Source organism: Passer domesticus, chromosome 9 (genome assembly GCF_036417665.1).
Source record: "Passer domesticus isolate bPasDom1 chromosome 9, bPasDom1.hap1, whole genome shotgun sequence".
Classification (NCBI taxonomy): Eukaryota; Metazoa; Chordata; class Aves; order Passeriformes; family Passeridae; genus Passer; species Passer domesticus.
Window position 1 is genome coordinate 117,702 of NC_087482.1, and position 121,896 is coordinate 239,597.

Here is a 121,896-nt window from a genome sequence, read left to right on the forward strand (position 1 = left end):
ATGACGTTTTTTCCCCTTGGAAAATGGCCCCTGTTTGCGGACACTCGCCCCAGCCGACCCTGGCCACTCAAGCTAGAAATTTCCAAATTTTCTGGATTTCTCCAAAACTAAAGCTGCCAGCAATGAGGAGCCTGCACGACCTTAGAACCCCAAAAGCCACCTTTCATCTGATACCCAGACCCCAAGAAAAATACTTTTCTTTCCCATGGAAAATGTCCTCATTTGGCAATCACTCGCCCCAGACGGCCTTGGTCAGCCAACCTAGAAATTTGCAAACTTTCCTGCATATCTCCAAAACTAAAGCTGGCACCAACGATGAGCCTACAAGTACTTAGACCTCTGAATGCCACCTTTCATCTGATGCCCAAACCCTGGGCAAATTACTTCTATTTGCCCTGGAAAATGGCCTCTGTTTGCAGCCACTAGCCCTGGCTGAGCCTGGCCACCCAAGCTAGAAATTTGAACATTTTCCTGCATTTCTCCAAACCTAACTGGTCAGAAACTAGGCCCCTGCAAGTGCACAGACCATCAAATGCCAGCTTTCATCTGATGCCCAGATCCTGGGGAAATTACTTCGTTCTCCACTGGAAAAAGGCCTCTGTTTGCTACCAGTGGACGTGGCCAACTCTGGCCACCCAAGCTAGAAATTTGCAACTTTTGCTGCATTTCTCCAAAACTAAAGCTGCCAGGAACTAGGCCTCTGCTAGTCCTCCGAGCCCCAAATGCCACCTGTCATCTGATGCCCAGACCCTGGGCAAATTACTTCTTTTTTCCCCTGGAAAATGGCCTCTGTTGGCCGCCACTTCACCTGGCCAACCCTGGCCACCCAAGCTAGAAATTTCCAAATTTCCTGGATTTCTTCCAAACTAAAGCTGCCAGCAATGAGCAGCCTGCACGACCTTAGAACCGCAAACTCCACCTTTCATCTGATACCCAGACCCCAAGAAAATTACTTTTCTTTCCCATGGAAAATATCCTCCATTTGCGATCACTCACCCCAGACGGCCTTGGCCAGCCAACTTAGAAATTTGCAAACTTTCCTGCATATCTCCAAAACTAAAGCTGCCACCAACGAGGAGCCTGGAAGAACTTAGAGCTCTGAATGCCACCTTTCATCTGATGCCCAGACCTTGGGGAAATTACTTCTTTCTCCCCTGGAAAGTGGCCTCTGTTTGCAGCCACTTCACCCGGCCAACACTGGCCACCCAAGCTAGAATTTTGAAAATTTTGCTGGATTTTGCCAAACCTAAAGCTGCCAGGAGCTAGGCCCCTGCTAGTCCTCAGAGCCCCAAATGTCACCTGTCATCTGATGCCCAGACCTTGGGGAAATTATTTCTTTTTCTCTTGGAAAATGGCCTCTGTTTGCGACCCCTCACCCCAGCAGACCGATGCCTGCCAAACAAGCAATTTGCAAATTTTGCTGGATTTTTCCAAAACTAAAGCTGCCAGAAACTAGGCCTCTACTAGTCGTCCAGGCACCAAATGCCACCTTTCATCTGATGCCCAGACCTTGGAGAAATTACTTCTATTTCCTCTGGAAAATGGCCTCTGTTGGCTACCACTTCACCCGGCCAACCCTGGCCCCCGAGCTAGAAATTTTCAAATTTTGCTGCGTTTCTCCCAAACTAAAGCTGGCTTCTTCTTTCCTTGGAAAATGGCCTATGTTTGTGACTACTTGCTGACCAATGCCTGCCAAGCAAGAAATTTGCAAATTTTGCTGCATTTCTCCAAAACTAAAAGCTGCCAGAAACTAGGTCTCTGCTAGTCCTCAGAGCCCCAAATGCCACCTTTCATCTGATGCCCAGACCCTGGGGTGAAATAGAAATTTTAGAAGTTCACTTGAATGAAAAAAATGAGTTTGAAATTATACGTTGAATTTTAACCTTTTACTTAAGAAACCTCTGCCACAGAACAAAGGGCACAGGAAATGCAAATTTCTGAAGCTTCTTGCATAAAGAACAATACCAGAGGAGAGCAAGGGATACAAAGCACCCAGATAAAGGGGCTCCTCTGTCTCCAAGATAGTCAGGACTGACACACAGACTCAGATAAGCACCAAAAGACCTAAAGCGCACGCGCAAAGGAGAACAGTTCAAAAGTTCAGTCATGAGGAAGACCACAACCTTCAGTGTTGTTTAAGCTGCTCCTTGTGTCAGGACACGAGGCTTGACTCCATTTTCATCAGAAGGCTGATTTATTATGTTATATATTATATTAAAATACTACATTAAAACTATACTAAAAAGAACAGAGAGAAGAAGATCAGAAGGCTACAAAGACAAGAATCGAATTGGAATCAATAACAAAAAATCCTGTGACTGCTCACAGCCTTGGCACAGGTGGCTGTGATTGGTCACTGATTGAAAACAATCCACATGGACCAATGACAGATGCACCTGTGGCATTCCACAGCAGCAGATAGTTATTGTTTACATTTCTTTCCTGAGGCTCTCAGCCCCTCAGGACAGGAAAAATCCCAGCAGAGGCTTTTTCACTAAAATATCATGGCTACACTTCAGCCTCAGAGACCACCAAAAAGACCCCGTGCGACCACCACAGCGAACCACACATGCCCTGAAGGGTGTGGACCTATTTAGCATACGAGGTGAGGACAGGCGGGGCCAGGGGTTGAATATGCATAGAAAAGTTGTGCAAGGTATTGCATATGGAACACCTTTGTGAATAAAGATGTAGGTCAGACTGCAGCTTGGGGCACAAGTTTTCATGAGAGCTATCTTGCTTGTGCTGGGTGCTGACATGCATACCCACTTCATAACTACATCAAGTTGTGGAGTCTATTCTGCGTATCGCTTCAGGGGAAATTCCTTCTTTTTCCCTTGGAAAATGGCCTCCGTTTACAGCCACTCACTCTGGGCATCCGTGGCCTGCCAACCTGAAAATTTGCTAACTTTACTGTATTTCTCCAAAACTAAAGCTGCCAGCAATAAGGAGCCTGCACGACCTTAGAACCCCAAATGCCACCTTTCATCGGATGCCCAGACCCAGGGGAAATGACATCTTTTTCCCCTGGAAAATGGCCACCATGTGCAGTCACTTGCCCTGGCTGACCATGGCATGCCATGTTAGAAATTTGCAGACTTTCCTGGATATCTCTAAAACTAAAGCTGCCAGCAACAAGGAGCCTGCAAGTCTTTAGAGCTCCGAATCTCACCTCTGAGCTGATACCCAGACTCTTGGAAAATTCTTTTCACCAGCAGAATGGCCTTCTTTTGCAGTAACACCCACCAGCAGATATTGCGGTAATGAACCCAAAAATTTGCAAACTTTGCTGGATTTCTCCAAAACTAAAGCTGCTAGCAATGAGGAGCCTGCAATTCCTTAGAGCCCCAAAAGCCACCTTTCATCTGATCTCCAGAGTCTGGGGAAATGACTTCTTTTACCTATGAAAAATGGCTGCTGTTTGCCATTGGAATCATCCTGCACAATGTGAATTTCTAGAGGCAGCCATCCACTCCAGGCTACAGGCCCCTCAACACCAACACCTGCCCTTTTCCCTGACAAACAAAACTCACCAGCCCAGGTCTCTGATGTCAATTTGCAAAAGGCATTTGGCACTGTCAAAGCAGCCACAGTTGCCAGTGGTGGCAGCTTGGGTCTGGGAGGCATCCTGCACAGTGTGGAATTTCAGCCACTCAGGGCCACAGGCCCTTGAACACCGGAACCCTGCTGATGACAGCCCTTTGAAGGCTGTTCGTGAGTCACCAGGCGGTGTAAAATATAGTCTGAAGTTCCTCTCATTTTCCTCATGGCCATCCCAAGGACAGACAGCAGGACCGTGAGGACCCTGATCAGAATTCTGGCCTGATGGTGGTGGATGAATGCTAAAAGTCCTCACACCCCTGAGCAGAAGTCTGGCCTGCCGAGCAATTGTTCGCAGCTGTGTCTACAGTGACTGCTTCTAGCAGGGCCTGCCAAGGGGCAACACACCCTGTATGCTTGTACCTGCTTCACAACAGTTGCTCCGGAATTTTTATACCTCTTGGCCAGATGAACTTGCTGGGGTAACTTTGGTAGCCCCATCATGGAGAATCCTTCATCTCCTCCACTACCACTGTGATGGAGAGAGATTGAAGCCCCTCTCCCAAGGACTGAGACTGAGACCCCTGTAATTCTGATGCAGGCAGGGGTGCTGGCATGACTGGATCTGGATGCCTTCTGAGTGTTGCCTGCAGATGTGTTCACTGGACCTAGACTGGACTAAGCACCTGTGACAGGGTGTGTGTATATAGACTAGGGAGCAAGAGGCTGGAGAGAAGAACTGCAGAAAGGGACCCAGGATCCTGGCCAATGGCAAGCTGAATGTGAGTCAGCAGTGCCCTGGCAGCCAGGAGGGCCAAGCCTATCCTGGATGCATCAGGCACAGCATCGCCAGCTGGGCAAGGGAGGGGATTGTCCTGCTCTGCTCTGGGGCAGCCTCACCTTGAGAGCTGAGGGCAGTTTCAGGTGCCACAATGAAAAAAGACATTAAGGTATCAGAAAGTATTCAAATGAGGTCAACAAGGACAGGACTTGAGGAAGTGGCATGCAGCTGAGTCAGGGGAGATTTAGGTCAGGTAACAGAAAAAGTTTTTTAACCAGAGGATGGCTGGGCACTGGAAGAGTCTCTCCAGGAAGTGGTCACCTGTCTGAGTTAAAGAAGATTTTGGAATTGCTCTCAGGCATATGGTGTGATTCTTGAAAAAAAAAAAAGTCTTTTCCTTGAAACAACACTGTCTTATGCCCAGTATTCTTTCCAGATCTTAAGGAGAAAGAAGGCAAAATGAGTGGATGTATTAAAATGAAGCATTGTCAAATTTCCCGTTCTTTAGCAGTATATTTGTACTTCCACTATCTTTTTTATAAAATCATGGTTTTGTATAGCATGTAATTTTCTAGCAAGGCACATTTTTGCAACTGAGCCCATGAGTCTCTGTGAAAAGATATTGTAAAAAGCACAAAACATATGAATAGACAGTGCCAAGTTGCCAAGTGGGGGGGGGGGGGGGGGGGAAGCGTATGAGAAGCAGCTCCATGATACTAAAGTGAGACAGGTAGGAGGAGGTGCTGCAGTTGACAGAGCAGAGAATCCCCCACAGTCCCTGGAGGACAGCATAGTGAAGCAGCTTGTCTCCCAGAAGACTCTGGAGAACCATGGAGGAACACATACCTACACTGCAGCCTGTGGAGGGCTCCATGCCACAGCAAGTGAATGTGTCCTGAAGGAAGCTGCAGCTTGTGGAGGGAGGGCCAGAAAGCCATCCTTGACATCTTCTTTAGTGGAAGAGTATGTGTAAACGTCAAACAGCAGCTAACTTTAATCTAATCTCTCTCCAGTTCTTGTCATAAGTAAGTAAGAAGACAGTATAAGAATTAGAAGCCTAAATTCTTTCACTTAAGGCTCCCATTCTCTCTGCCACTCCTTTAAAATTTAGTTTGATATGAAATAAAATTCAAGATAAAGTTCTTAAGGCTTGATGTTCAGGCTTTTCAGAAAATAGGGAGTGCAATTAACTCTTGTCACTGTAATTTTTAAAAATAGAACTAAAAAAGTTAAATTACTGTTTTCTAACGACTTACAGAAATCAACTGGTAGAGACGGTGAGACTGAAGAGTATAATTAATCTGAAAAGAGAATATCATTTAGGTACCTCAGTTGTGTACAAGTTTTTTACCAGGAATTCTAGACTTTTAAACAGACTAAGGACACAACAGTTATCTCTGAGAATATTTTAGTATGTATGTTACATTCATCTTTAAATAGCTCTGTTTTATAGTTATGACTCACATTTCAAATTGTATTTGAAAAGAAATATTTGTGATTCAGATAATTTACAATTCTGAAGCATTCCAGTTGTTGACAGTTTTTGCTGTCTCCTGTCTTTGTACAATACTGAAACAAACTAGATGGAAAAAATATTTCCTCATTCTTTTCTGTCTATTCTAACAGGCACAACAGCACTGCTATGAGTCTGAGTTGCCCTACCACTCATGGATAGCAAAGTTGTAGTAGCTAGTACGTTATTTGCACACATTTCTGATGTTTGTTGTTAACTGTTGTGCAGAAAGATCTGTAAACTATTTTCATAGGAGGACACTCCTGAATTGCTTCACTTGTCTCTGAACCAGAGAACAAAGCTGGCACTCCATTTCTGAGATCTTGCTGTGCTAGCCTCCAGTCCCATTTCCTCTAAACCAAAGGACTTGATTACCTCATGATGTAATCTGTTGTTCTTAATGTTCAGGGGATTGTTTTAGAACAATAAGAACATATTCTAGTAAGCAGGTATAACATCTGTCTTAAGTAGTATACATCACTTGGCTTTGGTTCACACAAGGAATGTCATTTACAATCACTAGCTGGGCTGGGGTAATGCGCCACACATTTAGGAATCTCTCAAATTAATTTTGCTTTAAAATTTAGCTCTTATCATTTCAAGTGTGTCTTTATTAAAGCAATCAACTACTTATTTCTTGTACCACAATGAAGAACAATCAATAATAGCTGAGCATCCCACAACAATTCCAATAAGAATAAAAGTCTGAGCCCCCAGTATAGCACAGGGAGTCTGTCATCAAGCCAGAGTCCTCCAGGCATCTTCCCAGTCTGGAGAAGAGCAGACTCTGGGCAAATGTTACAGCACCTCTCAAGTATCTGAAGGCAGCCTACCAGAAAGAGGCAAAGGAGCTACATGGGAGGCAAATTGTTATAAATAAGAAGCTTGACTAGGCCAATACTCCAGCAGCAATCAATTAATTAATACGGTAAAGTATGAGCAATACAGCGCTGGGTACAGTGGGGGAAATTTTCCCTCCAACTGCACACCAATAGGTGGGGCTTACAGATATTTATAGGGGTTTTCATAAGCTTTTTCAGCAGTTTCTATTCCAAGTTTTTATGTCACAATTCTATACACTATTGTGATTTAGTTTTTCTCAGGATGTATCCCAGAAAGGAGTATCCCCAGATGGTGGGGTCCAGCTTCTGAAAGAAGAAAGAAGTCTCCCAGCTGGTGAGGTCCAGGGTCCAGATGCGGGTTCACCTTTTAATTGCAAGGACTATAAATCTCATACCAGTGATGTCCAGCTTCCCTTGGTCGAAACTATCAATCCTGGAGTTGATGTTCATCTTCCTTTCTCAAGCTTTTCCATATTTTGTTAAGGCATCGAGATAAGCATGTTTCCTTTTTATATATTCTAAAGCTATACTTTCAAAGATCCTTACTACAAGCAATATCCTAAAATTATACTTCAAAAGGTTATTATTGCAAAACTCTTTAGCTAGAAGCAGAAAGTTCCTGTCAAACAGCAACATCCTTAAAGCTTTAATTCAAATGCTTCTAAATCAACTTAAGACTTATAAAGGTTAACTGCAAACAAAGGATAGGTTCAAAGGCCTTCTTCCGTGCTTTACTTCCTCAGTTATTTATTAGAATTGTCTTTATAACTGTCCCATGGTCAGTTTCCACACATATCACAATCACAGATACACAGGTTGCCTGTATGTACCTGACATGAAACACAGCTTTGTATTTCACAAATGAGAACAGAGCAGAGGCTGGGCTGCTGCACATCACTACAATTCTTTGTCCTCATCTGACAGAAATCTATTAAGCTGGAAGCTCATTTGAACCTTAATGTAAGTAGTGACTAAGAGCACATGTATTTAAATCACCTTCTCCAGATCTTTCTATTTCCTTTTAGAATATGGAGAATTTATGCTACCGACTGCAGAGGCACTAAGTAGTGACTAAAAGAACTTGCCTGACGCCGCGCTGCGGCCGCGGTCGGAGCAGGGGCGCCGGTCCCCGGCGCGAACCAAACTCCTTTCGCTTTCCGCACGCCCACGTCGGGCGTTGGCCGCGGTCCGGCTCCGCCGTGGGCAAGCAGGAATCGCGGTTCAGCCACTGGCGCAGATCCTACCAAACGTGGATCTGGCGTCTAAGGACAGAAGTTAAGGGGGAAGAAAGGTTCTTTTGCGTGTTGTTTTCCGATTGCTTTTATTTCTCTCCCGCGCAATCCGCGGAGCCGCCGCGTAAGATCAGTTGTTGTTTCCTGCTGCGGGAGCAGCGCCGCGGCGAGATAGGTGACGCCATCTCGCAGGCAGCAGCAGCGCCCGCGGTGGCAGTCCCTCTCCTGCACAGGTGTCGATCGGGCAGCAGCAGCCCGCGTAGTTGGAGCGGCAGCGCGGAGCAGCGGCTCGGTGGCAGCGGGGCTTTCCCGTCGCCGGGACGACAGCTGTTGCCGCGCTGCGCAGGCTGTCTTTTCTCTCGCAGCACCGGCTCGTGTCGGAGCTGCTGGCTTTGGAGCTGGCGCCGGCCGGGATGCAAGAGGAGCGGGATGCAAGGGGAAACACTGACAAAAGAACCGGGAAGCTGGGAAAAGCAGCGGCTTTTAAGCCAAAGAGAGTGGGAAATCGTGCAACCTTCCAGACTCAGGGCATCAATCATTCCAACTGCCATGGCTAGACAACCCAAACCCTAGACTACACATCTTCAAACTGCTATCCCAACCTGACAGCCAAGAGACCAAACACACTGCAACAGGAGCTTCAAAACTCCTACCGACACCCACTGCCACACTTGCCTATCAATTCCTTAAAGGTAAGTGGTTTTCCCACTATCCTTCTTCTCTTCTCCTTTGGAAAATCTAAAATGTTTCCATCAGAAACAGTAAAGTAGTCTGTCACAATATCCAATACATCCTATGAATGATCTAGAATAAATATTGTTCTCCATAATGTCTTTATTTTACCCTTTTAAAACTTGACTTTCAGTGGGTAAATTTGGTTATTTAATTTTGGCTATCTAGACTCAGTGAAAATCCACTTTTCAAAAGAAAATTGTTAGGAATTGATTGTGATGATTTCTTCTTCAGCAATAGGTCTTAAAAGTTATTGCCAAAACATACCAGAGAAATTTGGAGCATAGGAAGTCTATTAAACCATTTAAAAGAAACTTACCAGAGAAATTTGGAGCATAGGAAGTCTATTAAACCATTTAAAAGAAACTTACCTGATTTGTACAATCATGTACAGACACACAGCTATATATGTACATCAATAAATAGGAGTATTTTATTCCTGTAACCAAACCATCTTGCACAATTTAAATTGCTGAAAACCATAGAAATAATTACAAGTAATAGTTTTAATTATAATACATAGAAGAAAGCGCTGCTACTTACTTAGAACAGAAAATCATATTAGAAACAATATTCAGGCCAAAATATTTTCAGAACAATATGGTTTCGAATAGACTTGAATACTTTCAACTCCATAAACTGCCAAGAGCTACCTTTATATTGTGTAAGATAAGTGAAAAAGTGGCAACGGAATAAACAGTTTCATTTTATAGTTTTTTGGTGAGTTTGAGTTTTTACATTTTGTTTTTTGGGGTTTTTTCCCCTTGGATTTATATTGCTTCTAACACAAGATATATTTAGTTCTTCTAATGTTCATTAACCCTATCAGGAGATATTCAGGTTCTGATTTGGGAAGTACATAAAATTTACAACAGTTTTTATAGAAGTCAATGCCTAGAATGCAAGACGAAACAACTCTTCAGATGTAACCAAGGAATTGTACACTTCTTTTCCTAGATACTTGGGACTAACTATTTACAGCAGAATTCTTTACATTGCTGTGTGAACGTGGCCAATTTTTTCTAAATATTTTGACTTTTATGACGAATCCTGGAAACCAAAATCTGTAACAACCATTATCAGACAAATTCATTCGTCAGGAAAAAGAACTAGATGGTAGACGAGGAGATGCTTTTTTTTTGTTTTTAAAGTCTAGATTCTAATAGTGGGGTAATTGCCCTTCAAGCAAGATTGCAGAAATAAAGATATGAGCATGTCGCTCTTAAGTCTGATGAGAAGCTCTGTTCGATAAATTATGAGTGTGTTCTGGGATTCTGGAAATAATATACAATTGTCTTTAATCAATGGTGGGAAAATAGTAGAGAAGTATAATAGGAATACTCTTCTACTTAGTAGGTTTGTCTTCTATAAACGATACCAGAAATGCTTTATAATATTAAATGACAAAGCAGCCAATTGAATCATTTCCAGAAATTTTTCCCAATATTCCAAGAAAAATAAGCAAATATTAGAAAAAAAAATATCCAAAAAGTATTAAATTCTAGATTGTAAAGGCAATTAAAATGCAAGAATTGCTGATGGGAAGCGAATAGGTGGCTAAACATATATTCACAGGGATTATGTCTCTAAAGAAATACTCTAACTAAAAGCCATTAATTCCTTCTATCATAATTTTAGCCTCTTTCATATTTTAATTCTGAATGAAAAACATCATTAAGCACTCCATATGTATCTCTCAGATTCATCTTACATATAAAGCAAATATTTTTTTACTGGTTTGCTTGAAGCTGTGCTCACTGCATTGTGCATTTATTTGCATGCTTTTTTGCTTCTTTCTGCTGCCAATCCTGGGTAATACATGCCACCTACAAAGAGTATGATTTCTCTCACCTAAGCAAGTGTATTTAATCTTTAGGATCCCCTTCTGTTAAATTGACAGAAAATGAATTGTTTTATTCCACCTAACATTGATTCTTTTGATAAAAGTCACCTTGAGAAAACTTTTTTCTGCTAGGATTCAACTCTAGGATTGGAATAATTGAGAAGACTGGTAGGCACTGACGCATGGAGTGACCACCTGCCTCCAGGTACATATCCTGGAGGCACAGAGTGGCCTCTGGATATATACCACAGAGTAAAATTATCAACTCTCTAAACTTTGACTGTACTGAGCAGAATTCTGACTAGAATCTCCTTCACACATAGATACCCCTTTTTAAGATACACAGTAAGATGAATTTCCTGTTCTCTGCAGGTATTTATATTTCTATTGACTATTTAGTATACCTAGATGAATTTCAGATGTCTAGAGTTACGTGAGACAAAGCCCACTCTCAAGGCCTAGAAACCTCTCCCTATAAGCTGCAAAACACACAATGCTGCAGTTCTGTCAAATTTGCCAAAGCAATGACTATAGCATCAACTGTGTGCAAAATATCTGCAGAGAGATAGTTTTCAAGATATTCACTAAATATTCTTTACAAAGAAAGATTTAAAGACACATCTTTTACCTCTTCAGTGAATAAAACTCCCAAAATATATTCATTTTTTGAATTTAGCACTCTTCTTGTTACAATTATTTAACTTTGGATGGCTTAATTAAAAAGCATCTGATTCAGAGAAAGATTGGTAAAGCCAGATAGGAAAGAAAATCAGAAATTGGTTACTCTGAGTGTGAGTAGGGAGACAGAGATTAAAAGAGTAAGGAAACTAAACAGAAGCAGTGACAATGAGAGACATCCTTCAAGTTTCCTGCGGGGATTATGTATTATTAAATCAATGACAAAATTAGAAGAGCCTGCACATTTGATGTCTCACCACAGGAACACAATAGCCATTGTGCATGCTCATAATTGCCAAAATAACAAGGCAAAGAGAAGGAAATATAGACAATAACAGAACTGAGTAAGAAGACTTTTTCAATCATTGAAATTCAGGTGATGAATTATTCAAATAACCATTTTTATACTGTAAAACAGCAGACATAGACAGTCTTGTAAACTACAGATATGTATCACTTGTAGTCAGAAAACGATTCTCAGAAAACTACAAGTTCTAGTTTTGATCAAAAGTTTCCAAATGTCACATAAGAAAGTATAAAAATGCAAATCAGAACACATCACCATCTTATTGCAAAGGTTTTGTACCTTCTTGGTGATTTCTCATGGGCAGCTCCTCACAGCACTGACTCCTTCTCAGTACAGCCAACAAACTCCATCTAACTTCTCGACCAGCCAACCTACTCTTTTACAATACCCATCCTAACTGGATCTAGCTGTGGCCTATTAAGGGCAGGCCTGTTCCTAATTCTTTATAATTAGCACAGCTGTAACTCCTTAGGGGTGACATTACCTTCATCACTATCTCTATTTTCCATTTGGGTGAAGTACCAGGATCCAGAGATCAAGAAATTTGTCAAGGTTGAAAAAGCACAGCTATTACTGAGGGCAACTCTGTGGAAAAACCTGCATTCATACTATTTGTCATGGTTCAACGCTGACACAATGCCAGTGCCCCCATGAAAATATACTTTCCCCAGTGGCTGCTGTGAGATGTGATCAGAAATAGAGCAAAGCAGGCTCCAACATAGGAATAAAGAAAAAAACTTTATTAACTACAATGTCTAAAAAGGAACAGACACAGAACTCAGAATGAAAACTTTCTAAATTAATTCCTCCTCCTCCCCCCATTTCCTCCACTGCATGAAATAAAACCTTAGATTTTCACCCAGTCACCATCTCTCAGATAATCAACTTTCAGTCCATCAGGGAGAGAGAAGTCCCCCCTTGCACCAGAGGCTTCCCCCGGAAACACAGTTGGAAACCTCTTGTGTTTCCATGTCACTCATGGCACTGCCCAGAGAACATTTGCCCTCGTGACCTCTTCCTTCCATATTCAGTGCTCTCACCACTGCGCATGGACCAGAACTGCTTTGCCCAGTTCCAAAAAAAGCAACAGTCTCTCAGCTTTGGGATACCAGTCCCCTCCAAGTTCATCCCCTGGGGTGACCAGAGTGCAGATGCATTGGCAATGACAGTCACCACCACAATTATCTCACCAACTTTACCTGACATTTTTAAACAAGCACAATTGAGCCACATGTTCTACCTCCAAAACCCACCAACCCTGGCACATCAGTTCAAATTGTCACAAGAACAAGCCCGTGCCATTGTAGCCACATGTCCAAATTGCCAATCCCATGCCCTTCCAACAGTAGCAACAGGTGTCAGTCCTAGGGGACTGAATGCACTTGACCTATGGCAGTCAGACATTACTCATTACCCACCTTTTGGGAAATTAAAATATATTCACGTATCTATAGATACATTTTCTGGTGCAATCTTTGCATCTCTGCATGCAGGAGAGAAAGCCAAAGATGTCACCAAGCACTTTTACATGGCCATTGCTACCCTGGAAGTTCCAAAAAAGATTAAGACAGATAATGGACCAAGTTACACCTCCAAAGCATTTCAAAATTTTCTCTCAGCTTGAGGAATTGCCCATCACACTGGCATTCCTCACAACCCTCAGGGACAATCAGTAATAGAACACACACACAAAGAAATTAAGAAACTACTAGATTTACAAAAAGATTCTGCCCTTTTAATGACACCTCAAGAGAGACTCTGCAAAGCACTATATGTGCTCAATTTTAACTGCCATGCAAAAGAGCAAAAGCCTCCAATCCTTTGGCATTTTCATAACAACACATTTGCCCACCTCAAAGAACGCCCACCTGTGCTCATCAGAGACCCTGAGTCCCACCAAATTAGAGGTCCTTTTCCACTAATAACCTGGGGCCGAGGGTACGCATCTGTTTCAACAGAAACAGGGTCGAAGTGGATTCCAGGCCACTTTGTCAAACCCTACCAGGATGCAGATCAGCCTGCTGACCCACCCAGGAAAAGCCAAGCTGCATCTGATCAGCCAGACACCGCAGCAGATGCAGTCGCTTGGAAGCATCGGAAGAAGAAGACCAGAATTCCCAACATTGTAGCACGAACTCTCATCACAAAAAAATATTTTCCACTGTCATACCTTGCTGCAGAACCCCTCCTTTCCTCCCCAACTATCCCTATCCCTTTTCCCACATACCTTTCCCCCAACCCATCCCACTAGTCCCCACACATCTCTTTCCTGTTTGTGTCCTACTATTATTAGAAAAGGGGGAGGGGGAGGAGAGTGACTGAAAAGAGTGTACAGAAATTTAATGTCATATGTTTCTCTTGCTATTTGCTACAGCAAAATCACCCTGGAAGGCCACCCTGGAAAGAATGAAATTCAGTCGAGTGCTTTTCACTGCAATCACCATTCTGCTCCATCCGTGGATAGCAGAAGGGTGCATGGTGCAACAACCGACAGAAGATGTATGGCTGACTCTGGCGAAAACTCTGAAACAAGATAAGATCTGCTTGTCAATGGGCAGCGTGGACAATCCTCTATCTACGTGCCTGGTGGGAATGCCTCTGTCGCAAAAAGATTATCCATATGCGGGGAAGAAACCAAATCCGGTTGACACCTGGGACACCTGGACAAAGATTTTACCACATGCCACACAAGAGCCTCAGGAGTTAGATCTCTTGGGCTCTGCTCCAGCTACATACTGTGTTAGGTTTTTCTATCTACAAAAGATACCCATTTGGCATGATTCTGCAGTCTCAGGGACAATAACTCAGAAAGATGTAACACCAAATAGCAGAAAATATAATTCAGCCACATGGTGCAGCTATACCTCTAGCACACCATCTGAGTCCAGTGATGTTCCCAGAGTGTCACCGAGAGGTGTGTTTCTTATCTGCAGCAACAGAGTGTGGGCAGGGATCCCATCAAAGATCAAAGGAGGTCCCTGCAGCCTCGGACAGCTGACTGTCCTCACCCCAAACACATCACAAATTATAAATTGGCAGAATCAAGAAGGATTGGCACTCAAAAAGAGATCTTACAGTCAATTCGACCCAAATTGCAATGACAAAATTTATGGATTGGAGCGAATCCAAAAGAGTCTCTGCATCCATTTTTCTACCTTGGTACGCAGCTGCAAAGGCTCTCGGTGAAATTTCCCACCTGGGGTGTTGGCTCAGCCGTCAGGCCAAAGCTGCCTCCGCAGCCCTGTCAGATCTGCTCACGGAAGAAGAAACCACCAGGCACGCCACCCTACAAAATAGAGCTGCCATTGATTTTCTCCTTCTGGCGCACGGTCACAGCTGTCAGGACTTTGCTGGTCTGTGCTGCTTTAATTTAACATCTAAAAGTACCTCCATACACGCCAGCATTCAGCAAATTCGAAACCAAGTGCAAGACCTCATGACGGAGACCAGAGACATCAATGTAGTACATAAAGCACTCACACAGTGGGGAATCCCTGGGTGGCTTGTACCAATTCTCAAAAATTTGGTGTGGATTTTAGTAGTCATTTTCATTATAATGGTTGCCCTGAGTTGTTTCAAAAGAGCAATGGAAAAGTCACTTGGAAAAATTTATTTAATAAACAAAGAAGAGGGAGATGTGAGGGTCAGGGATGAGAAAGCTATCTCAGGAATGCCCTGGGAAAGCACCGTTGTCTAAGTCAGGGAAAATTCATTCCTTACCCAAGGTTCAAATGCTGTACTCCCTTCCACATCCCACTGATTCTGTACCCTTTGTATCTTTCATTAGTTACTCCTGTGAAAAATTTTCCCCTCCCATCCCCCTCCATGTAGCTGTGCCCAAAATCTGTAACTTTCCCCAGAGATCTCGCACTCGCCCTGGTGTCCTCTGCTGGTTGTTACTGACCCTGCTGTCTCTCCGGTCCACCGCCTGTCCCTCAGCCTACCCTCCGTGTTTTCCTACCCCTTTGGACCCTGCAATAAATCAGTTGCAATGATTCAGGACTCGAGTGGCCCTCCTTCAATCTGGTGAAGAGAAACATCTAGCCAGGGTCAAGCAGGTGAAAATCCTGACCCCGGCACCGAGAGGCCTCATGAACAGAGATCTTCTTCTTCACTGAAGACAGAGGGCATCACCACACCCTCCTCAGCCATCTTGGTTCACGCCACTGCTTCACCACACTCTCTTGGCTCCAAGGCATTGTCTCCCCCTAAATGCAGTCTCTGTGTCAGAGGAAAAACACGGGTCTGTCCATGGCCATACAAGAAAAGAGTCCAGCCCAAGGCCACTCCATCATCTCCCCCACCTAGGATTCTTCTCAACTCTTCTGACATCTCTCACGTGCACCAACTTTCATCACACATGCCCATTTCCTCCTGTTTCACCTCTCTTTCTCCTCATTCAGATTCAGGAGGATCAGTATTTGTAAGGTTCCCATTATTCAAGAAAAGAGTTAAAATCTTCGCCTCTGTCTGCCTAGAATTCCCACGGAGGCCGGTTCTCGGTGCCGCATCCCCCACCTCTCCTTCTGGCCGGCCGTGCTGCCAGTCCATGATATCAAATTTCAAGGCAGCACAGGCACTGGCTCTCTCTGTCTCTGTCCTGGGGGGGACCGATGCCTCTCAATATTCTTCCACCTTTCCATCTTGCAAAGACTTCATCCCCCTCCTCTGCCCAAGGCTCCTGCGTACCTCACCCTGGTCACCTCACCTAGCTGGACAGGGGAGGTCTGACCTCCTTCACGGACTGAAACCAAGAGAGTTTCCCTGAGAGTTCTCTGCTCTATTAACACTGTGTTCTCAGAGGTGGTCCATACCTTCAGTGGCAAACCAGGTGCCAACATTCAAATCCAAGCACTGATTGATTTGACCACAACCTGCAACAAAAACTCACTTCCTTCTCAACCTAGGACACTATTAAACTATTAAACTCCATTATGCTGCAGGACATCATGAATACATCCACAGTGCCTTTTGGGTGTCATCCATAGTCAGTGTTAACTCCCCAACAGTCCTAAGAAATGCTTTAGGAGATTGTGATCAGCAGAAGCTTTTCAGGGAGAATTCCAGCAGACTAACACAATATGAAATAGTGTCCAGGAGTATTTCCAGGAGCTTTATTTAATAATATAGATGCAACCAAATACTTCACTCTTGATGTTGTTTACCATTTCATTTACTTTTCAGCTTTTTACTTGAAGCTTAGGCAGCTTGCACAATTGTGCAACTCAGAAGCCTTTCTAGCTGGTCGCTCCATGATTTCTCAGTCTGTAACCCTTGAATATTAAGTGTGTATATCTTGCTCTCATTAATAACTTTCCTTCTGGCATGCTGCTTCTCTGTACACTCAGGTATACTAATTAGAAACCACTTCCTATCTGTTACACCAGTTCATAATCCCAGGCTTACTTGTGAGGTGTGAAGACTAAAGTGGCTCAAGAAGGCTTCATTAGAAGTGCCTAGTAGTCCACTAGTTGATTTTCATCTGAAGTTGCTTAGCAACCTTCCTCTGGTATCAGTCCCTGTGCACAGATTGGGAAAAGGCTCTACAAAGGAAAAAGAGATAATCAAGGAACCGGAGAGATATCTGAAAGAAAAATCAGCACATAAAGGGATCCATTTATTAAACTTATTTTCGTGAATTTTTTCATGCCTTTTCATTTGTTCATTCATTGCTAATAGAAGAGCAAAGATGCCATTGAGGTCTAGGCATCTCTGCAGCTTAAGATGATGCCACTAATGATTAAAAAAAAAAAAAAGAGAGAAAGAAAAGGATTTGTCACATGACAGTTATGGACTGAAGGATCTAAATGCAAAACTCCATCCACTCTTCCCTCAAACTTCCTGGTGAGCTATGTAGTTATTACTTCATGCTTTTTAGAAAGGAAATTTTTAAGAGATAATAATGGGCTCATTTTTAATGCTGTCCAGCTTTTTTTTTTTCATTGGTACGAGTTCCATAAATGAAGAGCTGTAAGTTTTGGAAAATGGAATTGCTCTACAACACAGACTCAGGTATTTACCATAGGCTGGAAATCAAAGACACTTTTAACTTGTCTTCATTTGAATAATTCTATCAAAGGCTGAATTTGTGGAAAATCTTGTATAAATTTCCTTCAAGCATATATGTCTGGATAGAGATACTGTATTGTGCCATAGAATATTATCAAAATTATCTCTTTATGCTAATGTATACTTATATCTGGAGTTGAGCTACAGAACCAACAGAAGCAACTTCCCCAAGACAGTGTAAAATTAGCTGCTTCCAAACAAATATAAAATGTTGTACCTCTCTTTGACTGCCTTTTGATAAAGGCCATGTGTAGTTCCCCTATGCATTCAACTACAGTCTTAATGCTTTGAAGTACAGATTTTTACAGGCATGGGAATGGATCCTTGAATGAGCAGTTGTAAAGAATAGAAAGCTCCCATCCAACTTCAAACACTTCCCTCTCAGCTGGTGACTCCCACAGTTCTTAACTCAGATGTCCTTTCATTGTACTCACTAACAGTGTAAGGAAATTTAATTTGAAAACTTCTCCTTTTTTAAATTGTACGAGATTGAATTTGGCAACTGAAGGCAGTGATCAGAACAAGACACAATACTCTTCAACTGTCAGACTCCAAAAATTTAAACTAATGGTGTGGAAAGGATTGTGAGTAGGAGGATAAAAGTTATAGAAATATTAAATATCTCCTAAAACTTTTTTTTTTCTTGAATTCCTCAGATATTCCATGTTGGAGGGATATAGACTCAATATACTAATAGCTACTGAAAGAAAAAGCATAATTTGGGATTTATGTCAGTGACAGTTTGATTTCTTAGTCTTGTGTCTGAGCCTCAGACTTCTCTGCCTATTTAAATAAACCTGTAACTTGTGTTACTATATATTTTGACTGGTTTTGCTGCAAGAGAAAGTGAACTCATGTAAACTCAGGCTGGTAATGAAGGACTCATGGTGCTGAGCACCTGAAGCAAACATTTCCTGCTTAGGGTAGATGAATAAGTGCTAGCTTCTTGTGGCTTGTAGGCAGCCGTCCACAATGATGTGCCACTGGGACCTTGGTCCATATTACTGATTATCCATGGAACTTGAGCAGTTTACCTGGTCAGATGAATGCTGAAACCACTACAGGGAAGGTCAGGCATTGCTGTCAGGTCTGTGAAGGGATTGTGTCCTTGTAGAAATCTGTCAGTACTGAATTCTTCAAATATGTGCTGTCAGTGAAGGCATTTATGGTATTAAGTACTTCTGACTCCTGTCTTCTTATTCTGCATACATAGGAGGTGGCTGTGAAAAACTTACCTCAAGGATGCCATGGGAGGAGTCTCAGCAGTAATCTCCCATGAATCTTTGTGACAAGTATGGTAATATAAATTAGAATAGCAAATGTTGTGTCTGCCTCCATCTAGAACATTCTTAGTACCTCAAGTGTTCATTGGTCACTCACCTGAGGTCACTCACCTTTCACTGCATTGCTCTGTATTACCTCATCCCATCCCTTTCCCCATTGGACCATTTATATTGTAATCCCACCTACCCTAGCCCAAATATATACCCTGGACCCTTGCCCAAGTGGTGGGATTCTTTTCTCAGTGTCCTTCTGGTTGGATGTCTCCCTGTTAAGCTGATCCTTCTCCTGCAACCCTGACCTTTCCTACACCTTGGATCCACAGATCCACATTAAAAACCTTGTTGGAATTATCTAGGAGTGAGTCACCTCCTTTGACCCAGGTGAGCAAGAGCTATCCATCTGGGACTGGGCCGAAGGTGGGCTGAGAGATCACGTCAGTGGGTGAAAAGGGGACACTCTTCATTCCTCTGGCGTCTTGCCCCACAGTTCCTGGCGGGGTGGGAACAAGGTTGCTCCCCTCTGGAGTGGGACCCTGCATGTATACAATGTGATGTCGGTGAAGAAAGAGGAAACTGTGTCTGTATATCTTCCCAGGCCCACTCAGAACATCCTTGATCTGTTTTTCTTTGACAGTCCCATCTATCCCTAGCTAGCCCTTCTCATCCAGTCAGAGTCTTATATTACAGGTCTTCTTCCACCTTGCAGGGCAAAGTGTAGAATTCTGTACCATCCTACATGCTACTCAGTGACAGAGCAATTTTCAGCTGCCAACATCTGTAGACTGTTAGAGCAAGAAGTTAAGCATGTAAATCATCAGCCACACTGTACTACATATAACAACTGCAATATTTATTGGCTGAACATGTGATATCTGCATGATCTAGTTAATTTGTTTTGGCTGTGACAGAGGGTGACCATGGTGTCCAGGTGTGCTGGGTTTTGCAAACTTTCTGCTTCTGTAAGACTAGAAGCTGTGACTCCTCTCAGAATTGTCTTAGAGAAGCAACAACTTTTTGTCCCTGAAAACTGAATCTTCTACTTTCAAGGTAGTTAATCTGAGGTTAGGGGAAAGAAATCCTGCTATCAGAAAAGGAAAAATAAACCTCCATTGTTTGTGGTTTTTGAAAAGCAGGGTAATGATGGATTTGAAGAAGTAGCAAGACTGAGCAGAAATATGGAGGGAATGAGTAGGAGGAGAAGGTTCTAGTGTGATGCTCTGCAGTACTTTTCCTTCATGTTGTTGTATTGTCAACTTGATAAAGTTGAGTCACCTGAACCACTCCTGCTGAGGGCTGTCTATCCATAACATCTTCCATTGTGTAAATAGCAAAATAGGATGTCCACCTTTAGGCAACTGTATCGTGATTAAATGCAGTTTTGAAAATGCACTAGCTTAAACTGAGATCTTTATTTTTAGGCAAGTGGATGACATCCCAACAGAAACTAATGTGGAAATAGGAGTGGACATTGTGAGCCAAAGGATCACCTTGCAGTTTCTTTCAAATTTTCTACAATGAATATGAGAAGAGTACTTTACAGGATCACAAAAATATGGTTGATGTACTATGGAAGCTTCGAGGAAAAGAATCATGGGGAAAAAATAACAGGGTAAAGAATCACAAATGGCAGCTGAGAAGAACTACAAAATCTCTGAGTCCTACTTAGATACTGCATGTAAGAAATGTTCTAAGGTGGTGTCAATGCACTCTAGATGCTGTACAGCCATCACATCTTTTATGATCACATTTTCATTTACTGCATTTGTCTAGAGTCTGGAACACTGACATTTAAAACTAATATTTTGGGAGAAGTGCTTCGAAGTCTAAAATTAAAATTGTGCATATGTTTCAGGAGTTCAGTTGGGAAGCAAGATATTGTCTAGCATCTAAATATGTAATTAAGCAAAGGCTTCTTAATTATACTATGCTTATTAAGTCATACCCATAAATACCCACCTTTAAATATTTATAGGATTGAATTAATGTTGCTGAATAATATAATTTGAATTATTTCTGCTTAAAATAAAATCATTCCTATGCATATTTCCATTGTAAATCTGGAGAGGTGGTAATAATGGATTGAAGGGCTTACGGGTCTTTTTTAAAGATGGGCAACTACAAATTATACTAGTGTAATTTTATGTCAAGTTTTATGTTAAGGAGGAGGACTGAGAATGCCCTTCAACAGGGAACCAGGAGATTTATTGGAGGGGACTGTTCTCAATAGAATGTTACTTCAGTTTTTGATCAAAGCAAGCCTTGTCATTGCAGACCTGCAAGCCTCAAGGCACGTATGTGTTCCTCCTGTTTTGTTTTTCAGTATATCCAGTCTTGTTTTCAACTACAGTGAGGAGATATATTCAGTTATAGATATGATAGATTCAGATGACAGCAGTTAAGCTGTTATAATTTTGCTATTCTCATGTCCACAGCATCAGCAGAATAATTTGTTAGTTTCTTTCTTGTTTGTGAAAGGCATGAAACATAATTTGCAAGTTAGACTCAAATTTGTTCTTCAGCTATAATTGTTGTAGAACAGGATATGAGTTCTGAGCTTTTGTGCACACCCAATGCACTTAAGTCATTAATTCTTGGTGTGGTTCAGAAATTCCTGCTGAAGCTATCTACATAGTTGAGATAATGGACTGACTGGAGAGAAGTTTATTACTGAAATCTTAGTCATCTTCCCAAAAAACCATTGACTAATTTGCAGAGGACCTCTCCAGGTCAGAATTTCAAACTGTCCCTAAGATTTTCCCAGGTGAAATATGTCATGTGTACCAGTCTGTATGTGCAAAGTATTAACTAAGACCTTGGGTGAAAAACCTGACCTCTTCAGAAACTCCAGATGGTTCCTGTGCAGAAGTGACCATCCTCTGAGTAGATAAGACCCCTGTAAACAGTTACTATCGTATGGCGCAGATACAGAAATTATCACATGACAATCTCTTGTGCATACCAAGGATAAGCAGCAGATGTTTCATGTGTGATTAAAGGATTGGTTTGTACACATCCTGGTCATGTGGCCATGTACATCAGGGAGCAGCAAAGAGCAGGACTGCTCCCTGAGCTGAGCTGAGCTGGAGCCCTGGGTAACCCTGGCAGAGGCTGTGGGCAGTCATAGACAGAGCCAGTCCCATAGCACCTGATATAGGCAAGGAGAGCAGGGGTGGAGGCATTGCTGGAGAATGCAGGTGAGGCAGCTGGGGCAACTAATGCACAGTGACTGACCATCTTGTTTGAAATTCCCCATGTAGTGTTACTCAATGCAAGGATCTCGATACACAGCCTATTTTCTTTTTTTTCTTTTTCATTTTCTTCCTTTTCTTTTCTTTCTTTCTTCTTTCCCCCTTTTTTTCCCTGACTTTCCTCTTACTCCTTTTCTGTGCAATACTTAAGCCCTGCTGAAAAGTGGTCTCACTTTTTTTTCTCTGACACCAGTATTTTTTTCTATTTTTATTTGCTGATTACGTTTTATAGTGAACATTCAATTTTTTTCCTTATTTTTACCATTCTGTCTGAGAATGAGCAACTTATTCTTTTTAGCCTTCTATTTTATTTTTTTACTAGACAATTTTTCTCTCCCATATGATCTAAAACCGAAAAATTTTAATGTAATTTCTGTGAAGTATTAAGTATGCAAATAAAGCACCAATGTATGACACATGAGATAAAGTTATTTCAACTTTTGAAACATAAATTGTTGGTAATATAATTAATGATATCCATAAGTCATATTCTGAAACAACTATACTGAGATGAACTTGTTACATTCAATATTTTACAGTAAGACTTCAATAATATATAAATTATCCAAGGTTACTGGTGTGCTGTGTTACTAAGCCTGTTATAAAGTTGTGCAAATAAAATCCACATGGAATTAGAAAACTGAATAGTAATCATGTAGCACAATCAAATTTCCTCCCAAATTTTTCCAGCAGAGTTGCATGTATGTATCAAATACCAGAATGTGCATTGCCATCCTAGTCTGTCGATTTTTTTAAATCTCCTTGAATCTAGTCCATGGAGTGAGAATAGAATTGAACTTCTGAAATAATAGCTTCAACTAACACAAACTCTATGTTTGTTAGGATGTAACCCTATCCTTCATGACAAATTTCATATTTATATCTCTATGACTAGCAGACTTGTTTCACCATTCAGATAAAAAACAAGCAAAATACAAAGCTAAACTTAATTTTGTCTGGTATGAGTTGTTTTGCTTTGTTTTGGATAGATGTAGATTCCATTTTAATAATAATAAATAATAATAATAAATAATGTTGTTATCGGGTTTTTATGTATAATTACACTGTAAGACTGTAATGTGCAGGCTGGTACTTTGAGCTGGGAAGGAGCGTGCAGAGAGCACAGCAATCGGACAGCACTATGCAGGTTGTATAGGAAAGAGGGCTGCCCCTTGAATGTGGTGCAAATAAAAGACTCAGAGGCAAACTCTGGGCAAGTCTGTGGCATATTTTCTCCTTGCTAGACGTAGTCAAAAAGCCTTTTGGTAAGATTCAGATGACGAGAGACACAGAGTAAAGGGCTACGTAACACTGAGAAGGTAAGTGCCTGGCCTGAGCCTTTTTGGAAGAATCAGTGCACCTGATCTGCGCGAGAAGCAGACGCCAATTTGCCTCTGGGAGAACGAAAGCACCTCAGCTTGCAAGCAGTGAAGAATGAAGCCGCAAAGCACCGGACTTGTGTGCGCAGCGTTCAGACTGCTAGAGGAATGTGGCTGCCAGTCACCTGCTTGCTGAAATCACATTAGCAATCTTATGGAAGAACAACTTCAACAACATACTTGTGCTGCTACCTATTCCTTTTCCAGCCCTTTTGGAAACTCTTGCGCTTCCTTCACTTTGATATGCCAAGAACCCTATGATAGATGTAGCAGAGAAGTGTAGAAGAGAGTGCACCAGTGAGTTTGATGTGGATTACTTGAGGAACAGGGAAGGCACATCCCATGGATTAGTTTTTTCTTCTACAGCCTTTTTCTGTGGGAGCAGATGCTCTAAATTGCCAGGAGAGTCATGGGAGTGAAAAATGGGATGGCAGGTCTATCTGAGAAGGAGAGTGCCAAACAGCAAGATATTGTGTGCTCTTCCAAAGCTGTCTGGAGAAGGAACACCTTTGGTTTCGCAGAATCATGCCACAGTGAATGCTTAAGAAAGTGCTTATCTCCACATTTTGCCATGAGGTCCACGGCTACCCATTATATTCTCAAGAAGCAAGAGCATATCAAGGAGACTCTGTTTGTGAATGATATCTTGCTGGATTTTTGCAATTCCGTTCACTGTGCACAAAAGTCCAGTGCCATACTGCTTCATTCTTCACCTTCTGTGATCTGCCAGAATTGAAGCTCAGCAAAAGCATTCAGCTCTGTTGCTTTTCAGTGCCAGGGCAATGTGTATGCAGTGTGACGTCTCTTGGGACCTTTTGTACTTGCAAGGCTGTGATTTGCTGATACTTTGAGCTGGGAAGGAGGGGCAGAGAGCACCACAATCTGGCAGCAGTTTACAGGTTGTATAGGAAAGAGAACTGCTGCTTGAAGGGGTGCAAATACAAGTTTCTAGAAGTTCCAGGGGAAGGCTCCGCGCAAGTGTGTTGTTGTGACACATTTTCTCCGTGCAAGATGTAGGCATAATGCTTTCTATCCAGATTTAGACACCAAGCAGGGCAGAATGTGGAGATATGCAGTGCTGAGAACATTCGTGCAAGGTCTAGGTGTCTTCCGGCCGAAGCAGTGCGTCAGAGTGCTTCGCAGCCAACACAATGTTCTATGTGAGAAGTAGACGATGATTTGCCTCCGGAAGAATGAAAGTGCTACAGCTTCCAAGAGGCAAAGAACAAAGCCATAAAGCACTGGGCTTGTGTACACAGTGTTCAGATTGCTAGAGGAGCGTGCATGCCAAATTCACATTAGCATTATCTGCTTGCTTCAACACTGGTAGATACCAGTTTCTGCTTGTGCATGAAATCAATGCATCAATTTACTTCCTGACTCCCTAAGCTAATTTTGCTTTTTTTTAAAACCAAAAGACAGTGAAAATAAATTCAAAATTGTTCTGCAGCTGCTGAATTATTCTTTACATCATGTCTTTACCAGCTGCTTATAGGAACTGGACTTCACCTTGACTGGACGGTGAGGGATGCTGTAACAGTCCATGGATATTAACACTGTGGGGAAAAGAAAAATCTTTCAATTACAGTCTTTCTTAAAGAGATGCAGTATATAAAATGTTCCAGCTATATAAAAGGAGGACAACAGGAAGCAGCAGAAGTGGAGCAGGGACCCTGTGTGAGTCAGAAAGGGAAAAGAAAGAAGCTATGTAGTGGCTAAGGATCGATCCCTAGCCCCTCTCCCAGCAGGTTTAGTGCCCCCTGGAGCCTCCTGGTGCCACTGCCTCATCTGAGATGTCACCCCAGCAGTCCAGCCAACTCCAGCACGTCCCCACCAGCACGTCCGGCCCCACTACCCCTCAGAGGAAAGAGGCTGAAGCCCTGCGGACCCGCTCTCGGCCATGCCCCCCTCCCTACCTGCAGCTGCGCCCAACTGGGCCCGGCGGGATTGGGCTGGGCTCGGCTGCGCTCGGCTGGGCTGGACTTCGTTCGTCTCCATTCGGCTTTGTTGGGTTGCGCTCCGCTAGGTTCGGCTAGGCTCTCATTGGTTCGGCTCCGTTCGGCTCGGTTCGGTTGTGCTCGGCACCGCTCAGTCCGCAGCCTCGGCTCGGCCCCGCCGGAGGCGAGGGCTTGGTGGGCACAGTTGGACCGGTGGACGTGGAGCGGAGGGTGGCCGGTGGGCGCCGGAGCTGTCCGGAGGCCTTTCAGGCCCCCGACTCTGGAAAGGCGGCGGCATCTCGCGTTCTGGCAGGCCAGACTCTGCGCTGGCGTCCGCGGCGGGGCACGGCCTTGCCCCAGCGGGCCGGGGCTCTCCGCCCCACCCCGGGGGCAGCCGAGCACTGCTCGCCGCTGGTGGCTGCGGCGGCGGCCGGGGGCACCGGGGACGTGCGGTGAGAGTGCGGAACAACGAGTTCTTGCGGGCCGGACTCTCGGGGGTAGCTGGGATCCGCGGCAACCGGGGCTTACTTCGCATCCGGTGCGGGTCGCGGGCCCTACGCGGCTCTGCGGAGGAGTCCGGTAGGGGGGGAAGGAGGTTTGCCATCCGCGGGGCACGAGGCCCGTAAAGCTTCAGGGACCTCGCCTGAGACAGTTGCAGGGCAGCGCAGCTGAAGACGAGGTGGCCATCTGCTCCAGGTCTGTCCTCGGATCTTGCTCAAAAACAGGGCGCTGTTGAAACGAGACACTCAGATCAGCCGCTTGCTGACTGGTAGGAGTGTTCTCTCTGCAAATGTCCCCTGGAAGAAAAACTGCATCAAATCTTTTCATAGGACAGAAGGAGATGTGGTGAGGGGTTTTAGGAATTAACCTTTGACTTTCCTGCTTTCCTAGTCTGGCGTTCAGGGCGAGAGAGAGATGTCGTTGAAACCATTCACCTATCCATTGCCTGAAACAAGATTTCTACATGCTGGCAGGCATGTGTACAAATTTAAAATCCGGTATGGCAACTTCAGCAGGTATGTGTGTTAAAGCCAAGAAGTCAGCCTGCTGTTTGTTGGCTGCATGTGGCAGTGAGTTAATACAGGACCTTAGAACACAAAACACAAGTGGATAGAAAGTTCACCTGGAACAAACCTTGTGAATAAGGGATGTTTTTTAAGAGTAATAGATTAGGAATTAATCTACCTGCTGAGTATTTTTTCCTGTTCAGTGGGTATTATGTTTTGTTGCTGTTTAAACTCTTACTCGAAATGTAGCTTCATTGCGTCTTGACTGGGATGGTTCCAACTCTGTCTTTGTTTCACAGCTCTCCCAATTTCGGTCTCACTGAAAGCGCTGCCAAGGAGTCGGAGGTAGGAGCTGAGGCAGGTCCGTAGGACCTCAGATGGATGTTAGGCTGAGCAAACCATATGCTTGTTATGGGACTGAGAACATTTTGTCAAATGTAGCATTTCAAGTGTGAGTAATGGGGAACTTCCATGGAGAGTCTGAGTATAAAAAAAAAGACACAAATGAAAAGTGTTCCTCAACAGGCCACATTTAGCGTAGAAGAGTCATGCTTTTGTTTGAAATATTCCAAAGAAGCTACTGACTGTTAAAATTGGACAAATGGAAACTCCTGTTTGTTGAGCTAGTCACACTCAATTCCTGTTTGATTCCTCTTCAGAGTCATTCTAGCAGGAGCTCTTTCCCAGGATTTCAGTCTCAGCCTCAAAACTGACCACCACTTTCAAGTTGTCAGGCTTGACTTAGCTGTTAATCCCTCTTGGTTTTTCAGGAGCTGTGGCAGTACTGGTGAGCTGGCTTGATGGAGGCTAATCTAATGCTGAATTGCACATGCTTTCCTTGCAACTGTGGAACCAATGGGTGTTCTTTTAATGATGCCATTGCTTTGTGTCCAAGCACAAACTGGATGAGTTGTGTTGTTATCTTTTTCCAGAAGAAAGCCCCTGCCATGACTAAGAAATTGAAACAAATATACTGCCTGCTTAAAAATGCTCCTTCCTATTACATAATTTCTAAAAAAACTTCAAAGTACAGTAACAGCATTGAAAACCTTACTGAAGAAAATGTGCTGGTTTTAATTGATATGAAGAACTACAATTTTTTTTCACTTTTGCAAATGTTGAAAGGTATTACTAAAAAAAGTTTTGTGTTTGTAGAGGAGGAGTTTGTTGGGGCTTAACTGCAGTTGGCTTATAACTGATTTGGATCAATATTCAGAGAAAGAGAAGTAGGTAAATGCTGTGTGTGTTTTGCTGGAAAAATTAAATTACATGCCTTAAATTTAAAACTTCTGAATTAAAAGCACACCCCTATTTTCCATAGTAATTCTTCTATGTTAATTCAAGATTAAGGTACTCATTCACCTAAATTTCTATAAGTCTGTCAGTGCAGTGCACTCTAAAATGGCAGGAGGGAGTGGGGAGAAGGGGAGGAGGAATTGCAGAATATGTAGAACCTGGTCTTTCCATGATTTATGCAAACTGTAAAGTAATGTTAATTTTTCCCCATGTCTTGAAAGTGTACTTAACAGTGGAATTGTGACTATGTTTTTAATTTTTTTTCTTTGTTTATTTTTTGGCCTCTCCAGGAAGTGATTCGCGTAATCCTTGGAAATCTTGATGATTTACATCCATTTTCTACAGACCACTTCACTGTCTTTCCATGTATCCTTTCATTCCTACTCATAAAAGAAAAGATTCAATGACTTGTATCCTTTGGGCATAGCATAAGTCAACATTTATGTGTAGGAGTGTGCAGATCATTAGCTGGAGTAGAACTACTTCAATCTTTGCAGTTTGACATTGGCTGAAGGTATTGTGAGCACCTCAGGTGTTGCCTTCAGCAGAGAACTGATGTGATAAGAGTGTTTTGCAGTGTTTTCATCTAAGCAGCCCTGGGTTCCAGATTAGGTTTAGCCTGAGCAAACAAAGGTGTACATAAAGTGCCAGGAAGCCCACCTCATGCGCTCGGAAGCACAGCTGGTGCATTGTTCCCAAAGGTTCATGGAACATAAAACACTCCTTACAGGCCCAGCAATGCTGGCTTATGGGCAGGGAAACTCACAGTGCTGTTCTTGTTCGGTCCCTCAAGGTTAAACCACCAAGAGCCTTTGGTGATGGAGGGTGGGAGCAAGTGTGAGTCTGTACTCATGTCTCCACAGAGTTGGCTGAGAGAAGCAAAAAGTACTTCACAGAGTGAGCTTTACAAGAAGCAGTAGTTGAGCTAAGATAATTGGAAGTCAAGGCAGGCTTTTGAACACACAAAGCCTGCAGGATTGTCATCCAGTTATCCTGGTCCCCTCTTCAGTCCTTGAAGCCTAGAAACAATTGTGAAGCAAATGTCATTGGCGCCATAGTCACCTTAATGCACTCATGCTTCTCACTCCTCGGGGACCAGTCAGCAGATCTTTTCTGTCTTCCCTAAAGTTTGCAGAGGCGTTGAGCTGCTGTCAGTCTGGCCTGCTGTCCAAAGGCAGTGCTGTAAAAGCTGTGTGCAATTGCATAGCATAGTCATATAGAAGCACAAGTTTTGAGGAGTGTTGTTTCCTGGGATTTCACTTTTGATACAGAAGTGCTGAGGCATTTGAGATTGGATTATTCTAGCTAGCAACTGTACTACAGGCACCTCCTCTTTCTAGGTGTTTTATCATCAGGATGCATAAGTGGCCTTCCATTTTTTTTCTTCTGAGTTGTGCAACTGGAATGGCACAAGAATTTAGTCGTGTCTGCTACCTATTCTGCAGATTTTTAATTTAAAGCAACAATAACTTGATAAAAGAGATGGTAACTGTTAATATTTCTGTTGTAGTTGCTGTTGTGTATTAGGTTGAGAAGTTACTCTCCTGAGGCTTTTATTGAAAAGTAATTCAGTTAAATGTTAGCATTTTCTGGTCCTAAAGGTGTGTCAGTTTTTGGATCAGATCTGGCATCATTTCCTGTGATTCTGAGTGCGCAGGAGTAATTAATACCTCTGAGGTGTTCCCCTCCTGTCTTAGAAGACTGCATTATGCCTCCTAATAGCAGGGAGGAACGAGGCCGTCCTCTTTCTCTCTCTGAAGCAGGTACATACGACAGCAACTTACTCGTGTTGGAGTCAAGAAGATAAGGTAGCCAAGAGCATCATAATACAGGAGACACCCAATCCAACCAATATTATTAGTTTGCTCTTAAGCTCAACCAGTTCTGTCTGTATGTTGAAGAGTGTTTGGTTTACAAACTTGTATTTCTAGAACTTGTAAGTCCATCCACATGCTTAGCCAGCACTGGGCCTGGAAGAGAACTGTGAGCTCACAGGCCTGGCATGAGGAGTTGTCTTACAGTTGGTGTGTTGGGCTCCTCTCTGTAGAGTGACAGAGTGTCTTTATTAATCACCAGCGATGAGTCTCTCAAGCCAAAAATCAGGGAATTTCAGTCCTTAAAGGAACTGATCATATCAATGTTTCATCATTTTCTGTCCCTGAAATGTTAGTTTCTGCTAGCAAATGAGGACTAACGGTATTCATTTTACCTGTTTCTCTCTGAAATCAGAGGTGTGTGAGGAGACTTATGTCCAGCACCATTTGACCTTCCAAGTAGAAGCTCCTGGATGTCAGAACTGCACTCACATGAAGGAATGGCTGTAACCGTGGTGGTTGTGATGTTAATTATCTTTTTTCCTCCCATTTTTAACTGTAAAGTAAATTTAATGATGCTGCTTCTATGAATCCAAATACTTTTTAATTTTAAATAAAATTTTTAAATAATTCCTTTTTAATTAGGAAGACTTGTTGAAGGTTTTTTTTTATTTATAGGTTTGGAAGAGCCTGGCATGTTTTTTTGCAGGAGTACTGAAGGCAAGCACAGTTAAGGGAACAGAACATTATTAATAGGGGTGACTGATGGGACAGTGTGGATAAATAAACCTGGATAAGTGTTTCCTGTAGTGTGTAACTAGTGCAGTTTCACAAGTTCATAGTAACAGGTTGTTTTTGCTCCCTTGTGCTCATGTGCAGTGTGCTGTAACTTTTGAAGCTTTAGAAGATATTGTCAGGACTCGTGCTCCTTTGAAATGTTAGTGTTATGTTTTCAAGTCTTACCATTCTTCTCAGATTTGAGTAAATGGGAGCAAGTATCAAAGATGAAATTCAAACATGAGAATGTCCATCTTGTGCCTTATCCCTACATTTGTACGTTGTATCTAGAATTGATCTCATTTCAGCGAAACATATCTTGTGGTAAGTCACTGTGATTATTTTTATGTGTTTGGGTAATTTCTGTAAACATCTATGGTCTATGTCTTGCTTTTCTCTTTTCCTTTGCCTACTGTATCTGAATCAGAGAGAGCAAAACTGCATGTGGGACGCCTGTACTGTGAATTTGAAATAGTGCTTAACAGGGTGTTCCTTATTGTCTCATATTGCTTTTCTAAAATTTTCTAAAATTCCAACCACCAGTAACTCTGTAGCTGGTATTTTCATGAAGCTATGCCCAGTGGCTCCCAACCTTCATTTTTTAATGTCAGTCAGTGGGCTGGAGCCAGCACATCCATGAATATGGGACACATGTTTTTCTTCCTTGTGCATGACGACATTTGTTGACATAGAATGTCACACTCTTTGTTGCTATTTTCCTAAAGAAATAATGGATTTTTGTAAAAAAGACAGTAATCATGGTAGTAATGCCTTTTATGTAATTAGCAAACATTTTCACCTCAACAGTGTCTCATTTTCCAGGTTTTCTATGAATTCTCTGAACAACCTCAAACCACAGCTAAGGCCTCTGTGGGACTCTACATTTAAACTCCCCTGTTGAGAAAACTGCGTATTCATACTGTTTCCTGTTGTGACTATCAGACTCTGGAAAAACTTACTGTTTTTCTTTCATGACTGCCTAGCAGATCATGGGATCTTTTTAAGATGGCCAGCTAGTAATTTCTTAGTCTTGCCTATTTGCATTTCCTATCAAACATCCCATGTTTGTATGTAAAGACTTCTAACCATGGACAGTTCACTCACTTCCCTGCACACCTGCTACAGTATTTAATTGCCGTATCCAGATAGTTATACAGCAGCATTGGTATTCTGAAATTAGGAACAGTGTAAGGCACTGTTACTTTCAGACTTATGTCTCAAATTTCTCTTGGTGGGGATTTTTGTTCAGAGAAATATGTGTGAATCCCATACATCCTACAGCTGGACAGTATTCTCCAGAGGCTGTGTTCCAAATGTCCTTGCATCTTCCATCTGGTGCTCAAAGCACAGTGAGATGCTAACTGTTCTTCAGGCCCTTCTCTTCTGAAGATGCTTTGACTTCTTTAAGACAAGTAATTGTCCCATCCCATTGATATCTGGTGTTCATAGCCAGGAATTCTGGTTCAGAAAGAGCTATATTTGAACATTTTTTATTTCACTGTATCATATGCAGGTCCAGACTATTTCACAGTAGTTTATCTTGCTCCTGGAAGAGAAATTGCAGTGCAAAAATGTATTTTTCAATTGGTTAAAGAAAATTGAGTCTAAATACTCACCAAGTTTTATACCTCTGTTGCAGGTGAAGAAGTAAACAAGGGCAGTGATGAGCTTGTAAGCTGTGCATTTGGTTTTGTTCTGTTGTTTAATTTATGTTCTAAGTATTCTTGAGAAGCAGAATATATGCCTTTAGGCAATGCTAGAGTTCTCCTACCACTAGGAGTTAAGCAGTGTAAAGTGGCACTGAATTCTCACCTAGAACCATCCAAAGGGAGAGGCATTCTTCTGACAGTTCTGCTGGGCTTGGAAAGCAGTCCTATATCAGGACCTAAGAGCCTGCTGCCTTCAGTTTCATGGATTTTCTGCAAGCCTGACTGAGGGAGCTGTCCAGTGTTTTCATCAGTGGAGGTTGTGAGGTTTCATCTGTGAGGTTGATATTGCTGAGTACTTAAGTAGTTCCGTAGGTAGTGTGTCATAAACAGCAAAGTTATGCTTATTTGAGAAGTTTTTGTGTAATGAGAGCTCAGGATAGATTTATTTTCAATATAGGTAAGTGTCTGAAGTGAATTAATAAAGAATAATCCAAATTCCCCCAAGGAAGTGTCCAAATTCCACTAAGGAATTTTTTCTATCTCTGCAATCCTGCTATTTACATTCCTTGGCAATCCTCTGAAAATGGAGGAAATAGGATATCCTAGAAAGAAATACTTTGTTTAAAACTGTTCAGCATAATTCTCTGGCTGACCTCCCAGTGCTTGTTTTAGTCCTGACTCCTTTTTTTGTTTTCAGAGTGTAAGCAGGAACAATTTTTGCAAAATATGAATGTAACTAAGAATTTTGTTCTAAAATAGAAAAGTCAAAATCAATTGTTACCAATACCAAATTTGCAATGCTTTGAAGGTCAGGAGAAGAAACGAAATGTCAGAAAGTACTGCAATGAAAGAAGCAGTGAAGAGGAGAAGAGTGGAAGTCAGAGATGATACCTCATGCCCACAGTCATGTATGGACAGGTAAGTTGACTCCAAAAGAGTCTCCCAGGACACATATTAATATTTTTAATGTCTCTTGTACCTTCTTCATGCTTCATTTCTGTGCAATTCTTTACCCCCTTTTCCTTCTTCCTTTTCTTCCATGGCTAACAGAATCTAAGCATCATTGCTCATATTGGAAAAAAAGTGGTCCTGTACTTTCCAAGTTCCCATACTATTGACCAGAGCTCTGCCTGTTTACGTCCTCTGTGTTCACATCACCTTTTGAGTCTCAGTGAGGTGATAGCTCAGCGGCTAGAACAGTGCACTGGCTTGCACACCTGAGTCCAGGACAGCAAGGGAAGAACTGGAACCAGTTTTCCACCTGCCTCCCAGCCTGCTCCATTAAGCCAGCTGATAAATGCTGCTGTCTTGGCTTGAGGCTGATGACATGATGCCTTGGAACTTGCTCTTTTCCAAGTGCTTTAAAGTCTCATGAAATTGCACATGTTGTGTGTATACATGAGTATTCTCACACAACTTCACCATATGTTTCTTTGGTAGCTAAACTTCTCATGGTGATTCCCAAGTAGATCTCTATCTCTGAATTTTACACATGGTTGAGGTTGGACAGGTCCTTTGATATCATCAAGTTCAGACCCCTCCTGCTCAAGCAGGGTCACCCAAAGCAAGTTCCCTCAGGTCTTGAGTAGACTCTGAGGGTGGAACCACCACAACTGTGGAGAGCCACTTGCAGCCACTTGTATGACCACAGTTCTAGTAAAAAAGGGTTTTCTTGTATTCAAATTTAATTTTATGTTTTGCAGTCTGTGCCCTTTGCCTCTTGTCCTGCAGAAGACAAGAGGGTTGAGGAGAACCTGGCTCTCTGTTCTTCATTTCCTCCCATCAGGTGTATATTGGTAAGATCCCATCCAAGCTTTCTCCAGACTAAACAGCCTCATCTCTCAAAGCTTCTCCACTTGAAAAAAAATTTGCCAATCCCATCATCATGTTTGCATATGTCCCTTTGCTGTGAGCCTCAGTCAGGTACAGGGATTTCCGGTCCAGACTGGGGCTGAGGGGCCTCAGAAGCCTTGAGCAGAGGGGAGAGATCACTGCTTGGAGGGCAGTGGTTTGGCAGAGCTCTTCCTAATTCAGCTCAGGGTGAATCACTCAGCTCAGCTGAATCACCCTTCCACATGAGGGTATATGGCTAGCTCTTTGCTAACCTTGTCCTTAGTTCTTGACTACCTCTCAGATACCCAGTGTTACTTACAGGCTGGCAGGCTTCTTTCTTCTTAGAGTGTATTTTTTTAAAAGAAGAAAATATATACCTATGCTGAATCCTCACAAGTTTGTGGCAAACAGTCCTGTATCCATCAGTGATCAGAAGTGTTTATGCCTACCTTTCCCCTCCCATGTACAGACTATATCCAGTCATCTACCTTGGTGCCTTATATCCTGCCCAGTTCCCAAGTGTGCTTCATTCAGAGATATTAACAAAGTCTGAAGTCAGTTATTTTCCTGCTCATGCAAATATACTCCTTTAATCCCACCCCTATCCCCCTGGCCTGTTTCTACTCACAGTACAACTGTTGGATATGAGGGAGGAATGAGCCCAGGATTCAGAATGCTTTTTTATTTCTTTCAGGCAAAGACACAAGTTGTAGATTAATAAAATACAAGGTCAAAAAGGGCTATTTCATGTTCCAGTCTGGCAGTTCTCTCTAGGTCCTGAATCTTGCCACAGCAGTTATGATTAGAATAACCCGTAATTCTTAAGTGTATGCTTGAATTCCAAATCAAATTGGTGAGCACTAGCTTCAAGCCTTCTGTCATTTTTTTCCAGTTACACTGTTAGACTGAAGAGCTTATTCAGGCTGAGCATCTTCCCTGCCCCAGGACAGAGTGTGTCTGCTGTAATGAGACCAGCTCTTTGTCTTCTTTCTGGAAAAGCTCCTTTGCTCCCAAGTCTTGGGGGATTTGGGTTTTCTTGGGGTGCTACTGAGTGTTGAGAAATCACAATCACCAAGTGGCACTCCCAGTGATTCGGATCACCTCAAGTGAAGCCAAGATGGTTTTTCTGCACATGCATTCCTTCATACTTCCCCATATGGAGTTTCCTCTGGCATTTTAATGCTCCATGACCAAGTCTTGCAAGATCTTTCTGTGGTTCTTTGCTACCTGCCCTTGTAACCTTGTAGGATTCACAAGCTTTCTCAGCTATCTGCTCATCCCCCTTTTCATGTAACACTTTTTCTCTTTAACTGCTTGTTTGTCATTTTAGAAAAGCAGAATAAGTGCATATTTTCGTTTTTAAGGAAGACTTTGAAACATGAGTACAAATACAGATTAAGGAATATATATCTTGTTGAGTAGAGTCCTACTAAAGTCCTGGTTTCTGGTGAAGTAGTTGGAGTGGCTGATTCCTTTTTGTGACTTTTTGCAAACTCAGTTTTTACTTACTTTTCTTTAGAACTGGAGCTGACTGTGTTCACCACATAAATAAAGCAGAGCAAGGATTTGAAAAGGTAAGCTACAGAATATTCAGAAAGAGACAACAGCACCTATTTAGTCCTGGACCCTTACAGTGGCAAGCATAAAAATACCTGCAGGTAATTTGTCCCCTTTTCCCTGCATCACCCTCATAATTTTTGACATTTTTGACTCCTCACCAGACTTAGCAAAGGAATGAGTTATATTTTTTCGAGATGACACAAACTTTTCTGATTGTCAAGCTACAAGCTCGGGGGTAAGCTCAGCCTCTGAGAGGTGAGCCTGAGGGATGCCCTGCCTTTTCTCCAGGACTCCAGTACTCTGTCATCTCACATGCCCCTTTATAGAGAACTCCACAAAGGGCCAACAGTGAGTGCTGGCATCTTGTCGCTGGCTTTGTTGTGACCATGTGCAACTCCCCACCAGTGTCCCTCTCTCTGCTGATGGCTGTGCAGGCATCACCCTGTTTCTGAAACAGTGCCATGCCTTTTCTTACTATGTCAGTAGAAGGCAAATTCATTACAGGATTGTTCCAGAGGGATTGGCTGTTGCTCTCTGTTCTCCAAAGACCTTGTTAGGAGAAGAAGATTCTTTTTCTTCTAGCCCACAGGCTCCAAGCCTGCTCAGATAGAACTGCTCTTAGTGACACCCTAACACCCGTGTCCTCCTGGATGTCGCACATCCTTCCAAATGCACTTCATATATTTTCTAGATACCGCATTCTAAATTTAATTCAAATCCCTACCACACTATCACCTTCCTGGCTTTTTCCCTCTCTCTAACCTTTTGGAAGAGAGTTTTTTTTCAAGGAGGCAAACACATTTCTCTTGGGTTTGCTCACAAAGGAAGCCCAAAACATTCTTTCAGAACAGGGTTTTTCGACAAGTTTATTGGATTTGCAGGATAGGAAGAAGACTGCCTAGTAACTGCTTGGGAGCATTCAGTAAAGAATAACTTACCTAAAACAAGCAGGTTTATTTGTCTCTAAAATTTGTATCCATTTTTTTCCCCCTCTGCTCATCTTTGCAGTATAAGTGACAGGTCTCTACACATGCCCTCTGGCTTCTTTCCTCAGGTACTCCAAACACTGTTGGTGAGATAAGGATAATTTTCTGAAAGATGCTTTTTTATTCTCCACTTTGCTATAATCAATGTCTCCAGAATTCCTCTGTTGTTTGTACAGTTTTCAAGACATTAGAGTCCTTGAATGCTGAAGCTCTAGGTTAGCAGCTTGGACCCTGAGAAACAGTATGACAGGTGGAAGAGGTTACTCTTAAGTTCTTCTTGTGTTAACTAATGTGGGAGGGCATGTCTTGAGCACTTTTCAGGTAAACTGTAACTGTGATGCAAAAATAACTCAGCAAATACCAACTCAGGTGAGAAGAACCTTCTCTGGAACAGCTGCTTGTGACATCATGACTTGTCCTCAAAATTGCATTAGTTAAGGCACTGTTAAACTGAGAGGGTTGTCTAGACACAGACTGTTCTGTTGATGAACACCAGAACAGGTGTCACAAGTACTGTGTGAAATCATGGGCAGAAGTCCTCTTATTAATTCCTAACATGCATTTTTAGAGGATAAAAGCCAAATATTTCTGTGACATGCTTTCCATTTGGGTTTTGTTTGGTTTGGTTTTTTTTCTTTTAATTCAGGATGAGAAGAAAGATTAGGTTTAGGATAAAAATATGTCAGTAGATCCTGTATTTTATTGGAGTTTTTCTGGTTGTTCTTCCAAGGCTCTTTCTCAGTTTATCAACAGTGTATGGCTTTGGTTTCAAATCAACCTGGTATTTTATAATGCTTCTCAAAATGGGAAGGCTTTCGTTAAACAGGAAGGAAATCTGTCTACGTAGTACGTGTGGGATTGACTTAGGGATGTAGGATTCGGAATGAGGAGCAATAAGTGCCACAGGCACATGACTGTTCAATGGATTGCATTTTCAGCCGTCGTCCAAATGTCTCCCAGGCCTGTGATGGTGACATCTGGTCAGGATGAATGTGGTCAAACCTGCACGTCTTTCCACTTACACAGTGCACCAGTGAGAGTCAAAAGAAAGAAAGAGACTCAGCCTGTCGCTCCAAAGAATTTTCCTAACTTAGTTAATGCTCTCAGACTAAACTGCAAAGATCTCAGGCTATGAGAGTTTTGGAATTTTGTGTTAACCTGAGCTTAGATGTGGCGTTTGGGGATGGTTTAGTGATGGCGTTGGCAGTGCCCAGTTAGCAGCTGGACTCAATCTTACAGGGCTTTTCCAACCTAAATGGTTCTGAGATGAGTGCAAGGGAAATACCATTAGGACCTGTCATTGTTTTAGGGTTTACTCTCTTTTAGAAGCTTATCTGCTGATTTTGCTGTTTTTCTATATGTTATTTTGTTTTGTGTGGTACTTTGTGTTGTTGATCACCTTCCTAATGGGTATTCTTGGCCCACCTCTTGCTTCTGGAATTTTTCATTTTTGTCCCTTCCAAATTAAGTCTGTGTCCCAGGACTACGTCTTAGAAGGATGAATGTCCAGGGGCTGCACTGTCCAGTGACTGTCGTGTCCCAAAATTCTTCTGATCATGTTTTTTGAAATCTCTGTCTATTCCATAGCTACTATTAGTTCACTATCTGGTATGCTTCAATCTTTTAAACAAATTATAGCTTTATGTTATGTCCTGATGAAGGAGGTGTAAAAATACCTTGGTGAAGTCCTCATCATAACATAAAAAATCCCCAAATGAAACCACACAACAAAGAGCGTAGACCTTGCTTTTTGATACTTTTAGGAAGCAAGCTAACAAAAATCACTGTACAATAGAATTTAGCATTATGTAACAGTTCTTGGGTTCCTTCTCCTTTTAGAATTCCTCCAAAACAAATGAGCTTGAGTTCAGCCCAGCATCCCTTACTAAAGACTGTGACCAACTGAGTTTCTGTGAGTAAGAAATTCCTGGTTTCCACTGACTTTCATTCCCCTGGATACGCAGGGAGTGTGTAGAGGGCGAGGTTGTGGTTTTGTTCTTGCTGCTGTTTCTTACAGGGGGGCCTGTGGAATTTGGCCTTGAACAAAAAAGAGTAGCCAGTCAGGCCAAGGGTGCAGTGCAGCTGCTGCAGCAAATGGACCAAACAGGAAAAAAAGGAAACATGAAGTCAGAAGGAAGAGGCCTCTCACAGTTCTGGAGAAGGTACTAATCCTACACTGATGAGCAGAGGCAGTCCTGGCTCTGTCCAAGACTGTGTCAAAGGCTGATTCTGGCACTGCCAGGTTGTTCTCCATAATTTTGAAGGATAGAGACATCTTTTCTGTGGTTAAACCAAAGTCTCCCAAGGCAAAAAAAAAAAAGTATGTCATTTTATCTCATGCTAAGGGGCAGCGTTACCACTAAATGTTTCTCTTCTGAGCTGTGTTTGGGAAAAACTCCTGATGAGAGAGGGTCACTAAACCTCCATCACAGCCCTTATACAATTTGGCTTTTCTCAGCTGAGAAGTGCCAGTGTCTTCCTGGATGGATCTTCAGTCTCATGAAGCTGCATGTGACCTTTATTTGGCCATTGAGCAAATCTGGACTTAGACTCCCAAAGGCACCATTTTAAATGGAAATCAGTGTCACTGTTCAGACACCTGCTGGCTGGCCAAAGGAGTTCTCTCATGCTGCTGAGGCTGGATCCTGTGAGTGCCATCCATCACTGCACAGAACCAGGTGGATATTGGCAGCTGCTGGTTTTTGTTTTGTTTTGTTTTGTTTTGTTTTTTTAAATAATACTCCTTGTTAATTGTAATGTGTGCTGTTCCTTTAATGACTGAGACCAGACCATTACTGCACAAGTTATTCATTGTTTCCTCTATTTTTTCAGTTTCCCTCTGTTTTGTTGTTTTGTTTTGTTGTTTACTGGCATTGTGTCCTTCTGTTGGACAAAAATTAGCTTTTTTTTCCCCAATATTCAGAGAAGTATTTTAAGTCTAATGTGCTCTTCTTGTTGTTACTGTTTCCCCAGCATCATCTTTTCGCCACTACAACATCTTTTTGGTGGAAAAAACTGACCTGGAAGTACTAATTGTTGTGGAAAGGTAGATTTGTAGTATGACTGTTGGGTTGCAGTGTTTCTTCTGTAATTCAGCTTTTCACATTGCTTGTCTCAGCTATTAAATGCTTTAAATTAAATTCTACTTTGCTAATGTTTTCAAAGTAACATTCTGTTGGGTTAGAACAATATGGGGTTTTTCTTCACATCTTAGAGGTTTTGGAATAGAGCAAGAAACTTTAAGATTTTGATGCTTAAGTGTCATAAATTGTGAATTTCACATTATGTGGTATTCTAATAAAACAAGCATCAATTTGGAACTGTGTGTTGTTTTAATCAGACTTACCCATGCAGAAGATATTCTTTCCCTCAAAGAAGCAGCAGAGGTTTCTAGTATTATATGGACTTCAGTACTATGCTTCACAGCTTTACAAAGGTCAAAGTGAAACATTTTGCATTAGATACTGCAGCTACACTACAACTTGGATAATTATTTATGCATTCAATATGTAATAGGATGAGGTTGGAATTGAAGATTTCAGACATGCCAATGCCACACTCAGGCAGCTTTTTGTTTTCATGTATGCTTTTTAAATGATCTATCATTCTTGAACGACCCTCTGAGTAGGGCAGCTGGCTATAGGTGACTCTGCTTGGGCAATGGCTTGGGCCCAATGGCCTCCAGAGTTTTCTGCCACCCTTGGCCATAGTGTGAGATGAGGAAGTGTTTCCCAAGAGAGTTTCTTTTCCTTGTTAAAACATTTGTGTCTTGACCCATGAGTGTTTTCTCACATTTGCCTTTGTGACTCTCTCTCTTGTCCCCCTGAAGGAGTGGGAATGGGCAGCAGGATGGGGGGGTCACCTGCCAGCCAAGGCCACCCCCTCCCACCCCTGAAGAGACTGCAATCTGCAGAGAAGCCAGGTGGGAGCACTGGCAAGGGAAGAGCCCACACTGTACACAGACCCTGTACCCTGCACTTGGCTAATGGCATTGAGTGTGACTTGCAGCTGTAATGGGCAGGAGGAGAGAAGTCTGAGGGAAAGCTGAGCCTTTGAAAGGCAGGAAGGAAGACTGGCCCACTTCAAATAAGCATGTGTTCTGGGTAACCCAAGACGTTATTGTAGTCCATATCTATCTGTGCCCAAACTTGTTATTGTCTCTTTAAGAGCCAGTGCCATGGATGGAAGTTGACACACAAGGGACAGGGGTTGCTGGGGTTCCTTTTCAAAGTCAGGGGTCTCTCAGGCAGATCCCTCTTGCCTTGTTATCTTTGTTCAAAGCAGAATCTTTGGGGTTTTTGTGCCAGTTTTTCTTTTCCCCCCTCCCTTCTGTTCCCCTATTGCATCTTGGCCTGCCTCAAGGCAAATTCCAGAAGTGCCTGTCAGCAGCCCTTTCCCAGAAGGAAAAGAGTGGCCCTGCTCCAGTCTGAGTTGCCCAGAGCTTGCCAGCAGTGGCCAGCTGAGGCAAAGGCACCAAGTCACCCCAGCCCAGCTGCTTTGCCTTGCTGTTCTCTGCCGCAATGAAGGCAAAGTCTCTCCATGAGTTCTAGCTGTTCGCCGAGTATCACCTGCTTGAATGCACCTACCGCCTTTGCTGATGGAGAGATAAGTAGGGAGGAAGGCTGACTATTTTCCCTTTGTCTCCTTATTCATGGTTGCCTGTGGCAGATGCCATCTGAAAAGGGGGGAGTACCCCTCTGTTTTCGGTTTGTCTTTGTTTCTGTGGAGTTTGTGGGATTTAGCAATTTTGTATCTAGTGATTATTGCCACCAGTAAGGAGAAATTAAATATGAGTAGATAGATATAAGTGGATTGTGTCCACTGGACCTCATCTTGACCTACAGGGGGCTGCACATTATTTGAGTTTTGTCACATGCACCTGCACAGGACAGAGGGCTGCGAATGGCCTCTCAGCTGCTCAGCAAGAAGTGACCAGCAGTCATCTCACAGGAGACCATGGGGACAAGTGATCACCTCACAGGACTGCAGAGACAAAAGCCCCCTTGTCGCTTCCCTCCCTGGCTGCCCCATGGCTGCGCTTTGCCACCCTGACAGCCAAACAGTCTCCTCTGGGTGTAGGACTAGTGGGAGGGATGTGGATCTTGTGGTGGCATAGCTGGACATCCCCTGCATCATGCTGCTGGGGAAGTTGGTGTCATTTCTGGACCTACCAGGCCACCACAGCATCCCTACTTCTCTCTGGGACAGCTCCATGGAAGGGAAGGGGTTCGGTGTCCTTTTGTCCCCATATCTGACTCAGTGTCATGGGATGCTGGAGCTCATCCTGCAGCAGCCCCATATGGGCCTTCTCCATGTCCCTAGAGCTGGAGACACCAAAAATGGTGACATGGAGCAGTGACACTTGGTCCCAGTTGTGCTTGGAAGGGTGACATACCAACATGAATACCTCTGCTGTGTTTGGTTGTTATCAGGGCACCCCACCTCAGACTTCCCCTCGGCTGTGGTTTCAGCTCTGCCTTCACCTTCAACATGGGTACCCCTAGGAAAGGGGAAGAGAAACTGCAGGTGAGGGATGGAGCAGTGGATATGGGATTGTGGGGTGAGGCTGGCTCTGGTCACCACATTGTTCCTCCAGCACTGGACACTGCTGCCAGTTTGGACAGAGCAGGGGGATGGTTCCCACCATTTTTGTTTCTGTGCACAGGGGGCTCTTGAGGAGGGGGACCAGATTCCTCACCAAAGCTGATGGGAAGGAAAGGGGAGTTGCCAGGCTGCAGCCGATCCTCAGACCCTCCCTTGTCAGGCCGTTTAGGGCAGACTTCAGACTCCCCTACACTCTGGTATAGGGAAGCAGAGAGACAGCTCCCAGGCTCCATGGCATTGGATAGAGCTTTGTGGAAAGGGGGAAGACGCATATCTACTGCAACTCCCTGGAATGGGATTGATGGTGGGGTCCCATCCCACCTTGAAAATCCTCTCCAGCCAACTGCCACTGCTCTAGGAGTCTGATGACTGTTAGTGGGAAACAGTCCTTTCCAGGCCCTGCAGCCTATCTCTCCCCTTGGGGACCACCACACTATAGCTGCTCTAGCCCCTTCACTTCTTGCACCCCAAGAAGAGCTCCTGGAGAGCTGCTTCCTCAGCCATTCCTGACCCCACAGATGTGGTCCAGGCTGGAAGTGCTTATCACCTCAACTCTGGGAAGTCCCTTCCCCAGGATGAGACCAGCAGTGCTGAGGGGTCAAGGGATATTACCATCAACTTTTCTCCTTCACTCTCTTTTACCTCTCAGAGCTTTCCAAGGCCATGGCCCAGCTCTCCTCCAGGTTTGCCACAACACTGGTTTACATACCTGTGGCCCATCAGAGTGGCCTGGCTGTAGGATGGCGGGGAGGTGACAAAGAGGCATGGGACCAGTACACAGCCTTGGGACACAGAGAGCCCAGGCGTGAGGCCCTGTGGTTGGAATAGGGCTTGCCTGCCCTGTGGGAAAAACAGCTATGTTGTTGTGAACCCACTTGGCAGTGCAGAGCAGGTGACAATGTTCTATGCAGGGCTATGGAATGCAGGGAGCCCCCAACGCAGGGAATGATTGGCATCTGATTCCATTGATTCAGAATGCTGAAAAATTGCTTTATTAAAACTATATTATATTACATTGTACTATACTATATTAAAGAGATATTGAAAAGATACTAAAGAAAAAGCCTTGACTGTGTCCAGACAGTCAGGACACAGCTTCGAGTGATTAGTTAATTAATATAAACAACTATCACTAGAATCCAATTACCAAATCCCTTCAGGTAAACAATCTCCATAACACATTACACATGTACAAAAACAACAAGAGCAGAGAATAGAGATAAGAATTGTTTTCTCTTCTTCTCTCTGTGCTTTTCACTGCCTTCCCAGGAAAAATCCTTGAGAAAGCTTGTGTCTGCTGCTCTCTGTGAAGAGAGCTGAGGCAACACAGGGCCAGATATGCCAGACACAAGTAAGGGATATTCCTGTCAGGGCAGTGGATGTAGCACATGGCCAAGAAACATGCTGACCTGAAAGGGAGGTAGAACAGAGGACTCGGCTCACCCACATCACCACAATTGTCAAGGTGCTGCTGCAGCCATGAGGGACTGCTCCTGCATGCAGTGGAACAACCTTGCTCACAATCAAATTCCCCCAGCACTCACAGCCATACTCAGGATGTCCCAGCTCGCTCCAACTGGTAACCTCAGAGCCCTCCCCTAAACCTCAGTGCCAGCCCCATTGGCTGCCAGGGCCATTAGCACCAGCAGAGCTGCCCAGGCAGAGCCAGCCTGAGGAGACATCTGAGGCCACATCTCTCAACAGTTTATTCTTCCTGCTGCTGCACCAACTGCTGCACACTCTGGGCCTCACTGCTGGAACCATGCAGTCCCCTTGCTGCTGCCTTCTCTCCCTCCTCTTCTACCCCTTCCTCCTCTCTGGGACATGGGCAAACCTGGATGGTAAGTGGAACTCCTGGCTCATACACATCTACCTCCATGGGACTCCATAGGGGAGAGGCTTCCTGCTTCCCACACATCTTGGGCACTGCTTCCTTACTCCTCCTTGTCCCCTGGCTCCACACCTCCTCCCCAGCCGGGATGCAGCCACCCCAGGTAGGTGCAGGAAATGGGAACTGGGGCTGCAAACGCTATAAGGGGCTTATGGGGAACCCACGGATCCCTGCAACCTCAAGGACCCTTTCCTCAGCCCTCTTCTCCCAGTGCCATCTCCTCCCTGTCAACCCTTCTCTCATATAGGGACTTTCACTATCCGGCTGCTCCAGACCACCACCTTCCAAAACACCTCGTTTGTGGACATGGAGGGGCTGGGCCTGCTGGAAGACATCGAACTTGGTTCTCTTGATAAACACACATGGTCCATCCGCTTCTGCCAGCCCTGGGTGCGCCCAGCCCTGCCCCGTGCTGACTGGGACACCATTGAAAACTTGCTTAAGATCTATTTGCAGCAGTTCAACCATCTAATCAATGAAGGGGCCATGCAAAGGGACATCCCATGTGAGTACTCAGTCTTCACTGCATCCCCTTTCTTGAAAAGCAGCTGGGAAGTGGGGAAGGATCTGATAGTGCTGGTGCTGTATAGGAGACACTGACTATGCCTGCAGGAAGGCAATCCCAGCCCCTCACGTAACCTTTCTCTCCTCTTTGCCCTGCCAGACCCCTTTGTTGTTCAGTGCACAGCAGGCTGCATGCTGTACCCCAACAGAACCTCCCAGGCCTTTGGCTATGTGGGTTACAATGGTCAGGATTTCCTCAGTTTCGACACAAAGAATTTAACCTGGACCCTCTCCCAGGACACCAAGTTGTCACGGTATGTCCAGTCATTTCTCCAGAACTACACTGCCCTGAGTGAGCTGGTGGAAACTCTCTTCAATGATACTTGTGTCGATGACATGGAGGTGCTCCTGCACTATGGGAGGACAGCTCTGGAGAGACAAGGTGAGACCACCCTGACCCTGCAACAGCCACCCCAAAGGCCTCCACACTGGGCCCCAGACGTGCCCCACCAAGGCTTGCCCCACCCCTTTGCTCTCATTCCCCAGAGCTGCCTGTGGCCACGGTCTTCGCCCGCACCCCCAGCCTAGACCAGCTGCTGCTTGTTTGCCATGTCACTGGCTTCTATCCCCGTCCCATCAGCGTGGCCTGGCTGCGGGATGGCCAGGAGGTGCCTCCAGGCCCAGCGCTCAACACCAGCACCATCCTGCCCAACGCTGACCTTACGTACCAGCTCCGCAGCATCCTGGCTGTGGCCCCCCGTGATGGGCACAGCTATGTCTGCCGTGTGCGCCACCACAGCCTGGGCACCCGCAGCCTTCTCATCCCATGGGGTAGGTGCCACCCACAGGGGCTGAGATGGGGGTCCTGAACCACCCTGCCCCACCAGATGGAGCAAACCGCAGAAAGTTCATGGCAGCTTCTCCTTATGTTTCCCAGGGAGATCAGAAGTGGTGCTGATCACAGGGCTCGTGGCCGGGCTGCTTGCAGCCATGGCCGTAGCTACCATGGCGGTGCTTTGGGTGTGGAGACAAAGGTCAGTCCCTCTCTGCCACAGGGAGTGGCAGTGAGAGAGGAGGGAAAGAAATGCCATGGGGATTTCTGCACTGAGTAGCAAAGCTCTTGCTTGGGCCCTGGCAGATGCTTTCTGCACTCCTAGAAGGTCTCTGCCATGGAGCATCCAGCTATCCCCCTCTCATTTCAGAAAGCACCAGCAGATGGAGGAATCAGAGTCCAGGAACTCCATCCTGAGCAAAGACGCTTAGCTCAGAAGAGAGCAAACAGTCCCCATTCCCTCCCACTGCCTACACAGTAAAAAGAACTACCTTTTTCCGCTTCACCTAAGTTCTGGGCATTGCCAATTGCAAGACTAATTCGGTTCAGAGATACACAAGAGAAACCCGGTGAGAGAAATCTGAACTTTTGACTAACCTGAATTTTCTAAACAAACACAAGTGCACATCTATGACTTTCTCACTTGTTACACATGATCATCTCTTAGCTTATGGCACTGGCCAGTCCACCCACTAATGCTGTAGGGCACCTCAATATCCAGTGGCAAATTCTACTGATTCTGCTTCAGTAACACTTTTGTCAGAAGGTGGAAAGCTGTCCCCTTCTACTGTCACTTTCTGGGTTCTTTTCTTTTGTTTTGTTGTGTTTTGGTTTTTTTTTCTAAAAATTACCTTTATTAACCATATTCCAGAAATATTTGTGCTGAGACTGAACTGTGGTGATTCCACACAAACTAACAAAACCCAGCCAGAAATGGCTTTACAAAGTGCTGAGTAACACTGAAACTGGTGTAATGTGTGGGAGCTGCATATGTGTATGAAATGAAAATAAACCATTCATATTTTCACTAAGATAATGTGCCTTTCTTTAGCAGTTGAATGGGCTTGGAGAGGTTTTGATCAGCCATGTATGCAAGTTAAAACACCACTGAATTATTGGCACTAATTGCAGGAAGGACCAAGGCATGAGGGAAAAACAGTACATGTGTGCCTGTGAATATATGAACGTGTTCTCACATATTGCATGGAAATAAGCAACTGTGCACATGGGGGTAAAGTGACCCCAAGGTTCCCAATAAAGGAGAAAAAGAAGTCCATGTCCCATGAAAGATAGCAGAGGAAGACATAGACAAAGGAAGGCATGTAGTTCATGCTCCCAATCAACTTGAACATGTAGCTTCAAAAGGTTTGGTTTCACTGGACAACTTCCTGCAATTTCCCAGGATAAGTCTGGCAGCCATGGCAAGCCAGAAAACCTGGCTGCCTTATGGACATATCCTCCACAAATCCAATGGTGTTTGTTCTCCCCTGGCCAGAACCTGGAAACCTCAAAGCTGTGGTAAGGACTGCGCTTCCCTAGCAGCCAGCATCTACTGCTGCCATCACAAGGCTCAAGGACCTCACTGCAAGAGGAGTGACACCAAGCCTCTCAGAGCCCCTGCTGACTTGGGACAGGCAGATGAAACGCTTAGAGGGGCATGCCTTCCTGTGGCCTTGGCACCCACAGGGCAATTCCTCTCCCAAGCAGAGTGGAACATCCTGCAGCACTCATGGTACCAGGCAGACCTGGAGATCAGGTGCAGCCAGTGAGGAAACCTGTTGAGGAAAGCTGTTCATGTAAATGACCTCCCAAGAGACCCTACAGCACCACACCAATAAGCACCTGGTACCAGGGGGGTGTCTTCAAGTGTTTGCTTACATCTCCTAAGAGACCTTACAATAACACAGCCCACCCAGGCATTTTTAGAAGGTTCTTAAGGCATCTTATCACAGCTCAGTGCAGCAGTTGCTGCTGCTCACCCACCCATCCAGTATGGCACCCAGAGGCACTCTCCACTCCAACTCCCCCAGGCGCAGCTTGGGGGGTTACAGACTTCACCTCAGGGGGAGATTTCAAGGACCAATGTCACCTGTGGGGTCTTTGAGGACCAGTGGCCACATGAGAACTTCAAAGTCCAATAGTGCTCTAGGGCAGGGGATAAGTGAGGACCAGTAATCACTTCACAAGACTGTAAGGACCAATGTCACCTGAAGAAACTGTGGAGACCAGTAGTAACCTGGGGGTGACTCTGAGGACCACAGTCACTTGAGAGGACTCTGAGGACCAATGGTCTATGTGGACCAACAGCCCCCAGTCTCCTTGAGTCATTTTCAGACCAGAGAAGTCACAATTTGAAGGAGGAAGAAGCTGTGAGCAAAAAAGGAAGTGAAAAAAACTCCAAACATGAGAAGTACATTCAATAGAGAAGTGGAAGAGCTAAAGCAGAACTTTAAAGCAGATCCACCAAGACAGACATCTGGAGGAATTTCCGAGGGGGCTGAACACATTGTGACCACCCACACAAGCCAGGGGCCTGCTCCTGTCCTATGAGCAACTCAGACAACTCACAGGACAGAGGGCTGCAAAGGACAGAGGGCTGCGAATGGCCTCTCAGCTGCTCAGCAAGAAGTGACCAGCAGTCATCTCACAGGAGACCATGGGGACAAGTGATCACCTCACAGGACTGCAGAGACAAAAGCCCCCTTGTCGCTTCCCTCCCTGGCTGCCCCATGGCTGCGCTTTGCCACCCTGACAGCCAAACAGTCTCCTCTGGGTGTAGGACTAGTGGGAGGGATGTGGATCTTGTGGTGGCATAGCTGGACATCCGCTGCATCATGCTGCTGGGGAAGTTGGTGTCATTTCTGGACCTACCAGGCCACCACAGCATCCCTACTTCTCTCTGGGACAGCTCCATGGGAACAAAAGTATTCAGTGTTTGGACACTACAGAGGTGCAACCCTCAAACTTGCCCTTGCTTGTGGTTTTGGTTCTGCCTTTGCCCCCAGTGCAGGCACTACCCAAAAAAGGGGAAGAGAAACTACATGTTGAGGGGAGGAGCTGGGGAGGAGCAGTCAGCTGGGAACATTGTGGGGAGAGGTTTACTCTGGGCACCCCATGATCCCTCCAGCATTGGACACTGGTGCCAGTGGGACAGAGCACGGGGATGGCTCCCACCATTTCTGTTCCCTTGCACAGGGGGCTCTTGGGGAGGGGGACCGGATTCCTCATCAAAGCTGGTGGGAAGGAAAGGGGAGTTGCTAGGCCCATCCCCAGGTGTTTAGAGCAGAGTTAGGGCTCCCCAGCTATGTCCTACAGATTTCATCTATGTGGAACAACTTGTTGCCTCCTCCCTGGGAGCCCCATCTTCAGAATTAGGCAAGTGATGCAGGAGCAGCTTGAACTGGAGGTGACAGGAGCAGGAGGGGCTATCCCTTCTTCCTATGTAGGGGTTGAGAAGACAGCAACTGTCTTTCTCCAGTCAGGTCTGAAATCCAAATGCCATTGTCACCTGCATTGGTGCTGATGCATCCCACAAGAACAGGGATAGTACAATAGGTGGGGAGGGGGAGTCAGGAAAACCCAGCTTAGATGCTGGAATATCTATTTTCCTAGTTGTGTTTCCTGGGTCTCTTTCCCTGCCTTCTCCTTCTGGCTGGGCTTTTTCCAGCCCCAGCCTGTCAGGACACTTTGTGCTCAAGACCTCATTTCAGCTTTTGTCCCTCCCACACATCCCCAGCTTTCAGCTTGGGACTTCTGGGCCCCTCCCTTGACACACTGATTCTCCAATTGGTGGAGAGGCACCGCAGTGACTGCTGGGCTGGGTTGAAGCTTAGGTTCTCACAGGTTCTTCCTGCTCCCACAGTCACTGCTGCTGCTTCTTCAGCCTTGCCGCGTGCACCATGCAGCCTCCTCGCCTCCTCCTCTTCCTCTTCCTCGTAATCCTCCTCCCTGGGATGTGGGCAGACCCAGAGGGTAAGTGGGAGTCCTGGCTCACCTCAACTGCTCTTACCGCTCCCACCTGTCAGAGGACCCCACAAGTTCTGCTCAGGGGAGGCATGGCCAGGCCACTGTGCCATAGAGGGGGGTGGATGATTCCCAGCATCAGAGGGCCACCTCCCATCGTGCATCACCCAAACATGCTTTGTCCCTGCCCACCCTCTCTCTCTCTGCCTCCAGCTCAGGACTTCTGCCTCACCAGCTCCAACACAGGGCCTTGGGCACACAAACAGAAGAGACAACAGTGGTCCTCAGCCAGGCCTTGGGTGTTGAGTTACCCTGCAAGATGTCCTCCCCCTGCAGGGAGCCCATGGATGCCAGGCAGATCTCAGCTCCACATGGTGCTGAGGGCCTCTTCCAGCAGCCTCTCGTTCATTAGGGAGCTGCACCTGCCAGACGTTTTTTTGGGCACTGCTGTCACACAGAGAGTTTTACCACAACCCCATGAGACCTTATGCTTCCGGGCAGGGAGCATCAGACACAGAAAGTCAAGACTGATCTCTGGGCTGGGCTGGTGACCTGGCCCTATCAGGGAGCCCCAAACTTGGACAAAATGCCCTTTTCTATCAAGCATCCTCCATATCCTCTGTACTGTGTCCAGATCTTTGGCAGATACAAAGTCCTGGCACAGGTGTTTCTCCTGGGGGGAAACATCACCTCAAACGAGCAGCAAGGTGCCCCTTTATCTGCTCTGCACAGTCAGACAGCAGCTGTGGCCAGGAGGAAGGCATGGAAGGGAGGGAACAAAATGCCTAAAATCCTCTGCAGGAGACAACCACTTTGCTGAAAGTAAGATAGAGAAGGAAAAAGAGCAGTGAAGTCAGGGGAAGTTTGGACAGGAAAACAACCCTGAGCGGGATGAAGAGCACAGAATCATACAAGTGCAGAATGATTTGCAGTTTGAAAAGGACCTTTAAAGGCCATTTAGTCCAACCCCTCTGCCATCGACAGGGACACCTTCCCTGCTCAGAGTCTCAAACAACCTGGCCTTGAATGTTGCCAGGGATGGGACATCCACAATATGTCTGGGTAACATGTACAAGTGTCTCACTACCCCTCACTTAAAAAATTCTTTCTTATTATCTAGTCCGAATCCCCTGTTCCCCTCCCGCTCCAGCTTCATGTTTCCCCTTCAGCACCTCCATTCATCTCCTTCCTGCACCCTTTCCTGTCTCCATTCTCTCTCCTAGCAGAGCCACAGGTTATCCAGTACCTCCTGACTAGCCTCTTTGCCAACATCAGCTCTGCTGAGGTGTCATGTGTGGCACTCGTAGGGGACATAGCTATCTTAACACTGGATCCAGCCAACTGGAGCATCCACTTCTATTGGCCCTGGGTCAGCCAGGCTGCAGCTGAAGGCGACGGGGAAAAGATAATGTCCCAGTACAAAATTGTTCTGCGCAATATGATCCGATTTGTGCACGACACAGTTCAGCAGACAAAACAGCATTGTGAGTACAGAAACGAGCCCTGCCTGAGCCCTAGTCCTTCTCCCCAGGTTTTGGCTGTTGCCTCCTCCCCACCAGGATGGCATTTGTGGGGGCGGGGGGTGGGTCTCACAAGGTGCAACAGCTCCTGACACACTGCAGCTGCTGGGGAATATGATTAGCAGGAATGGGTAGGGCAGCAGACCAAAAATACCCCTAGGAGCTTCTGCCATCTGGCAAAAGGAACCCCTCTTTATATCAGGGTGCTGCCACCAAATTTACAGGAGCTGAAGGATTGACACAGCAAAGATCATGAAAGAAAAAATTGGGGGCAAATACTGTAGGGGACAGAATTCTTTTTAAGCAAGCACCCCACACTGGTATCCACTCCATTCTTCCAAGGGGCCTGAGGGCTTGCTGGGTGTCTGGGGTCTCCTGAAGCATGGCCTTACCCCCTTCTGCCCATTGCACCCTGCTTTCCACTGCATCCCTGTATGTGCTCTCAGACATATCCCACCTCATGCCACCCACGTTCCACACACCCATGGGACCTCTCCATTGGCTTTGCCGTTGACAGACCCATTGGTGGTTCAGATCCGTGCAGGCTGTGTGCTGTACCCCAATACAACGAGCCAGGGCTTCCTCAATATTGGCTGGGATGGCAGAGACCTCGTAGCTTTTGAGGTAGATAAACAGGGCTGGGAGGCCCGACAGCCATCCCAGGTGGCAGAGCTGGTCAGCAAGAGCCTCAACAGACAGAAGTCTCTCAGAATACTCCTGGAGTATCTTCTCTCTATCTGGGTATGCCAGAGCAACTTCCTCACCCTGAAGAAGTATGGGAAGGAAATTCTAGAGAGACAAGGTGAGACCACCCTGACCCTGCAACAGCCACCCCAAAGGCCTCCACACTGGGCCCCAGACGTGCCCCACCAAGGCTTGCCCCACCCCTTTGCTCTCATTCCCCAGAGCTGCCTGTGGCCACGGTCTTCGCCCGCACCCCCAGCCTAGACCAGCTGCTGCTTGTTTGCCATGTCACTGGCTTCTATCCCCGTCCCATCAGCGTGGCCTGGCTGCGGGATGGCCAGGAGGTGCCTCCAGGCCCAGCGCTCAACACCAGCACCATCCTGCCCAACGCTGACCTTACGTACCAGCTCCGCAGCATCCTGGCCGTGGCCCCCCGTGATGAGCACAGCTATGTCTGCCGTGTGCGCCACCACAGCCTGGGCACCCGCAGCCTTCTCATCCCATGGGGTAGGTGCCACCCATGGGGCATGGGGTGCAGGCTGCAGATACCAGCCATTGGCCCTGTGAGGAGCAGCTCCTGACTGGTGCTGCAACCCTCACACACTCTTCTCTCCCTCTCCCAGAAAACCGCAGCACAGCTCCAACCATCAGCATCACTGTTGCAGTGCTGCTTCTTGTGGCCACAGCCTTTGCTGGGGGATTTTGGTGGTGGAAGCGCAGGTGAGCCCTCCCTCTGTAACCTGCTGTAAGATTTATGGGAATATAGGTCAATCCAGGGGTTGCAGCAGGTCTGTAGGAGTGAACTCCCTGACTCAACTCACACATACCCTTTGCAGGAAAGGTAACGAGGCTACATGGGAGACCCAGGAATTCATCATTTGAGGTCTGGTTGCCCACACAGCAACAGCTGCTTGCTCTCCATTCTTAGTTCATGTCCCACCCCTGACCCATCAGCACCGACATGGTTTTGTTCTGGAAAACCACTGCATTAAACAGCTACAAAATTCCTCTGATACATATGGCTCCTGTGTCTCTCACCCTTCTTCCTCCTCAGTAGCTTTTCTCAGGAAACCCCTCAGTGCACTACAGATACTCCATATTGCAGCCAAAGACTCTTCCTTTTTCTGGATTCTGGTTGGTCTCCACCTGGCATGTCAGGAGAAGCCAGTCCTCTGACAGCCTCGCCCACATCTCTCCATGGCCAGTGTCTGTTCCTGACAGGACAGTTACAACCCAAGGCCAAACCACTGTGAGGCTGCTGAGTGAGATGTGGGATGGAGCAGACCACAAATCAGGGAGAGATGGAGAGATACAAGTTCTTTCACTGGGGAGAGAAGGGAAGGGAGGAATCAAGTAACACCCCTGACATCACTGACATATTTTGAGCTGCTCCATCTCCAGGGCTGATCTCACCCTCAGTCCAGAATGGTTTTACATCAGGATCTCCTCCACTTCTGACTCCTGCCCCCATGCTTGCCTCCTCTCTCTGTAAAATCTGGAAGGATGGGGGATTGTCACCCTTCCACTATGCCTGCCATGAAAAAGCCATGCTGAGGCTCTGGGAGACTGAGCAACACACACCACAGCAGGATGTGGAATAAGGATTGTCATCAGTTCATTTTGTATTGTCCATTGCTCCTTCCTCCTCATCCTGCTCCAGTGTGGAGTCCCACTCACAGGAGACCAACTTTCACAAATGTCTCCATCAAGGGTCCTTTCTATGGTGTCACTCCTTCAGGAACAGGCTGCTTCAGTGTGGATTCCCCTCAGGGTCACAAGTTCTGCCAGGAACCTGCTCCACCATAGTGTCTCCATAGGGTCACAGTCCCTCTCAGGCACACCTACCTTCTATGGCATTGCACTCCTCCAAATGCTGCAGGTGGATCTCTGCAGCTGTGGACCTTCATGGTGTTATAAATAAGAAGCTTGACTAGGCCAATACTCAAGCAGCAATCAATTTATTAATTAATACGGTAAACTATGAGCAATACAGCGCTGGTTACAGTGGGGGAAATTTTCCCTCCAACTGCACACCAATAGGTGGGGCTTACAGATATTTACAGGGGTTTTCATAAGCTTTTTCAGCAGTTTCTATTCCAAATTTTTACGTCACAATTCTATACACTATTGTGATTTAGTTTTTCTCAGGATGTATCCCAGAAAGGAGTATCCCCAGATGGTGGGGTCCAGCTTCCGAAAGAAGAAAGAAGTCTCCCAGCTGGTGAGGTCCAGGGTCCAGATGCGGGTTCACCTTTTAATTGCAAGGACTATAAATCTCATACCAGTGATGTCCAGCTTCCCTTGGTCGAAACTATCAATCCTGGAGTTGATGTTCATCTTCCTTTCTCAAGCTTTTCCATATTTTGTTAAGGCATCGAGATAAGCATGTTTCCTTTTTATATATTCTAAAGCTATAGTTTTAAAGATCCTTACTACAAGCAATATTTTAAAACTATACTTCAAAAGGTTATTATTGCAAAACTCATTTTAGCTAGAAGCAGAAAGTTCCTGTCAAACAGCAACATCCTTAAAGCTTTAATTCAAATGCTCCTAAATCAACTTAAGACTTATAAAGGTTAATTGCAAACAAAGGATAGGTTCAAAAGCCTTCTTCCGTGCTTTACTTCCTCAGTTATTTATTAGAATTGTCTTTATAACTGTCCCACGGTCAGTTTCCACACATATCACAATCACAGATACACAGGTTGCCTGTATGTACCTGACACGAAACACAGCTTTGTATTTCACAATGGGCTGCTGCAGGACAGCTGCTTCCCCAAGGTCTTCACCACAGGCTGCTTGGGCCCCATCTCTGCGCAGTTCCCTGGATCCAGCAGGGTCCCCGCCGGGTCCCTGCCGCACCGCGCCCGAGCGAGCTGCCAATGGTGACTCGGACTGCACCTGACGTCACCTGGTGCCCGGTAGATCCCCGGCGCCCCCCCCGCCCGCCTCACGCTGCCATTGGCTGTGCCACGGCCCGTTCGCCAATGCCGTGCGTGCTCCTCCTACGTCACCGGCCGGCGGTGCAGACCCGGACTCCCCGGCCCTGCCCTCGGCCCCGTCCAAACCCGGGCCTGCGCTTCCAAGCACTCGCTGTGGCTTCCCTCCGATTCCGCATGTCCCCGGACCCAGCCCTCAGTCACCCCCAGCACTGCAGAGCCGGGGACGAGCCCAAGGCGTTTCTCGCCTCAGCGCCAGATTTCAAGATAAAGGCAAAAAGCCAGGAAGATGTTTGCAGTTGTCAGGCCTGCTTAAAAACCCAAAGCCATGCTCCATCACCTGTCCTGGGGAGCCAAAGAGACACGACATGGTGAAATAATCCAACTATTTGGTCCAGAATTATTAGAGCACTGTGGGCCTCGTTGTCGTGACCTTCCTTCCTTCCTTCCTTCCTTCCTTCCTTCCTTCCTTCCTTCCTTCCTTCCTTCCTTCCTTCCTTCCTTCCTTCCTTCCTTCCTTCCTTCCTTCCTTCCTTCCTTCCTTCCTTCCTTCCTTCCTTCCTTCCTTCCTTCCTTCCTTCCTTCCTTCCTTCCTTCCTTCCTTCCTTCCTTCCTTCCTTCCTTCCTTCCTTCCTTCCTTCCTTCCTTCCTTCCTTCCTTCCTTCCTTCCTTCCTTCCTTCCTTCCTTCCTTCCTTCCTTCCTTCCTTCCTTCCTTCCTTCCTTCCTTCCTTTCATTTTCCTTTCTTTTCTTTCTTTTCTTTTCTTTCTTTTTTTCCACATACCTATGTGTATGAATATAAAGCATGTGTATAAAACTCCTGAAAATTTAAACTTCCAAATTTCACACCAAAGGAATAAAGTCTTCCTGTTTGTGTGGGTTTCCTGCAATTCCCACTTCTTTTGAGAAACATTTCTTGCTAGTGGGTATGCCAGGCAGAAATATGAGACACCAAGGTACTATCATCTTTGGGGACTGACACCATCAAAACTGCTTCTAATCAGCTCCAGGGTAAAGCCTTTACTGTAAAATTAATTGATGGACATTATAAACTGAAGAGATTAAAGTTTACCTGATCTGTGAACCTTTTATCCCTCATTCAAACATGGTCTCTGAATGCCTTCAAAACCTTCTCACCAGTACCAGTTTATTCACAGCTGGCTGCAAACCAGGGACAAACTTCTTAGGGGTCAGAAAGCACCTTTGAACAGATATTTAAACTCTGATCCAGCCATACCCTGCAGCCCTACTGATGACCTTGAGTAAGAATAAGGCCTATACACTAATAATCAAGATGTCTTAGGCCATTGGTTTCTCCCAGATGGTCACTAATCTCCAGAAAATGCTTTCCCGCCTAAGTTGTTAATGCCTAATTAACCCCACAATGGTGATATCTCTGCCATCGATACAAGTTTTCTATTCCCCCTTAAAGGCATTAAAGACTTTCCAATCAAGGCACACACTTTCCAAGAAGCACAGCAGCCTATTAGTTACACTCCAGTTACTGGGAAATAAGATCCATGTGAAGTATACATATGTCAGATGACACTTTGCACATCTGTAGAAAATGCTTTAGCCATTAAAAACCTCCTGATCCCAGGACTGCATATACATTCCAGATCCCTCTCTCAATGTCCCAGTGGAAGTTACAATGCAGACGACGACTGTCAGCTTTGGTAACCTTTCTTGGAATAAATGTTTTTTTCAGGACTTCCTTCAGCTCAACCAAACCAAGCAGCAAAAAGCGTTCATGACAAATTGGTTAACAAATTACCTTCTTTTCACTCTAGTGGACAACTCAAGTCTTACTTCCTGCATCTATGAAAACTTTAAAAATACCAAATCCCTCTGGTTATGGCACATAGCACAGGTTTCATAGCACTTTTTTCAGTCTTGTGGAGGGATGGGATATTTGGAGCCCCATTTTAGAGAGAAGGAGCTAAAGCAAATGGAGAGGGGCTAATCCTCCCTCATTTTGCATGCTCTGGTCAAATAACCTGATATGGTTTTTCAGAGCACATGGAAGGATGTATTTGATTGTGAGAAATGTGTATTTTATGATTGGCTTTTCGCAAGTATTAAAATGAATATTGTATGTGTTATGTTAGAAAGTTATGCTGGTATTCATTTTCTTAAGTAGTGAATTAAATATAGTTTTAGGTGATAACAAAATGTTAAAATAGAAACTATGCTATGTAAGATATTTGTTTAAGAAAGGACTTGCACGAGATAGAAGCCACAGGACACCTAAATCTTTCAGAGAAAGGGAATTTATTGCTCCCTTATCAGCAGAAAACTAACTTCTTCCCACCTTACTCAGACAGGAAGATGGCATGAGGATTAAGAGGAAGAAGTTGACAGTGACCAGACAGAATCCTGTTTGAATGGAATTTATGCATCATGTATGAGATGTATGAATATGCAACAGGAGATTGTTTTTAAGGGTTAATCCTCTGTTAACGGGGGTCCTTTTTCGGGCTTGTGTTGACCAGAAAAAGGTACCTGGACATCCGTATCTCTTTGTTTTTATTGTCTCATATTGTCCTAATCTCAATTGTTCAAATTTTATTACTCTAATTATATTACTATTTTTATAACCATTTTGTTACTATTAAACTTTTAAAATTTTAAAAACAAGTGATTGGCTTTTTTCACAGTGACCCCTCCACTACTCCCCATATGGAAGAGACACCACGTGCATCTCTGCCAGCAGGGTGTTAACCTTTTCACCTGATGCCAGTTTCTCCAGACCTGCTTGTTAAACTTTTCCGTCTTAGGCAATTTCTCCATCACATTCTTCAGCAATGCCTACCTTCTTACTGCTCTGCAAAAATGATTTACCACCTTCCCTTCCTTGCTTTCCACAGCAGTTCAGCACAGTGGAAAGTGTATTTGCATCCACAATTTATAACAGAAAAACCAAAATTATTCTTTCTAAGGTACTTCCTGTTTGGAGCAAACATATTTAGCTAAGGAGAGAGAGGCATCTCTCTGTCATTTGTTTCCTACAAATAATCTGAACTTAGTAAATTCTGGCCTGAACTTTGGAAACTCATCCATCCTTGGTTAATAACCCATCTCTTTATTGCCTTCTCTATTCTGTTATTTCTTTTCTTCTTGAAATCTCTCCAAGAGCTGCAGGGCTGATGCTTGTTGTTCACATGAGCTGCCTGCACCATGATCCCAGAACTGAGTGACTGGGAAAGGATGCAGGTCTTGGGATCTCCTCTGGTCAAGATGACCCCGAGATGTATTAAAAGTCTCTTTTCTCCAACCTAGCTGTCGAAGAAGGAGTCAGAAGTTTTGGCTCGTGTTCTCAAGGTTGTTTATTATTTCTTATCTAAAATATTTTCTGTCTGGCCTGCCCAGATCTGTTCAGCAGGTTAGTCCATGGCACACTGCACTGCCCTGAGGTGGTGCTATCTCTTTATACTAAAAACTACATGTACTTTATTTACAGTTATTTTCCAATACCTATCATCTATGTTAGACTGTGTAGTTCTACTCTAAATCAATCCAAATATGCTAACATCACCCAGAAGATGGAGGCTAGGAAGAAGAAGGGAGAAGGACAGGACAACGCCCAAATTCCTCCATCTTGTCCCCTAGACCCCCACAGTAAAATTCTTCAAAATTCCACCTTTCACCCTGTGACAACTACTGTTATGCTACTTAAACTTTTGTGAATTGTAATTCTTCATATGAAGTTGTTAATTTGCTCTATGAGTTGAGATCGAATTCCTAAGTGTCTTTGGCTTCCTGCCAGGGTCTCCGAGCCCCTGCCAGGATTTTGAGCCATCCAGGGCACCCAGACGGATGTCCTGGGTTCCTACATGCAGGAACTGTTTCAGTCATGCTGCAAAATTACTTGTTTCAGATTTTTTCTTCTGTAAACAAACTTCAAATTTTAATAAACATCTCAAAATTGGACAAGAGATAATTTCTCTCTAATAGTGACTAAATAGACACTCTTCTTATTTCTCCCTCCAGTATAGAAATTGGCGTAAACACGCTAAAAGTATCCAGCAAATTATTACAGCCAGCTTGACCCCTAATTGCTCTTGTGCTTTCCTGAAAGTAAAATAAGAAGCTCTTAAACTCTGTGTTCAAGGCCACAGCAACTTACCAGACAATCATCACACATACCAGAGAAAGAAGGGCCAGGAATCCCGGTGGATCCTATTAATCTTTTGCCCTTACTATTTACCTCAGTTTAGCCCTTTTTCTGGTGGTTTTGTTTTGTGTTGTTTTGTATTGTTTTGGGGGTTTTTTCTGTTCAGCCCATGTGTCTGAACCAGTAGCATGCTTATTTCACCTGGCAGCTAGAATCACTCAGCCCCATACACCACATCACCTTCCACCAGCTCAGACCCATGTCCATGGTTGATACAGCTCTCATGAATGTTTCTCTGACTAGCTTATTTTAGCTTCACTTTTGCTACCCATTCAAAACGGTCTGTACTGGGACTGCAGTTCTGTCGCTTTAAGACACAAAATAAAAAGACACGCACACTGGAATCTCTAAGGTAAAAAGAAGGGCAGTTTATTTTTTGACTCTAATATTTATAGATCTTTAAAAGTGATAGTGGATTGGAGGGTGACAGTGTTGCCTCTCCAACGACACTGGACAAACTAACAGTCCGTCAAGTTTCTCCTCCTCCAGAAAGGAATGTAAACATTTAATTATTCACATAAAGTGTGTGAGAAAGTTCATTACAACAATGTAAACATCAGAAGGCTTAGAAGAACTTAGAAGAACAGATTCCTGTGAATCTGTGCTTGTGGAAGTGGGTTGTGTCTGATATTTTCAAGGTATTTTTCCCCAGACCTAAAGGTAGCATCCTGTGGAATGGCAAAGAGATGGATGGAGAACAGCAGTTCTGCCATGGAAGCCTGGGAAAAAGGGCTTTTGCCACTGGACGTGACAGTTTGCCACCTGGAAGTTGCTTTCCTTTCTCATGCTTTTGGCAAGAGCAACGGCTGTCTGTGAAGGGAAGAGCAGCATTCAACTGGCAGTGAGCAAAACTGAAGGCAGGAGCAGCTCTAGCAACTGCAATTTTGAGGGCAACGCAGACGGACTTGAATATCAGAGTAAAGCTGAAATCTGAAGATATCTCTCTCTTTTTTCGTCTCTCATTTCTCCCTCTCCCACCAGCCAGAGCGATCTGAGCATTTGTGCTAATTCATCAGCTGATTCAGCTCTTTGCTTGGAAAATCCGTTGTAGGTGACAGAGGTCACCTTAAGTCAACCACCCTGGGATAATAGCCTGAGGATGGAGAGATCAGCTCCCTTTCGGTACTGGGATCTGGTTTCCTTTCATGCTACTTGTGTTTTGGCAGGGTGGATTTTTATTTGGGGGGGGGGGGGGGGTTGTGTTTTAAGGGTTTAAAAATTTATTTTTACCATCTGTGTACAATGACTTCAACCAAAGAGAAATACATACTGTACTGAACAACAGTATGTTGAATGTTAATCCTCATAGCTGTGATAAACAGGGAAAGAGCATTCAAGTCATTATACCAATCTTCATTAAGTATATTGGTGCTGACAGACTATTTCTCTGACATTTACTTGCTGTGTAAAAGAGAAGGAAAAACTTTTCTTCTCCTAAAACCCCCTTTGAGTATTTCCAGGGTGATCATGCAGTACCTTTTTTTCCCTCCAGAATAAGTTTTAACACTTTGAAAAATAATGTGGGTTTGTTTTTGTTTGGTTGATTTTTTTATCTGACATAGGCTACATATATTGAACAGTCTAGAGGATTTTAAGTTCATTTTCACCTAGGGTCATTACCATACCTTTACCAAACATCTAAGCAGTCCCAAAGTCTTATGCCTAAAGTTGGGTTTTTTCTGTAGAAAATAAGACGAGAAATTTGGAACAGCTTGCTAGGGTTTCTTACAGCTGTTTCAGGGCCAGCTTAAAGATTTATTGTTCTGGTGTTTGCTATAGTTAAGCTGTACACAAATGCAGTGGATAAAAAGGAGATTAAAATTATTATGTGCTGTACCCTAATTGTGGTACACTTGAACTTCTCCAAAGTAATGTATGAAAAGAAAGACATCTAGAAGGAGTTTCCTGTCTGCAGTGACCCCAATTTTAAGCACAGATTAGATTGGTTTACACATTCAGATACCTGAATGTTTTCCAGCATTGGATTATAATGCGTACCTGCTTTGGGATTTGGACTGAGGTTAAATAAAATTACCATTGCAGGGCTTTGCCTTTGCTATGACTTTTCCACTAGGGAAAAATTTTTCTGCAGGTTAATTTCCACAAGAAGAAATACTACCCAAATTTATTTTAGCATTCAAGATGGTTCTTGTATAATTCTACCACTTTGTTCTCAGTGGATAGCTTTAAAATCGCATCAGGAAAAAGAACAACAATCTCCAGCTGTTGTGTAAGTCTATATCACCAAAGTACACTTGGCCATGACATCTTGAATCAGTGGGGTGGCAGCTAAGCCTTTGCACTGATGGAGTCTAGGAACAGTGACCTGGGGAAATGGGCAATGGTCTCTGGCTGTGCTCAGGAGCAGGTGATGGGCACTAGCCAGGCTGTACTCCTCCACTCATTATACAAAGTTTTACTATCCTTGAAGGATGAAGGGAAACTTCACTTTGACAAGTGACTCCAGTTTTCTGAAAATGGGCAGGAATGCTTTCAAATTAGCTATTGCAGTATTTATAATTTCTGCCTTTGCATCTTGGGCAGTTTATAATAAAGTTTGAAACCCAGAAAAAAGCAATAGCTCTAGATATGATCTAGAAAACAAATTACACAGTGAAATCTCTTGTGCTATGATGAGTTGATCACCTCATCTCTATTAACCCCTCAAACTAGTCAGATCTCACAATTCACTTGTAATCCCAGAAATATTCAGGATGTGAACTGAAGCTGTGTCCTGAGAGCAAGTCATAACATGCAGGTTTCAGTTTAGGAGAGGGAGGAGCACTGAAGGGTAGCTAATGTGCTTGAGCCCAGAGCTGCAGAGAAAACCTGGAATGAAGGCTCTGAAAGTATGAGGTGAAAGAAAACAAGCCAGTATTTATAATTAAAAATATCTTAATGATGAATCAGTTGTGAATGGGTGGGACTAGAAATGCTACCTGCTTGGGCAGACAGAAGAAAAACATAAAAGGCCATGAAGAAATCCTAATACTGAAAAACAGAGTGTAGAGGAGAGGTAATGCTGTTATTTTCCTCACTTATCTCTATCAAAGAATCAGGAAGTTTAAACCTCTAAAAACATGCTGTGACAGTCGTGATGATACAGAAGCACACAAGAGTGAAAATGCCTTTTACTGAGAATTCTGAAAGTAACAAAGTAAAGGAATTTCACATGCACACTCTAGGCTAAGGACATTGATTTGCTACTTCTAAGGTCTGGGTGACTGAGTGTCACATCAGTACTGCCAGGACAAACGCATACCTGCACTCGATGCACAGGGAGCTCCAGGCAGTGTCAGGACCCTGAAGAAAAATTGACCAAGGCAGCTTCATGACTAACAGGCAGCATTCAGCCATGACACAGCTTATTAAAGGGGTAAGTGCGCAGGAAGAAGTTCAAAGTAGCTTGAAAAAACCCTGCAGCTGTGAGTAAATACATTGCTTTGTTTTTGAGACTTTGTGGAGTGCTCAAACACGTAATTGTTTTTATTATGCATGCTATTTGCTCACCAGTTCATTACCGATTGTTTTGACACTGGAAGAAAGTCCAAGCCACACTTGGTGTATGAAAGGATGATGAAGCTGTAGAGCTCCTGACCATGGGAGTGAAGCATCTCCCCAACCCACCTTTATGGGGCTGCTTAGGAATTGCACTGGTCTAACTAGTAGAGGTTTGTCTCTGTTCAGTCATCACTATGCTTTAGAAATTAGTTCCACCCATGGTGCCCCAATGAGTGTCCCAATCACTGTGCTTTTGCCACCAAACGTGCCCAATGGATGTCACCTGGGGCAAAGACTGATGCCATTTTCCTGACAAGCTGGCAAATCCTTTTCCGGCAGCAGCACAGTACAGCTGCCCAAGTGTCACTGTCTCATAGCTGGTCACAGCACTGGCTCTTGATGCAACCTGTCCCTCCTTTCATCAGCTAGCTCAGCCATAGGGGAACACCTTGTCCCGTGGCCGTGGTTATCCTCAGGATGACTCGCGGGACACAGTTTGGTCTCGGTCAGTGAGCAGAGAATGCCTTGCAGCAGGTATACCACCTCCAGATGCAGAACACCGGGATCAGAGAGATGCTGGAAGCTCTCGTGTGGGCCTGGCTGGTGTGGGCCTGGCTGGTGCCAGGTGACCCTCTGTTCTCTCCGTGCTGCTGTGGCACCGCCCGCCGCACCGGAACATCTCGCCCCCGACACACTGTGGTGCACGGGCCTCATCTTTCATACCCAGCCGATCCCGACGCTTTCTCAAACCCGCCACGAAAGCCCTCCTGAGCGTGGTCCGGGCCGCCAGGGCGTGTACACGGGCTGTGTGCAAGAGGTATGTGCCCATGGTCCCGGGGCCTGTGCCCGAATTTGTATCCAGGATCACGGCGGGGGGGGCTGGGGTGCGTTCGCTGTCCGGCCAGGCCGGCCCCGGGCACCGCCGGCCCTACGCCCTCGCCGACACGCTACCCCACTCCGCCCGGAAGAGGTCGCTCTCCTCCCCTCCGCCACCACCCTCTCTTGTCGCGGTGCTTGCCGGGAGTTGTAGTCTGGCGAGCCGCGCGGTGCGCGGCGCGACGAGCACTGAAGACTCCCGTTCCCAGCGTCCCGCGGGGCGCCGGCCCGGCCGTGCCTTTTGAATGATTTCACTGCGCTCGGCGCTTGCGGCGAGGGCAGCGGCGGCGGGCGGGATCCAGGGAGGATCCGCGGCGGGAGCGGAGCGCGCCTGGCCCGTCGATGGCGGCCCGAGCGGGCCCTGCCGTGGCCGCCTGCGAGCCGTGCCGTTGTTAGGAGTGGTAAACGGGCTGCGCGTTCACCCCTTCGCCCATCCGCCTCGGCGGCCGGCGGCCCCTCCGCCGACATGTCGCTGGCCATGGAGGAGGAGGAGTACGCCCGGCTGGTGATGGAGTCGGAGCCCGAGTGGCTGCGGAGCGAGATCAAGCGTCTCTTCCAGGAGCTGGGCGAGACCACCCGGGAGAAGATCCAGGCGGCGGAATACGGGCTGGCAGTGCTGGAGGAGAAGCAGCAGTTGAAGCAGCAGTATGAGGAGCTGGAGCTGGAGTACGAAACCATCCGCAACGAAATGGAGCAGCTGAAGGAGGTGAGGCGGGGGCGGCGGCAGGTGGGCGGCCTGGTCCCGAGCGCGGCCGTGGCGGATGGAAGGGCGAAGGCATCGCGGAGCGGTGGGAACGGGGCCGCTTTGGAGTCGGGGGCGGCAGGTTGAGGGGCCCAGGGCTGCTGTGGGGCGACCAGCTGGTTCTCAGGCTTCGGCCTGGCTCCGGCACGGCGGTTGCCCCTTCCCCAAAATGACAGCTCCGAGGCGCCTGGCTGCAGGCCGGCCCAGAAAAGGGAAGGAATGGGGAAAAAAAAAAAAAAAAAGCCTTTCTGCTCCAACCCCCGCTCCTGTGAAGGGGGTTAATGGGAGGGAAGCGGTTAGACGGTTTTCTTTCTCTTTCCGTCCCGTTCCGTTCCGCCTCGGGATCCGGTGGGTGGGCTGTAGGGCGAGAAGCCAGGTCGGGGTTGCCCCTCCCCGGGGTTGCGGCTGCCGCCACCGCGCCCCGGAGCGAAACTCGAGCAGGCGGCGGGGGGCGAGGGCCGGGGCCAAGGTGCGGTGGCGATGCTGTCATATACCTGCTTGTGAGTGGAAGGAGAAGTCTTAGGTTGGTGTTAATCACTTCCTCAATGGGGACCACCGCAAAAATAATACAGCAGACTTCAGTTCATATAGCTTTATTTTGGTGCTGGTCCTGCCGTTGGCTTTTTTTTTTTATTATTATTTTCTATTTTAAGGGAAAGTCCAGATCTAATCTGTACAGGAGAGTAAAGTCTGTCAGTATTAGGCAATTTGCACATTAAGTTTTTCTCATGCAAGATCTCCTCTAGGTGTAGAATGGGGAAAAAGTGCTGTCCGGGGAACAGTCAAAGAATGCATACCGGTGGTTTGCACTCCTTATGAGCTGATCCCATCAGCCCACTGTAGAGCATGGCCCATGGGACCTTGTCTGCGTATAGCTTTGTTTGGTTCAGTGATTTGGCATGCAGGCAAATCTTGTGCTGCTTTTCAGCTGATTTAGGCCTTGCCTTGATTGCGAAACATCTGATGCAGCCTAAGAGGTGAATATAGGTGGATTTGACCTGTACAAATTTTATCCAGTGGGGCTTAGCTTTAGTTTATTCAGTTGGAGATGGATTTTAAGTAAAATCAGAATACAGTATTTCAAAGGAAAAGTAAATCCTTGTAACGGACTGGTACATAATCAGCTGAATTGATGAATGCTCTCCCTTTCTGTTTATTATATATCTTCTGGTCTTGTAAATAAAGCTTTATTTTGCTTTTATTGCATTAAACAAGTATAAGCAAAGAGGTTAATTACTTTGAATTACATGGCTCTAAACTCTTAACTAAATATGCAAGCTGAATGGATATGCTGCTGTTCCTAAAGTCACTTGAGACCAGCGCAGTTACAGTAGCATGCAGGAGCAGAAACTTGGAAGTCAAGGGCAGAGGCAGTTGTAGAGTTGAGCTCAAGGGAGAGAAAAGTCAGTAAGCCCAGTTGGTAGGTGGAATGTGAGACATAGCGTGGAGGAGTTACAGGACTGGCCCAACCTCATTCAGCAAGGCAGTGCCTGACACACCAGTGGGAGCCAGGATGCCTCCATCGCAGGTAGTGCTTTAGTCACTGGGCTGTGCTATGTGTGTTCGGGCATTACATGTTTTGACTTGCTGATGGAAAAAAGCTTGATTATACTGTCTTTTCATTTGTTTAGGGCTCTAACAATTGAAAAGCTTGTAAAAGAGATTAAAAAGAAAAAAAATACAGAATCAGTAATGATTCACTCTTTTTTGCTTTTGACATTTTGAAGGATTTGCTTTGTGTGTTCATGTCATGCTCTAATTAAGCCAAAACCTGGGAAGCAGACAATTCTGGAACAGCTTGAGGACTCTGATAGCCTACTCAGGGAAAGAGCATTGCTCCTCTAGCTTTCTTGTGATGCTGTGCAGGAATCTGGTTTTCTGTAGATTTTGTAAACCTTTAGCAGATGTATGAAGCATTATGCTCAGAGAAGGAGTTTATTATCTTTGCTCTTTTATTATCTTAGTGTTTTTCCCACACTCAGCTAGAGGAGTGCTGCATACAAGACTTACTACATGTCATGGTCCAACCTAAAGGTATGCCACCTTGGGTTACTTAAGTTGTTCTGGGGAATGTGGGAGACTGATGTGAAACTAGATCAGTATTGCTTTCCATCTCTTCTTAACTGTCCTTCCTGCAGCCTATTAAAATACCGCCGTTTTAGTCTCTGTAGAGCTTACTTTGTTAATCTGTGTTGAGAGAGCTAAGTGTCACAAGGCCATGTTAGGCACATAGGTAAATGGGTTCAGAGTGTGGGAACTTTGTAATGCAGTTTGTTGAAAGTACAGGCTTTTCTGCTATAGTCATCAGATCTTTCTGGCCAGATTCTCCTCCCTACCACCCAGTCCCCAATGTGGCAGAAATTCAGAGCCTTAACTTCCACTATTGTATCCCTTTGGTCAGTGTGAATGGCATTGTCCGAGCAGTATCTTGTTTGGTAAAGGTGTCAGTGTACTCTCGGTATTTGCAATCCAAGTTGTCCTGGTGAAAATGGGGAGCTGCTCTGTCCTTGCACTGCTGAGCCTCCACACCAACCCCTTTTTAACTGTGGTCAGGTTTTCTCTAAGTTTGTTCTTTTACTTGTATGTGTGCTGACTTGAACTCATATATCATTTAAGATACTTTCTGCTGCATTTCTTCTGTCATTTTATTTGACAGAACAAAACTGAAATACAAACTGTCTTTCCAGGTAGACTTACTGTTATTTGCAGTACCGCCTTTGCTTTTGTAAAAGGGAATTAATTTCAAACTGTAGTAAAGATTATGATAAATGTTGTCCCTAGCTCAGAAAAATAAGATACTGGTTTGCTTGTAGTGAGATATTACATTGTGTTGTGAACATATAATTTTATTCATTTTTTACTCTCTCTAGGAGCTGAAGTAACTAAGTTTTTTCTGTAGGCTTTGTTTCAGATGGTAAGTCACCCTGCAAGCCTTTGTGATATTGCTAATTATATAAATGACAGGGCTGACTGCATGCCTAAGATGAGACATTTTTCTTACATGGATGATATGTATGGTCAAGCCTTTGTGCACTCCAGCTCACAAAGTGACTGTCTGAGGATTCAGTTATTGCTTTCCTGATGATTTGTGGGGGAATGTGGCATGGAAGGTTTGCTTCAAAAATAGGTTATCTGCTTTACTCAGTAATTCAGGGTTGCTTTGAGATGTCAGATTCATAACCAACTACTAGCTCAGTTATGAAACTGGCTGCTGTCCAAAGCTCCTTTCTGATTAAGAGGTTATGTTGTATTGGTGGTTGTAGAATTGTGTTTAAACCCTTGGAAAACATAGGTGTTATGATTAATTATTTCTGTAACAATGCAAAAATTCATAAGTGGACTATGTCTATCCTTAAAGTCTAAAAGCACATGTCAGTATGTCACAGTTAGTGTAACATAGATGGTTTGTAGTTTTTAAGTGGGGGAACAAGCTTACAAGAGTACTGGCAATGATCTCCACGGAGCTCTTAATTTCTTTGTATTGTAACAGTGGCCCTTGTTTCTGTTTTTTGCCTTTAAGAATCATGTATTGATTTTAATGCCATTTTATGACTTCTCTGTAGATGATTCCTGGGTAATCTTGCAAGCTGACTTTGAAAGAAACATTCAGATAGCACCTTGCTGCTTCATTTCCCATGAAGCCCAAGTGGGGCATATGATGCAGCTGAGATGATGTGTCCCAGGCTGTAATATTTGTGCTGTTTGAGTTTATATTGAGGTGGGGTGTAGAAGATCTGTGATAGCTGACAGAAGTTTTGCTTAATTGACTTACATATGTACTAGTTAATTTGGTACGTTATATTTCATCCAGGTTGGTTTAGCATTACATTATGTTAAATTTTATTAATGTAACATTTAACTGTGCTTCTTCAGAAGTGAAGGAGAAATCGTTCCCTTTCCTGTCTACCTCATGAAGTGCTGTGTACCTTGTAGACAGACGTTGTAAACTGCTTGCTGAAGTAGCAGTGGTTTTCCCCATTGGATTTATCAGGGCATTTTGCCAGTTTGTACTGCTGTGCTCATTTTGTGTGTAAGAACGTAAAGGCAAAGAGGGAAGAAACAGCTAGGCTAAAGGTACCTAACAAACCCATGACATACTGGGATTAGACCCTCTGTGCACATGAATCAATGCTGGATTGACCAAGTCTTTGTATTTAATCATGGTAAATAATGATGTTCAGTTTCAGTACCTCTAAGGCCTCAGGTACTCATCTGTGGCCTCTTCCTAATAAATATTCAGGTGATATATTGATTCCTGCTGAAAGGAAAGGATGTTAATGTTGTTTGAGATTACCTCTAACTTTGCAGCACTGTTAAAATCAAAGGGTTTAATGTATAAAATAAATGCTTATTTAAATAGCTTAGGTGAAATTTAATTCTGGTTATACAGATGTAAATCTGGAGTAGGTAACCTACAACTGCAAATTGAATTTAGGAAACTGATAGAAATTTTGCACATGCTAAGAGAAAATGATTATGCTTTCATGAATCTGTCTTGGGGACTTAATGGTGATTGTTACTTGGACTTCAACACCTGCCACGCTTGAAATGTTAGAACACAATTGCTGTCTCTACTCTCAAATCAGACTGAAAGCTGTGGGTGGGGTAAGCAAAATATTCCTGTGTAAATTAAACGTCTTCTATTTTGATAAATCATAGTTGCTTTATATGAAGAACAGAGGCAACCCTGATATTAATCTGATGTTTGCAGAGATATAGACACTTAATATCATGTTTTGGAAAAGTTACTTTTCTCACATACCCTTATTTAGGAAAAAACCAAAATGTGAAAAATTAAACATTCCTATTCTTCCTGGTGTACTAGAAATAGTAACCTGTAATATTTCATGTTGCTAAATTAATTTTCTTTGCTAATGTTCCTTGAACTGCCTTTCTTAAAAATAATAAATAATATTCTTGAAGTGATGATTTCAGATTATTTTATGAAATTGCTGGATGTTCTTCTTGGTCTTTTTCTGATAAAATTAACTATACCTTATGTATTAGAACAAATATAAGTATTTGGGTTAATAGTAAGGACCTTCAGGTGGAATTATTTTTAAAACCCCCATCTTTCTGCAGAAGTGGTTTTACCAAAACTCCTGTAGTCTCAGCTGAGAGATGGGTCTTGGAGAAAAGTCATGTTTTACTTTTGGTTTGTGGTGTTTGTCTGTGCCTTGGTGCAAAATGAGGTTGTTCCTGACCTCCAGCATGAGATAATTTGTTTCTAAGTTTCTTCATGAAGTTTAATCCAAGGTTTCAATGTTTGGCAGCTGTAGTGCAATTTCCTGCCTTTTTTTTTCCCTGGAAGTGTGGCAGCACTCAGTGTTTGCTGTCCTGTGGAGGGGATATAGTAAAACTACTCTGTGGAACTGAGCCAGATTTTCTTTTTTATTTTCCTTTCTTTTGGTTGTGGTCTTAAATTAGGTCAGTACCCCATTTTGGGTCACAGGCCTGTTGTACATGGCTGTGCAGGTACCACTTCACCTCTAGAGTATGTTAAAGCAGCAGCGAACAAGGAATGAGAAGAGCATTTTCAGCGAGTCTTTCTGCTGAGCTTGGCAGTGAAGCTGCTGCCTTAGCAGCACAGAGAGCAGCTGCGCAGTGAGCAGGGTCTGTCTTGCCTGGCTGCTGGGAATTAGCAGTCCTGGGGATGTTGCAGTGGCAACGTTGTTGTCAGGCTGGTGGCTTTGGTTGAGGTCTGTCCTCAGATGTAGTCTCTCTTGTAGCATTTCTTGTCTTTACACAAATAAATTGTTCATTAGAGCCTTGCATTTGGCACCCTTCAATGTGCAGTCCCAGATGAGCGGTACCTGGGAGCTGGGGCTTGAAGGTAGGATGGGAGGCTGCCTGGGTGTTCAGAGAACAGGGGCAGACCATCTTCACGTAAGAAACATTAGACCAAATGCTGCATGCTTGTGGCTTCTCTGCACAGGTGCTGCAGAAGATTCCTTCCAAGCAGTATTGCTGAGGACTGGAGTGAACTCAGAGGGCTTCACAGTGGGGGATATCCATGTGTTCCCATACCCCTGAAGCTGAAGTTTGTGCAGCCCCTGATGTGACAGAAGTCCTGCCTGGAAACTGAAAGTCTTAAACCTAGAGTCACTGGTGTTTTGTCACATGCTCCTTTCTGGTTTCCTCATTTCAAATCATGATTCATCCTTTCAAAATCTGTGGAAACATGCTTGCTAGTTTCAGGGGTATTAACACTCAATATATCCATTTTACTTAATACCCAAAATATCCCTTTGACCAGACTTTCTTCTAGTCCGCAAGAGAATTCTAATGATTTGGAAAATTGCCTGATTTTACTAGGAGGAGGCAGGAGGGTAGGAACAGCCATTCTCAAGTCTGTGCACTGCCCCCAGACTTAATAGATTCACCATTTCCTCTTTCACTCTATGGTATGTGAGCTTGTGACTAATCTGCAGCAGCTTCGGGCTGTAAGATGGCTTCCAGAGGGTGATGCATACTCCAGGCATTCATTTGCTTTCTTTCTCTGCTTTTGGCAGACTGCAGAGAATTGTTTGTTCAGATTTGGTAACCTAGCAACAGAGGAATATAGTGTGGGTTTGAAATATGGTCTAAAAAACCTCTGCAGAAGGGAATGACATAGATCAACTTTGCCATCCAAATGCGTGGAGGACCCTCTATTTCAGAGAAGAGCCGAAGTTATAGGTATAATAGCTGTAAACTGTGGCTTTTTTTTCTTAGTTTCCCCATTCTCCAGCTCATCTTCCTTCTTTCTACCTCCTACTTTCCTCCCCTTCCTCTCTTCACAGCTGTTTTCTGGCTGAAATATACACCAGGCAGTGAATGTCAGGCTCACGTCACTTTGGAGTGGGGACTTACCTGAGGAGTCTCTTCTAAAAGGTGTGGTCTGTCTTGCCCACAAACAGATGGGTTTGCCACTGGGACTCTGAGCAAGCTGGGATATGGGGCTAATTTGGAATGTTTGGCCCCAGCGTAGTTGAAGCTCAGTGTGGGAATGGATATGGATTCTCTGCAGTCCCATGTCCATGTTCAGAAAGCAGCTATGCCATACGAGGCCCTATACAGCTCTTGCTGAAAAAAGTGGTGTGTCTGGTGGGGTGCTCAGTTGTGTTAGATGGCCCAGACTCTGTTGCATGCTGCAGTCCATGGTAAATGATTTTTTTTTTTCACCCCTCAGTCGTTGCCAATGTGCAGTGTGGGGCTTGGCAAGCTCCGAGCATGGTGCAGAGTGCTGTACTGTAGGTAGTGAGACAGTATTTCGTAAGTTCATTAGGAAGTTCTTCTGCATGTTCAGTGTTAGTACTGTACAGAACTGGGCCTGTAGTTCAGCTCTGGCTCCAAGGCAGAGAAGTATACTGACCTAATACCATAACTTGGCATCCAACTTGCCCAACCGAACAAGATTCATTGCTTCCTGTGCACAGAGAATTTGCTGCATCTGATTTTCCAATGTTAGAATCCACTGTATTTTCTGATTATGAAGAATGATGTTTGTTCTGTTGTATGAATGGGTACTTCTAAACCTGAAGGGATTTTCTTGCATCTTGCTGCACAAGGCTCTGTGTGTTTTGAGGGAGAAATTTTGTTGTGATGCCCAGAGTGGCTGAGTAGCATGACATATCTGTACTCCACTCAGCCCTCTAGCTCTTGGAATCTGTGGGTGAAACTTCTCAACAATGTGATACTAGGAAGGAAATGAAATAATGCATTTTCAAGCAGTCAGTATATAATTATTTAGTGGTTTTCTACTATGTTATTTGGAGAGAGGATTTGGCCTCTGAAATAGAAATTGGCTATTGTTGGATTAGTGTTACTGTCCCCAACAGGTCACAAGTGGTAGCAAGCATGTCATGTAGCATGTGCTCTCAGCTTTGGTACATACTATCAAACGAAGAAAGGTCATCTTGCCAAAACATACTTACCTAATAAATGCAGGTCTCCAATTCAGCAGAAATTATCCAGCAGCAGTCCCATTTTGAATTTTTCTCTGGCTCAATTTAATACAGTAGTTTTATGAGACTTGTATCCATGTGAATAAAAGCTTCTGTCTAACTTGTATCTTGGTTCACTGTGGTCAACAGCTGTGCAAAGCAATTCCACTTGGTGCCCTTTTGGGGATTCTTTCAGAAAGTACATGGTTTTAACCAAGAAATAGCTAGCCAGCTCCACATGAAAGTTTATCCTTGGACAGATAAGTCTCTGTTAGTGGTGGAGAGCTGATGTTGGTCTTACACCAGATTTGCCTGTTAATGGCTTGATCTTCTCTTGCTCAAGGTGGTTTATTGGGGCAAGCATGCTAGGTGCTATGACGGTGAGCAGCAGAGATGGGATATTCCCTGGGAAGGTGCAGCATGTAGCTGACTTAGAAACTGATGAGAGATTGTATTTTTTGAGTGAGAATGAGATTCATGTTGCAGTGGTTGACATAGATGAAGAGGGTTCAGATCGTGCTGATGAGGAGCATCTGCTGGTAGGAAGGTTCATATGCATGCACTAGACACTTCTGGTTCTTGGTGCAGTTTACAGGGTTGAGTATAACATCTGCTTCCACTTGAAGCTCTGTCAGGTTGCCTTTCAGACACGTTTGACTTGGAGACAAAATGCAAAATAGAAGGCATTTTTGCAAGTTTCTTCTTTAGGGGTTATTGATACCTCCTTTTTTTTGCATGTATGTTTTATATTAATTGAGTCAAATTCAGGAAGCTACTTAAAGATGGGCTGAAGCCAAGATATCCAAATTATTGCCTGGGAAACAGGACTGCTTGCACTTAATGGCTAAATTAGAGCAGTGTTTGGGGAGTAGGATTGTTTTAAAACATTTCCTGCTCCCCACAGTGGATAGAACACAGTCTTGTTCTAAGATCATTCAGTAATCATAGAAATATTTTAAGACCAGATTTGAGTCACTTGGAACAAATCAAGCTGTGGAGTTGTTCAGCTCTAGCCTCCAGTATTAGATGTATTGCTACAGAGCAGTCCATAAAAATTAAAGACTGAGCCTTAGCAAATACATAAGTAACCACAAGCACAATGTGCCATATGTAACTGATTTTCTCTTCTTTGCCCATACGTTATGTGGCCTTCATCTTGGGAGTCACTGAAATCCAACTGGACAATGTCCTGAGCATGTTTTTAGTAGTGACCCTGCTTTAAGCAGGAAGATTTGGAGTATATAACCTTCAAGAGCTCCCTTCCAGTCTTCAGTATCTACAATTCTGTTACTTTGGTTTTTTACATATGTATGTTTTTTACATACTGTGCTTTAAAATATGCCCCATAGGTTAAATTCTGAAGTTTGAACTAATTGTTATGATTCACCCGCTCCTGCTTTATTTAGTCAGTGAATACACACTCAAGGATTGAGTGGCTGAATATACATTGTATCAAGTGGAGTGTGTGAGGTATAGAAGTTGTGTGTCTGGACTTCAGGGGGGCTGAAGGAATGCTGTCTACTGTGGCACTTGGAGTATTACCCCTTAGGAAAGGAATGCAGAGAACAGTTAGTTATCTGTCATTGTCAGGCGTTTCACAGGTATTATAGTTTTATTCCTGCATTTAGGTTTTTGCAGTGATCCTGCTAATCACTCTAATGTTTGGCAATTTTGAAGCCCTCCTCTTACCTCTGCATGTATTTTGCATCATTCAATTCTCTATACTTGTAAACTGCTGTAACTCCTGAAAACTGATGTAACTCCTTAAACAATGTGAATGAATTGTGGTTACCTTTAACTTCTGTGGGGTTCTGGGGTGGGAAAAATCCTGTATTTCATGATTAATTTTCACTCATGTGGGCAGTTTCACTTTTCTGTCCTTCACAGTTCACAGTGGAGGTAAGCATAGTAGTGAATTGGAGTGAAACCATAACTAGAACTCTTCATGGCTTGACTGAGGCTTAAGTACATCTCTTATGATCTCTTCTTTCTGAAATATGGGAGGGGTTTAGGAAGTAGAGAGGGCCTCTGAGGGCTGGGTTGTAAACTGTCAAGGCTGCTGGGATAGTGGACTTGACCCTTGTCTGTCCTGGAAGTTTGGAGAAAACTTTCCCATATTCTGTTTTCCAGGCTCTCATGGAAAGGAAGAGTGCAGCTTTCTTGGCAATGCTATGTTTCAGACAGCTTTTCCACCTAAGCACTTAATAATAAAGCAGCTTATTCTTATTTTCTCTATGTAGAAGGAGACAAGGCGAAATGCCTACTCATTTCAGTTGGGAAACATGTAGAAGCCAAACAATAAGAGTACAGTAAAGGAATTTTGTGGGACAGAGCAGCTCTTATATGCAGACACACACACACACATATATATATATTGGGAAAAATGCCAGTCACTTGTTTTTAAAATTTTTTAAAGTTTAATCATAACAATATAACAATAAAATCATAACATATAACAATAAAATGGTTATAACAGTAGTAATATAATTAGAGTAATAACATTTGAACAGTTGAGATTAGGACAATATGAGACAATAAAAACAAAGAGTTACGGATGCCCGGGTACCTTTTTCTGGGCAACACAAACCTGAAAAAGGACACCCGTTAACAAAGAAGAATTAACCCTTAAAAATGATAGCCTGTTGCATATTCATGTACTTTATACATGATGCATAAATTCCATTCAAATAAAGGATTCTGTTTGTTCATCATCAATGTCTCCTCTTAATCTTAACGGTGTCTTTTGACTGAACCAGGTGGGAAGAAGTTCGTTTCTCCTGATAAAAGAGCAATAGATCCACTTTCTCTAAAAGATTTAGGTGTCCTGCAACCGCCATCTGGTGGGAGCACCTCATTCCTTTCTAAAAAGAAAACATTTCACAAACATAGTTCCTATTTTAACTACAAAAGTTACCTTTTAATTATAAAACTACATTTACCATCCTGTTAAAATGTTAATACAGCATAACTTTCTAACATAACACATATAATATTCATTTTAATATTGTGAAAAGCCAATCATAAAATATGCATTTTTCACATATATATACATATGAAAAATAGCTGTTCCACTGGTTTGTAGCTGGTTGTTCTAATTAGCCTGTGTGGCCAAGTGCCCTAAAATATAAATGCCATATTTGGACTGAAACAAATAGACCCTTTTAATGTGACTCAAAGTCTGTTAACATTAAAATTGGTCTGATGTTCCCTTTTACCTCCCTATTGTTGGGGTTTTTGGGGAGATAGTAAGGCATAAATTCCTTTCATGCTCCTCAGTGTGAGGCACTACAGCTGGGGAGCATCTTGGAATCTGGCTCATCCAGGGAGGCTTTTGGGGCTGGTGAAGCCTCTGTGAGGCATCTGTGTGCTTTTAAGTTTCTTGGCTCTGGGAATTGTGAGAACTGGCCTCAAAGAGCATTTATCAGCCCTGTGATCTGCTGCTCTCAATGTAGCTGTGTATGCTCTTTTTCCCACAACAGACCTGAAAGAGCATTAAGGTGAACACTATATTTCTATGTGTGCTTTATGAGAAATGTATTTTCTTGTTTTATTATCATTGTTCTCTGTGGCAAGAGTCATCTCCATAGAAAGTGATTAATTTGATGAAAGTATTTTTCTTGCCCTGAGCTCCATTTCTTGCCTGGTACAATGCTGTGCTAGTCACATGTTACTGCACATAACATTAGGCTTTGTATGAAGAATGTGGCCTTAATCTTCAGTAGGCGCTGCTGAACAATGGAACAGAGCCTCCATGAGATGTGGAGTTCACGTGGATCCAAGTTTCCAAGTTTTATTGCATTGCCTCTTAGTTCAATGAGGATTTAAACCTAGATTTTACTTCTAAAGGATTCCAGAGCTATTGGAACAGCCTAGTACTTGGTGTCCGTGTATCCAGGGATGCTCTCCACGGCTTAGGTTGTTTAACTCTTGAATTGTTTAACTTCTCTTCTTGTGTTTTAAGAACTGTCTTAAGGCTGCCTTTGGAACTGGTGCTGCAGCAGAGTGTAGCTGTAGTGTTTTCCTATTGGATTACTGATCTAGTGTCTTGAAATTTCAGGTCTGTAGGTAATAGATATATGTGCGTTTCTCTTTGTTTTTGCAGTGTAGAAGACTGCAGTAATAATGGAAAAATTATGTTTGAGGAATTTGAATAACATCTGTGGGGATGGCTAGAGTTCCTCTTACTCAATTTCTTTCATTTTTTCTTTAACTTTGTGGCTTTTGTGTGGCTAAAACTAGTGTCTATAATGCAACAGATCATCTTGCTGAAATTCAAGCTCTAAATATGAAATTAACTCCTGGAGAGACAGAATTCTTTCTTGTATTCTTAAAAAGTAACACTAGTCTGCTTCAGTGTGTCATAGAGTACAAGATGCGACTCTCAGTTCTACGCTGGGATCAGAATTTTATTTTGGATTAATTGTGCTTTAGACATCAGTCCTGTATAGATGTATCCAGTGTTTCATTGGAGAATGAGCAGCAAGGATAGCAGTGACATGAATGCAAACAAGTGTAATAAAGTCCAAGGATAACTGATAATATACTCGAGTTTCTTCTAAGGTGTTCTTGAGTGCAATGCTGGGCTACTTGGTGTTGACTTTTCAAACCTTGAAAGTTTTTAGAAAGAATGCCCTGAGCAAATTACACAATTACTGGTCAGGTTTTCTTCCAGGGCAGGAGACAAACTTCAGCCGTAGGCTAAGAAACTGGAAGCAGTTAGGGCGCAAAGAGGATGAGGCTGCCCTTTCACATCTGAGGTGGACAAGCAGCTTACAGGCTCATGTCTCTTCTTCCTACTCCTACTTCATCCTGTGCTTGTTTTCCTGTTGAATTCCATTGCAGTCGCTGATCATCCTGCTGCTGTTAAACCTGTGCCACTGTCTTGACTGCCATCTCTTCTCTTTGCCCTTGGACACATGCTCTTTGGCGCTTCCTTACAAGATCTGCTTTCTCCCTTGACACTAGTACTTCTCATGGCTCCTCATCTAATCAGTCACAGTTTTCTTCTCCAGCTCCCAGCCTCCATGCTGCAGAGTTCTTTCTTCCCTCACTGGTTTCCAGTAAGCTGACATGGCTCAGCCAGCTGGGCAGTGGCTTCATCTTTCAGACTTGAGGCTGTCAGAAATGCCAGGCACTGCCTGGCATGGGTAAGAAGTGGAGAGGATGGGGTTTAAACCTTGGTTTAAGGCCTTGTCTGTGCATAGAAATTATTACTTTTCATTGAACTTTTAAAAATAAAGCTGGCCTGAGTTAAACTGCTGTAGGCTTTGGGATGTCCTATGCCAGCCTAAACTTGGATTAGTCCAGTGCAGATGTAAAACACACATTACTGCTGCAACAAAATCTGTTTGAACAAGAATTACATTTTCCTGGGTGCCAATCCAGAAGAGCATTTAGCTTTGCTCCAAATCAGAAGACATTTGTAACAGGCTCCTGAGTGGCAATGGCCTACTGGGAACCCTTGGCAGGGATCTGGCAACCTTCTACCCGAGGCATGTCATGTATTTGCTTTAGCAGAGTTCTTGGTGCCAGAAAATACAGCATGGCACCTCTCTTGCCCTGTCACTAAAGAATAGCAGAACTGACATCAGTGGGGATCTTCCTCTGCTGACTGGTCCAGACTGATATCAGAAGGCAGGAGGTGAACATATCCCCAGTACTGGATCTTTGCCCAAACCAGCTGGGTACTGCCGGGCAGAGCTCTGGGTGGTACTGGCAGCTGAGCCCTTCTGAAGGCTTTGGCTCCTCAGTGCACTGTGGCAGCCCAAAGTACCCTACCCCGTCTGAATGCCAATGATTCAGAGGTTTGTCTCTGCAGTTGTAATGCAGCTGTGTGGCCCCTGCATTCTGCCCCATCAGTCCAGTGGCCTTGAGCAGCTGGCTGGGGACAGCATGGGCTGGCTCTCTGCTGCTGGCCTGGGAACTGTCACTGGCTGCCTGGAAGCTTTGTAGGATAAAGGCTTTTCATTGCTGCCAGTGTCTGCCAACTCCTATTGCAATTAAAGGGTAATCTTTTCTAAATGGTGCTAAATTAAGGCTTAATCCCTCCCTCATGCCACCTAAGAGGATGAATCCCTGATTTTCTGAAAACAGCTTATTGTTTGGGCCACTGTCCAACCAACCTGTACAACAATGGTCCTGGATGGTTTGTGTGTGGAGAGGACTCATGCTTTTTGATCGGTCTTCCTGTAGATGCAACTCCAAAGTCCCCTATGAGGTGTTTGGAGTAGTTATTTACCACTTCCTTGTATTGTGCATACCATATGAAACTTGAGAGGTACCTGTTGCTGAAGTCCTTACCTTGGATGCTGTGGTGATGGGAGGTGACTTTGCCTGTGACTGTGTGTGCTGCGTCCATGCTGTTGGTTGTCCATTCATTAGCCACCGGCCATGTGCTGTGTATGTGTTGCCTGAAAGCAAACAATCCTGGCAGTATGGATTGGTTTGTTTTAATCAAGGCAGCTATGTGTATAAAACTGTAGTTTAAATTACTGTTGTTACATAAGGCTACTGCCACAACAAAAATCAATGAGGGGGGGTTAACTTTTCACTGCTCTTGGAATTGCTGATCTGGATTAAAAACCAACAAATTTCACCTTTGGGGGCAGGAGGACACTGCCTTTCAAGCCCTTGTTAAGACTAGGCTTTTATGCCTCTCCTTAGGGGAACTACTCTGTCTGTAGAGCAAGATGCAGTCAAAATGTTTATTTCCTCATAACTATGTGGATTTGTTTAAAGAAAATGCAGTCAAATAGGATGGAGGGAGGGAGCAGTAATGGGGACACAAGTTTGTGGGCAGCTCATCAGTGAAACATATCCAGAAGCTTGCTTTGATTCCATGTTTTTACACAAGTTTCTTGAGGGGAAAAAAGTAATTTGGAGATTTTCAGTGGGATTCTAGCAATAGGATATGAAATACACTATTACATAAAATCCTCTTAAAATCCTTATTATGTAAGACTTTTTTTTTTTTTCATCCTATTCGCTTATGTTTCTATATAGCAGTGTCTGTAGCATTACTACAAAGATCAGACCTGGTGTGGGCCTTCTTGATCTCTCTGTGGCCTAGGATAGATGGCTCCTGAATAGTCTGGTCCTCATCCAAGTGCAAGAGTGAGTGGTGCTGACAGAGGGGTTCACACATATCACCTCCTCAGGTGCATGGCCTTGGGCAAGTGAACCTTCATAGAGATGTTTAAATTATTAATAGAGGCAACAAAATCTGCATTACGTTCCTACTGAAGATGCGGTCAGAACTTAAGTCAAGATGGGTTTATTCGTTTTAAGATGCATTTTCAGTTAGCAACCACATGAAGGGTCTCTGGCTGGAGGACAGTGACAGACATGAATGAATCTGTAACAGACATTCCCCAAGAAAACCAAAACATAGGCAAAACAGAAGAGCTGGTTAAACAGCTGTTGTGGTGGCAAGTGGCCTTTGAATTAATGCTTGGAACAGTTAAAGAGTGATAATCCCTTACATGTCCAAAATCCTAAATGAGGTTTCCTGTATGCATTTTTTAAAAAAAGATGATAATAACGTTCATTTCTTCTCAGTGGATCTGGCAGTGAGAGCACTGCTCAGGAATGTAAACATTCCTCCTGCTTTGCTGCAGTGTCCTGCCCTGCTGAAACCAGGGGTGTGATGAAATTATGAGCACAAAATAAAATCAGATCCATTATTTGGAAGAAAAATGCTTCCAAATGCTTCTTTTATTTTTGATTGATACTTTATTGTCTCTTCATTAGTGCTACTTATAAAAAGAGAGTCTGAACTTAACCCTTACCTCTGTGTATACAGTTCTGTCTTGTTGCAATCTGGGGTCTGCTATTCGTGGGCAGGATTTTGTGTTTCTCGTGGTGGCTGTATTTATTTCCTACCACACAAACCACATAGTTCTGCACACCTTTACACAGGAGGTGTGAAATCATATGGGATGTGCATCAGTAGCACTTAATACCTGGGTTTGCAGTTGAAAGCGAATAACTGTGGAGATTCTTGTCTCCTGAGATGATGAAGAACATGTAATTATTTTTAAATTTGTCTGGAGGGGGGAGAAAATCATTCCCTTATGTGTACCTACAAACTCTCAATATTATCAGTTGGAAATTAATTCCTTAATGAAATACAAGATTTATTTATGGTTTGACTTAGCTATGCAAAGCTATTTTAAGAGCTCTGTGTTCTGCTTTCAATGCCTCTAAAATTCACAGGCTTGATTTACTGCCCTTTAATTCTGAATGTCCAAGGCCTTAGGCTAAAATAACAATGTAGATTATTCAAGTTTCTTGTCTTTGACAATTTCCTTTCTAATGGTTTTGGCAGTTTCTCACTAAGTGTGAATCCATCATGCTCTTCCAACTCTTCCTTGTTTTTCACTGGACTCTCTAAAGCACTGCTGTCATTTCAGGTTTCAGACCTTGGCCTTGAACTCCCAAGACAGAGCTTTTTCAAGACATCCTTTGGAACTTGTAATGATCCATATTTTTATTAATTTCTAAATGTAGCTAACTGCTCTTTGTTAATTAATGTGTAATTAATGTTTGCTGTGCAGTTTTCTGAAGAGTTTGGTAATTCCATCTTTTCTATGTTGAATCCTGTGAGATTTTATGCATCTTTTGACTTGAAGAATTTTTTTATGTTTTTCTTCTTTGACAAGATGCTATACAGGTCAGCCAATAATTTAAAAATCTACACAACTTCTCTTTACAGTCTTGTAATTACAAAAAAAGGACCACCCTTTGCCATATCCAATAATAACCAGGCTCTTGTTCTATTATTATTCAGTCATTTATTTTTACTAATTCTGCTCTCTTTTCAGTAGCCAGCAATTGTGTTTGATTAATTTGAAATCTGAGGACAGCTTTTTCTTGACCCTTTGCTGTTGCTTGCTTGCTGCTGCATTCCTGACAAGGACAGAGCATTGTGGGCTTTGTTTGGGTGTTTTCTGAAGTCCCATTTTGGTTTCTGGAGGGGATTTAAAATTTTTTTTATTTTTATTTTTAATTAAAATTTCTGTGAAAGTTTTCTGAAGTCGGGAAGAGACTGTGTTGACAAGCTATCTTTGGGTTTCTTAAATTGCATCCAATTTAGAGAATTCCCAATTTTATCTTGATTTTGAACATTGGGCCTTGATGAGGTAATGTCTCCCGTTGCAATTAGCAGCTCTATCTTGCAAGCAATGAGATTTATTTACTTCCCATGATACCATCCAGCCTTTGGAGACTGTGGGTTTTCTCATAAGGTAGAAAACAAAGCTAAACTTAATGAAAAATATTTGAATGTTTGGAGAGAAGAGGCACTTGCTTTGCAGCTGGTAGTGTCATGGTGATGTAGGACCTCTCAGATAGCCACAGAGCAGTGACACATCCCAGGATAACCTGCAGTCTCTTTAGGTGTGCTGGATGGTGCTAGAATGGGCTTGAACAAAGGGGCAGGATTCGTAACATTTTCAGCATGTGTGCCGATCTCTCTGTTGGGCTGTCTGTTTAAGCCGAAACTCCTGCTCTTGCCAGCAAGGAGTTCCCCTTATTGCTCTGTTTTGACAGGTGTTCTGCTCCAAAATGAGCGTGGCTGCTGTAATCCTGACAGGGCCCCGTGAAAATAGCTGCCAGTGTGCTTGTGCTCTCATGAGAGGCTTTCTCCCTTCCTGTGTGGTGCTGCTGGGACCCCTCCAGGGATGGGGCCCTAAGGGAAGCCCGTTTCCTGTTTGCCAGTGTTTAAGTCATGCACCAGGGCTTCACTTCCTCCTGTATTTTGTATCTCTCTTTCCTAATCCCCCCTTCACTTCAGAAAGTGTTTCGTGGAGTTGAGCAGATGGAAATGCACTTGTCCTCCCTTTTTTAAGCGATGGTAAAACCCTGTCCTTGAATTGTTTCTGACACTGACACCACTGTCAGACATCTGAGGGCACTGGGCAGTACCTCACCAGCCACAATCAAGTATCGATTGAGCTGTGTGCTCCAGATTAACTGGTGCACACCAGTGACTTGGCCATGTGGCTGTTGCAACTGGCAGTTGCTGTCTACAGGGTGTTTGTAGAAATTGCATTGTGAGAAGAAGGCTGGGTTTTGTCCCTCACCCTTCTTGCTTTTTAACCCAAACCTTAAAATAGAGGCTCAAATATGTCTAATTTTTTTTTTTAAGCAATACTCAACCATGATGGGCAATGGTAAGTGAACATGCTCTAGTTAATTGCGAAGCGTGGATGTAGGTTGCAAGCAGAGCATGTCAGAGGGATTGAGAGACTCCTCTGGAGTTTGTTGAAAATACTGCGCTAGTAGGACACAAAAGATTATGCAGTTATATTTGGGTTAAACTGGCTGGACCTTTGCTTAGGTTCTAGGGGAGAAATAAATTTGTTATTCAGGTGTAATGAGTTCTTAATGAAAGGGCAATTAGATAACAAGAAAATGTCTGCTTTTGCCATGCAGAACTAGCTACCAATGGTACATTGGATGAAATGCCATGTGCAGTTGTGCACGTGTATGTGTGCACACCTCTGTGTGAATGATTGAAGACAACTAAAACCAGAAAGCCTGACTAGTAGTTTTTGTTTTTATAAAGCTCTTTGCGTAAAAGTACACGAACAACAGCGCTTACATGAGCACAAGTAACTTTGACATATGCAGGAACTGATTCCATGCTTAGCATTAGTCTCCTTTAATAGTTTGGTGATTAAAAAATGGCTTAGGTATTTTTAAAAATTAGTCAGAGATTTTTAATTTCCCCCCCCCCAAAGTGTGTCATGCCCTGGTTCATTCTGGTAACAACTAGTAGGTATTTATATGTACTGGGCTATGTTTATGCAGCCATATTTCTAACTCCCTGTAGAGCAGGGTTTGTTCCTGGAAGCTTCTGTTATTGTCACACCAGGGGAAGCCACTATGCTGGTAAATAACCAGCAGTGTAATAAGCTGTACATTACATATGTTTTGCAGGATGCAACTTACTTCCTTGTGTTATTTCTAGAGTGGGTGTGCCTGCACAGCAGGCAAGCATTGTTCTTAGGAGGAGTCCTCTTGCAATGAGAGCTGTATGCTATTAGCTATTGTATTAAAAATAAAAAAAGGAAAACATTTTCTTGAATATCACTGGAGGATTTCATGCTTACTGTTATCCATACAGATAAAACGTCCTTGGTTGGGAAGCAAATCCAGTGAAGAAGATGGAAAGTGTTTTTTATCACCACTGTGTGTGTGTGTGTGCACTCCTTTGGTTACCAATAATTAAAGGGTGAGTGGAAGCTGTGTCTTCTCATCCTGAACCTCTTAATCTTGTTCTCAGTTAAAATAATTATCTTCTTGGTTTTTTAATTTGAAGTGCTGGGTTGGGGCAGAGGAGGTGAGAGAGAGGTTAAACTTAATGTCTTGGGACTGTCTGTTGAGCCAGGGAGCAGTTCTTTGGTGCCAACTTAAACTTTTCCTTGACCTTGTAGGAGCCTGCATTTCAATATAACTTGTGTAAGTGGATTGTGCTCATATGTAATAAGTAATCTTTCTTGTGTGGGAACAAGAATGTTATATCTTGTGCTTAATTTTTGTGTTCCTTTTATAGAAAAATAGTTCATACTCCTGCAGCAGCTTTTCTGAATTCTGTAGTTAATCATTGTGAGGCACACTCAGCAGGCTTTTACAGTCATAGATGTGTAGCCTGATTCTCCAAATTTCTACAACGTCACTTTGTTTCCTTACAGTGCATTACTTAACAGGTACCTAACAGGAACTGAGCTCTGCTGTAGGGTTGTGCTGCAGGGACACTCTGGAAGGTATAATCCTTCTCCAGCTTGCACCACAACGTTTTATGGAAGGCAGTCTGGAATTATTTTGCGTGTTAACTGGCCTTTCTCTAAAGAAAGTGTAAACCATAATTTTAACAAAATGAAAGCCAGATCAAGGACTGGACTCTTTCCTGGAGTGTGCACAAATCTTCACTGTTGCATGATGTTTTGGAAGATGCTTGATGTCAATATGGAGTGGGCTGACATGGTGGGAAGTGATGTAATGTTTTGAAAAACCTCAAAACTTCCCTGAAGGTACCAGATCTCCTTCAAGCTGTTGTTTGTGAATCTGCGCCTGCTGTGTAGTTAATGTTTGTGTTTGGCCCCTGGGGATATTTGTGTGTGGGAGAAAGAGCCTACTCCCAAACTCATGGAAATGTGAGAGCTTTTGCAATGGTGAGGAGCAGATGAGGAGCTGAGATCTGTGTGGCTGTACTGGTGCCCAAGCGGTGGCTGTCCACGGGCTGTGTGTGGGCTGGGCTGTGGATGAAGGAGGTAGTGGTGCTGGTCTGGAGATCCAAGGTTGCCAAGAGGAACTTGGTCACACCTGCTACTTGCAAGGCCACACACATTCCCAGTGCACATTCCTGACAGACTGCAGGCAAATTGTTGTGTTCAAGTAGAAAAAGAAAGGTTTTTCATGCAAGTCGTGTATGGGGCAGTTAAACTATTTCCATTTTGGTCTAATGTGAAGGACAGAATGCAGATACTGACTTTGTTAAGTATGAGTTGGTTTTAGTAAGTTTATGAGTTGTCTTTGGTAGGTATAACTCTTGTTAACTTTAAATACAGACACAAATATGTTTAGAGGACTGAGATTTCATTTGATTTTTTTCTTTCATGCTGTTGCGGGATCTTTTAGTGGAAATGCTGTGTTTTAACTCCATCCAGCCTGCAAGCCCCACACAGGATAAGTTAAGGTGGTACCAAAATTGGCCAAATGGAAACTTTCTAACACGGTTTTGAGCATTAGAAAGCAGGCGTGGTCACTTGGAGGATCCCTCCTCTCATTGAGTGCCCTGGTAGACAGAGATTTTATTGTGCACTCTGATTACATGTTCATTAACTGTGCCTGCTTACTTGATGCATATGTGATACTTTCTTTTACATAGTTGCCCCCCTTATTGGAAGTCCTTATGTGTTCTTTGAGGTCTTCTTTGGTGGTCTTCAATTTCTGGCGTCCTTTTAGGGGGCTGTTTCTCAACCCGCAGTTTTGAGGAACTGTAATATTGTTTTGCATGGCTTCTGTTTTGTCAGCCGTATCTATTTCTCCAAGGTACATTGTTCCTTTTATTCAATAAGAGTAAAAAAGTATTGTTCTATTCTACCATCCTTATTAGAAGTGAAGATGAGAAGGTAGGCAGTGATGTCAGCAGAGGTACTCTATGATGCATTTGCGCAGTTTCCAGTGATTTATTGATCAGGAGCTTACTGAACAGCAGTGGGTGTCATTTGATTAGTAACACTAGATGAAAGTTTTTTCTTCTATGAATTTTTACAATAAAGGCTGTGTGAGGCACCCTCCATTGCACCCGCTGAAGGTTCATAACATATCTTCTCAGGACTAATTATGGGCTTTAGTGAAATTATTCTTTGAGGTCAACTGTTAGAGACCTAGTGTAATACTTACAGATCACTGCATCTGGTTTTCGGTTTCTAAAAATTATTTCATTGTAGATAATATCTACATCAAGTTTCTCCACAATCATTTGTAATGCATGTCCTGACAGGTGCTTAGCTTGAGTGCCTGCAGAGGAGAGACAGTCTTAACAAGACACTACTGTACAGAGTCCATTTGCAGTCACTTCTTTCTTATGCAGGGGAAGATGACCCAGTGACCTGCCATGAACTGCCTGTACCAATCAGCCAATCGGCCAACGTTGTGAACTGGCCTGTACAAATAAATAATTCCATCAAATTTAGCAGAAGGGTTTAAAAATCAGCAATTGTTGGTCAAATTTCCTGCAGTGTGACTTCTGGGAAGAGTGAGTTTCAGCTATGTTTTGATACCACAGTGGGCAGGTAAGAGGACCCTTTGCACTTGTAAGTAGAAGTCTCTAGTCTGTTATAATGCACAGCAGAGAAATATGCCTCAGAGAAGGCATTTTATGTTCTTCCTTAATCCATCAGACCTAAAGTTATCCTGAAAGGAGTACTTTTTTTCTATTGATTTGTGTGTTATTCCACCTCACCTTTCTCCCCTCTCATACACCTTTTCTTTATTTATAAGAAACCAGAAATGAATGCTCACCAAAACTTCCATTCTTCTCTGGTTTAAACTCAGTAGAATGCAATTGGGTCCTTTTTAATTCTACTTCCCTGTTACAGTTATAGGATTTTTTCTTAAAAAAAAAAACAAAAAAAACCCCAAAAAAACCCCCCAAAACCAAAACCAAAACAAACAAAAAAACTCACACCAGAAAACCAGACATGGACTTGCTGGTGGGCTGTGCAGGGGGCTGCTGGTTGTGTGGCTTTCCTGGGAAGGTGACTAATTATGAAGGCAGCAGCAGGTTCTGAGGTGGCCGTGGAGACACTATCCTGCCCACTGTCTCCAGTTCTGGACACTGGGGATGAGGAAATGCTTCACACTGTCAGGAAATTTATTTTTGATGTCAGTAGTCACATGTGTTTTTAAGTGACAGAGACCACATTTTGGGAGGATATGTATTTAACTAATTTATAGCACAAGCTTTGAAACAAAAGTAGCATTCACATCTTCAAGAGCAGCGATGCCCACAGTCTTTCGTAGCAGTGATGAATGACAGTGGTGAATGAAATACCTTTGTGACTAATGTGCCGAGTTGCTGTCCGAGTTTTTCTCTACTCCCCCGGGCGGGGGAGGAGGCTGCACCGGCCGAGCTGTGGCACAGCAACTGACAGCCGGGGGGGCACTGCCCAGATGCGCCGGGGGCGTCCGGGCAGCGCCTCAGCAGGAGGCAGCAGTGATCAGCAGGAAGGCGAAGTAGAAAAGAGGGACCCGAATCAGGGCAAAGTCCAGAGTGCTTTAATGTCTCCAGGGAACGCCAGCCGAGTCGGGACCACGAGGTGGGGGTACAGCCGATTAGAAAGGGACGGAACACAGAACATTTCAACCAATGAGAGAGAACTTGGGAGGGAACAAACTCGTGACAAATATGCCGGCTCGCCAATAGGGAATGCGACAGGGAGGGACCCTTGTTCCCGATCCAATCACCCACCGAGGAGGGGAGAACTTTCTGGAAAGAGGAAAGGGAACAGTGGGTGATGGACCGGAACTCAGGGAGGGATTGACAGAGGGTAACCAGGGGAACAGGGGTGGAGACAAAAAACTGACACTCTCAAAAGGAGGGGTTACCGGGGGAACCCCAGGACCGAACCATTATAACTTCAGGGGGAAACAGAACAAACCAAATGAACCATGCACCACAACACTAATGTCGTTGGCTTTTAACTCCAAGCTTTCCAGGACCTCTACTTGAAAGTCAGAGTGGACAGTAATGACTCCTGGCAGGGCTGGCTTTGTTCCCTTACAAAGGGAACAAAGGGAGAGAGCATGTGTACCTTCATCACAGTTTAGCGCCTATTGCCGAAGGAGGGGAAGGATGAGTACTGATCTCTGTTAATCAGTAGAAAGCCTCCTGAAAAAAAGACTTGAATCTATCTTGAGTAGTGGTAGAGAGCAACTGAAGGAAAATGTCTTGTTTGATGTTTAGTCTCATGACTTTTATCCTTATTTTTATAAAAAGGACATCTTGATTAATGGCACCTTTTTTTACTGGAGGCTTGGGTTCTGTTTACTTTTTATGGGTAAACCATTCTTTCACTGCAAAAGTAGCTAATGATAGCCTTCTAAAAGAGGCAGTTTCTGCAAATCCTTCTTGATCTTCAGTACGAAACAAACAGAAACACTAGACTGCTCTCAAACCTGACCACAAAGGTGAATAGGCATCGCTGTGTGTGTTTGCTCTGGTGGTGGATGTACATGGTACTGCTCTTCTGGTGCATGCATGCACATGGACATCACTCTGCTTTTCAAACTTGATTGAGAAAGGCAAGGAACTTTTTTCAGCCAAGCTCTCCTTTATTGCCTTTCTCCTGTGTTTATGTCAGCTTTTCTTGTCAATGAGTTTGAAACTAATTCCTCTTCCTCCTGATGTGCTTCTTGGAGGAGCTTGTGCACATTCTGGTCTGCTTGTGGTGATGCAGCAGCTGTGTTAATGTGATTGTGATAGCAAGAAGGGCTGAAGCATCACTTAAACATCACTGTGTGAGTGAAGGAAAAGGTTAATGCCTCCTGCTGCTTCATCTGTTGAGGATTGTTGGCATCATATAGCAGTGTTTCATTGCAGAGAAAAGGCTAGTGTGGCACTTACTAAGGACTGCCCTTTCGGCTTGACATTTCAGCATCATGTGTGGCTAGATGTGCACCCTGGAAAATGGGAAGAAATGAAGTGCATAAGTGAAGGAGTCTTCACCAGAGAAGAAATGACCGTGGGGATCAGTGATGTCCAGAAGTTGATTTGTATTGTGGAGTTTGCACTCTTTTAAGATTTTTCTCCCTCTTTATTATTTTTTCATCCTGTGTAGAAGCAGTTGTCTCTCTCTGCCCCCTCCCTACTCCTTGAAATGCAGAAGACAAGTTCAGGTTTAGATGACAAATGAATTTTTAAGCAACTTATTTTATGAAACTCCTTCACTGAAATATTTGTGTTGTTTTCTGTTTGTTGGGTGTATTTCTGCATGGCACAGGAGCCTCCCTGTGATTTTGACTGAACATGAGTGGCATGTCACTCCCTCTGTTTGTTCATCTGTATCATCTCAGGGCTGGTGGGCTGTGATTTCCTTGTCAGTATGTCTGCTTTAAGCATCTATGAGACTCTCTTTTTGCCCTTTCCTCGTTGCTGTGGTTCAGTGTGTGTAAGAAGACAGGTACAGAGTGAAGGTAGTGCCCTAGAGACAGTGCAGGGCAGCCTCCAGAGCCTCTTAACAGTCCCTGTGCAGCACCTGGATTCTGATCAGCTCTTGACAGGCCTTTAGGAACATCAGCTTTTTGCGGAGGTTAGTAGAGGGTTTGAGATCATACTGGGTTTGTTCAGAAAAAGCCTGTTTCAGCATCTCTTTGGGAGGTTTTATTTGATAGTGGCATCCCAGTATTTTGTGTTACTCTTGTTTTTAGCATCTAGTTCAGGATCCCAGAAAATATGGAAGCATAACCAGCATACTTTGGATGACTTTTAGGCTAAGTAGAGGTCTGGAGTGTCAGATTATAGAGGCAAATAAGGCAGAAGTGTTCTGATTTTCCTGAAAGCCTTTTGAGCATGACTGAGACCAGTCTGTGCATCTCCCATAGCACAGCAGCTGTTCTGAGAGAAGCATTTGGAATTCTCTAAGAAGCATGTTTCAGAGATTCTTCACATTTCATGTGTTCCATGAACAGCTGCACCATGATAAAGAACTTTCAAAAGATCATGTTTAAAATTTTAACAATGTTTTTAAGAATTTGATATGTTAGCACTATGTTAAACTTCACAAAATTGGAAAAGCTTTCTTCTCAAAGCATGGAGTTTTATATGAAAGCATCCTTCAGTGTACTGGGTTTCATGCAAAAAACTTACCTGCATCTGTGTGATTGAGATCTTGTTCCTCCTGCAATATAAACAGATTAATTTGTGTTATCATCAAACCTAGAGGAAACATCACCTTTTTTAAGTCTGTCTTTTGGTAATCAGTACTTTAAACTCAGTCTAAATGTAGCTTGATCCGGGGCTTCGTATGAAGTGAACTGGGTTTGATCATTTTATATAACATTGCAGTTTTTGGATGAGTCTGCCTCATCCATTTGCCGTCCAGATTCTTTTTTCCATTCATAATTGTTGTGGAGAGCTTTGAATTCTTGAGATTTAAGACTTTATCATCTGAAATTTATAGTAATCTCCTTAATTTAGCAGTGATATTTTCTGGGCTATTTAAGACTATGATAGCATGTATTTTCTACATGCCTTAAGTCTGCTGATGTAAGTAATTCTGCAAACATGAAAGTTCATTTAATAGCATTTTCAGTACTAAATTTGGTAAACCTTCACTAGCAAGTTAGGGTAAATTTTCCATATGTATTAGGGATGTTAAAATTGGCCTTTGGGCAATGCTGTCTAATGTATTTGAAGAAAGAGAGGAGAAGGACCTCAAGACTGGCATGGCTGGTTGGGGATGGCAGCTTGACCAAAGGAAACCTGTCAGGGTTTCAGCTGATCTGCAGCAGGTTATGAGCAAGGACCAAAAATTAGCATCTGAATGATTTGGTGCACTTCACCACATAACTGCAAGTCCCCACTGGGATGTGTTTCATGTTTACCTGGTCCAGAGGTAAATGGCTATACAAAATTTGGAGTTGTGTATTACAGAATATGAGGTTGTGTGTTGGGGGTAAATGTTGGTTTCAGATGGTGTTAAACCCTAGGAGGGCTTTTGATGTATGTCCCATGCAGCTTTCTGAAGAGATAGTTGTGAGTAAATTGTACCTTTGTCCAGAAGAGTGCTTTCCAGTGCACTGACGAGCACAGCTGAGCAAATAGTAAGATGGCGTTTTGGTTCATGAACTCTTTGATTTTGCTTTTGCCCTGATCTTGGGAATCTGGAAGATAAGAATTTTGATAATCTCTTAACATTAATGTCTCATAACTCCTAGAGTTATGTGCTCAACAGTTGAGCACAACATGATGTTTTGCAGCCCTCACATCAGAAACTTTTATTTTGTGAAGAGATACTCCAAAATCTATCTTCCAGTATAACTGTGAACAGTTTTCTTCCCTAGTAAATGGAAGTAGAAGTTTTGGAAGAGGAGGAAGAGCAGGGTAACTTTGACTTCTGCTCCTGTGTTTTAGATAATGTTAAAGCAAAAGTAGATGGGCAGATGCTGGACTCCAGCGTGTATGGAAGTTTAGGAGTTTCATGCATAGCAGTAAAAAGTCAGTTTTCCTAGATTGATTTAAGACAGGTCTGGGCTGTAGCTATGGCAGGTAATTGCATTGCCCTCTAATTTTGCAGTTTTGTTAAAAGTTACATTTCCTGTTCTCCACAGGAATTATGAAAATGGCTTGTAACAGTGATGTATGATGTTGTTTCTAAGTACATACAAGGGAGATAACAAAGCTTGGTTGGAATGGAAGTGCTTTTCAAGTTGTCTTATAAATGCATGCAGCTTGTATTGTTCCAGGGTGTCTGTCCTGATGACCGTGACTCTGAAGGAGGTTTCTTGTGCTCTGTGAGTGTCAGAGGCTGTTTAGTCATAATTCTGTAGTCCAGGCAGCAATACTCAAGCTAACGGCAGGGTTTCTGCTGACACTTCACAAGCATACTGACACTTCACAAGCATACTGACACTTCACGAGCATGCTGACTGAGAGCAAATAACAGCCTTACTATGCAGAAATAACTGGAGCCCGCAGGGAACAGCAGCATCCTTTGGTAGGAGTGGCCATGAGCTTGTTTCTGCAGTTAGTGTGTGTGAGCAGTTCCCGTTTGGTTGGGTCAGTTGTGCCATTTGGGACAAGACTTTATAAAAGGCAGTTTTTGAAAAGGGAGTCTGACTGTTGTAGTGAATGGAAAAACTTCTTACACATAAAAGTAGTGATAACTTACTGAACTTCACATTACCATCACCAGAGACTAGGGAGTTGTGATTTATGTCTCAAAAAATAGTGTGTGATTGACAGCTGACAACAATATTAACACCACACCTTCAAATCTCTGAACAAAAATATGCATTCTTTATGGAAATGTGGGAAACTTGTAAACTGATGAAAAGCTGTCATGTAAGAGTAAGATTTTCTATATCGAATTTGTTGTTGTAGGATTTTACTGAGGCCAAAAAATGCATAAACTTCTGAAAAATAAGGAAGTATTTTACATGGGTAACTCAAAGTTAGTAGCTCTCCCAAATTTACATTAGGCATTCTCCATTGAGGCTTAAGGCAATCCCCAGCTTGAAGAGATTATGTGGTTTCTTGCACCTTTCTCTGAAGCATCTGGCATTAGCTTTGTAGAAGACAGGATATTGGATTTTTAAGAAAGTCTTACCCTTTATGGCAGTTTCTGTGCTTAAATACTGCCTGTTGGTTGTGACATGGGCAAAATCATGACATTTTTGTTCCAGATGTTGAAGAAACCCATAGCCTAGCATCTGCCTTGGAACTTTCATGAGCAAATTAGTCATTATTTGTTGCAGCCAGAATTGCTATTAGTAAAGTCCAGGGTAAGGAAGCAAAAAAGGGCCTTTGCATGGTATCCACAGATGTTTTATTCAGCCACCCAGTAAGATGTTCAGGTCCCAGGCATGCACACATGGGGGGGGTCCATGTTTCTCTCTCCTGAAGGACCCTGAGGGTGACTCTGGTCTCAGGGCAGTAAAAAGATAAGGGCCAGTCAGGGGATAGGGAGGACATGGCTCAGGGATGTAGGAACAAGGGAAGGAGCCAAGGGGGTCTTAACAGCTTTTTGAGGGAAGCTTCTTATGTCTCCCTAAACCAGAGAATGCCCCCCAGAGTCTCCACAATTATTCTTAAGAATCCCTCCCTTAGTGGCATTACTGAGCTCTTGATGGAATCATGCCTGGACTCTGAGGTCTGGTTGATCGGCTGTGGCTTTAAGTGTCCTGAACTTCCATTTACTGTTTTGGCATCCTACAGCTGAGCAAATGGTGGTACTTCACTGGGCAAAGAGATACCCATTGTCCATTTCTCTGTGCCAGTGATTTGTCATACATACTTGGTCTCTAAAGGTGGATCTGACTTTATTACAGGAAAAAAATAGTGTATTTGAGGAGCTAGTGTGCTTTTTGTTATCCCTTTAACATTTATGGAGAACTTGGGTATTAGGCTTTTAAGCTGCTTTGTTGAAATTAGTTGACAAGAACTTGCCAGATGGTGCTTTTTGTCTGAAATATGGCACTTTTTAGTGTCCCTTAGGTTATCTTGATTAATCTGGCTAGAATTTCTCCAATGGATATTTGTCTCCTACATCTCTGACTTGCTTATTTGAAATAAAATTTCGTCTGATGGGAGCAATAATATCTTTGTGCCTTTAATCATAGGCAGAGCTAGCATACTTGATCAGCTGTTTCAGCCCTGGTATAGTCAATAGTCTCTGTGCTATTAATGCGCCTGCTGCAATATATAAAAGTAATAAAACACTGAAATCTATGTCTCTTCAAAGCAGACTTTTTTTTCTTCTCTCACAGTATTTTTGTGAAGAGCTGACATCAATTGAAAATGCATGACTAGATAAAGAGTTTCCTGAGATGCTTCTCTGTCCTTTACTTGGCCTGATATTAACGTTGACTAGGAAACTCTGCCATGTTTTGGCATCCCAAAAAGATACTGTGGCACCTGAAAGCTCCAAATATGCCTTGGGTTAGATTGTGGTGCAAGAGTGTCCAACACTTAAAAGATCACATTTTTAATGTTGTGTAATATAGCCGGTCTGCCAGGCCCTGTGTTACAAATGTAACTGTTGGAAGCGGCCAGCTCTGCTCTCCAAGGCGTGCCAGTGACAGCTGCAGGCTGTTCCCTACTGCAGCAGCTGGGGTGTCTGTGTGGGCTGGGCGCACGTGTGGAGAACACTACCGCGGGGACCATCACCTGAAAGGGTTTCAAGCAAAATGAAGACCCGCAAAAGAAATGTGAAGAGGCAAAATAATGCCGATGTCAGGACTAGCCAGAGTCAGGCTGTGACAAGTGGGTTGGATTTCTGACCTGCCTCTGAGTACCTTTGCTGGCACACTGCTGGGGATTGATGTCTTGAGCTGGCTGGGGGATTGTTCCCTGACCTACTTCAGTCAGCGTGACCCCACTGGCTTAGCCTGGATCTGGAGCAGCCCTGCCAATGTCTCCAAGCCCAAGGGAGGGGGCTGTAATCTCCCAGCCAGAAGCAGCTGCTGAGAGCTCCCAGCCTGAGAAAGGGAACAGGCTGCTAATGCCAGATGTGTTCTCAGTGATTCTGGTTTTGCAGAAGTGAACCTAACCCCACTATAGAGAATATGCATGTGCAGCAGTGTCTGGTCATCTTGCAGTCATCTGGCTGAAAGCCAGTCATGTTTCAACAGCAGAGTCACTACATGGTTGTTCCCACCCACAAGGGTTTATATGAGGTTCTACCTAAGCATTCTGCATCACAAAACACTGTTCAGGTACTGTGGTTTACTTTGAAGAGTGCAGTGTTGGCCACTTATTAGGATTTGTAAATCTGACCCCAGAATTGGAGGATGTAGGAAAAGGTTACGTTCCAGAAATATATGAGGGTAAATGTTTTCAACTATTTAAAATTGAATTTACTTATGCAGAATTTTAGGTTTACTGATAAAAGATATCTTTTCTGACTGTCCTAGGCTTTTGGACAGGCCCATACAAACCACAAGAAAGTAGCAGCAGATGGAGAGAGCAGAGAAGAAACCTTGATTCAAGAATCAGCTACCAAAGAAGAATACTACATGAAGAAGGTTATGGAGTTGCAGACAGAATTGAAGCAGATAAGAAATGTCCTTGCCAACACACAGTCTGAAAATGAACGCCTTAATTCTGTTGCGCAAGAACTGAAGGAGGTGAGTGAAGATGCACAGGGTTCACTGCAGTTTGGATTTTTTACATTTTCTGGTGCTATGTAACCAAACAAAGGGAAGAGTCCTGAACCAAAAGGCGATTTGACACGTGGCTGCATGTTTGGCCATGCTGGTTGAAATAAATGGGCAGGAGATCTTTCTCCTTTTTAATGCCTTTATTAAGAAGAATCAGCTCAGGTGGGGAGAAATCGACGGGTTGCGCCCTCGCCGCCGCTGCTCCCAGGCGTGGCACGAAGGAGGAGGATGATGCAGTTTTGTCTGCTGGTCTGCAGACAGAACTGGGGACTCTGTCCTCACGGGAGAGTCGTTGAGTCCTTTGTTTGTTGGTTTAGAAACCCGGGGGGGTCTCTTTAATCAGTTTCTTTTCAGGTTAGGGTGAGAAATAAAAAGATTCAAGCAGGTACGGGACAATGCTCCCATCCTTAGACGTCACTTTAAGTCACTTGTTGGCTCGTGATTTTAGGGGTTTTTCTTATAAAAACTGTAAAACTGTAAAAACCCAGGTTGCACTGCATTTCTCATTTGCATGTTGTCTCTGGTGTCACTGCCCATCTCTTTACCCTGGAGGGTTTCCCTTGGTATCTCCTTGGCATACAGCTAGCATCAGGGAAACAATCAGTTAATCACCCGCCATTCACTGGTGATTAAGGGCTTTTCTTCTGCAGCGAAACTAAAGGAGTCTGACTCGGTCTGGCTTGTTTTTTTTAACTCTGAAACTTAAAAAAAATACAACTTTCTATTCATAACACTGGTCTTGTGGGTACTGCACATCAGTTCCAGAATAGCTGCCTTAAAAAGCAGAGGAACCTGTTTAGGCGAAGCACAGAGACCCTTGGATGTACTTTGCTGCTTCATTCCCAATGCAGATTTTCTGGCTGCAAAATATTTGTGGCATAATTTCACTTGTTAGCCCTTTTTCCTTCCTAATTTCTGAAGGTGTGGGATTATAACAAAACACTGAAATGCACAAAGACAGGGATAGTAAAGTTAATATAAGTCTTGTGTTTTCTCTCATGAAGTGGTGGCTTTTACATTCATGTAGATTGCTTAACATAATAGCTTTAACCTTTTATTGTTTTACTATTGAAACCACATATTTTTAAGGGGAATAATTGCCAAGAAGTTACTTAAAGAGTTTAATTTCTTACAAAATCTGTAGTTCAGCAGAAGTCTTCATGGTACTTGTGCAGAAATTATTGTTTTGAGAGCTCCAACCATTGCTTAAATTCAGTTTGGTAAAACTACAGAGACTGTAAGCCACAGATGGATGGATAAAACAGCCAGCAGTTACTACTCCTGAGCTTTCTTGCACCTTCCTTTGAAGCACTGGGGACTAGTCTTGTCTAGTCCTAAGCTAATCAGCTGGCCTCTCCTGCCAGGAGGGAAGAACTATCCAAGAGCCCACATCTGAATCTCAACTTATTCCATGTGACCTCAGCTGCAAATGTCTCACTGTCGCAGCATGCTCAGTGTTAGGCACGCTTGATGGGGGCAACACTGCTCTGGGACTCCGAGCCTCTCAAGCAGTTGCTGATGGGTCAACACAAAATGACGAGATGGGCCTTGCTTGATTATCCAAGGATCGTTTATTATGCCAAAAGGGCACAACTGAAAACATCCATAACTTGAATAGAGAGCAGGGGCAACGACCACGATACAGGCAGTGCAATGGGTTTTGAGGGGCAGGACCAGGGTGGAGTTCGGGACTAGGAACCAATAACGAAGTGGCAGGGTAAGAACATAAGGCAGGGATTACAGTGTTTAAACCAACAGGGAGTTGCAGGGGAGGGGAACAGTTTAACTAAACCAGCAGGACATCGAGGGATGCATAAATGACACCGAATTATCTGGAACAAGGGGTAGGAATGAAGGAGGACTGACAGCAGGGACTGAACCAATGCCGAGGTCGGGGCGGGGGAGGTATAAAACCACTTATGGAAGACAATAATATAACAAAAACACATACCTCAACGTCTCATGTAATTTCTTTAGGACATAGTAACAAATATGGGGATAATATTTGGTAATAAAATCAATGAGGAAATGTGGGTTACTTCTCCGGAGATGTGGGGATTCACTGGCACCTCTTGTTGTGGTATGACAGAGAAGATTTGTGGTACAAGCAGTCACAAGTGATCAAACATGCCAGTCAACTTCTCCTTTAACTCTGTGGAACAGAGTTCGAATCAAGCCTTCTTTTTAGACAGGGAAAGAGTTCTAGAAACACAGACACAACTCTTCTTCTGTATTTCCCAACCTTTAAGACTAGCTTAATAGAAAAACTGCCAACCCCAGAGGCAGTACAGTGTCTGTGAGGGATTCTGGTCCCTCTCAGAGTGTGCTGAGCAGCAGATTTCTGTTGTGCTGTACCAGTATCATTGCAACTGGAGGCAATTTTTCTTTCCAGATGCTGCCATTTCCAGTCACCTTTTAAGGACACATAAAAATGTGAATTCATATCAGCCCTCAGCTTTCCCTGTGGCCCTGGGTTTGTGCAAAGATAGAAATGCTTACTCAGGCATGGAATATGGGCTATAGCAACTTGTAATTTATATTGGTGTACTGTAGTGTCTGATTGGAGCAATTTTGATTTCTTGATGTGCTGTGAAGTTGTGCTCTCTTTGCGGCTAAAAACAAACAGACAATTTTCTATAGTCTAATCTTTACCTGATGTGTGAGGGAATTGTAATTTAAATTTATTAGTCTTAAGAGTTGCAGGTGATTCAGTGTTTGTATTCAAAACACGCCAGATTCAGTTGTTGGCACATCCTCCAGCTGCAAACGTTTCCCTTATCTCAGTGTGCTGTGTGTGCCTGTTGGTACCTGTGTGGTTACTCAGTGGACCCCTGCTGCACACTCTGAAGGGCTGAGACCATATTTAGTCATCACTGACATGCCTGTGTCTGGCCGGGAGTGGAGAGCTCAGAGGGAATCTGAGTTTGTGGGCCTGAGGCTGTAGATTGCTTGGCTGCAGGACAGGTGTGATCAGGCAGCAGGTCCCATACACCAGCTGAAGTGACAGGATGCCTCTGTCAGCAGCTAGCAGTGGTTTTGAATTGGAAGTGTGGAAAACCACTCCATCATATGGAGCTACAAAAATACTATTTTTCTAGGCATCTGTATTCCATGTTTGCCTATACCTGAAGCCAATTCTGTTAGTGTTTTAGAACATACTTTTTCACTTTGTATGAATTAAGTGTTTGAAGATAGGACTTGAAGGAAAATAATAGTGGAAAAAATAAAAGCTAAGTGCAGTGAGCCATTTCTATAGCTCTGTATGTTCCAGCTCAGTTTATTCAAGTGTCTGTGTATATTCATGAAAGATCCCAAGGTCATACTACACCAATATATTGGTTTTTACTTCTTATCTGTTTCAAAACAATGGTAACTTTTTCTTTGAAGTTTTTCATTAAGTCCTGCATAAGTCTTGGGCCTAAGGGAAGGGAGTATTTTATGTCAACTGGTTTCTATTTTTTCTCAACCTGAAAACTCAGTGAGTTTTAACTCAGTGTCATTCTCCAAAAGGAATAATTGTAGCATGTTTTCAACTTTTTGCTCTGATTATAAAGAAAATGTCTGTTGAAAAGCAGCAGCAAATGCATGTCGAGATAAGAACATCTGGAGTCATCTGAATCTGTCTTTCTCTTGTGAAAAGGCCCTTGTTAAAGTGGAAACAGATTTGGGTACTGACTTCTGGTCTGGAAAACTTTTGCTGGTTGCTACAGCAAGTGAAACAACACAGATGTAAATGCTGCTTTCCCTGCTTGTTTATTGACTTTTTTTGAGTCAGTGGTGAGAATTTTTAAGAAACACAAGAATACAAAATCTAATTATTTTGTAAATGACTTGGTTTTCTGTAATTTCAGAGCGTGAAGGGAAGATATATAATTTCAATATGTTTCAATATAGTTCAATTAATTAGTGCATATAAAAATATTTATAAAAGATATAAAATGTTGCAATTTAATTGTAGTTGATCCAGCTGCCACCATTTTTGTTTTGCTTTGTTTGCTTTTCCAGGTCAACCAAAATGTGGAGATCCAAAGGGCCCGCCTGCGAGATGATATTAAGGAATATAAATTCCGAGAAGCACGTTTGCTGCAAGACTATACTGAACTTGAAGAGGAAAACATCTGTCTCCAGAAACAAGTGTCTGTCCTGAAGCAAAGTCAGGCAAGTTTTCTAACCAGTGGGCATTGCTTTGGTAGCACCAGTTAATTCCTGTGTTACAATATTTTTCTGTCTCATTTGAATATCCAACTACTTATCGTCTATCTTTGTACTACTTTTGAGACTATAAGCTCTATATTTTAGCACCAAGATTTATCTTTTCTGACTCTATTTATACACAGTCATAATGCTTCATTGCTTCTACTTTGACTTCCAAGTCCTTCTATTGCCTTCTCTTTCTCTGATGAAAGAAAAGTCTCTATCACTCTGCTTTGTTACTTGTTTTAGTCCTTTTGCTACAGTAGTTTTTCAGTGTCTCTTCACAATGCCTGCCATCCATCCATCCATCCATCCATCCATCCATCCATCCTCCATCCTTCCCCTTCTACAGCATCTGGAAACAGGAGTGTTTCTGAACATGTTTCTGAAACATGTTTTAATTGCTACTTTATCCTTACCTTCTCTCTCCATTTCTGTGCTACTCTTCTAACTATTTTCAATAAACTTGGAATACTGTTATAGTTGCTCTACACTGTCACATCTTTGTGACTGCTTGTCTGAAAGGTCATGTTTAATTTTGCAGTTCCAGCTATTTCCAGAGTTTTAGAAAACTGCATTCTTGGAACTTCTTAAGAACTTCCCTGAGTTATCATTTGTGGAGCTAATTAAGATTAGATGTGGTCTTTGGCATGGTTCACTTATCTTTGTCTATCAGTGTGGGACTTGCTATTTGTATTCTTCAGGCAGCTGTCGGTCCCATTGCATAAATAAAGCTTAATTGGGAAAGGATATAGATGCTGCGAGGGCTGGAGCCCCTCTGCTCTGGAAACAGGTTGGGTGTGCTAGGGATGTTCCACCTGAAGAAGAGAAAGCTCCAGGGAGACCTTCTAGTGCCCAAAGGGCCTCCAAGAAAGCTGGAGAGAGACCTTGGACAAGGCTTCCCACTGCCAGAGGGCAGGGATAGATGGGATATTAAGCAGAAATTTTCGGCTGTGAGGCTGGTAAGGCCTTGGCACAGGTTATTGCAGCTGCCCCATCCCTAGAAATGTTCAAGGCCAGGTTGGGCAGGGCTTGGAGGAGCAACCTGGTCTAGATGAAGGTGTTCCTACCCATGGCAGGGGGAGGAATGAGATGAATTTTAAAGTCCCTCTCTGCCCAAACTATTCTCTGATTCTACAATTACATGAAAATATTCCTAAAATCAAAGTTCTTTAGAAAACTCAACACCACCTGTTGTGGTCAGCACATAGTAAAATCTCTGTAGAATTTGCTGCAGAACTCCTTCAGTGTAATGAATGAAACCTGCCCTGTCAGGCTAAATATGTGGGATATCAAATGTATTTTATTTATGTCCAAGTGAAACTCTGTGTCTCTGTTTATTACTTTGGGCCTCACTGCCCAAAAGAGGATTCCAGGTTGGACCTGTTCTCATCTGCATGTATTTGGTCTAATTATGCAGTTTTGGGCAGTCTGACATCCTGTAGTAGGGACAAAAAGGGCTGTTATGCTCTCGATGCAGGCTGGAAGAGAGAGGGAGCTGGTAAAATCAAACCTGTGTAGTTGGTTACTGGTTTTGGGTTTTACCTTTTTTTTCTCATTCATCATATCCAGAGCAGGAGGTGAAAGTTCCCAGCTCCATGTTCGCATTCTAGAATAACAATACTGGAGAATGCTGCCATTCTGGCCTGAGCTTAATTTAACCTCAGATTATGCTGTCTCAATATTTGCTAGTAGTTATTGACTGCTATATTTTCATTCTGGAAACTTTGAAAATAGACTACAATTTGAAGTACTTTATCTTAGTGGAAGTGCACTGAACCAAGAGCTTGTTCTTTCCATGGTAGTGGATTAATTTTCTACCTTGTTCTAATCTTACTTGATGAACTTTTAATTATTCTAGTTACTCATGCAACTAGAAGCAGCTGTCAAGTTTTCCCAGGCAACGCTGAATTAACATACCAGATTCCTGGTTTGTAACTTGGGTGTGGTTCCGCACTCCCCAGTTGCTCTGTGTTGACATCAAAATTTCATTTAGCAATTGGCAAAAAATAAATAATGTGACATGTTATATGGTATGAGTTCCTTTCCTTCAGGGCAAAGAAGAACATTCTTTGTTTGCTTCTTCCCTGCTACCCCCAAGCGATTAAAAATTTTACATGAATTGTTTGTGTACATAATTTCAGTGCAAGAGAATTTTTAAAAAGTGCAGTACTGGACGTGATAGATAGCATGCCATTAAACTCATCAATGTGGGTCTCGAGTGTAGAATCTGAATTGTAGCCCTTTCAAGATGTGCAGAAATGATGGTGAGAGAAATGCTAAAGCATTTTCATTTGAACGTATAAAAGCAGAGCTCGATCACAGTTTTAACCCAGTGGTGTATTCGAATGGCAGTGAAGCAGAGTGTCAAAGTGTACCTTTATCATGCCAGTTTTGGAAATGTGAAGCTTAACTTTGTGGGGAGGCTGACCAGGGAATTTTTTAATCAAACAAATGTTTGCATGCAGAGCTAGGAAAGATTGTGTTGGGATTCTTCTGTATCAGACACACTGTATCTCCCACCTGTCCTGATTGAGCTGGAATAGATGAGCTCATTTGACAGTTTGCTTAGTGAATTTATTCTGTAGTCTCTGTGAAGGTAAATTACATAACCCATGTTTACAGTCATAGTGCTAAAACTAGACTCCACAAATTTAAAATTATTCTATTTCTACAATATTTAAGTGAAATCAAACATTCAAAAGCAAAATTACTTGGTGCCTTGCAGGCAGACATTTTCATTAGAGGTTCCCCCCATTTGTATATCTCTAGGTGGAGTTTGAAGGCTTGAAACATGAAATCAAAAGGCTGGAAGAGGAAACAGAGTTTCTCAATAGCCAGCTGGAAGATGCCATCCGGCTGAAGGAGATCTCTGAGCGTCAACTTGAGGAGGCCTTGGAAACACTGAAGACAGAGCGGGAGCAGAAGAACAATCTTCGGAAGGAGCTGTCTCACTACATGAACATCAATGATTCCATGTACAACAGCCACTTAAACATCTCTTTGGATGGGCTGAAATTCAGCGACGAAGCCACAGAGCCCAATAATGATGAAGTCATGAATGGATTTGAACAAAACTGCCTCAGCAAACTCAGCAATGGCAAAAACAGTACTTCAACACCCAAGAAAAATGAAAGCTTCCCTCCAGCCCCAAGTCTGGTTTCAGATCTTCTGAGTGAATTAAACATTTCTGAAATCCAGAAACTGAAACAGCAGCTTGTGCAGGTAAATGGATTTCCTAAAGAGCTGTGCACTTCCAAATAGCTCCTAAAGTTCATTTGGGATGTAATTTCAGTCTTTTCAGTATCTCACATGGTACTGTTTATACTGTATTTTTAAAGGCTTCAATTGATTTAGAATCTGAGGATGTTAAGTGTTTGTCGGTGAAAAACCACTGCTTTTTTTCTTTTCCTTTCTTTTTTTTTAATGCAACGGAATTGGAAGTAATGTCCTTTTCTTGGTGAAAAGTTCTAATGCATCTCCTGTGCAATACTTGCTGTGTCTACTTCATTACATCACGACCAAGAACAATAGTGGTTTGTTTCAAAATTGAAAGTTACTCCAATCACCTTCATCAAAAGAATTTTCGTACTCATATTTTTTGTAATTAGTTCAAAGAGCATAAAGTCTTAATCAGCACCAAGCATTTCTGTGCTATATTTGTGCAATTAGGAGGCTAGAGAGAGCAAGATGCACATTTCTATTTCCTACTAATATTTTGTCAGGCGTGTTTTAAATTATCTTCCATAAGAAAAAGCCCTTATGCAAAAGGCTGTCAGAATTTTTTAAAATTATAAATTTATAAGAGGAGAAACTTGAAAAAGTTTTGGTATTTCTGAGTCTTTCATGGAGTTCCAAGCTTTCACCATAGAGTAACTCTGTGTTTTCTAGAACTTACTTGATAATTTAGAAGATAGCAATAAACTTTGGCTTCTTGTTAGCTGAACGGAAGTTTTCACAATGAGACCATCACCTAGGGAATAAATGTGTAAAAATGTGCATTTTGACAAGGAGATAAGAAAGAATTGGCAATGAACACTGTAACTTGAGATAATTTTAGAATACATTGTGGAACCTTTCCCATAATGTGCAAGTGATTGGATTTCTGTAACCATATGGACCATTGGCTAAGTTGCTGTCTATTAGAGTTAAAACCATTTAAGTGATACAATTCCCTTAACATAGATGTCTCTGTTCCTGCATTTCAGATGGAAAGAGAAAAGGTTAACTTGTTAACAACACTGCAGGAATCTCAGAAGCAGCTGGAAAATACACGTGGGGCCCTCTCAGAGCAGCATGAGAAAATTGGCAGGCTCACTGAAAATCTGAATGCCATGAAGAAGCTGCAGGCCAGTAAGGAGTGTCAGTCTGCCCTTGATAACGAAAAGGACCGAGATAGCCATGAAGATGGAGACTATTACGAAGTTGACATCAATGGGCCAGAGATCCTGGAATGCAAGTACAAAGTGGCTGTGGCAGAAATTACTGACCTGAAGGAAGAGCTCAAAAATTTGAAGGCAAAATACAAGGAATGTGAATCTAAGTACGAGGAAGAGAAGAGTAAATATGAGACTGAGAGCCAAGCTCTCACTGAAAAGATCACCTCACTGGAAAAGTCCAGTAGGCATGATAGAGAGCAGATGGCCAGGCTGGAGAAGGAGCTGAAGAAAGTCAGCGATGTCGCTGGAGAAACACAGGGCAGCCTCAGCGTGGCCCAAGATGAACTGGTCACCTTCAGTGAAGAGCTGGCCAATTTGTACCACCATGTCTGCATGTGCAACAATGAAACTCCAAACAGAGTGATGCTGGACTACTACAAGGAAGGTAAAGGTGGACGCAGTAGTCCAGAGGCCAAGGGAAGAAGGTCTCCCATTCTTCTTTCTAAAGGACTGTTAACTATTGAGCTGGGAAAGGCAGAGAATGGAAGTGGTGACAGCAGCCCATCCCCGGTATCATCTCTGCCATCCCCTGTATCAGATCCTCGGAAGGAACCGATGAACATTTACAACTTGATTGCTATAATTCGGGATCAGATCAAACACCTGCAGGCTGCTGTAGACAGAACGACCGAGCTGTCCAGGCAGTGCGTTGCTACTCAAGAGCTTGGGCCAGTGGTGGACAAAGACAAGGAAGCTCTTATGGAAGAAATCCTGAAATTGAAGTCCTTGCTGAGCACCAAGAGGGAACAGATAGCAACTCTGAGAACTGTGCTGAAAGCCAACAAACAGGTAACCAGGTCATAGAGGTTTGAAGGTTACAGTGTCAGGCAGCTAGGTCATAAGCACAAGAGAATTTTTCTTTGAGTTCATTCTGCCGTTCTGTGGGGCTTTCATTCCTGGTATTTGGCTAGTCTGAGGCTGAAGCTGGCTGTTCCATTAGAGGCACCCAGCTGTCCCACATAAAGATGAGCACTGGGGCTGTAACTGACTTCAGCTTCTCACTTACTCCTGAGACTTTATTAAGGTTAAGGTAGCTTCAATCTACTGTCTGTCTGAATTAGATTAGGTTATATTTAATGCAGGACACCTAAAATGAAAAGGTGGTCTTATTTCCTACTTGAAAGAATTCTAGTAGCTACCCTTAAAAGGGTTCTGAAATTTAAGTATTGTTCTCTCTCAAAATGCAAAATAAAAGAGAGCCTCCCAAGATGAGAATGTGATATAAGAATGTGGTCAAAATAGCCACAGGTGAAAGGTAAAAATAGTCTTTGGAGATTGGACGTTCAGCAACATTAGCAGTGCAATAGGTGAAAATAACTGCCGTGGAAGCACCACATGACATGCTTCATCTTCTTCTCTATGGTTAAATTTAAATTGTCTTAAAAAATAAGTCGTTTAGTCTACTAAACTACTAGTGGTGTTGTTTAAGAATGAAATAAACACATTAAGCTTCCTTTTGCATCTTTTAGCAAAGGTGTCCCAAATGTAAGATAGGTAAAATGCTATAAGACAGAACTGTGCTAGTGATTGACTAAAATGCATTTAAGTATTGAGATACTAAGTAGATTGTTCTGTTCCTTTGTGTTGCTAGTAGATAGGTTTCACTACATCTATATTCTGTAACTTCCTTAATGCTGCTCCATGGTTAATGGGAGTAAGAGACAGCTGTGTCTGTTCCCAGTGTTCAGAAATGAAATTTTATTTTATCTGTACAAGACAGGTTGACCACAAGTTTAACATTCCAGTAAAAAGTAAATGTTTCATTATGCGAATAGTGATTAAAAATCTTTTAGCCAACCATTTGATTAAGAGTTTCATTAAATGTTACGTTTCTGTTCTCCCTGGTAACCAACAGACTGCAGAAGTAGCCCTTGCCAACTTAAAAAGCAAGTATGAGAATGAGAAAGCGATGGTTACAGAGACCATGATGAAGCTGCGAAATGAGCTGAAGGCTTTGAAGGAAGATGCTGCCACCTTCTCTTCCCTGAGAGCTATGTTTGCTACAAGGTAATGAATATAATGAACTCCACAAAATTTAATTCCTTGGTTGTGTGGGGAAGAGTTGAACATCCTTCCCATCCACCATGCAGAGAGTGAAGCAGTAGGTGCTTTTTCCCAAGATCATTGCTTGCAATTGTGTGTGTGTCTGTGATCTGCTCCTATTGATGAGGAACATGCATGGACATGGTGTGCTGCTACAAAACATAAAGCTGTCGTGGCAGTATTTATTCAAGTTGGCTGGGAGATTACCTGTTATCCCTGGTTCTTGAAGCCATTAGCTCTGAGAAGGAGTGACATTTAACAATGCAAAATGAGCATTTATTGTACACTGAAGATGGGACTCTTCTTTCCCTTGATGATCTAGGAAAAGGTAAAGATGTTGCAAACGTCCTGGTGTTCTTAGGCTGTCCATCCTGCAGTTGGGATCTGTTGTTCATTGACCTGTATCAGCTGATTTGATTGCTTTGTCTTTGGAACTTACTTCTGCTTCTTAGTTGTGCTTTGTGGTGTGACACATAGAATCACTAAATCATCAAGTTTGGGAAAAATCTTTTAAGATCATCAAGTCCAACTGTCAACCCAGCACTGCCACTTAACCTCTAACCCCCATCACCCAGCACTGCGTCCAGATGCTTTTTGAACATCTCCAGGAGGATGACTCCACTTTCCTGGGTAGCCTCTTCCAATGCCTGGCCACCTGAACAGTGAAAACATTTTTTTAATACTACTCTGAATCTCCCCTGTCTCAGCTCAAGGCCATTTCCTGTGATCTTCTCACTGCAGGCATGGCAGAAGAAACTGGCCCCACCTCACTACCACCTTTCAGGCAGTTGTAGAGGGCTATGAGATTCCCCCTGAGCCTCCTCTTGACAAGACTAAATAAACCCAGCTCCCTCAGCTGTTCCTCATTAATATTCAGAAAAGCTAGACACTGAAGATGTGACTTTCAGGATTTCCAGATGGGAATAACACCATTTACCTCCTATTCCTGGTGCTAGATCTAGAGGTGATGAATGGCATCTAGAGACAAAAAATGGTCTGGGCTGCCAGCATCCCTGTGAAAGCAAGGAGATGTCCAGGCAGGACAAAGGCATTTCACTATCCAGTGGACATGCTGCAAAGCCCCATAAATGATGTTGTGCACATATTCACATTTACAGCACTGGGGTGCCTGCTCTGGACTTTATGTCTGAGAACTAAAACATAATGCTGCATATGTTGAGATTCAACCTTGGTGAAGGTGCCTCTTGTAGATAGGCCCTGGACCTGGGTTGTAATAGTCTTCTTCCAGGGATTTGTTGAAGTGTCTATGTCCACACCACCTTCCCATGTTCCTGGTGCTCTGCTTGAAAACTGCTGCTAAGGAGAGTGAACCACAGGATGCATTCCTGTAAAATAATAATGGTGCAGAGAGCTCCTCACAGTACACTGTGCCAGCTCTTGTTTGGCAGTTTGTGTGACCTTTTGGTTTTAATCAAAGTGGAAAGTGAGTTACTTTAAAATGCAGGAGATTACTGCAGCAGCAATTATTTGTCTCCATGGTTTAGATTGACATGTCCTGGTTATGGTCACAATTCATAGAAAGTGTCAGTGCTAGTATGTTGTAAAAAGCAAAGCACATGCATGGCTTGGGTGGCATGGGGTGGGGAGAGTTGAAGAGCTTGGAATTAGAGCCTGGGGTAAAGGAAAAGGTGGGGGAAACGTGTTAAAAATCTATCTTTAGTATTAATTTCTAATATAAAGATTGAGTTGGAAATAGCAGGTGGCTGATCTCTTACAGCTGAATGCAGTCAGTGCTCATTTTCATCTCATTTTAATTATGTCTCTGCTAATACATTTCCCAGTTTTTAATAAAACTGAGGAATTATGATTTTAATCCTGCATGTTTGAATTTCCTTAGTGGGTTGACAGTTTAATCTCTTAAAGTAGAAGTAGTTGATGCTTCTCTCCAGTGCCTCCTTCAGTCACTTTTGAGTCACCCGTCTTGTTTGCTTGGAAGTTCCCATGTGGTCCTCATTGATTGCTGGGAAGAGGGAAAAAATATGGGTATGCCCAGGTGCATTTGGTCACATCACTTTTTCTTTTTTTTTCTTCTTTTTTTTTTTTTTTTTTTTTCAGAACAGAGCATGATTCACTAATGAATTTACATATGAATGGTATTAAAACTATTACATGCTGACCCTTACATAAACTGGTCTGTAAGAACTAAGGCCAAACCAATGTTTGTGGGAAGCAGTGGTATGCAGCTTTGGAAAATGCCGAGTTAGGTTTTTCAATAGTTTGGCTTCAGAGGGTTTTAGAAGATTTACTTTTTATTTCCCATCATTATATTTAACACTCAGAATGTTTATTTTCTCAGTGTAGATATTTGTATACCTGGTGTTGTTTTTAAAAATCTAGTTGATGTTTCCTTAAGCTTCTTTATTTGTTGTTGTTGATTACCAGTACTAATAAAATGGGCAGCATCAAAGCCTTGTGTTCACTATCTACTTAAAGCTGTAAATGTGTGAAAGTACAACAGGCTGATACTAATTTCACATTCTTCCTAAAAGCATGAAAGCTAAACGATCTTCTTTCAAAGGTGTTCTTAAAAGAAAGACATCTTCTATTCTGATTTTATTGAATATATACCTGGGAAGTAGCCTAGCACATGACAAATGGAATGGTAAAAGGGAAGGCGCCTTTATTGTTCTGTCAAAGCAGTAAAAATACACAGAGCACAAAGATATGCTGCCATAGCTGCTGCTGCCAACTAAAGCAGGTCCAGAGCCTGTGTTGTCCAACGTGTTTAGGGAGGCAACATTTCTGGGTTTTGGTTTGGGGTTTTTTGAGAAAATTAAATTGAGAGTCAGCAAGCAGCATGAAGGAAGAAAGTGGTGCAGATCCCAGTCCACTTCTGCGTGCAACATTTACAACCACTTCCAGGAAACTTCTTGCCCCTTCGTTCCAGTAAATGATTGCTGTGCTTTGTACAGTGTGATGTTCCTTGACCTGGGACAGCCATGCTTGCACCAAGACAAGATTTGAGTTTGAGGCTATATGATTCCTTTTGGATTAAAGAATCAGGAGAGGTTCAGGGTGCAGGATGGTGTGTAGGCAGAGTAGTTAACACTCCTGCTTTTCCCCAGTCATCTCTTCTATAGGAGAAAACAGTCGCTCAGGTACAGTTACAAACTGCAGCTGCACATATGCTGCTGGCAACACTTCCCTTTTTGTGGAGAAGAAAGGAGAAACTCCCTGAATAGAGTTCTGTGGAAAACAAAAAAAACCAAACAACCAGTTTAGGTATTTGAAATAGGGAATACCTTGTAATTTCTAGGAGAATAAGTTGATCTTGTAGACTTCTGTGCTAACAAGAAGCTACAATAATCTTTTGGAGTCAAAATCCTGGCTTTAATTACAGTTTGGCTCACATGGGAAAGACTTCACTGCTTTCTAGGCTAGATGCCAGGCCCAGAAAGACCAGTCAGACATTGGCTTTGGCACAACTGGCTGTACTTGGTCAAGAGGCAGGAGTGATACCAGATTATAAGTAAGATGGTGTGGGAGATCCCTGCTCTGCTTTACTGCAGTGGTTTGGTTTTCTTATCTCTTTTTGTTCCAAATGGGATGGTGTGAAGAGATCTGCCCCCCTTGCTTTAGCTTGCCAGGATTAACACTTCTCTGCTGCATGACAAATCTAGACAGCAGCAATCTTGATGCTGTTTCACTGAGCTGCAAGTTTTGGGGCTACATTAACTTTGTGTTCTGTACAAAAACCTGGATATGTTTTGATTCACAAGAAAGAAGCTGGAAGAGGGCAGGGCAGGAATCTCCGCATATTTTTTACGTGTCCCAAATCTTTTGGGGCTATAATACTGAGCATGAACAAGGGGAACAGGGACAGGTCACTCCAGTGCCAGATCATATTTTGCTGTAGCAATCATATTTCATTTCTCAAGGAATTGGTAATGTTATTCTGGTTTGCAGTAGTGGAGCTTGGAAGGAATCAGGTTTGAGGTGTGCATAGAAAAGAAAGCAGAAAGGTCACTTCTAATATAACCAGACCTTGCTTTTCACCTCAGATGTCATGAGTGTGTTTGAAAGCTAGGGCGAAACCCCACAGCCTCTCTGACCTCCCAGAAATCTTTAGCCTGTGTCTTGCTCCCACCCCCAGGGGAAGAAAACACCTCTCTGACACTGTGGAGCAGCAGGGCACAGGGTCACTAGGATGCTGGCAGCTTAATTTTGTGACCACGCCCTCCTTCTGGAGCTGGTGACACCTTCCCTCAGAGGGGAGGACTCTTATGCTTTCAGGATTATTTTAGTCTTTTCAGACTTCCCAGGGCTGTTTCAATCTCACTTCATCTCTAGAGCTGTCAATGGGACAAGATCTGGCCCAGAGTCTGGCTTCCACTCCCTGGAGTGTAGCAGTTGGTGTAGGTCCATCTGACCACACTGAGAAGGGCAGGTGTTGGTGTTCCAACAAGTTTAAGCTTCCTGAGTTTGTTTTTTTTAAAGAAAGACTCCTCACGTACTGGTTTCTCCTGGGCTACACAGCGTGGGAGAGGTTGTGAGGAACTCCAGAGCAGGATGCCCAGAGATGCGAGGGGACAGATTCCTGTGCATGTAGAGGCCTCAAACTCACCCAAACTTCCTGGTCTGTAAAGCTGCAGTGGCGTTATAGTTCATGGAGTTTTATATTTATATTACTGAGTTACTGTTTAACATCTCTGTATTTAAAAATAAAAATCTGGATTTTCTTTTTCCTATTTCTATTCCCAAGCAAATATAATTAGGAATATAGGCCTAATCCTGCTGTTTAAAATCAGGGAGACTAGAGTTGGAGGCTTGATAGGATAAGCACAGCTAATGAATCTGCATATCAATGCGGTTTTGTTTTGTGGTAGGTTTTTTCCAGTCTGCTTTATATTACCTAATGATAAGTGTCCCTTTAAGTCAGGGGCTTCTCCATTTCAAAATTGAAAGGAACTTCTCTGCTGATATTTCTGCTTTTATGACAAAGTTGTGTTTTGCAGATGGTAAATTCCGGCTGGTACCTATCAATATTTACTTCTCTATCCATATGCATAAATGTTGTCTCTATATGCACCTACATGTAGACTTCAATTTTTTAAGTTAAGCAGCTTACAGACTCAGTGACAATGACTATAGATGGAACAGCTTGAGGCATTCGTATAGCTTTACCACAGCCTTCCCACTAAGATACTTCCTTTAATTGTTTTAAAATTTATTTTCATGCTGAGAACAATTAAATAAAGACCACTTGCTATTGAGAAGACAGCTACTACTTATAGCATAATCAGAGTTAAGTTAAAGTAGAATTCTGAAGGATGCTTGGTTTTAATAGTGCTGTTCAGTCACCACTGAAGATTTGTTACTTGGACTTTGTGTAAAGTAACAAACAGCACAGTTCAGGTGGCCATTTCACAAGGCTCCTGTTGCTGGCCTCAGACCCTTTCCAGCCTGAAGCTTAGAACCACTCTGTAAACACAGACAAAAGTAGTGTAACTGCATGGGGTCTACTTGCTATGGAAGGACATCTCACTGACATTCACACATGAGTACAGTTACACTTTCTCTTTCCAAGGAGACTGTTAATTATACACCATCTTGAAAGGCACAAACATGAAGTGCTGAGTGTGGGATTCTAAGAACCCCAGTGAGAAGTAGTTGTGGTTTTCTACAAGTTTAGTTGAAGTTCCTGTTAAAGAGCATGTATATAAGCAGCTGCAAAACTATCACTGCTGTATAGGGTGGACACAAGAGCCTATATTGAAAGGTGTTCGTAATGGAACCAGGATTGCTAAAGATTGATGTATTTCATTGCAGATGTGATGAATATGTCACACAGCTGGATGAAATGCAGCGGCAACTTGCAGCAGCCGAGGATGAGAAGAAGACTCTGAACTCCTTGCTTCGGATGGCTATCCAACAGAAACTGGCCTTGACCCAGCGCCTGGAACATTTGGAACTGGACCACGAGCAGTCCAAAAGGGTGCGCACAAAGTCTGCCTCCAAAGCCAAGGGCAGTAACCCCAGCGTAAGTCCCATTCGGTCCTGTGGAGACAGGTCTGAAGGATCTGTCCTGAACAGCCAGGTGTTTTGTAGTGAGAAATACAGAATCTGTTGTGACTAGGAAGATATGTCTACAAAAACCGTATTCTGCATCTTATTTTATGCTGTAACTGTCAGCGTAAATCCCCACTATCTAACGTCACAATGAGTTGACTCGTACTAGTATGTTCTTGAACCAGGTAATACAGATGTATTACAGTGGTCCCTACTGTAACTAATGCATAAGTATGGGGATACTATTAACAAGTTAATAGTGGAAACCAGTTAGCTTTTTCCACAATTAACATGTCTGGGGTTTGCTGTTTATGGTAAGTGTTAAGAGTACGCCTGATAGAGTATGTATCTGGTGTTACTTACTGTAGTTTGTATAGCACATATGTGATCCTTTTTCCAGGATTGCAGCATACTTCAATAAATGCTTTCATAGGCAGAAATAAATGGAAAACCTTCTTTGTTACTGTGGCTTAAGTGGTGAAAAACAAAGGTTAAAATTGGAGCTATGTCTCCGGAATTCAGAGCATTTGGAAACTGGAGTCAAACTTAATTTGCCTGTTGTAGCGGATGTTAAATACTTGCTGTTGTATCACCACTAACCAAAGTCCTAAAGCTTTTATAGGCTATAAAAGCTAAAACAAAACCTGATACATTATTTACACTCTGCGTCCCTCTCTTCAGAGGGATAATCAGAAGGAACTTGCACATTTATTTTAAAAATATGCAATATTAACTCCATCTGATACAAAATTTAAAATGTTAAGAATTGGGATTCAACCTGGTAGACAGTTGCACCCTAAGAAGTTATGTCCTGAAAGGTTCTGTGTGGTCTTATGTTGCTCCTTGCAAGCATAACACTTTGAAAAGAACCCATCTGAGATATCCTTTACAGGAAAGTAGCCACGCAATATATATGTGTAGAATTAATGTGACTATGGTCTAGCATTGTTGGCCACAAACAGTTTTTCTCAGCTCTCAGTATTAACCTAAATAGGTAGCATTTCAGAACTCTGATCATTTTTTTAAGTACACAGAAGATACTACATTCCATATGCAAGCCATGTGTTTCACAGGGCTCTACATTAGAGGCACAGAAAATTGATCCAGATCATCCTGCTAATAATGATTTATGAAGTAGCTTAGTGCACATACTAATCTTTAAAAATGAATAAACATTTGTCTGATATTGAACTTTTAAGGGGCCTTTCTACCCACTTAATTACAATAAGTGACAGTATAGAAGTGTACTTTCTAATTGGTGCCTACATAAGAGAAAAAGATTGAAAATGTTGCTTCTAAAATTGTGGAAAATTTGTGGAGCACAGAAAGGCGCAGTTCTTTGTTTAACCTGGAGTTTGAAGTGCCTAGCCTCAGACTTTATTTTAATGTAAAGCCCTGTTCATTTGTTACTCTTTCAAATACTTTTGTATGCCTGTAATGTTACTAAAAGAAATGCAAGCCTGTGCCAGCGAGTGCTCGATAGCATGGTTCTCAAAACCATTCTAACACTGTGCTGCGGTTGTGCTCCCCTGCCTGTCCCTGTAGGTGCTCCCAGCTTGATTCGTGCGCTGCCTATGTGCATGCAGGAGATATCCCAGTGCTAACAGAAGCTAATAAGAGCATGGCTGGTTTTCCCACTGAGGGGAAACCATGAGAAATTTTGGCTTCCCAGATATTTTTAGCCATGTTGGTGGGAGGTCTAAATTACTACAGTGAGATTTTAAACAAATGGAGCTTTGCTACAAAGCTGGGAGCCATGGAAGTGCTATAGCCCAGAGCCAGAATTTCATTTCTTGATCTTGAGAATAATCAAAAAACCTCAAGTGATTAAATTCTAATACATTTCTAAAACATGACTGCTTGGGGTTTAAACAAATTTCAGTTCTGGTTTTAGAAACTAGGCCCTGTGTGTCTGTTACTACTTCTTTTATAAAATACTGAATTCTCCTGAATTTGAGCTTTAATATTGCTAAATAGCAGGCTTGATATTTTAGAAGATATATATTTTATAATTTTCAGTCCTGCTTTTCTCTTTGCTGCACAATCTTCCAAAAGGCCTTTATTCTTCTCATTCCTACATTAAGTATAATTTAAAAATACATGGTGAAAGCAGGCTTTTGAGTGCTAACTTTCTCTGCTCTAATAGACTCAGTAACAATTCTGCTTCCACCATAGTAGGGAGCTTTAACACAGTTTTCACTGCTTCTATGTCTCTAGTAACAGTACTTTTGCAGAATGCTGATGGCAAAAAGCTAAACTGGAGAAACTAATTTAATGCATTGGTAGGGTTTTTTTATAATTAGTTGGAATTTTCTTTTACAATTCCAGTGTTACCAGACAGTGACTGTTGCTTTCAGGCTTGGCTCCGTTCAGTTCCAAGTGTGAGCAATTTTTGCTATTAGCCCAACAGCCTTAGTGATCATTTCCATCTTCAGTCATTTCTGCAAATATTTTAAAACACTTAACAGCCAGCCTGACTACTGTTTGAGTCTATCACCATTATGGTTTATCCTGTCAGAAAAAGAACTGAGGAATGGTGTAAAGTGACTTGATCCTGCCGTTTGTACTTTTAGGTAATATTTGAGACTGAGTCTTTTAACTCTTGGTTAACAATTTCTTGAGATGTTAATTTGCTGTAAGTCTTTCATATCAGTCTCAATGGGTTGGGGTAAAGCATGGAAAATTCCTTAAGCCATCACCTACCTCTGCAAGCAGGCTCTTCTGAATGATTCTCTTGCATAGGCCTGCATGATATTCTGACCTGCATGTTTCTGGAGAATCTAAAGTTTCACTGAAAACATTTCTTGCACACTCACTGCTTTTAACTTATGCTTGAATAGCAAAGCTGTATTCAGTACTTGTAAGAATCCTTCTTTCTGCAAAGCTGTTGCTTCCAGGCTGAACCCACAAAGCCTTGTTCACCCACTGGGAAGGCATCTGCAAGCTGGAGTGGCTGCTGTTCCCCCAGCCAGCTAACAGACTAACCTGCCTGTGCAGCACATGGATGGGGTTAAGTTTTCAGTTGATTGAGAAATAAACACTGTTTTTCCTAATACTATTTTATTTTTCCATTTTTCAGCTGTAGAGTAGTCCCTGGAGAAGGCCTTTCCAACAGTGCAACAGCATTTCTTAGCCCTCCTCACTTTGGTTCAAAGTGGTGGCCCATTGCACACAGAATGGAAACCACTGACCTGATCCTAACTTTTGAAAACACCTTTTCCTATATACTACCTGAAACCTTCCCTTTCTGCCTGAAGCTATAAAAAACAAACAAGCTTTACCTATAAGTGCTGCTGCAGTAAGAAACCTTACAAGTGCTGAAGAAACCTACTTCAAATGTAATCCTCACCATATTAGTCTGTGCTCTCCTGGAAATGTTGAATGGGGGAATTTACTTCATTGCAGATGCTCATTTTTTACCTGATTGTTAAACCTGTGCACTTTTGATGTTTTTCTTTAGTTTCTTTAATTCCTTATGTAGAAGAGTTTATATAAATGCAGTGGTTTGTGCTCATAGTCTCTCTCCAGTTTGAAACTTGTGACTTACGAATTATATATCAGCATGTGGCAGAGATTTTGGGGGGGCTCTAGATTGTGATTAGAAAAAAGTTTCAACAAAAAGCAGGAGCTCTGCTAAACTATGTGCTGTGCTTCAGCATCTTTTTTTTATTAAAATATTATGCTTTATATGTTTAAATTACTGATTTTTTTAACTGCCATGTTCATTAAGAAATCCAGGGTATTCCAATTCTGGGGTTTTTTTCATATTGTATTATTATTCTTAGGAATAGTTCAACGTAACAAGAAGAAAACTTGACTTTGCTCTGGTTAAAACAGTAATAGGCACTTGAAAAATATTAAATAAGTAGTATTACATAAAAATTCCAGAATTCCTGGGTTTTAGGAAGTTGAAGTATTATCGATTAACAGAATTTTATACAACTATACCAGTTAAATTCCAAATTGGAATTGTTTTGTTACTTTTTCATTTTATTGTGCCAAATTATGGTACATTTAGGAAGAAAAATTGTAAAGTGGTCAGTGATAGGGTGTTATCTGTCAGCGCCTTTCTGTCACTCATTATTGCCAGTAGTGCCTTTGATAATTTGAAAGGAGACTCTTAGAGTAGTGTAGGGTAAGTCGTGTCACTTAGGAGGAGTGGAATGGCTGGTTTGGAATTTGTTAAAGATGTGGAGCAATAAGTGCAAAGTGAACTCCCATTTCGCACATTTTTAATGGTAGGTTTACTATAGAGTTTATATATTCAAGGAATTGTAAAAAATTCTGTTACTCAATGATATTTCATCATGCAAATTCGAGGGTATAGAGGGGAAAAAATCAAAACCACAAACCTGAACAAACATGACTACATTTTGGGAGCTAGATGGAATCATCTTAAACAGATGAGCAGCGTATGACCACATTTATGGTATCAGTCCGGGAATGCGTCGGCAATGTCACTGACTGTGGGCGGTGGTGGGGGCAGGAGCCACGGCGCTGTGTGCAGATGTGAACCACAGCACATTGGGATCTCCTTTGCATGTTGTATCTAATTGTGATTTCAGCAAACAGAAAGAGAGAAGCTCATCAACAAGCCATGCCAGGTTCTCAATGGCTTCATGAGCCTTATGTGGATGATTAAATTGGTACTTGCTGGAGGGGAGCCCTCCCACTTCTCAAAAAAAGTACAAATTTAATTAATATTGACAGTGCAGATAATATTTCTGTTTGCTGGAAAAAGCATTATTATTCCTAGATGTTGGGACTTATTTCCATCTTCTGTTACACTATTGATTCATAAGAAATATTGTTGCATTTAAAATTACTACATTTGTATGTGGGTATTTATTTGAAATGATGTCGAAGTACTGTATTATGTTCTATGTGCATTACCTTTTAGTGGTGGGTTGGTCTCCATTTAACGTCCTGTGCATGTATTCTTGCCAAGTAACCTTTACACAGATCTGAAAAACAAAAAAACTAAGCTTCTTAAAACGATAACTATGTTAATTGGATAACCTTAGGAGGAGGGGTGAAGGTCAAGACACTGCTTCCGGATTAATAAAATAGTTTTTAATCTAGGAAAGCAATGTGCCTGCGTAAAGGTGTCACATTGGCAGGAGCAATAAAAGTCAAAAGGAATTGCGTGTTCTGCGTGTTGGTTTTGTGGTTTAAGAAGATACTGGTTTAAGTAGTTAGCTGAGGGGATTTTCATCTGGGGGCCAAATAAATACTAATTTTTGTCTGAAAGAAACTGAATACGTCACATGAAGCTTTCTGCAGAACTAGAAAATTAATTATTTGTGCTCACATTCAGGAAGCACCATCCTCTCCTATTCCGTGACATCTTCATGGATTAGTTTTGGCCTGGATCCAACTGGTTTAATGTGTGTCACTGAACAGCCTTGCAAACACTTGTACTGGTACAGGGAAAGTAAGGGTAGGACTAAGGCTATGGTGTCAGTGTTGACAGTTCATCCTGAAATTGCATCTTAATTTCTCATCTACTCTCCAAAATACTCATGTACTGTTAGGGCCCCATCCAGCCTGGCCCTGAACACTTCCCTGGAGGTATTTCCTGGCTTGGCAATGTTCCCTGAGCACCATGGTCTAGTGGGAGATGTCCCTGCTCATGGCAGTGACGGTGGGGGAGGAGGAACAAGATGGTCTTTAAAGTTCCTTCCAACCAGTAAGGGATTCTGTGAAAATCCATTAAGTTGCTGTTTGTCAAGTAGAATTAGCAAACAAACTCACGAAAAGCCCCTGAAAGAGAATGCCAAAACTGAGGGCAGGGCTGCGGTTGGCCCCATCAATACAAAGATATTCCTGGAGCAGTGACTTCATGGTGTCCCCTAGAAACATTCAATACTCTAGTTTAACAACTCTTGTGCCCCCAGGTAGGATTCTCAGAACCATTCTGCTGATTTTGTACCTGGTAGCAGTCAGCTGCATGGTACCAGCTCATCAACATAATTTATAGCTGGAGCGCAAGATGCCAGTTGTTCCTTGGGCATTGAAAACACTTGCTCCAGGGGTATGTGGTGAAGTAGCAGAGCATGTGTGCTGGGACACTTGCCCTGATTGTAGAGGTCTGCATTTTCTATAACAGGAGCTTTACCTGCAGGATGATCTGCAGAAGAAATATGTAAATCCATCTCCATGCATGTGTGAGCAGACCTGTGAAACAGTAAAACAGGATTCAAGAATGTTTTAGTAAGAAAGAAAATGAGAAAACTGTCAAAGGATAGTATTTCTATTAAAAGGTTGTCTAGTGAATGGCTGTTAATGAAAACATTAGTTTATTTTACTCTTTCTGTGTAGAAAAATCCCTTCCCTCAGCCCTGGGGGAGATGTTACCTCTGCAGAGGTGGAGGGTGGGTTCAGTATTCCAACTGCAGATGTGGCTGGAGTTGCCTCTGAGAGAGGAATGTGCCATCAAATGTCACACTCTTGCTTCCTGTGGAGTCAGTAATCCAGCAGTGAGCCTTTGTTTCTTTTAAGTGAGGCTTGAAAACAAGTTGCTTGCTTCCCAAAAGAGGACCAGGACAGATTTTTTGGATGTACCGAGATGCCTAAAGATTAGAAACGTGGAAGTTCCCAGGTACCTGGTTTTGTGGGATGAAGGTAATGAAAATTAAGACCAAGGTGCTTTTTGGAGATCCCATTAGATAACATGGGAAAATTCAGCTGGACAAATAATTACAGTAGTTAGAGTTTAAAACATATATTCACATTCTTGTGTTTTTTTGAAGGCTGATGTAGTAGATGGACCTACAGGATCAGGAAAAGGTGTTTTTGCATCCAAGAACTTTGAAGAAACAATTAAAACAATAAAGATCACCTCTGGGAACTCATAACTAAGCAAAGTGCTAGTTAATGTGGTTATTCTGAGTGTGTTATTATTTTTGAGTGTTTATCTATAAAAATTTCAAGCAAACATTCATTAGTCATTGTTGGGAAAATCACTCATACTCAAACCACTCAAAAGATAGCTTCATGTGTTTTTTCCCAGGAAAGGAGGGGAGGCTACTGCTTCCCAGTGCAAGTGCAAATTTCCCTAAGAAGGAAGTAATCACAGCTGAGGAGGGGATGTTTTTCCTTATCCTTACTGATATCTCAGAGGTAACCTGAGAGCTGATCTGCCCCTTACCTTACCCAGCCCTATCACTTTGGGACGTGCTGCTCCTGAACTAAGCCATCAGATTTGATAGTTATCAAGTGAAAGTGTTGTAAAATGCCCTAGGTCCAGCAACTGTTTAAAAAACTCAAAAAACCCAGGAAAGCCAACTAACAAGCTGGATCTGGTTCTAGATTTTAGAGTACTTCTGAAGCAAAGGTAATACACTGATTGGGAACAGTGTAATGAAAGCTGAGTTTTGTGACTGTGTTGGAGAAAACCTGAGAAAAATTTCAAAATTTAGACCAAATCTATCCTAATATCTAATTAGCACAATGTACGTAATGTATTACTTGCAGTTGAAAGTTACGTACATGAGCAAAGCTTGAGTTATCTAGGTGTAAATGAGGTGAATTTAAGGCAGACTGAAGTGAGTTAGTGCATGTCCAGACCTCCCATCAGCCTCATAAGAATAAGAATTTAACTAAGCTGAAAATTACTTTCAGGGTAGAACCCCCAAATACTGTAGCTTTTGACGGAATCAAGTGTCATGTTAGAAGTACACTGTGTGTAGCCAAATATGTACCTGTGTGACTATCTTTACGTTGCAAGAATTTTGAACAATTTTATGTATTTGAAGCACCTCTGATGTTACTTTTAAAAGAAATATCAGCAGGTGGACATTTGGGCTCTGAATGTCCTAGGCTAAAATACAATAGCAGGCTTAACAGGCAGATTCCATACATGCAAACTTCCATACTGATGATTTAGTATATGGTTTTAAAACAATCGTAGAAGGAAGAAAAAATGTTAAAAAAGTGAAACTTCTAAAAATCAATTCTCACTAGTAATAACACAATCCATTCTCAATAACACCATTTAATTTTTTTTAACTGATCATATCTGCTTTTCAAACAGTAATCTATTTGAGGAATTACAATTCTCTATTTTTAAGGAGAGAATAAGAAACAATTCATTTAACTATATGCTGCTTCATATTGCTTGACATAGTTTCTTTTATATCTTTTCCACAAAACCTTACTTGCTATTTTTTACACAGAAATTTTCAGTTCAACATTGGCTCAGCATTCAGATGCATGCTAACTCAAATTTAGCGAAAACACTCAATTTGGCAGTTCTTTAATAACAAACATTTCCCCCTTAATTTCTGGTGGTGAGACTGCTACAAACTATGACAGTTATTTCTAATTATATTGACTAAACATTCAGGCAGCTTCTACCAATCTCAAATGTTGCTTAGCTTTTTTTTTCTCTGTGGCTTCTACTCTGGAATTCAAATTAATACAGCTCAAAGATTTATCAAGGGATAAAGAATGAAATATTTGATCCAGCAATGAAACATCAGCTTCCTGCTGTTTCCAGATGAACAACAAACCTTTATTGAACCTGTATCAGAGCCCTGGAGCTGGAGCAGAAACTTATCTCTTGTTTAGCAGCCAGATGTCTCCGTCAGAGAGCAGAATGCTGACGTGCCATGCACAGTGTTGGAGGGAGGTTTTACATTGTGATCTTACCTGGCTCTAAGGAGTAAAATTACCCTGCCTTATTAAGGTGGGAAAAGCATTAATTCTTTTTAGCTGGTAATCAAGAGGTTGTTTAGTAACAGGTCTCAAAAATGAGATTCAGTTTGTAAAAGTAAGTTCCTTGTGGTTTTGTTTTTTCTCCATAGGGATAGAATTCCCAGCTACCAGCTCTCACCAGTACACATAATTACCCAGTTGCTGAATGTCCAGAGCAACTCCCTTTGGAAGTCAGCTTGGAGAAATAACATTGACTGTGATCTACATGAAGGGAGGAGAATCCGTGATGGGAGTTGAAAAATAGTAAGAAACATAAAAGGGATGTGGCCCTTATGCCTGAACATGCAAAATATAATTATTGGCAACTGTGTGGAATCAGGGAGCAGTTCTGACAAAGAACACGAGATGGCAGTGCCAGACAGGGCCAGAGAGAGATGCAGAGAGCCGGACAGGGCCTGACAGAACCAAACAGGGCCAGACAGAGCCAGGCAGGCCTGACAGAGCCAGACAGGTCTGGAGAGAGCCAGGCAGGGCCAGGCAGCACCAGCCAGCAGGACTCATCAACTCACAGGACCTTCTGCTGCTTCAAGGGAAATGGGAGCTGAGAGCAGATCAAAGCTGGTCACAATTCCACACTAAGAGATTTGCCTTTTGTCTCAAGAATTCTCCCCTTCACCCCTGCCTTTCTCCCTTTTGTTCAGGTTTGCCATGGTTTTGTACAGCTCACCTTGGATATATTGCTTGCTCTTTCAGCGAGTCACTGGCTTGGCAGCTGAGGAGTATGAAGCTTTATGGATGGATACCAGTGCTGCGTCACATGACAGACAATAAATGGAACCACAATTGTGAAGAAGTTGGTTTTTGGTGTTTTTTTTTTTGATTGCTCTGGTGACCCAGTTCACTTACAGAGTATTCACCATTTGTCCGTGTTTCACATAACTATTCTGGGCTTGTGCAGGATCTGTTGTGCATAGAACTTGCCCTGCTTGTTAATTTCAGTGCCTAGCAGGAATGGGTTGGGGCAGCAAAAGCTGTCTTCAGCTGTGTGCTAGGTCACAGGTTTGACAGAGTGGTTGTCAACCAAGAGTTTGGTCTGCACCTTCCCCTTTGCCCATCCATAACCCCAAGTCTAAGAGCATTGCTTCAATCAGTGTGGCCAAGGTTTGATCCCAGCTGAGTCCAGCAGCCAGTGGCCAGGCTGGGAGATGTGGCTACCTATAAGTGAGCACTTATGCATATTCTCAGCTCATCACTCACTGGCATTGCCAGCTTCCAGTGGGGGCTTTGTGAAAGGTAGGAAACCAGGCAGGCAATGCTGGGAGTCCTGCAGCAGACATCATCCTATTGCACAGAGAGGAACAAAGCTAAAATTACTGACATCAATCAAAAGTCTCATTATGTAATAGATAACATGGCCACGTACATGCCACATACATGCCTAGTTTCATTAGTTTAGGCAGTTTTGCTGCCAAGAGCTGATGTGGAAACTGCAATAATAAGTCCCAGTGGCATAGCTGCAAAAATTGGTGTAATTTCTCACTAGGAGATCAACCTGCTACATAAAAAGTAGTAAATAATTCTATTATTTAATCAACAATTAAAGGCTAATAGCACTCCTGAAAATATTTAATTTCTCTCAGAGATTTGAAGGAACTCCACCAGAAACTCCACTCTTGGACCTTCAGTTCATCACCAATTGTTTTTTTTGACTTGTGAGTGAAGTCATCTGGTGGAACAGTTGCTGCTGGTGGAAAGGTATTTAAGCTTCACAAATGGATTGCTAGTGAAGACCACACTACTTAAAGCCTGCCTTTGCTCATCATAGTGACATCTAACAAAATTTAAGTATGAAGACAAGCAGTCTAACATCTCCTGTCTATTAAGTATATCCAAAATGTCTACACAAGGTAAAAACTAAATCGAGTATATATTTCAGGAGATAAATATCTAGAAAAAATCTAGTATATATTTTGGGAGATAAATATCTAGAAATAAAAGTGCTTTGGCTAAAAAGCCACTCACAGATTGTGACTTTCAAGGAAGTTCAGGCTTTATATAATTGTACATATATGATATATATATGTATATATATACATGGGAGTTGGAATTAGATGATCTTTAAGATTACTTCAAACCCAAATAATTTTATGAGTGTGATTTTAAAAACTTTTTTTAAAAAGTCACCTAAGGTGTTTGTGCTGATCCATCATACCCAATACATTCTGTGTGAGGGTTGGCCCACTGACTCCTTGAAGACAGGAGATGCAAACTGACTGCTTTAATAAATTAGGTTTATTTACTTGCTTTCCTGGGTACAGATGTGACATGATATCTCCCATGTGACAGAAAAGAGACATGTCATTGCAGGGCAAAAGCTGTATGTAGACCTTTCCCTCTGCCTCTGTTTTATGACTGTTAAGCCCAGCCCAGGCTAGGCAGGACTGTGGTGATCACCCTGGGCTGCTCCAAGGGCTGCAGGAATAGCTCATGACGCTATTACAATCACCAAGATCCTGTTAACACATAGACCAGCCAGGTCAGTGAGTACAGCAATGGGTGATGGTGTGAAACTTTATGAGAACCTTTGAGTAGTTTCATGAAGAGTCATAGAGGATCTGTTTTCAAAAAGTATACATTTATTTCTGGATAATTTAATGATAGGTTACAGAAATATTGTACTAAC

At 43.0% G+C, this 121,896-nt stretch overlaps 4 protein-coding genes and 3 long non-coding RNA genes across 27 annotated transcripts; 6 read left to right on the forward strand and 1 right to left on the reverse strand.

The window, feature by feature from the left end:
* Window positions 1-7,661: 7,661 nt before the first annotated feature.
* LOC135307494 (uncharacterized) lies at window positions 7,662-15,463 on the forward strand. The gene is made up of 2 exons (XR_010368222.1): window positions 7,662-8,600; window positions 13,843-15,463. It is a non-coding gene; the product is annotated as an uncharacterized LOC135307494 (long non-coding RNA).
* Window positions 15,464-18,598: 3,135 nt separating this feature from the next.
* LOC135307495 (uncharacterized) lies at window positions 18,599-21,493 on the forward strand. Its single transcript, XR_010368223.1, has 2 exons — window positions 18,599-19,201; window positions 20,239-21,493. It is a non-coding gene; the product is annotated as an uncharacterized LOC135307495 (long non-coding RNA).
* Window positions 21,494-25,326: 3,833 nt separating this feature from the next.
* Window positions 25,327-39,626, forward strand: MAJIN (membrane anchored junction protein). 8 transcript variants are annotated; one of them, XM_064431880.1, is made up of 11 exons: window positions 25,327-25,473; window positions 26,276-26,400; window positions 26,691-26,736; window positions 27,978-28,053; window positions 30,477-30,602; window positions 31,918-31,949; window positions 32,736-32,845; window positions 35,280-35,334; window positions 38,146-38,218; window positions 38,324-38,468; window positions 39,280-39,626. In XM_064431880.1, the coding sequence occupies exons 2-11, from the start codon at window positions 26,300-26,302 to the stop codon at window positions 39,323-39,325; spliced, it is 810 nt and encodes a 269-aa protein (XP_064287950.1). In that variant the 5' UTR covers window positions 25,327-25,473; window positions 26,276-26,299; the 3' UTR covers window positions 39,326-39,626. The 8 variants fall into 8 exon arrangements, 7 of the variants coding, with proteins under 7 accessions (XP_064287950.1, XP_064287951.1, XP_064287949.1 ...); XM_064431881.1 differs by lacking the exon at window positions 25,327-25,473 and adding an exon at window positions 25,659-25,836 and having other exon boundaries at window positions 26,276-26,382; XM_064431879.1 differs by lacking the exon at window positions 25,327-25,473 and adding an exon at window positions 25,660-25,836.
* Window positions 39,627-43,558: 3,932 nt separating this feature from the next.
* On the forward strand, window positions 43,559-45,568 carry LOC135308303 (T-cell surface glycoprotein CD1b-3-like). Its single transcript, XM_064433243.1, has 6 exons — window positions 43,559-43,751; window positions 44,049-44,306; window positions 44,466-44,747; window positions 44,852-45,136; window positions 45,243-45,339; window positions 45,508-45,568. Exons 1-6 carry the CDS (start codon window positions 43,673-43,675, stop codon window positions 45,566-45,568), a joined length of 1,062 nt encoding a protein of 353 aa, XP_064289313.1. The 5' UTR covers window positions 43,559-43,672.
* Window positions 45,569-48,963: 3,395 nt separating this feature from the next.
* Window positions 48,964-54,024, forward strand: LOC135307496 (antigen-presenting glycoprotein CD1d-like). 4 transcript variants are annotated; one of them, XM_064431884.1, is made up of 6 exons: window positions 48,964-49,109; window positions 50,324-50,584; window positions 51,138-51,422; window positions 51,527-51,811; window positions 51,928-52,024; window positions 53,443-54,024. In XM_064431884.1, the coding sequence occupies exons 1-6, from the start codon at window positions 49,037-49,039 to the stop codon at window positions 53,672-53,674; spliced, it is 1,233 nt and encodes a 410-aa protein (XP_064287954.1). In that variant the 5' UTR covers window positions 48,964-49,036; the 3' UTR covers window positions 53,675-54,024. The 4 variants fall into 4 exon arrangements, with proteins under 4 accessions (XP_064287954.1, XP_064287955.1, XP_064287957.1 ...); XM_064431885.1 differs by having other exon boundaries at window positions 50,327-50,584; XM_064431887.1 differs by lacking the exon at window positions 53,443-54,024 and adding an exon at window positions 52,141-52,317 and having other exon boundaries at window positions 51,928-52,049.
* Window positions 54,025-63,056: 9,032 nt separating this feature from the next.
* BICD2 (BICD cargo adaptor 2) lies at window positions 63,057-120,066 on the forward strand. 10 transcript variants are annotated; one of them, XR_010368227.1, is made up of 9 exons: window positions 63,057-63,499; window positions 93,604-93,816; window positions 97,855-98,007; window positions 100,816-101,268; window positions 102,252-103,271; window positions 104,338-104,489; window positions 110,316-110,526; window positions 119,363-119,516; window positions 119,915-120,066. XR_010368227.1 is itself a non-coding variant. In XM_064431888.1 (8 exons), exons 1-8 carry the CDS (start codon window positions 63,260-63,262, stop codon window positions 119,366-119,368), a joined length of 2,448 nt encoding a protein of 815 aa, XP_064287958.1. In that variant the 5' UTR covers window positions 63,057-63,259; the 3' UTR covers window positions 119,369-120,066. The 10 variants fall into 10 exon arrangements, 8 of the variants coding, with proteins under 8 accessions (XP_064287958.1, XP_064287960.1, XP_064287959.1 ...); XR_010368228.1 differs by having other exon boundaries at window positions 119,967-120,066; XM_064431888.1 differs by having other exon boundaries at window positions 119,363-120,066.
* On the reverse strand, window positions 87,305-90,496 carry LOC135307500 (uncharacterized). Of its 2 annotated transcripts, XR_010368231.1 has the most exons (5): window positions 90,356-90,496; window positions 89,741-89,853; window positions 88,838-88,868; window positions 87,596-87,651; window positions 87,305-87,485 (listed from the first exon to the last, which is right to left on the reverse strand). It is a non-coding gene; the product is annotated as an uncharacterized LOC135307500 (long non-coding RNA). The 2 variants fall into 2 exon arrangements; XR_010368230.1 differs by having other exon boundaries at window positions 87,305-87,651.
* Window positions 120,067-121,896: the final 1,830 nt, after the last annotated feature.

Excerpts from the sequence above, each read along its gene's own strand:
- LOC135308303 (XM_064433243.1), top strand. The coding sequence starts at position 43,673 with ATGCAGTCCCCTTGCTGCTGCCTTCTCTCCCTCCTCTTCTACCCCTTC. Across the intron at positions 44,307-44,465 it reads CATGCAAAGGGACATCCCAT|ACCCCTTTGTTGTTCAGTGC; the intron begins GTGAGTACTCAG and ends TTGCCCTGCCAG. Across the intron at positions 45,340-45,507 it reads CTTTGGGTGTGGAGACAAAG|AAAGCACCAGCAGATGGAGG; the intron begins GTCAGTCCCTCT and ends CTCTCATTTCAG.
- BICD2 (XM_064431892.1), top strand. The coding sequence starts at position 63,260 with ATGTCGCTGGCCATGGAGGAGGAGGAGTACGCCCGGCTGGTGATGGAG. Across the intron at positions 93,817-97,854 it reads TTGCGCAAGAACTGAAGGAG|GTCAACCAAAATGTGGAGAT; the intron begins GTGAGTGAAGAT and ends TTGCTTTTCCAG. Across the intron at positions 104,490-110,315 it reads AGAGCTATGTTTGCTACAAG|ATGTGATGAATATGTCACAC; the intron begins GTAATGAATATA and ends ATTTCATTGCAG.
- MAJIN (XM_064431880.1), top strand. The coding sequence starts at position 26,300 with ATGTCGTTGAAACCATTCACCTATCCATTGCCTGAAACAAGATTTCTA. Across the intron at positions 32,846-35,279 it reads CCACAGTCATGTATGGACAG|AACTGGAGCTGACTGTGTTC; the intron begins GTAAGTTGACTC and ends ACTTTTCTTTAG. Across the intron at positions 38,219-38,323 it reads CTGTGACCAACTGAGTTTCT|GGGGGCCTGTGGAATTTGGC; the intron begins GTGAGTAAGAAA and ends TGTTTCTTACAG.
- LOC135307496 (XM_064431884.1), top strand. The coding sequence starts at position 49,037 with ATGCAGCCTCCTCGCCTCCTCCTCTTCCTCTTCCTCGTAATCCTCCTC. Across the intron at positions 51,423-51,526 it reads GGAAATTCTAGAGAGACAAG|AGCTGCCTGTGGCCACGGTC; the intron begins GTGAGACCACCC and ends CTCATTCCCCAG. Across the intron at positions 51,812-51,927 it reads CAGCCTTCTCATCCCATGGG|AAAACCGCAGCACAGCTCCA; the intron begins GTAGGTGCCACC and ends TCCCTCTCCCAG.